We start from the raw sequence: 128,823 nt of genomic DNA, 5'->3' as shown, positions 1-128,823 counted from the left end.
TGCACAATATTAAAGGCACAAATTAGTTAAACAGTTCATTGTCTTTTGAGAATTTTTTATGTTATTGTTGTAATCTGGGATAATATCTGTAGAATCTTCCTAATTAGAGAAAATAGATACATAATATTTTATTTTATTTTATTTTTCCCTAGGTTTCCTAGTTTCCTATTTCCCTTTTTTAGGAAAACTAGATTATTACAAATAGAAGGTTTAAGAATGTATTTTTCATGGAGTTTGAAGCATATTTCCTTGGTATGTCCAGATCTTTTAAAATATGTACAATAGTCCCCATGAGTACCTATTTCAAACGTTTTTTCCCCAGCATTTGTTCCCTTGTGGACTCCCTTTCCAATTGTCATGGTAGAGCCTGTGTTGGAGATCCCTCCATGAAGCATGACAGATCTTCGAGTTTCTTCTCCTCTTACCATAAAAAAAACTTCTGACAGGGGTGGTAATTTTTCTCTTCCAAATATGTGAACCCGGATTGGTTCGTACTCATGATTAAGGCCCTGGAAAAATTTAAAGATTTTTTTCCCTTCCATGAATTCAGCAAGAGCGGCAGCATCTGTTTTACACATCTTTATTGTTTGGATNTGATCGAGTTCCATCCAAAGACCATTCAGGATCCTGTGATATTCTGATACAGAAAGAGAACCCTGTTTTGTATTAAATATCCTGTTCTTGATATCATAGGTAGCAGCAAGATCCTTTTTTAAAGAAAAAGTACTATGTAAATCATCCCATATTTCTTTTACGAAAGAATGAAACATATAATTTTTCCTTACTTCTGGAGTCATGGATTGCCACATCCAAGTCATAATTAAATAATCTTCTCTATCCCACATTGAAAAATGTTTGTCATTTGGTGTTGGTCCTCCTCCATGTATATGATCAAGTTTGGAACAACTCTTGAGAATTCTTAAAATAAATTACCTCCATTGTAAGTAATTCTGACCATCCAACCACGACGTACTTCCTATATTTGGTAAGTCATTGGGTGCCCCCAAAGGAATACTCTTTTCTTCAGACATCCCGTACCCAAGAAAAAAGGGCAAAAACTTCAAACTCAGATATACTCAAATAAAGGCCAAACGAGTCGTCACCAACCCAAGGAACAGAATCAAGAGGCTTCGGCGACCCTTCTGTAGCAGCGACGCCGAGTGGGTTTCACCGGAAAAAGAGGAGTAAAACGTAAAAGTCAGATCTGCTCAAATACAGCCCAAACTATTTGTCACCGACCCTAGGAATGAACTCAGGGGGCTCCGGCGACCCTGTCTGTGGTGGCGACGGCGAGTGGGTCTCGCCGGAGGTGGGTGCGTGGGCTACACGCGCCAGTGACGGTGGCGGCGTGTGGGCTACATGCGCCGGCGACGGTGGCGGCGCATGGCAGCTCCGTTCGAGGAACGACTTCCGGCTCTGCGCACCTTTCTACCCTATCGACGACCCCGACTGGCGACGGTTGTCGGACAGTGGCGGCGGTGCGCTTCTTGCAACGGAATCTAGCCCCTAAGATCAGGAGCTCTGACACCAAGTTGAAAATGAGACTTATTATTATTCTCAAATCATGAAAAATACATTCTCAAACCTTCTATTTGTAATAATCTAGTTCTCCTAAAAAAGGAAATAGGGAAACTAGGAAACCTAGGGAAAAATAAAATAAAATAAAATATTATGAGGAGACATTTGCCCCAGTGGCAAATATGAATACAGTTCGAGTTATTCTCGCTTTGGCTGCCCATTTTGGATGGGACTTACACCAGCTGGATGTGAAGAATGTCTTTCTTCATGGAGATCTAAATGAGGAAGTGTACATGGAGATTCCTCCAGGTTTTGAAGTGAAAAATGAAAGAAACAANGTATGTCTCCTAAAGAAAGCATTGTATGGTCTTAAACAATCCCCTAGAGCATGGTTGGGAAGATTTACAAAACCAATGGTTTCCGTAGGATACAGACAAAGCCAAGGAGATCATACTCTATTCATAAAACACTCTTCTGCAGGTAAACTCACTTTATTGCTTGTCTATGTGGATGATATGATTATTGCAGGAGATGATGAAACAGAAAAATTGGCATTAAAGGAAAAATTGACATCTCAATTTGAAATGGAAGACCTAGGAAAACTCAAATATTTTCTTGGAATAGAGGTTGCCTACTCCAAGAACGGAATTCTCATCTCTCAAAGGAAATATGTACTTGATCTCCTCAAAGAAACAGGAAAGTTGGGATGTAGAACCTCAATTGTTCCTATAGAACAAAATCACATAATTGGGAATGAAGAAAGTGCTCCTGTAGAGAAGGCCCAATATTAGAGATTGGTGGGAAAATTGATTTATCTATCACACACAAGACTAGACATTGCTTATGTAATTAGTGTAGTGAGCCAATTTATGCACGATCCAAGAGAGAGACATATGCAAGCAGTTGACAAAATTCTCCAATACTTGAAGTCAAGTCCAGGAAAGGGGCTATTATTCAAAAAGGAAGACACATTGAATATGAAGATATATATTGATGCTGACTATACAGGTTCTATTACTGACAGAAAATCTACTTCTGGGTATTGTGTATTTCGTGGAGATAATTTGGTAACATGGAGAAGCAAAAAGCAAGATAGAGTATCCCGTTCTAGNGNAGAAGCTGAATTTCGAGCCCTTGCTCAAGGAATGTGTGAAGGACTCTGGATGAAAATCATCTTGGATGATCTTAAAGTCAAAGTGGAGCACCCGGTGCAACTACACTGTGACAATAAGTCTGCTATGAGCATAGCCCATAATCCAGTACAGCATGACAGAACCAAACACATTGAAATTGACAGACATTTCATCAAAGATAATCTTGACAGAGGCTTTGTGATTACAAGTCATGTTCCTACAGAACTTCAAATAGTAGATATTTTCACAAAAGGGCTTCCTCTGGGTAGATTTCAAGATCTTGTAGGCAAGTTGGGAATGATTGATATTCATTTACCAACTTAAGGGGGAGTGTTGTAATCTGGGATAATATCTGTAGAATCTTCCTAATTAGAGAAAATAGATACATAATATTTTATTTTGTTTTGTTTTTTCCTAGGTTTCCTAGTTTCCCTATTTCCCTTTTTAGGAGAACTAGATTATTACAAATAGAAGGTTTGAGAATGTATTTTTCATGATTTGAGAATAATAATAAGTCTCATTTTCAACTGTTATCTTGTGCTTTATCATGATAAAGGGTCTTGTATTTTCAATTTTGTTAAACCAAGGTTGGTGCATCAAAAGAAGGTGAAAATTAATGACAAGAAAACGAAGTTCCAATATCTCATCCATATGACAGGATTAGACCATGAGTGTTGAAAAACAAATCAACTTTGTCTTCTTCTTTCTCTGTGGCATTTCTTTATACTATGTAGACACACTTTATTGTGGGCCCTACTATAGTAAATGACCCTCATGATTCATGCCACAGGGTGAGAAATTATTAACACAAAATTTTCCAATAGCATACAGATTGTTGGTGAAGTTGTGTACCTGACAATGATTAACAGTTTTAAATTAATACTTTTATGCTAAAGTATGATTATAAATAACTTAGTGCAATAGGTGCAACTTTAGGCTTTATTGTCCATGTCAATTGGTCACTAAAAACACAGACAATGGGATCCATTGGTGTCATACCAAGGTAGTAAAGTAATCAAAGATGAAATTTTCTATGTAATGATGAGTAATGTAGCATACAATGAAGGGTAAACATTCATGTCTAACATCTTCAAAGGTCACTTTCTTTTTTTTCTTCTGATAGGGTTCTTAACTTGTTGTTGACAATGTAGGAAAAGGTACGTTGCCAGCATGAAAAAAGAAGCAAAAAAGCATAATTGAGTGAGTAATGTGAAGGAGCTATCTAGCCCAACTAATCCAATTCCAAGACCAAAACCAAAGCCTGTTGATGAAGACTTGTACAAGATCTCACCAGAGCTACTTTATGTCAAAACTAGGAAGGTCTTAATTCTTTAACCCTTTTAACCTTTCTTCTCCACTAACATTAAACTAGGTAGGTCGATCTCCTATTCTTACATATCGACTGGTCAACAAAAAGGTTTCGCTGAATGCAAGCATTGTTGCTATCAATGATAAGAAGAACAGAGCAAATCCATATTTCAGTGCTCTTGGGAGATACTTGTGAAAATCCCATAACTTACATGAAGAAATGAGAATGAAAAGGAAGATCACCACTGAAGCAAGTGAGGTTGCAAGAGCCACAACATCCATGATGGTGAAAAAGAGAAACTCATTTACAGGAAACGCATCAGTGCCATATTCACGTCCACCTTCCGTGGGGTAAGCAGCAGAAAATACCACTGTAGCAATCAGAATAGCAACAACAGTGGAGCATGATTGAGCTATTTCCTTTACCCATGTTTGTGCCTCTTTTAACATTTCATCATGCTCAATTTCAAATATATATTCCGGTGTATGTCCGTTTATGTTAGAGTGTACATTATAATCTTTAGGTGTGAATCTTCTCACAGTCTGAAAATACAATAAGTATTTTAAGGTTAGATAAGACCCTAACCTGATATGTGATTAAGTGACTCAATTTTAGAGTTTAAATTTTTGGTTGTTTTCTATGTTGTCTTGCTGAGGTTTTATAAAATATGTTGATGTAAAAAGGTTTTAAATATATTTTAAAATATTAAAATCAGTATTTATCAATATATTATGAAGACATATAATAGAAGAAGACTTAAAATTCAATAGAAAATCTAAATTTTTAAATTATTAGTGTCCAAATACATGCGAAGTTGTAAATCCTTACATCATACCAACGCAACTCATCTTGTAGATGAAATGCCACTCCAGCGAAGTGATATGCTTTGTAATAATTCATTCTTGCAACTTCATGCAAGACAATTCTTCCTTTGTCTGAGATTTAACCCACCAATAATTCCATTGTACCTGTTTTTTGTATTATTTCAAAGATTTTCTTCTGTCGATATTTAATCACCCAGTGCATAAATTACATTAAACAAAATAAGTATGACAATATTGTTGAAAGAAAATTGTTTAACACTACTACTTTTGATCCATACTTACATTGTCAATATGTTCTTCTTATTCTCAGCGACATGATATATCGATCCAGGATACACTTCAAGAAATTTTTGAACAATTTCTACAATTCCAGATTTAGTTGCTATTAACCATGTTGTGTGTTCTGGTCTTTGTGGGTTCTTGCAGCTCTCTTCCCTTTTTTTTTTTACATTTACGCTTCTCCTTTTCGCCATATTCAAAGGATTATGTGGCATTGTAATCAATAATGTCCTACATACTCATTGTTTGATCCTTGCCATGATAAGTCATATTCTATTAAAATGCTGGCTAGTTGTTCAGTCAATATATGTTTTTTCTTTTCCTTCCACATATGGTCAATTCCTTTAAACACTGAAATGAAACATCAAAACAAAAAAATTATCATAATGAATAACCTTTTTTAACTAGAATATATTGCTTGTTTAAGGTAAAGTTTGTGGGAAGAATGAATGTAATAACGATTCATTCAAGATGATGGACTACGACAAAGCTTTACAGAAATACATGTGGCCAAGCGTTTCTAAAAGGTGTAGTTTATCTTTGAAATGGCTGAAATTTGTACATATATATTCTAATGTTATAAATAAACACAAATATCACTTAACATATTTTAGAAAAATAGAATAGAATTTACACGAGTACCATATTTGTAGACTTCAGGCTCATCCTCTTTACCATTCTCTTCATCCTTCTTTTGTTTAAACAATTGACCGTGTTCATCGTTATCATATTCATCAGGCTCATCCTCTTTACCATTTTCTTCATCCTTCTTTTGTATAAACAATTGAGAGCATTCATCATTATCATATTCAACAGGAAGCACTGAAACAAATCATAATCAACTAACATTAAATAATTGATATATTCTTTCTTTATTATTGTACGTTAATTATTGTACGCTGGTTATGTACATTCTATATATTATACGCTGGTAAGAAACATTAACGTACAATATATAGAATGTACATAACCAGCGTACAATAATAAGGAAAGAATATATCAATTATTTAAAACAGAATCAATTATGCAGAAACTAAATAAGGTAAACTATAATCAAATATATTATTTCCTATCAGTTCTTCTTGAAATCTTCCCACCTTTTTTCCATCGCTGCCTTCTGCGCTTCCTTCATCTTCTCAGAAAACATTTGCGTTTCTTGCATTCTCTTCAATCCTTCATGAGCTAGTTCCATTTCACTCATTCTGTATACTCACTGGAAGTTCACTCTCTTTCCACTCCACACACAGACAATTCGTAACGAGGAGTGATACGTTCACTCTCTTTCTAGACACTAGATGAAGAAAGAGCTCTAATGTTGAATTGATGGGAATATTGGTTATGACGAACCGAATTGTTTTTTTTTTCTAACACAAGCAATCGCCACCTATCAATTTTCTGAAAAATGTGTTTTCTCCCTTCGCCAACAGTACTGATATCACAACATTGATATAGCAAAAAAAATGATACTTAAAATAGGCACCAAGTAAAGAAATATAGAATGAAGGAATAATCTAAAGATATTATTATTAAAACTGGAATATTCTAGAAGTAATTCCTATGGCGGTCAAAGTAATGTTCCCAGAGAGCATGAGACAAACATCAGAGAAAAAGAACATTGCAACGTTGCACAGAGAATGTTGCAACGTTGCAGAGAGAATGCAAATCAGAATGTCCAATAGACTCTCTGGACTATCGAATATAATATTATGCGTTAGACCAATAGAATTCCTCAAGCTAGAGTTAGTTATTTTGTTTCTTGTAGTGTTTCTCACTCCTTGGTGAGCTGTATTAGCATTGGACCCTTCTGCCCTTTCAACATGTGTTACATAACTCTTCTCTTAATAAATTCATATCAACATAAAATTGCTACAAAATATTTATAACAGTAACAGAAGGAAAAATTATGCTACATATTTTTTTCTTTTTTAATGGTTTCTGACTGACTTGCCCCTTTGTTTTCCTTCTTTAGGCACGTCTTTTTTAGTTGGTGTGTTTGCTATGATGGGGTGTACCCATGGTTTGAAACTACTAATAAAGTTAAAAACTGACTTACTCGTTAAAGAATTATAAAGTGACATCAAGTTCGAAATCTAGGATTTTTCTGTACTCTTATTCTAATAAAAAAATGTTATAACCCTCAAATGGTTCTCAAGTTTTAAATAGTATCAATTGAGTTCACATTTTTTAAAATGTGATGCAATTTAATATTTTTTGTTAGTACAATACTGACGACATTAATTCAGTGTCACATGTTAGTCAATGATTTTTTTTAATTTTTTAAAAAAAAATTAAAAAAAAAACTTTGCCATGTGTCAAATGAGGATCATGTCATGTGGTGAAGATAATGTGACGTGGCAGTAACAATGTCATGGATTACTGTACGGAAAATGTTATGTGAAAAATCTCAATTTAATCATTTTATTTGTATTTTATCTCAATTCAGTTCTATTTTTTTTTAAAGTTGATGGAATTTCACTCCTCTCCAAATTAAGACCAAATTTAACTTTTATATAGATGTATAATGATATTTTCTATAAAATTGATATTTTCATTAAAATTTAGCTTTAATAAAAATGTATGTAATGATATTTTCATTAAAATTTAACTTTTCATCCTTACCCAGATCTTTTTGACACGTCAATATCAAGTTAGGGTTAAACAGACCGTGTTGGCCTGGTTTGTATTTTCTCCAAATATTATAATTGTTATAATGGTATTTTTATTAACATTTTTTATAAGATTAAGTTTATTTAAATTAATATTTTACTTTGAATTTTATTTACATTTTGGTTTTAAATTTTAAATATATCTATTTTAAATTGTTATAAAACTATATTAAAATTTTATATTTGAATTTATGATATTTTTTATTTGTAAATCAACTCTATGTATAGAAATTATTAATATATAAATATTTGAAACAAAATTTAATAAATTTCAATGTAAAATATAAATTTAATAAATTTAATATTTTTAAACATATTTAATAAAATATTAATTTTAATAAAAATATCATTATACATGTATATAAAAATTAAATTTAATCGTATTTTAAAGAGAGGTAAAATTGCTCCAATTTAAAACAAAAATAGAATTAAAATTGAGATAAAATACCAATAAAATATTAAATTGGAATTTGTTTTTAGCAGTACACGTGACATTATCACTGTCACGTCATATGAAAAAAATATAAAATTTAAAAGAAAAATTTTGAAAACAATATAAAATTTAAAAGAAAAATTTTGAAAAAAAAAAAAACACTACACATGCTACTAAGTTAACATCATCAGTATTATATTAATGGAAAGTGTCATATTCATAACACTTTTAAAAATAAGATCCAATTAAAACTATTTAAAATTTGAGGACAAAATTGATATTTCAGTATAAACGAGAACTTTAACAGAGAAAAACTAAAGTATTATTTCTCATTAAATCACATCATTGCTCTTATTGTTACTGTATGATTTCGATTATATTTTGTTTCTTACCACGAGAGAAGAAGAAAAACAATAGTTCATTCTAGAAACAAAAGCTCATTCCAAAAATGCATTCGTAGATGAAAGTTATCATCTATGTTGTAGAAATCTAGTTTCAGAAATTAGGTTCTAAAAACCTTATTTTAGAATGTACTTTATGTGTTTCAACAATTTTGTATCAGAAAGTTTATTATGAATAACTCGTTTTAAAAAATACCATAAATATAGTAGAAATTTTCTTCCGAAAATTATGTTCTGAAAAACGCATTCTGAAATATATTTAATGAGTTATGAAAATTTTATTTGAAAAATGTTGTTATGAGTTCTCGCTATTTTATAAAACACATCCTAATCCTAATTTTAGTAACTTATATTATAACTGATAAAATAAAATGTTATAAAATTAATAAAATAAAATAAATTTGTCTTAAATTTATAGATATAGTATAAAAATAGTCATAATAATAAATATATATAAAACAATTATAGAAAACTATTAGACAGACCAAAAAGAAAACTCTTTTACATCTTTACTATAACTGCTTTAACACATATCCATCATTTGTTCATACCAATAAGGTGATCATTGTAAAAACAAAAACACATAGACACAATAAAACACCAAAAGAAACAATAAAGTCAACTCATGTGCAAAAATGGTTTTCATAAAACAGACATAAATATAACATCATACACCACTCATTCATAAAACAAACATAAACAAAAACTTATTCCAAATTCAATCATTTGGATAAAGCATTGATGTGAAATCTTGAGGGTCTTGCACTTGCGGTGGTCTTTACTACATGCATTGTAGAGCCATTACTAATGGATTTTATCCTACCACACACAAGGTTAATCTGTTGGGACCTCATGCACTTCTCACCACACACACACACACACACACACACACACACACACACACACACACACACACACACACACATATATATATATATATATATATATATATATATATATATATCATTCTACTCTACCTGAGGTTGAATGGTCATTGGAGCAACATGATAAAACTATAGAATATTCCCAAAAGATCCATGGAATTACACCAACACATATATCATACTCATCATCATCACATTTTCATACATGAATAAACACCATACACACTTTGACACGCATGAAGTATATTGTAATTTTATTTCAAATAGCCATGGAATAACAAAAGCTCAAACATACATAATGGCGCTCAAAAGTGACGTCAAACACTAGTTCTTTTCAAAAGGTGATGTTCAGGGGCACTCTTGGCGCTCAACGCCATTCTTCTCGCAAAAAGACTCGCTCAACGAAACCCTCCAGTCGCTAAGTGTCCTATAACAAAATTGCTCCAAACCTGTAGTAAAACATGACCCTCATTGGTATCATACTACCACTCAGTAAATCATTCACATTTATGCACGTTTAGCGATACAAGGCTAACGTTCAGCGGCCTGAAACTAAAATGCTCTCATATTCTATTAAAGACACTGATTGGATAAAAGTGGAAAGCTTGCCTCAAGAATCATCCTAACGGTCTTCGATCTTCAAATAGAAGAATGAATGTTAAAAAATCTAGAAAGAAAGAAAAGAACATTAAAAGAAAAGAATTAGTTTTTTTTTTTTTAAATTATTGAAATGAAATATATTTAAAAAAAATACGAAAGTGAATAACTGTATTAAAATGACACAATTTTCTATGAAAAAGTAACGTTAATAAGACACAATTTTAGTTTATAACATTTTTAAAGTTAAAATTATGACAAATTAATATAATTTCAGTTTAGAATATCTTAAATTAAAATTGTATTAATTTAATATGATTTTAACTTAAAAAATGTTTTGAATTAAAATATTATCATTTTAATACAATTTCTTCGTATTGAAGTTATGTTATATTGACAAAACTTACTTAATTTTATTATATTTTTTAAAATATTTATATTTTAATAATTTTGAAAACGTACCATTTTTATGCTTTTTGACGTTATTTTATCATTAAAATGGAATTAAGTCCTATCCAATATAAAAAGGTATAAACTACTTAGGATATTTTTTTTATATGAAGAAGGAAATCAAGTCATGAGATTCTATGGTAGATTCCTGGAATAAATTTCAAATGCGACGTAAGAGGTATTACTTCATTTTCAATTAATGAATATTTCAATTTAATTTATAGATTGAATCATAACATCTTTATTTTTCTAAAACTTATTTATTAGTTACATCATCTCATTAATTTTTTTTTATAAATTACGTATAATTTTAAAATTAATATAATAAATGTAACATCCTAACTATGTCATAGTAGAATATGAGAGAAAAATAGACGTAAATGTGACTTAAGAACTAGACTGCATAATCATTACGAGTGAGAATATGCAATTTTCAAATCATACACATCACTGTATATTTCTCAACATAAGAAATGTATCCCCATCAATTGATAACTTGACATTTTCATATCAAAATCAATTACCAGACTATGTCTTTTCATATTGAATTAAAACATTTTTTTTTTACTTTCTAAACATTTTTTTTTATCTATTTATAATAATATAAGCTTTTATTTATATTTTTTTTAATTAAACTGCATATAAAAATTCATTATGAGGACGTTTAACTTGGGAAGTTATTACTTCTTAAATTATAGACATCAAATAGATTAATTTTAAATGCATGGATTTCTTAAATTACCGTGTTTCCATATGAGTTCTTCAAAATTTGTACTAACCATATTAGCTTTTCATTAAATTTAAATAGTGTCGTCATATTATTAGTTCTTATAAACTTAATCATAAAAAAAAAAAAAATATTAGTTTATCTATCAATACAGTCGCTCAGCATTCTAAAATTAAGGTCTAAATCAGTAGTTAAAAACGTATCCAGGAATATAATTTACTAAACTAAATCATTAGAAATTAATTTAATTGTGAAAATTTTCAAAGATGGAAGGCCTAATTTGATAATCAAAGTTTACTTAGTGACACATGCATCAAATCTAAATTGACGATTTACTCTTAAAATAATACATTTGGCCAAATAAAATTGAAACGCAGGGTGGCTCCACCACCCCTTTTTATGATCTGTTCAAGCGTGGATCCGTCAAAATCCAGCAAAGTACTTCTTTAATCTCTGAATATTAAAAAGCATAAACAAGATTATACTACTGTAAACTTAATTTGTCAGAGACTAAGTGTGATTAGGGAATAAACAAATAAAAATGAATGAAGTGGTTGGTGAAAACATGAACTTAGTCAATTTATATCCACTGGTTGGTTATAGTATTTTATTATAAAGAAGAGTCTATACGTTGAATCCTTCTACTATTTTATCACCCTCTGCAATTTTGAGTGTCTAATCAGAAATGGAAGGAAAATCACTAAAAGCAATGCTATCACATGTTAATAAGGTGGAAAGAAAATAGTGAAAGATGTTAAAGAAATTAATAATAAACATAAACAGTGATTTGATAGAAAAAGACTTTCACCTGTTAAAATATTATTATTAATGTGTCGGCAATTCTACTATTCATTCATGTTTGTTCTAGTTTTAGTGGGATACAAGTTGAGCATGTGTGAGTCTCTATACATTTCTTGGATCACAGAAAATATAAATTCGCTGTGACTGAGAAATCCATAAACAAATTCTGAATTACTGATTCATGGTAGAAATATAGTTGTTCTTTTAGTTAGAACACTAAGAAAATTATATAGGTTAATGGTTCATTTTCAACTTTAAGCATCGCTCTGAAGGCTATCATAATTAATAATGGACCTCTCTCTCTCTCTCTATCGGTATTTAGTCATTGGTCAACCAGTGTGATGCCAAAGGAGCTAATGACATTACATGAATCTAGTCAGCTAAGCCTACCTAACCATTTACAAGTGCCAAAAAGTCCACGTTGCATCACCATGAGTTAAGGTATAGCCGAAAGAGTGAGACCACATCTTCCTTTCGTGAAAAATCTTCAAAAAGATATTCTATTTTGACTCCTTTGATCTCATGAATTCTGTATGCAGTGGCAAGAGCTGAATTGAACACCACCATGGTTTAAGGTAAAGAGAATAAAAAAATCAGAACTTCGAAGCCACTTTTTGAAGTGCTTGTTTGATTCTTTTGGTTGTTGCAATGGTTGCTCCTGTGAGCTGAAAATAGAAGGATGACCAATTTTAGAAAAAGGAAATTTAGGGGCCTACGAAACTATCATTTCATAGCTAGTTATGCTCTGCTGAATCATAATAGTATAAAACCATAAGTGCTCACCACAGATTTAATGGTCAGATAAAGATTTCCATCAGCCTCTGTTGACTGAACCGAATTAAAATCTATACTGAGACTATTAACTGCTTCCATAATTTCTAGTAGCCTCCCTGATCTTGAGGGGCACTTCATTTCGATCACAATTTCATTGTCACTAGTTCTCACAGTAATATCATTAGCATAACTTCCTTTCAAAGCATCTGAATTAATCTCTTTTCCTGTCTCATCAACGCCACAGACCTTTCTCTTTTTTACAACTGATTTCTTTCCATTGTTGTTTTTGCTAAAATAATGATCAGAAGTCCTTTCTACCATATCTTGAGGTGATCTTCTAGTTCCCGGCTCCATATTTGCTATCCCTCTTTGAACTTCCAACTCTTTTATCCTTTTCTCAAGCTTTTTAAGGTATTCAATTGCATCATCAAGTATTGAAACTTTGTCATCCTGAAAGAATTGTACACTTCATTAATTTCAGCAATAAGTGACAATAATCAAGCAAATAAATGCACCAGTGAAATATATATTACCTTACTGATCGAAGGGACCATTGACCTAAGGGTTAAAAACCTTTCATTTAGTTTTGCTCTTCTCCTTCTTTCTGACATTACGTGGTTCATGCCAATTTCATCAGTCTCTAGTCTCATTCCCTCCTTATAGTCATTTTCTTCTTGAGACTCATGCAGACCATCCATGTGCATTTGAGGAACTTCAAACAATACCTTCTTCAATAACTTCTGTGAAGTTCCTGATCTTGGCCATTGGCAATCCGTTGCCCTTTCTGGCCTCCAACAAACAAAGCTTGATTCCTGATGAAACTTTTGTGAATGCATTTTCATGAGTAACTGATCAGAGGTTTTTAAAAGGTCAGACAGAACTCTCTGATAATGCCAATCATCACCTCGAGGTTCCACTAGCGTCATCTTTGGGTTGTTGCACTTTTGAATATCTCGGGCAAAAGGGTCAGAAGGGTTGTTACACTTGGGTGCAGAAGGAATATTCTCAGGACTGGCAAAAGTTTGTGATATACAGTCGCTGGAATTCATGGAGTTATGGACACAGTTACTTATCTCATCATCCATAACTTGCCAGCTTTGGACTTGAGAAGTGCCACTGGTTATCCTTTCAACCATGAAAGTTTCATCCAGTGGTTGATTGGCTTGGAATGCATTCGAACTACCATCAGGAGAGGTTTTGCTGGCTATTTCATACCCAATTTCTGGAAATGATTCAACATTATTATCAAATGCTACATAAGCAAGATCTTCCTGGTTCCTTGATTTCAATGTAGTTCCTGACTTTATAGGATCGTTGACATGCAAATTATTCAAGAAAGAAGTTTTAATCCGCTCAATTAGACTGAAATCTTCTGAGACCTTCACACGAAGAACAAGTTTCAGTAACATGATTATTTTGGTGAATAACAAAACAGTAATATTAGTTAATGACAGATGAAGGTGAAAACTTACATGTTCAGTGGTACCTAGCTCAATAACTCCTTCCATAACCGGAAAACACACGACCGTCTGAAAGTTGAGATCGAGGAAACAAATTACACAGTGCATTGATTAGTCTTTGCCTACTAAATTTGGCACAAATTAGTTTCAGAGTCTTATATTTAAAATCTTAGTTACTTGTGTTGAAGAAAACTACGTGCATGGAACAAGTCACAAAATTTTAGAGAGTAAACTACAGGTTTACTTCTATGCTTTGAAACTATAATAGATACCATTGCAGCAGTGGCCGGATCAAACACTCTGGAGTGGTTTCAAAAGGAAAATCTATTCTAAGTTCTAACAAATCTAAATTTCTCTACATCATATTTGGTGGCACTGAACTAACTGTTAATTACACATAAAATATTATAAAAACAAGGACGATTAAGTAAATAAAAAACAAGATAGTACCTCGATGGATGCACTCTGAGCATGAGAGAATTGCCACAGGTTTATTCATGGAACAAAAACCAAACAAAGAAGAAAATTCAGATTTTGTCATTTCAAGCATGGTAGACAGCCAGAGTGCAATAATTTGAGATTTAACCAAAAGCAGAAGAATGACAGAACAAGTCAAATCAAGAAAATGATTCCACCTTTGCGAGCAGAGAACGACTAAAAACTTTACAGTCAGCGGAATGCGCATTGTTGAGCCAAATGGATTGACCCTTTGCCAGAGCTCTTCCTGGTAACCTGCCGGCACACAAAGATTTAAATAACTAAGATTCACTAACCCTTGAGATTACAAATCAGTAAAAAACCCGATTTTGGGAACATATCTTGATGATCCAAATCATGAAAGAAAGAAAAATAGGGGAGATTTACTATTTACCCTTGGCCAATGTTGAATACGAAGGACATGCAAACCAAGTAATACCACTCAGCATCTGTGAGATCTTCTGGGGAGAGTGCTGCCGAAGGCCGTTTGCTCTGTGGGGTGATTTCTGTAGTTTTGAGGGATTTGAATAGCTCTCGCAGCTGCTCGCTCCTCTGCAACCCTATTTGGTCAGAATTAAGTTCCACCCCTTGACTTGTTTTCCTTGTCTTAATGTCTCCATTGTAATACCCTTCCCCCCATCTCAACACCCTGTCAGAAACCAAAAATTGAATACTACCCCCAAACCAACTGCCTCACAAGCAATAATACAAGAAATGCAACAGTAGATTCAGAACTTCAAATTGCCATTTAGTCAACCATACACCATAGACGAGAAAACATGGATAGGTTACAATTGTTTGTTTATTTACTTATTATCTCGTATTAACATAACCCAAAGTACACAGGAAAAAGATGCATCCTATCCTGAGGCTCAACCATGGCAGGCTCAACCATGGCAAATTTTGTATGTATTGGAGAAAGCAAAATATTGAAGAAGGAGAAAAATCAAAGTCAAACAATTCAAAATAGAACAGAGTAAGCAAACATGAATAGAATAATTGGTTTGGTACCCGGGTTGGGTGGTTGAATCAGTCCAGAGAATTGCATAGCTCCATTGGATGCTTCTCACAGACAAAGCAAGTTGTTTCTTCATGTTCTCTGGCACCATTTTTCTGGCTTTGCAGAGTAGACACAACTTGTCTCATACAGATTAAAATTACTGAATGAACACCACACAAGAAACCTGCAGTGTTATGCGATAAGATGGCAAAAGAAAGTTTGTTTCTTAGACTTGTCTACCTCTCTCTCTCTCTCCATCTCTTGATTTATTTACTTCCTTGCCATGACCCTTGTTTCCCTGACTAGAAAACCTTGTCATAATATTCAACTATTAAAAACAAAACAACCAGGGTGTATGATAGGAGTTGAACATGAGAGAAGAGCACATCCACTGTACATTGGGTAGGAGATTCTGAGGGTTTAAACAACACCACAAGTAATTGATTTTAACATGGGAATCCTAATGTTGTCCCTACATTCCCATCAATGGTAATCATTTTTCTGATAAAGATTTCACTGTCCTATCTGGTTTAATCGATAAATAGATTTGCACTATATTAAATCTCTAAATACCCTTTTTTTAGTCTGATTTTGTAGAAAGAACAGTAATTATTAGGATCTAAGCACTTATAAAAAGCCAAATTACAAATACATACCAACAACCAAGAGAAATAGATAATTGAAGTCAAAGACACCAAACATGTAGTCCACAAACAGGGTTTGTTGGAGCGCCACAAGATAGGTAGATAGTAGTACTGTGCCTCAAAAAGTGCGGTGTCGCAGATGTTGACTCGAGAAAGAGAGTGACCATGGCAGTGTTGCTATTATTATGTACACAAAAATGTGCACAAGGAACTCAGACTTTATGTTATGATATGACTGAATTTTTAATTAAGCCAATCCCACTTTCATTGTTTTATATAAGTTTAATTATGTTTTAAATGTCTTATAAATTTGGATTTTTTTCGCTTGAGTTTTTATCAAAAAAAATTTGTTTATTATTAAAAATGTTTATATTTTTAAATTGAATTTGTATTGATTAATTTTTATGTTAATTGGATAAAATAATTATCATTTTTTATCCTAATTTAAGTGTTAAAAAGATATAAGATTTTATGATCAATATAAAAAATAATGTTATAATTAATATAAAATGATAAATAATTTTTATTGTTTGATAAAGTTGTTATTTGATTTTCATGTTATCACTTAGATTCTTGTTTTTTTTTGGATCCACTGTTTGTGTATGTGTTTGATGATAGATGTGTGACTAAATAGTTCATTTGTTTCCAGTTATTTGTGATAATTTAGAAGAATCAATTATGGTGGAAAGCGAATCGATTCTTCCCTATTTACAAGAAGAAGGAAATATTGTGGATGATGATAGAATTGGTTATGGGGTTGTTTAGAACAGATTTGAAACCCTTGGAATCGATTATGTGTTTCTATGGAACCAATTATGTGCTTGTCAAAGTCATATTTTGTTTCATTCATGACGATGAAATTAGTTCTATGGCAGTGTTGGTAGGTATGACTATAATCCATTATGATAAAATAACATGATACTCGAATCGATTCTATTGTCATATAAATCTTCTTGAAATCGATTATGGTGGCATTTTTTGTGTATATAATATGTGATGTGTTATTTTGTAGGTATGAAGTCTTAGACATCCTCAACAATGGTAATTGGTGGTGGTTTATGGTGAAGAAGTTCTGGTCCGTATTATTATGTTTGAAGAAAGCTCTTAGTTTGTGTTAGTTAAATAAGGTGGTGATATGGAGTATTCTACTTCTTGGTTGTTAGTCTTCAGTGGGTTAGAGTTGTTAATTTTAAATTTAAAGTAATATGTTAATTGTTAATTTAATTTGATATAACAATAATTATTTATTAATCATATATAATTTAATCATAATGATTTAATTGGTTAAATTAGTACATGTAATTAATTCCATTACTTGGTAAATTAATTTCGTGGAAGTTATAAAACCATTTGGTAAATTCATTCATATTAATTTTGTTGTATATTTTGCAATTTAATAGAATTAAATTCAATTATTGTAGTATTTTTAGTATGTACAATTTCAATTAGATCGTTTATATATTTTAATTTAAATTAATTTAGGTAAAAAAATATATATTAATCATACTTTAGTTAAATTAAATTTAAATAATGGATAAATCATAATTTCATGTTAATTTTCTAAATATATAATTTTATTAGGAATTTAAACTTCATGATTAAACCTTACTTGCATGACAAAATGATTAGGAACAAAGGAAGTTTAAATGTCAATGACAAATTCTTACATTAAGTTCTTGTTCATGTATTGTCACATCAAGTGCAAATTTTGTTAAATTAACTCGTGAAAACATATTTTTGTTGTGGTGTTTGAAAAATAATACTATCATCAACTAATCATGTCATATTATGCAAGACATAGTAAAATGCAAGAACAACAACATGTCTCTTCTGTACACAATGTTGATTACGAGAATACATGTGTTCTTTGAAGTGGACATACGTTATGCATTGGAATGAAATCATTAAAAAAGATTGTCCAAATTGGATATTGTTAATGTAGATGACATTTGACAACATAGAAGGATATAGGAGGATGCAAATGCAAATGATGATAATGAAAACACTCCAAATATTGTGGAAGATGTTGCTAATGTTAGACCACAATCACAAATTCAACAACAAATGGTAGAGCCAAATGAAAATGACACATTTAACCAACTATGGACATAATTGATAACATTTAGAATAACTTTTTCAAGTTGACATTGATTGTGAAGCAAAAATTTGATAACACTTACATAAGATTTGAATTTAAAATTGATTTTGATTTTAATTATCATAGATAACTTTTGTTTCAAAATTAACCCAATTTCTTGAAGAAACACATATCATAATTTATTACAAACTTAATTTTAATCCAAAACAATTTGTTACGAACTTAAGACTATATCAATCAAAAAATTATATATATATATATATATATATATATATATATATATAATATTTAAAATTCAATTCTTAAAAAATCAATATGTTGATAAAAAACAAATAATATATGAGAAAAAAATAATATTAATAAAAAATTACATAAAACATGGTCATAAAAAGGACAGAACAAGTATATATCTCTCTCAACGTTGATGTTTATTATAAAAAGGATTTTAATCCTAATGTTAAAAAAGTTGAAAATAAAAACAATAAAAAGTATGACAAAAGAACAAATGAAAAACGTGAAAGATATGGAAAAAAATAGTTTGCAAGATAATAATTATTTAAATCATAAAAACTTATTTACAAATGTAATTTGTTAGTAATTTGAATTCTATAATAAAGAAAATTCATAATTAAAATTCAAATATAAACATATTAAAATCTATAGACGATTTTTTTATTTACAAAAAAATTATAAATTCTGAGTAAATATCTTATTCTTAAAAATATATTATGTAAGAATATTATAGTTGATATTTAGTAATTTAAAATTTAAATAAAGAGATGAAAACAAATAAAATACGATAAGAGATATATTAAAAATAAAGTAACCTGGATGTATTAATAAAAGATACTCTTCTTTTCCTATGGAATATACTTTCCTACATCTCTTCTAATAAGCAAACCTAACTTAAGAAGTAAAATATCATTTTCACGTGCTAATTTAATATTGTTGAATTTTCAACCAAACCCACACAATGAAACTGTTTGAAAAATCACCCAAAGACTTGTGCCACTGTGATACGCGTCTCGGTCTAGTGGGATTTTGAAAAATAAAATAATAATACTTATATTATAAACTTGTAATTAAATTTGTTTATTTTTCACCATTTTTAATAACATTTTTAATACAATCCATATTTTTTAATTTGATTTTATTAATCAATACTTTATACTATTTATTGACGTTTTCATTTATTTTAATTTATCTCATTGCGCAAAATCTTAAATCAAAGGAAAAAGTATCCATTTTCTTTGTAAACCATACCCTACATTGACAATAATAGTTCTCTCCCTTTTTCATTATGAATGCTTTGTACTTTTCAATCTTTATTTTTTGTTCTTGTCATTACTTCTAAACGAATATTTTTGTATAAATTAATTTCAACATTTAATATTTTAGTTAGTTACAAAACTACCACCACATTATTTTTAACAATGGTTCCATAATAATCGTATTTGATTAATTATTTGAATACAGCGTGGGGACGAGATCGATTATTTTCAATATAAAATTCCAAAATAATAGTCTATTGGTGTTATCTGAGTCCTTCTTTTTAATATTTTTATATCATATTTTGATGTTTAAGTTAATAACTTGTTATCTGAGTCTATTGGAATCAATTCCTAATAATGCAATAAATACAATTATCTACTTTATTATTTTACATTTATATTTATAAATTTTGAAATCAACTTTTAAATAAAATTAACTTAATCACGACTCAAAAAGTGATAAATACAATTTACTTGTTCAATTTGCAACACAATTAACTAGACATTCGACCGATCGATCTCTCGCTTTCTAGTAAGAATAATTATGTAACAAAGGCGTTGGTTGTTCAGTTGACTGTAGATAAAGAAGTTGAAAATATTAACCGCCCAATAGAGTTGTCAAAACGGGTCACCCGGTCCGACCCGGCCCGACCCACCACGGGTTGGTCACTTAGTGAGTCAACTCAACCCGACTTATTTATTAGCAGGCCAAAAAAATTTGAACCCAATCCGACCCACCACGGATTGGCTCACTGGCTCACTTAATTACAAGTTTTTTAAATAAAAAAAAATTACAAACTTTTTATAATTCAAATATAAACAAATTTCACTCTCAACATGAGTGTTTAAATAATTTTGAAAATAAGAAACTTAAATAATTTTTTCAAGCAAAATAAATATAATAAATATTTTTTTTATAAAATTAAAATTAAATTTTAATAAAATAAAATTAGGTAGGTGGTTTAGTGGGCCAACCCGGCCCACCACGAGTTTAACCCGCATGAGTCGGGTTTAAATGAGCTAGGTTGAAATCTGTCTCGCATAAAAAGATACAATTTTTTCAAACCCAACCCTACCCAAACCCGTGACGGGCCAGGTTGGCCCGCGAGTTGTAATCCATTTTGGCAGTTCTACTTAAAGTTGTCAAAACGGGTAACCCGACTCGACCGGCTCGGCTCACCACGGGTTGGTCACTTAGTGAGCCAACCCAACCCAACTCATTTATTAGCGAGCCAGGAAAATCTGAACCCGGCTCGACCCACCACGGGTTGGTAAGTAAACGAGTTGACTCACTAGCTCATTTAATTACAATTTTTTTAAAATAAAAAAATTACAAACTTTTTATATTCAAATTTAAACAAATTTCACTCCCAAAAAATGATGTTAAATTGAAGACAATTCAAAATAATAATAAAAAGTACAATATAATCCAAATGTCATCCAAAAACAAACACAAAAAAATATGGTCCTTGAAGAATTTCAATGAAGAAGTGAGAGTGACAGCACCGTAATTGAGAGTAAGTTTCGTGAAAGTGATTTGTGAGAGCAGATGTTACTTCTTTTGTATACACAGTGAGTGAAGAAAATATTTTATTTATTAGGGTTTCATAAATAAAATAATAAATTAAAAATATAAAATTAGGTAGGTGGATTGGCGGGCCAACCCGGCCCACCACGGGTTCAACCCGCATGAGCCGGTTTTAAATGAGTCGGATTGAAATTTGGCCCGTATAAAAAAAATTAATTTTTTCAAACCCAACCTAACCCGAACTCATAATGAGCCAGGTTGACTCGCAGATTGTGATGCATTTTGACAACTCTAATTCTATTGACAAGTTAAGTGTTGATCGAATGTTCATACTCAATATAATCAATTTCATTCCTACCACTTACTATGCATCTCCCTACTAATATAATAAAATAAAATTATAAATTATTGTTCATTAACTAAATTAAATAACGTACTAAAATCCAAATTCAGTGAAATGAAAACTGGTTGTTGTTCACTGACTCTAACTTATGATGAGAGAAGCTTGAATACACCCTCTCATCTAAGACCATTAAAACTTTTAATAAGAAAAAATATAATACTTAAATTTTGAGATTCTTTTCCATGACATCTCTTCTTCACATGTTATCATCGTGTGTCACGTGTACTCAAACTTTGCAAAAATCTTTCAATGTTTACAATAATAAACATTTTGGTTATTGGCTCAATTTTGATGGACATTTCTTCCACTATTTCTCACTCTCTCTTTTACATCGTTCCATAAAATAAAATAAAATATATTGAAGTAATGAGCATACGTTTAAATGATATAATTTAAAATATTCAAATTATTAGATTAACAATATAATTTTGAATTTTATAATCTGAAACAAGATTAACTATGATTTCAAATTAAGTAATGTACGTAATATTTTAGATAATGTACTTCGCATAATTCAATTTTAGTTATAAAAGTGAAATATATTTAAATAGTGTCGAGTTTAATTCATAATTTTTTTATTAAAAATTATGTATAAGAAAATAATTTCAAGCACATCCATAATAAAAATAGAAATAAAATCATTAATATATATTTAGCGTGAACCTTAAAACCAACATATACGAATATTTAACAAAATTATTACTATGCAAAAATTATAAAGACTAGTCTCTTTTAAAAAATGTAACACATAACTTTTATGAGACATTAATTTATTCCACATAGAGTTGTGAAAATGGGTCACAATCCGCGAGCCAATCCGGCTCACCACAGGTTCGGGTCGGGTTGGGTTTTAAAAAATTATATTTTTTATGTGGGTCAGGTTTTTACCTAGCTCATTTAAACTCTGTTCATGCCGGTTGAATCCGTGGTGGACCGGGTTGACCCACCAATCCACCTATTTAATTTTATTTTATTAAAATTTAATTTTAATTTTAATTTTATAAAAAAATATTTATTATTATTTTTTTGCTTGAAATAATTATTTAAGTTTCCTATTTTCAAAATTAATTGAACACCCATATTTGGAGTGAAATTTAGAAGTGAAATTTGTTTAGATTTAAATTATAGAAAGTTTATAATTTTTTTATTTAAAAAAAAATTGTATTTAAGTGAGTCAATTAATCAACCTGTTTACCTACCAACTCGTGGTGGATTGGGTCGGGGTGGAATTTTTCTGGCTCACTAATAAATGAATCGGGTTAGGTTGGCTCACTAAGTGACTAACCCGTGGTAGACCAGATCGGGTTGAGCCGAATTACCGATTCTGACAGCTCTAATTCCACGTAAGAATCCACACTACCTCTACCTCAAAACAACATAAAGAAATGTGATAAAATAATATTTAAGATTTTTTTTGAAAAATAAATAAATATTTTTAAGTTTTGTAAAATATTTGTGGAATATTTTATTTATCGTCTTTTTATATAAAGAAATATAATTTAAATTTTATTTATTTATTTATTTTGTCTTTTTATATAAAATAATATAATTTATAATTCAAAAGTAGAAAAAATATAAAGAAATAAAAAACAGTAATAATGATTAATATTATTTAAATTTTAAAAATTATAATTAAAAAAGACATTCAAAAGAGATGTAAAAAACGAATGGTCAGAAGATTTGATTTGAATAACAATTTGGCATTTATTGATTGTTGTCTTTACAGAGTCTGTTGCAGAACATTTATTTATAGGATAACTACACGTGTCTTTATGTTAAATTTATATCTAACTATAATGTTGACAAGTGTATTCGTTCAGCCTTATGGAGAACTACTCTTCTATGATTCTCAATAACACAGTCAAAGATGTTTCATCAAACGTTTTTCTAAATTATGTTTTTCTTTATATCTTCATGTTGGACGGCCTCTTCAAATATTTCCCGTAAATTGGAATTTTTGTTTATTTAAATAGTACTATTTTTACATTATTATCTTTTCATTTTGCATTTTTTCATGTGTCTAAAAGATAAAACGACTATATTTAATGTCACTTATTGTTGTAGTTTCTTCATCGTCAATCTTTGTTAATGTTACATAACTTAGAAATTATCTTTATAAAAAGGAATAATTTTTGGATTTTGTAGTGTCAATTGTGAATCTTTGATGAATAGTTTTGAAGAAATAAATTAATACAATCAAAATTTATATATTTCAATCATTATTATTAAAACAAAATAATTAAATATGATTCGTTTTCGAGACCAGCTTCTATTTGATTAGTGACATCTTGCACGATAAAAGAATTTTGAGTAGTTAGATTATTTAGTGGAATTTTCTCATGAGAAGAACACCAAGCGTTCCTCCAATCATCGAATGTTTTAGTGTTGTAAAAGTTAACCACGAGTGTGCAAGTTGGATATTCATATTTATTTTACATCATGGCCTCCAACTTTTACATTTAAAGTTTTTATAGTAATTCCAAACCTCCTAAATTGGAAGGTCTCTTCAACTGTTATTTATCTAAAAAAAAAAACGTTACATGAAATACCATTTCAAAAACATAAACTACAACCACTAAAAGATCTTTTATTCATTAATTCTACTTTAATCGAACAAGCTTGACACTGAATTATTTGTCTACACTTTGTTGCAAGATGACTCTAAATTTCATTACATCACCTCCCTCTGTCGATCCAACATCTTTTATATCGTGCAATGTGAACCAATCATTTCCCCAGACATAATGATTAACATAGGGTTTTTTAGGAAACAAAACACTTTATTACATCACATTGGGTTCCTATTAATGTTTTCACCCATCTTTTAGCATCATTTACCCTATTTTACCATATATAAGTTATATACCACTCATAGTTGTCTATCCTGATTCAGAAGATTTAGATGCAGTTGGGCATTCCTGGAATTAGCACGTGATATGCAAAATTGCTCAAGTTGTCTTGAAGGTTTGGAATTCAACACTTGCTCAAGTGATAAAGGATTCAAAATATTCATTTTCATGTTCGCCAGCACAACGTATAGAATCCCGAACCAGTCGGTCAAAAGGTCGTATTCTTACACACGCCAGACATTCCATTTTTCTTTTTTCTTTACTTTTATACCTTTTTTTCTTTCAGCTAGTGTGCCATCATGTAAAACAAGAGTAAAGGCAGTTTATCTTATCCCATCTCTCCCAAAGAGGCATAGAATGTTTTTATACCATTTCAGAACAAGATGAAGAACCAAAATATGCTACTCTAGACTGTACGTACTTTCATTTTTTTTCCTCAATACAAACTATTAACAGCACCAGTGATAATGACAAAGGCACATACATAAAATCATCACATCTAAAACTTCAAACATACTGTGCACTGGAAAAATCTTGTGACACACTAGAGGACAATCTTGTGTTTGTTTTTGGTCAGCACTAGAGGAAAATTTTGTGACACGAGGAACAATATCGTAGACTCTATCTCTTGTTTACTGGGGAAAAAGGAGGAAATTTCACCGCTTCTCAACCCTCAGTCTTAACAACTGCCAGAAGAGAAAAATATTCTTTTGCTTTATTTGCACTGAAACACTAACTCAGCATAACCATGAACTGAAAAATATATAGATTAGGCATTACACATTCTTTCAAGAGTTAGTTATGGGAAATAGAAACGAACCTTGTACAGGACTGAATCCCAAGGTATCAGGGGAATTGAAGAAGCTTGTTAACAGCTGAGTCCAGAGAATCTACATGCCTTCTTAGGGTTTTTCTTCAAATCATTAAGGATTCAATTGAAAACTAAGATCAAAGAAGGATGAAAAAGAATAATAGTCAACAATTTAAAGTGTTCCTACTTACTAATCACACAAGTCTTCATCTCAAGCAGCAAATAAGGCTCGTCCAGAGAGAACGCCTCTAAAATGCACAAGGGTTCACCATTAAATCAAAGTGGAGTATGTTAACACGGTACTAAGCACGCCATGGCTTACACAGTAGATTCTTTCGGCATGTTCGGAAACATATCAACCTGAATGTGGAAATTCAAGCGGATCCGCAATCAAACATGCAATTTCTCACTTCAGTGGAGTACTTTCCCCGCTGTAATTTAGCAGATATAAAATTCCAGATAAAAAAGAGATTTCGAAAATGGATCTTAAGAATTAAATTAGAATGCTCTAACTAGCACTATTCAGTGTCATCCAAAAACGAATTATGTTATAAGATAATTCACTTCTATGTCAATTATTTTAAAGTTCATATTTTTATGTATCCACCATCTCCTACAGGAGAAGAAAATAAGAAGGTAAAATGAACTAAACTTCTTTCATAAGATAAATAGATTTTTTGGATAAGTAACATGAGAGAGCTTTTGATTTAGATTATAAGAGAAGTTAAAATCATTTTGTTTTCTAATTTTCTTCTCGTGTAAGTATCCAAACAAAGTCTATGTAAACGTCACATTATGCGACTTTTATTGGTTGATTTATATCAAAAGTACGAAGGAGAGCATAAAACAAATTAGCAGCAAATAGCAAAGCAATAGGATACAAATGAGCAGCGAGTCCATCAACAGTCTTCATCTCTTCATTCAATCTGCACCCCCACAAAATATGATAACGATGATTATAATGAATAAGTAACTAACCAACTTAATCACCGGGCTTCATTGTTTATTTTAGTTTCTGTCAATTTCAATATAGACAATTAATAAGCAAATTTAATAAAAATACCTGAGACAGGAATTTATATAGCGATTCCCCTTGTTTGCTGCATCAAGCACTGCAAATCCACAAATATAAACGTTTATTACGATTTTATTATGTTTCCAGTTTGAATTAATGTTTATGGATGAGAAATTGTGGCACCGGATTCCTGAAGGCGACCGGTGGCATCGGTGAAGCACTGCATGTGGTGGAGTGAGGTGGCGGTGGATTCGGAGAGCGCCAGACGGAGGGAGGCGAAGAGAGAAGTGAAACTCTGAGCGATGGCCAATGAGTCGCGCTCCACAACTTCGATCGCTCTGAAAATTTCGCTTTGATTGTTGAATGCGACGTCGTCGGAGATTGGGGTTTCTCCCTCTGGATTGGGAGGATCCAAGGAGGAACCACCACCACCCTCGCGTACTTCTTCTCTATCGCACGTTTCGCTATGCTGCTCCATCTCAATTGATACAACAAACTAGTTGGTTACGACCCAGGTGAATTTCTTCTGTTCCTCTAAGTTCTCAATCACTCTCACAAACCACACTAACTAGAAAACCTAGCTCCTATTCTTAATATTTTCTATTAATCCTAATTTTTATATCATATTTTATAAAAATGAGTTAAATATGTATTTAATTCTTAAATAATTAAATTTTATTTATATTTTAAATTTTGATAATAATTAAAATTCAAATAAAATAATAAATAATATACATATTAATATACAAAATAATAAAAATTATTATATATATAATTAAAAATTTAAGGACTAAAATTACGGATAAAACATTGGACACCAATTTGTAAAATATAAAACTAAAATTGCAGTAAGTCTAAAATTATTTTTATTCTTTTTCAATAAATTTCAATTGACGACAAAAGAAATTTAAGTTTTGTACCAACATGTTACTATTTGCTTTAAGCTGAAGTAAAATTTTCTTAACAAAAACCCTCAAATTAGAATAGGTCTTTTATGGGAATTTCTACATGGACCCCATGTTTTTTTTCCCATACTCCAATATTTTTTTAAATTTTAATTATATTTATGTTCTAATTCATAAATATTTTGAATTTCACGATCCGAAATTTCAAAAATATTATTTTTACACATTTGAATTATACAATTCAAAATATAACTCTTATTGTTGTTAGTTGTTTCCATGAGACATTAACTCCTTCAGTACCGATAATAACTTTCAAGAACATGTTACAAACGATTAACTTTGATGTAAAAAAAGAAATGCATGAAAAAGAAAAGATGAGATTAACCTATTTTGGTAACATATTGAAAATTTTCCATAGAATAAAATTTTTCCATAGAATAAAAGACATGCTAGAAATAAAACTTATATACGACAAATAATGCATAAAAAAACAATATTACTGAATAACACCATTTATTTTATGCATATTGTAACGCTTCGGTAACTTATAGGGACGACTAACTGTCCCTATACATCAACAGTGTGCTTTGTCATACTTAACCATGAAGTTCTTAGGCTACCAAGAAGCAAATGCATTTGTTGATATGAGTAGCCAAATCAATTCCTTTTAAGCTATCATTCAATTGTATAGTCCCATACATATACTGTCCATGCCTCTTGCACCGACGATCACTCTCTGTCCTCATCAGTACTCATGTGTGACACATGTAAAGGATAAAAAATACATTATACATAAACAAGAGAAAAAAAAAACCTTTAAAACATCACATAGTAATAATAAAACTATAAAATCAACATGATTTGACTAAGCCGTATGAACTCTATACACGACTTTATTTCAAATAAAAAAAAAATTAAAATTATGTTTGAGTCATATGACTCATTCTTATACTTTAAAAATTGAGTAGTGTCCCTATAATTTGTACCATTAGATAAGATAAATGCTTGTTTTTGAAGTAATTAAACATTATTGAAACATATATCTAATTAAATTTTAAGTTTATATTATTATTGAATGATTTTTCTCCATCTGAAGTGAATATAGAAACTAGCATGTATACATATTATCAATTACAATTATCAAAATGAATTATAGTAAGATTTTTCTTCATGGCCTGCAAATCTTTCATTTTTACATCTATCCATTGCTTTGATTTGATTACTTACACATAATCAATAGATTCACTCTCACAAGGAAGTAAAAGTTTACTTCATCTATCTTCAATGAACATTTATAGTATATTATTGTAACATCTCATATAATCACAATAAAAAGATAAACATTGATCCTCTGTTATTGTTATAAAATTCATATTAGAACACCTTAGATAAATATATTTCTGTGTTGCTGAGTTTTTTTATTATTATAATCACAATGACGTTTCTTTTAGCTTCCACTAATTAACAAAACAATCTATAGTTTTTAACTTCAAACATTAATTAAATTGCATTTATAATAGTTAGTATAACAGCAAGTGCAATCATTAAAAAAAATATATAAAATGTTAATAATATCAACTTTAAAATCAATTATATACTTTATTATTTTTTGCATAAAAAGGAATGATGTGTTGCTATGTAACTCTTAAACTAATAAAATATTTAACCTTTATTGTATATGCTAAATTAAAACAAGTGTATAAATATTTAAGTAATTTGTCAGTTTCTCTTATAAAAAATAAAAATTTTATTTATGTAATGCTAAAATCAATTATTTATTTGAGTATTCAACCCAACAATAGAAAGGTAAGAGACTTCATTTATTTTTGTTTAGACTTTCACTTATCTTATCTTATACTACCACCTACAATTAAATTAAAGTCAAACGTTTATATTCAAAACCATTAATGTAAAAATCAATTGACAATAATACATAAACATGTTAGGTAGAGAGATTCATAAACAACTTGATGAAAATTTAGAAAAATGGTAACAAAACTGAGAAAAGTAATAGAATAAATTTACAAAAAGATAATGACATGACAATTTTTAATTATTTAAATATGGCTCTTCTCTTCTCATCAATGAAAATATTTAGAGGTGTATATTAAGATTCTAAAAACAAATTAAAACAACATTTTAAAACTATAGGTAGGATTATAACATAACATAACATCAATGAGATTAATTGCTATTAATTAATTTAATGTTGATTTATTTTCTTTTGATAAAACTGGAACAAAGGTTGATGAAGTTTGTTTGTGGAATTCTTACAACTTTTCAATTTGCAGCTTTATTGGCTGTAGAACTCATTGCTAAGAAACTGGTCAAAGACACAATTATGTAGATGTCTTAAATATAATTAAGTTCAAATTTTATTAATGTCCTCCTAATTAATAAAAAAAATTATATAAAATATACGCATGCCAAGTTACAATATTAAAAAAATTTTGAATTATCAACTTATTATTCAAAATCAAATTATAATATGTGATATACTAATAATTGTTTTTCTTGATATAATCTGTCCTTATTACTTTCTTTACCGAGAAATAACTTCACATTGCTTATAAAAAAATATTCTTCTTAATCTTTTTTTCTAAAACAATTTTATCCAGACATATTAAAAGTTATAATCAATAATTATCTTATTTAAAAATAGTTTGTTTTCAAAAATATTTGAAAAAAATATACATTTTCTAGAAGTTTATTTTTTGTTCCCGGTAATATACAGAAAAAAAAATTCAAAATAAAACATGTCATATATATTATCATCTATCACATTCAAAATGCCACAGAATTTTGCTTTTAATGAAAAAAATATATCCATCATAAATAAATTTAAGTAACATATATTAATTGATTTTTAACACTCAATCATGCAATTTGTGCACTTAATTATAAAGCTCGAAATGTGACTATAAGGTTTGTACAAGTTCTAAGGTTCAGAATATACGTTTAACTTTTCATAAGGGAAAACTAATTTATTTATAAATTATATTTTAAAATATTGCCTGAAAGATTTTTAAAATTATATTTTTAATTTATACATAAGTTAGAGAAATATTTTTTACGTTATACTTTTGTTTGACAAATCCAAAATTTTATTTACTAAACGCACGCCTGGTTTACTATGTCATAAAAAGATTATTCATATTGGAGTTTAGACATGTATAATATATTTTGAAATAAAATTATTTGATAAATATTTTTTATAAAAATTTAATGGTTAGGTCTATTACATCCTATATTATCTGAAGAGTCGCTAATGCATCATAATTACATGTGATTAAGGAGTTGTTTTGGAATTACAGTAATTAAATTATAATTTGTATTTAATTTAAAAAAATAGCATAAAAAAAATAAGAATTATAAAATGGATAATGATATTTAGACAACATTTGTTTTTTGAATATTTCAACATTGACTACGTGTCAATTGATTGGTCAAAAATTACTCCACAATGTTTATGATTATTATTATTGATTATAGAGTAATATTTGACCAATCACAGATTGACACATAATCAATGTTTAAATGTTGTCAAAAATATTTAAATATCATTATCCTTATAAAATACACATCCAACTTTTGTTATTGTATGTAACAAATCCAACCCTATCATTTTCTTTACATTGTTGTCTTTGTAACAGTTATCTAAATTTTTGTAAAAGAAATTCTAATCTCATTACTCAGACACCTTTGGCCAAAAGCAAGTGGTGGGTTAATTAAGAATTAAGATATTAGTTTTATAACAATTTATTGTTTAAATAATTGAGATTAGTTTAAATTAAGAAAGGGAGAGAGGCCGGCGGGAATTGCATTCGAGAATGAGGTTGGATAGCGTCAAAATCAGAAAATTGCAAAAAGAAGGCCTTGTTTTGTTATTATTTAACATTGAAAGGGTAGTTAAAATCTTAAAGATTCAAATTTCTCTATTTGGCTTGTAATCCAATTCAATTCACACTTTCCCAAATTTTCCAAAATTCCAGGTCCTCACACTGTCATTTGAAAACTACACAACAAAGAAAGAAAAAAAAAAAAAAGAAAAGAAAAGGCTTTGCCCATTGCTTCAACTCAACCTCCCTTCAACACTCTTTCACTGTCTCCACCACCTAAATCCTTTTCTTCTTTTTCCTAACCCCAATTTCTTCATTTCCGTACCACAATTTCCCCGTGATTCTCCTCGATCTGTAACCGCTTCATTGCTGTTTCATCCACATTGCAATATTTGTGTCTGTTTTGTTGGATTCAATCTCTGTTTTCAGAAGAACGAGCTTCCTCTTCCTCGCCTTTTTCCCTCATTGCTTTCTCGAGATAGGTTCGTGGATCTGTTCCTCTTAATCTTTGTTTTTTCTTATTTTGTTCCGTAATTAATTCAGAAAATATCAATATTAGTTATAATAATAATAAGTGTTTTAGCTAATTTTGTAGCTTCGATCGTGAGTTTAGTGAGTCAAATTTGGTTCTCCTTTTCTTTTCCGTGATTGCAGTTTCTAAGGAAATCTTTTGGAGCTTGATAACACACCTTTTATTCACGGAATGCAGTACCCTTATTGTACTGGAGTGACAATAGATTGTTTATTGCAGCTTATATCAACCCTAATTCTTAATCTTTAACTGCATAGAGTGTGTTGTTGTGGTTATTGTCCTTCTGTGATGTTATTGGTTAAAAATTGGATGAATTGATGTTCAGTGTTTTTTGGTTAATTTTTTCTCCTGAGATGAGGTATCAGCTTGTTTGGGCTATTAACATTATGTGTTGTGGCATTGTAGGTGCTATTGATAAAGGGGGCGAGGAGGGTCCAAATCGAGTATGCAGTGGGAGCAGGAGGGGTGGGGGAAAGGGGGAATTAACAACGATAATGGGTTTCATCGTGCAGGTGTTAAACAAATAGGAGTTCCGTTGAGTTCTCTATAATGATACATTTGTTTGAATCTTTTGTTCACCTCGCCTTTACAACACTGATTTTGATATGGATTCAGGTAGTCAGCAGCTTCCGTCACTGGTGAAGTGGATAAATGCTGTGCTTCCTAACTTTAATCTGCCTTTAGATACTTCAGAGGACGAGTTGAGGGCACGGTTGAGGGATGGATCTCTGTTATGCAGCATTTTGGATAATCTGGTTCCTGGTTCGGTGAAGGTAGGAGTGTCCTTAGTTCTGTTATATACTTGTGTTATGTTTTTTCTTTTTGTGTGTGTTTTTTTAATGTTTAATAGTCTCTGTTTTCTAATGTGCAGACAATAAGTTAGAGAGCTTGTTTACTTTTGTCCTCTTTCTTCTAAGCTAAGGCATTCACTTTTGACTTCAGGGAAATGGTTCTTTGAATGAGCTAATCGGTGTGAAAAGGTTTCTGGTAGCTTTGGATGAATTGGGATTGTCTGGATTTGAGTTGTCAGACCTAGAGCAGGTATAAGAAGTTCTGTTATGCGATGTACTTTGAGATATTGTCATTTATGTATTTGAATTTAATTGGCTGTCCTTGACTCTAGATGGGTTGGCTAGATAAATACCTCATTTGTCTTTACATAGGAAATAGAAGGTTTGTTTCATCTTTGTTTGTCGCATAATGAAGGAGAATCACTGAACAATTTGATTGTGATATCTACTGTTTTATGGTTGAGGTTATGTATACTTCAGTTTCTTTCTTTAATGCTGAAACTGGACTTTGTGTATTAAAATAAGCTGGTTGGCCCGGTCCAAATATGATTCTCAATTTCCATTTTTCTTTACTAAACTTGGCAAGTTTTGTCGTAGTAATTTAACTTTGAGGCCTGAGAATGTATGCAGGGATCCATGGGGCCAGTGTTGCAGTGTCTTGAAACTCTAAAAACTCATTTTTCTTATAATGCTGCACGAGAAAATATCCAAAGTTGTTCTAGAAAGAGGTGGGACCAATCAAATCTAATGTCCTCAGAGGAAAGTGACAGTTGCCTCAAGGATGCTTCAAAATTTCAACATGCTTTTGATGGTTCTGTTGGATCAGGTATTGTGATAAATTAAAAAGTGCCCTGCTCTTGGTAGATTGTTACATGTTTGAATATTCTTAGGAGTACGAAGAGGCCATGTGATCCATATATATGGCGTCACCTTATGTAACAAGGATTGGTTGGTAGATATTTTTGTTTCTGTATCTTTTTAAACATTTTATTTATGTTTTACCATTTATTTTCTTTATCCAGATGGAATTGCATCCGTAGATCACACTGGAATAAAGTCTAATGAACTGTTCCACTTGAAGAAAGGATTGCATGTAGATTATACTGATGCCAACTTTAATGAAGTATTGAAATTAAACAATTTGGATGTGAGTGATGAGATAATTTATGTCTCTATCAACTTTCCCTTTCTTTTTTCTCATACATTAAATGATTTCACATTTATAATTATTTGAATAATATTCTCCCTTTCTCCCTCTGTGTAATGATGCCCTTTGGTTGTTGCTGTTAACTCATGTGACCCTAATACATTAACGAAAATTTTCTTGCAGAGTGTCTCGACTCAATTGCTTTTTAATATAGGAAAAAGAATCCTAAGTGATATATTTGAAAGGAAAAATGGAGATGTACCTCAGGTAACTGGACATAATACTTCTACAATAAGTAATAGAAAGTGCTATTACATTGTTCAAGCAAAATTAAATTTGATTATCTCTCAGAAATAGATGAATTTTCATTTTTATATATTTCTAGGCTCATCGTGCTGCATGCTTGTTGAGGAAAATTCTGCAAGTAATTGAGTTGCGCTTTTCGAATCAAGCTGAAAGCATGAAAAACGTAAAGTTACATTTATTTTCACATTTCCACTGTAGAATATCAGGTTTTTCAGTTGTTCTTGAACAATGACCATTTAACTATGTTGCATACCTGAAGCAAAACTATCGTATCAAAGCTCGTGAGGGAAAATATCAAACAAGAATACATGCCCTTGAGACCTTGGCACTAGGGACAACCGAAGAGAATGAGGTATTTTTTGTTGTTGATTGATTTGGGACAATGCCTTACTGTTCTTCTATATTTTTGCTATCTGCTAATTTTCTTTTAAAGCTGCCTCCACTTTCTGCAGATTCTTTCAAGTTGGGTTCAGCAATTGAAGGTGCAAACCTATCTCAAGCCTTATCTTTGAATTCAAAATAACCGAACAAACTAGCTATATAAATCGTTGTTTTTGTTAAATATACTCACTACTTGTGTTGTAATTATTGTCATTGCTTTTACTCACACACACATATAGGGGAATCAAATTACACCAATTATTACGGCCTCAATTCCTTTATATGGAATGAGTTTTAATGATCCAATCATTGAAATAGAATTATATATTACCTTGTTTGTTTGTGTCAATTTTGTGAAAATTGAACACCAGTAAGATCACAATCAAATTATTCATATTTTTTAATGTTTTAAAAGTATATATTATATCAATTTTGATGTATATTGTAGTTATCTGATATAAGATAAAATGTACTTATAGTTTAAAAAAATATTATACAATAGATTGATTTTATTTAATTAAACATTAAATAATTTTAAAGATTTTATAGAAGGTATGAGCTTGATCTACAAAATAAAGTATTTTTAATTAACAGTTGAGTTAATAAAATTTAAAATGTAGACAGGATTATTGAAGAGAGGAACCTGATCGCTCTCCCGATTTATCTATCTACAGACATACACATGTATGCACATACGCATTTCTTGAAATAAAGATCAAGTGATTGGTTGGCTTATTTATGTTGCATTCTAGAGTAAAGTTCTTGATTTGGGTGAATAACTAATAGTTGTCATTCCTTAAATAGTTTAAAAAGATAAGTATGTCACTTATATTGCTCAGACACAGATATACACTTGTCTACTATGTTTTATGCAGGTAAAAAGGGTTAAATGTGTGATTATTACCTATAGTGAAGTGTGTATCTTTTGAAGTAGTGTTCCTTTTCATCACGGTGACAAAAAATAAAAGAAGTGACTGGGTTTATGTATAAATGTATTTATAGGCTTTAGAGATTTCAAAATATGTAGCTTTTCCAGTTAGAAATGTGATTTCTGTTGACTACTACTAACTGGCTGCAATCATTTATATCTTCAGTACGATTTGCAGGCTGAACAAACTAAATTTGAGGAGAAGAAGAGACTTGAAGAGCAAGATTTTTCTCATTTAAAGAAAGAAAAAGTTCGTAGTGAAATTGAAATTTCTGCATTGAAGCAAGATTTGGAAATAGCCAAAAGAACACATGAAAAACATGTTTCAGAGTTAGAATTGCTTGTTGCTGAATCTAAAGCTGAATATGAGAAAAGGATAGAGGAACTTAAGCTTCATCTTGCAGATGCAAGAAAGCAAGTGAAGGAACTAGAGGCATTTTCAGAATCCAGATTTTTGAATTGGAAGAATAAAGAACATAGCTATCAAACTATCGTAAATTTCCAATTTGGAGTTTTCCAGGTTTGCTTCTTTGTATTGCTTTTCTCTAATAAGGCTGTCAATTTTTTTTTCTTGTGCTATACCGTATAATTTGATGCTTTATAGGAGCTGAGAGCATCCATGAAGTCTGTCAAAGATGATGTAATAAAAACAAAAAGAAGCTACTTAGAGGAATTCAAGTACTTTGGTAGGGTACAATGCTTAACTTTTCATGATTTATCGTCGCTTATAATGGATTAGATGTATTTACCATTTACAAGATGTGTATGTGTAGGAACCAAGCTGAAAGGTCTAGCTGAGGCTGCTGAAAATTATCATGTAGTTCTAGCAGAAAATAGGAAATTGTATAATGAAGTTCAAGATTTGAAAGGTAATACACGGTGCTTATATTTTCAGGTTGTGAACTTTTGAGCTCCTGTTTGATTGATAATCTGATTTATTTTCCTTTTGTTTCTAAATCATTTTATGGATAGGTAATATAAGGGTGTATTGTCGTATTAGACCATTTCTTCCAGGGCAAAATCAAAGCCATACAACAATTGAGTTTGTTGGGGATGATGGAGAACTAGTTGTTAGCAATCCTCTTAAACAAGGAAAGGAAAATCGTAAACTATTTAAATTTAACAAGGTTTTTGGTCAAGCAACAAGTCAAGGTACTGTATTTTTTTCATTTGTATTTCACATTATTATTACTTGATTGTAACGTTCAACTTATTCATCAATTTTTTTTTTGTAGAGGAAGTATTCAAGGACACTCAACCACTTATTCGATCTGTTCTTGATGGATACAATGTTTGTATATTTGCCTATGGTCAAACTGGTTCAGGAAAGACATATACAATGGTAAGAATTAAATTTGTTTGATACTCTATTTATGTCATGTATCTAGCTACTTTACTCAGTAGTTGCTTTTCTGCTAGAGCGGACCTGGCCTATCATCAAAATCAGATTGGGGAGTCAACTATCGGGCACTTCATGATCTTTTCCATATCTCCCAGACTAGGAGAAGCTCTATTGTTTATGAAGTTGGAGTTCAAATGGTTGAAATTTATAACGAACAAGTTCGTGATTTACTATCAAGCAATGGTCCTCAAAAGAGATATCCTTTTCCTTTGTCTATTGTATATTGCCAGACCCACTACAATAATGGAAGTCTTGTGCACTGGGCTTTCCTTTCTATTATTATTTACGCTACTCTTTATATTGATAATTAAGCTTGCATTCTTATTCATGTATTGTCATATTAATATTATTCATTTATTTACTTCATGCATGTATGTTTTCTATCATCTACAACTGTGGTTATATTTAGGCATAACAATGTTTATCATCCATTTGCAAAATCAAGTATTGTTTCCTTGACTTGCACACACTCGGGATTTGGAATACTACCCAACCAAACGGGTTGGCTGTTCCTGATGCAAGTATGCATTCTGTAAATTCAATGGCAGATGTCCTTGAGTTGATGAATACTGGGTTGATGAATCGAGCGACTAGTGCAACAGCCTTGAATGAAAGAAGTAGTCGTTCACACAGGTTTTATCCACAATTTTAAGATTTTCTTTATTATCAATTTTCCAATTGTGAAGACACAAAACTCATTTTATTTTGAAAGCACGTGATAGTGTTCTCTCTGTTCATGTCCGAGGAACGGATTTGAAGACCAACACACTGTTGCGTGGATGTCTGCATCTTGTAGATCTTGCAGGAAGTGAAAGAGTGGATCGCTCTGAAGCAACTGGAGATAGGCTTAAGGAGGCTCAACATATAAATAAATCACTATCTGCACTTGGAGATGTGATATTTGCCCTATCACAAAAGAGTTCACATGTGCCATATAGAAATAGTAAATTGACCCAACTTCTTCAGAGTTCGTTAGGTAAATGTTGCCATTGTTGGAATTAACTTACAGTGCTTTTATGTTTAATTTCATTTGTTTGAGTTGATCTAAGTATATTATTTTCATGGCTTGCTGAATTGCAATAGCTTTGCCCCTTTTATTTTATAGGCGGTCAAGCAAAAACCCTTATGTTTGTACAGCTTAATCCTGATGTTGCTTCATATTCTGAAACTGTAAGCACTTTGAAGTTTGCTGAAAGGGTTTCTGGCGTTGAGTTAGGCGCCGCTCGTAGCAACAAAGAGGGAAGGGATGTGAGAGAACTTATGGAGCAGGTTTATTCTATTTTTTTATCGCATTTTACATAGCTTAGTTGATGGAAGTGAAGTCAATGTCACGTTATCAGAAAAATACCAGATGTTAGGAGTTTGGATTTTAGTTATTATTCTGCTTTTAGACTTATGACCTATCGTTATCCAGGTTATCACTCTTGTGTAGCTTGAGCAGATTGTAGTATCATTTATTAATTCACACTGACGTTGTATGTTATTCCTGCAGTTGGTATCTCTCAAGGATGTTATTGGAAGGAAGGATGAAGAGATTGAGCAGTTACAGTTGCTCAAAGCAAATCAAAATGGTGCGAAGAATGGCATGATCTCAGTTAGACACAGGTCATCATCTCCAAGGAGACTCTCCATAGGGACTCCCAGAAATAGCACGAGACGTTCGGGAGTGAGCAGCCTTAGAGTCAATGGAAAGGCAGCTTCTGACATGGATAACTGCTCAGAATACAGTGATAAGCATTCCGAAGCTGGTTCTCATCAATCAATGGATGATTTCAGGAACAAGTCCAGCTCCCTTCGGTTGAAATTAGCCAGAGATGATGTCAGTCAAAATTTCAATGAGGACACTGACCTATTAAGATTTGGAGATGCAGATTCGGAGGAGAGATTAAGTGACATATCTGATGGCGGTCTTTCAATGGGAACCGAAACCGAAGGCTCGATCAGTAGTATTGTGGAGTATACACTTTTCCCTGAACTCGAGAAGGCAGCTGAAGCGACACCAGTGAAGGACAGCAACACAATCATCAATCTTCCAGCTGAAAGCACAGAAAAGTCAGTTCTCTCCTCCCTCTTTTAAAAATTTATGAGGCACATATTCTATCGTAATATGCAATGGTGAGGATAATACAAAAATGATTGCTCTACAATGTATGCCCTTTCATTTGAAGGTGTGCATAAATAATTTTGATGAACAAATACCCTTTTGAAATTCTTGATCATTCCGGAAAATACTATCAAGAATGTATTAGAAAACTTTTATATTACACGTTCTAAATAAATAAGCGGTGAGGATTTTTAATAATACATCATCTGGAACAGTGTCAAACATATTTTAATTATGCATTTTAGAATAGGATCAAACATCTTTCGAAATGTACTTTCCAAAATTATCTAAAATAAACATAAACATTATTTATACATCCATGTGATGCATTTCGGAAAAGAATATATTCTAGAATTCTAGACATCTAAAATAAAGATAATGGCAAAATTAAAAATATTGGAAGTATGGAGGTGCAGAAAAGAAAACATGGGTGGGAAGAAAGCCTCATTTCAAATTCAAGTTACTTGCGTAGGAGCTGTTACCAATCCTATTTAATTTGGACCGGATCTCAATTTGTTTGATTGAATGCAGGCCACTTATGCCATCCAGAATTCCTAAAGCTGCTCAAGCCTCACAAAAAATGCGGACAATACCTTCTAGGCTATCATTAAGCAAAACCTCCTCGAAGGCTCCGTCAAGTATGTATATTCAGTTAACCTACCCTTTTTATCTGCTGTGTCTAATATTTTACTCTCACATCCCTATTTACTGTATTGCATGTAGGTATTAGAAAACCCACTGCCAGTAGCTCTTCTTCGGTGAAACCCCTTAAACGTTGGCAATAATTAGGATGCGTCTTCGATGCTGTAGAGTGCTTATTTTTAACATAGCTATAGGAACTTTTTATTTATGTTAGGTGCTCATTCTAATTACACTGTACTAAGGCTCAAGGTTCAGCTCATTTCAGCAGCTTCAATCTGTTATTGAATGAGGCGATTTGCAAACTCTAGCTTGTAATCAGTTTGTATGTAAAAAAGCATCATGGCCTTTTTATGCCATGTTACTGAATCTGCTGTATTTACAACTTCTCATTCAGTAATGTTATCTGCAATGTTGTATATGTAGCAGAAGATGGGAAATGTGACAAGTTCATCAAGCATTAAAACATTTCATTTGAACCACTAACTCGAATAGTTAAAATTGAGTCACAGTTTAGGTGTTAGGTCCTTTTGCCTCAAAAAATAAACTGATTATCAAATAGTGGGAAATAGTCGAACTAGTTCAAAACTGGAGATGTAAATTGAACAATTTTTTCTCATCTTTGTAATTCGTTGATAAAGGTGTTTTATATGTTTAACCTTAAATGGATTTGATTGGAATCTACAAATCTCTAGCAAACAGTTGACTGGTCAAAATCATATTTATTTTAAATTTCTAAAATTCTGAAATCGAGGCATTTAAATGGTCTATAGGTATTTTACGGTTACCATACATATAATTTATTATTTTTTATTGAGTTTAATGACCATGTACTAGGAATGCAATCTTTCTTACAACTCTAGTGCTAAACCAATCAAAACACTCTTGGTAACCTTTTTGACTAAATAAAAAGTCAATAAATAACTAAGTGTAACTATTTGAACAAATTTCTCCCGCTAAGGAACTTCTAACAAAATAAAAAAGCAAAACAGTTTTTTCCTATAATTCAGAATTAGTTTGAAGATTATTTTATATAACTTTAAATTTTTAATTTTTACTTGTGCATAAACTAATTTTAATTAAGGAGAAAAAAAAAGAATTTGTATAAGATGACTTTTATAAATTGACTTATACATTTAGTTAATTTTAAATTATGAAAACTCTTTTCATTTTTTTTCCTATTACAAGTTGTTGTAAATAAATTTATCCATGCAGACATTATTATACTGCAAATTGTTTACACTACCGATACATAACCTATTCTTTTTCTTTTTATGTTGTTTATTCAATATATTAATCCGCAATCCTCCAGGGTTTCTGCCAGGTGGAATAAAGTAGATTGTTAATAGCAGTGAAAAATTTTAGTAAGTCTCATTGCTTCACCAGAAAAAGACCCTAAAAGTAAACTGAATAGTAAAATAAAATATAAATTCAAGCTCTATATTCAGCAAAGCTGTCTGGGTGGTGTAGTTGGTTATCACGCTAGTCTCACACACTAGAGGTCCCCGGTTCGAACCCGGGCTCAGACATTTTATTTTTCTTATAATTAGTGTTATAACTGTAATGACTTTTTTTAAGTGAATCAATGTAAAAAAATAAAGATAAGGTGGTGAAATGAAAAGGATGAGAATAAAAAGAGAAACAAAATTGCTGCGCAGAAAACAAATGGGCCACACCTTGAATTGTTCAACTTCGGCTTCTTAAACCCTTTCTTCGTAAAAATGAATTTCCGAGACTCTTCTACTTCTCACCCATCAAGGTTTCATTTTTTAGTATCCAACTTTCACACTCAGCTTGACTGATGGATGAGGTTCTTGTTAAATTGTGTTTAGTGTTTCTCAAATTGTCTCTCGTTTTCCACGTGTGTATTGTTGTAACCATAACTCATAAGCTTGACTGATGGATGAGGTTCTTGTTATAAAATTCCCAAGAAAATGGGGAAGGTTCAAGATTGGAACTTCGTCAGTCAATCCTTAGTCATAGGTTCTGAAATTACGATACTTCTTGGCTCTTTCGATTGTGACTGAGAGCTTAAGTGTTTGTGTAATTGACACTTGACAGTTAATGTAGTTTGCAGTTAATGGTGTTATCGACATTTGTCTGTTAACATAGTTTGTTGATAGTTACTGTAGTTTCATTCTCAGGCCCTTCTTATCCGGTTATTTTTGGGCTATCTGATTCTTGAAGGGGACAAAGGATTTTAGGAATATGTCTGAAAGCAATAAATCACCCAAAAATGATCATCAGTCCATAAAATATTGGTGGATTCAACAGGGAGGAGCGTCCTCTCAGACGGATCTTTCGGGGGTAGATTATTCGCCTTCTCTTTCCAACAAGGAGAATAAGCAACAGTATGGAAGTTGTCAACCTACGTCCCCTCAGATACGGAGCACAGCTCAGCTCATCTCTGCAATAGGTCAGGTATGCGATTCTGCAAGTCAATCGCTTTCGGTTTTACTCCCAAAGGAAAATTTGAATCAGGATGATGACAGATTCTCAAAAGAGAAATTTCTGGATAACATTGGAGAGAGAAAGAATAACCTGGTGTATACTTCGAATGGCACTAAATTCTATCCTCTTACTGCGGGTGCTGCAAAGATTGTGCGGGAAAGATTGGATTTTCCTAAGGTAATGCAGAAGATATTAGTGTCTGAATCTCCTAATGAAAGTCAAGATTATATCCATTCTTTATTCCAGAGGTTTTCAAAGGCTAGTGATAAAATAACAAATAAAGACTGTAAGAGAATGGAACTTGCGAGGGAGGAAATGTCATTTAAATCTGGAAATGTATATCGGTGGGCATGTAGAAATGCTGTCCGGATGCTAAATTGTCAAATGAATATTACCCAGCCTGAGAACCTGGAAACTAATTCATCAGTTTCTGGCGGTGGCATTTCCTTACATACAAGCACCCCTGCATTGGCAAACGAGGAGAGGGATGTTTGCAATTCAATCACACACCAAAGTAAATCATTGACCAATGCTGCAATTCCGAACACAAGAATAGTTAGCCCACTGAGTTCAGACTATTTTCTGCAAGCTGTACCCCATGCTAAGGCAGAAGTTGGTGATTATCAGAAACTTTCTTCTAGTATCTATGCGGACTGTCACAGTAACAGTTTAGCTTCATGTACTTGTGCTTCTGAGCAGTGCCAACATGGCATTGATGAAAATGAATCACTGGAAGTCCAAGGAAGGCATTTGTTGGATATAACTAATGATGAACCTAAGCTTCAGACTTTCTCTGCAACCCATCCGAAGCCTTGTAATTCCCAAGCCAAGCCAGAACATGCTTTTTCTGGGGCGTTAGCTGGTGTATGTGTCAGCCTTTGTCTGCATCCTGTTGACACAATTAAGACAGTTATTCAATCATGCCGTGCTGAACACCGGTCCATCTTGTACATTGGCAAATCAATTGTTTCTGATAGAGGTTGGTTCTTAAGAGAAATAACTTCTTTCTAGGTATCTGTGTAGCTTATATGTATCATTTCATCTAGATTAACTTTCCCTCTTGAATTAAATCTCCCACTAGATGGCTTCTTCACACAGATGATGGACTGATTTCAGGTTTGCTTGGACTATATCGTGGAATTACCACAAATATTGCATCTTCAGCTCCAATTTCTGCAGTTTATACCTTTTCCTATGAATCAGTCAAAGCAGCTTTGCTTCCTTATCTTCCAAAGGTAGCTCATCTTTCTCTATATTCTACTCATTTAAGTGGAGTTGTTTGAAGTAAATGTTGTAAAAGATCTTATTCGTTATTTGTAAATAGGGAAACTTGTAATTAGGACTTTTTTTCAGATTTCCTTTTTGTTTACTTATTTTCCTTCGATTATAAATAAAGATTGAATGTGTGGAGTAATCAAATGATTCCTGTAATCCCTTTTTAAATTTATCAGTGTCAAACATCAATGAGTCGATATTATTTTTAAATGTTTATTGGCACGAATGAGGTTTCAACCATCTTTTTCTGCAGGAGTATCATTCTTTTGCCCATTGTGTAGGAGGTGGTTGTGCAAGCATTGCCACATCTTTCATTTTTACTCCTAGTGATCGAATAAAGCAGCAGATGCAAGTTCATTCTCATTATCGCAACTGTTGGTATGCCTTGGTTTTTTGTAATATCATCACCTTTCTTGACATAGAACTGCTTGCTTTGAGTACCCCTTATCTTTATACATTTGTTGTGAATTGCATCTATTCATTGTAAATTTCAGTATCTGCTTTATATTTGTAATTTGCGCATTTCAAATATTTGTGCCCTGTTGCTCAGAGATGCTTGCTATGTCTGTGCATAGGTTCATGGGTTTAAACTTTAACTGGAACTTTCCCCTGTAAGACCTGTATAAATTGTATTAAGTTTACTTGCTAGGTCTTATGAGTATATCTGTGCAGGGATGCATTGGTTGGAGTTATCAGAAATGGGGGTTTTACCTCCCTATATGCAGGTTGGATAGCTGTACTATGCCGGAATGTTCCACATTCAATTATCAAGGTCAGTTGGTGTTTTCATATCTGATGCACATTTATTAAAGAAGCTGATACAGACAACCTTTTATCACCACCACGGAGGGAGGAGGTTATTTGCATGAGGTTTTGGTAGCGCATGTCCTAAAGCCCTTACTGAAAATTCATCATTCTCCTTCCTGGCTCTCAACTTTTACCCTGCTACTAAAGATTTATTATTCCCATGAGGATTTTCATCTCTTTCTTCGAGGCTGTTGTGATTATTGACGTTTTCTTCTCAAATCCCCTTTGCTAATATTACTTAGTCTTTTATGATTGGTTCAGAAACCTTTTATTTATTGCTATTTCCTGTGACCAATTGTAGTTTTACACATATGAAAGTTTGAAGGAAGTGATGCCACCAAGTGTTCAACCCAACACATTTCAAACTGTGAGCTAATATTTGTTCCTTGCTCTTAACCATCATTAATTTGCTCACTGATGAATGTGATTAGGGTGCTTTTATGAATTTCTGTAGTTAGTATGTGGAGGATTAGCTGGATCTACTGCTGCTTTATTCACAACTCCTTTTGATGTGATCAAGACTAGATTACAGACACAGGTTTGTTATAAGCAAAACCTTCAATTGTGTAAATTCTTTTTGGTACTACTGAAGTAGAATCTGGTACAACGATCTAATTAGTTGCTTATGATAACCTTTCTTAACCTTCAATTGTGTAATATGATTTCTATTTGTTATTTTTAAAATTTTATTTTAAAAAGTATAATATCTGTTATTCTCTTTTCTTGGTCGACGAATATCATTATACTGTTAATTCATGATTCTGATCAAAGTGAGTGTGCACTGCAGATTCCTGGATCTGCAAAGCAATACGATAGTGTGCTCCACGCCCTCCAAAAAATTATTGAGGGTGAAGGTGTGAAAGGCTTGTACAGGTAATATCTTGTGTCTTGCCACTGCCATTTAGTTCAGAAGAAAACATCTTTATAGGAGCCACTGATTATTTACCTTCCTGGGATCTCTGTTCAAATGCAAATTGCACCATGACATTTTTTGCTTGTGTGCTTTCTATGGCTGTCATCAGGGGGTTGATTCCACGGTTGATTATGTACATGACGCAAGGATCACTGTTTTTTGCTTCATATGAATTTTTCAAAAGGGCATTTTCTCTTGAAGCATCACATCTCACTGATTTATGCGTCCAGGCCAATGACAGAGATGCTGAGAGAGAGACAACTAGGAAGTAACAAGTTAGTGTGTTCCAGCGGCAGCTTCCCCAAATGTTAATAGTTTGTATTCTTGGTAGCTAGATAGTGTAAAAGAAGTCTGTATGAGTGTGCCACAAGCAGTAATGTTGTTCATAAACTGTATATTTGAAGAATAATTTGAAGATCTTGTGTTGTATCATCATTCATATGAACAATTTACAAAATGTGTTTCCATTTTTCAATCTCAAACACAAACCAGTCATGTAGAACATCTTAGTATCTTTCAATTCCCTGTTTCCTTGAATGTGAACAATTTTAGTATTCTTCCAGGGAAACTGCTTTAACTTTAAAGGAGCTTATCTGTCACGACGCACCTATAAATCATTTACAATCAGCATAAATTATTCTGTTAATTTTATAAATAATTATAATTTTAGAACTTGAAATTTTTTTATTCAAATACAGGATACAAGCTCAATTTTATTATCATGATGGCGTTCCTTGATGCCTCAGGGACCCAGACCCATGGTTTTTTCATTCATTTTCATGGAAGGTTAATAGGATAACGATACTTTGACACCCAAATTCTAACAAATTTTTGACACTGGACACGTGTCACAAGTCAATTGGTCAGTGTGTTTAATGTTTAAAAAAATTGAAGCACACGGACCAATTGACTTATGACACGTGTCCGGTGTCAAAAAATTTGTTATAATTTGGATGTCAAAGTATCTTTATCCATGTTAATATAGTCTATTTTTTTTATTTATTTTTGGATTATATAGTTTGAAAAAATGTTTTGAAGTGTATAATTTAAAATATATTTTTAGATTCTGAAATATATTTCTAAATTATGGATTACATAATTTAGAATATATTTTCAAATATGAAAATACATTTTAGATTTTGTAACATATAAATGTATTTTAAATTGTATGATTTCAGAACATAAGTTAAAGTATACAATTTAATATATATTTTTAAATTACGTAATTCAGGGTGAATTTTTTTCAATTATGCATTGCGAAATGTTTTCAACTGGGTGGACAATTTGGACTTTCTCTGCATATATGGAAGGCAAAAAGAAACTACGGGAATATTTAATGCATTATGAATTGTTTAGTGTGAAAAAAGTATTATGTATTGCAAAAGTTGCTATATTACGAATTACACAATATAGAATGCATTTCTTAATCTAAAATTTAAAAATATATTTCAAAATATCCAAAATACATTTCTAATTATCCAATCTAAAATATTTTCTACCCAAACAAATTATATTTTGCCTACACCTATCAGAAAGAAACTGAGGGTGCTGGAATAAATAACCTAATCTTTTCCCCTTTTAATAATTAATATTTTAAAGAGAATGTTGAAATTCAATTTATAAGCAGTTAAACTGAGAACAGTAAAAAGAATAAATATTAATGGAGAAATTTGACATTTTTAGATGTTTTTTTTACTAACCAGAAAAAAGAATGTTAAACATTCATAATACAAAGAAAATAATATTAAAAATGTTTAATTGAGAGAGTAAGAAGAATGAAAATCACAAATTTAAAATTATGTATTATAATTTATATATTGAAGTAAGCATTAAAAGGATACTGATTAAAAAATAACTATTTATTTAAAAAGATTTGCTAGGCTTATTGCCTACCAAAGTAGCAAGTATGATTACTAGTTATTCCAATCTACTTTCCACCATTTATATAAATTTCTAAGTCTTATCAAAATAGATACAAAGAAAAAAAGAGAAAGGATTGCTATGCTATCTCCTACTGAGTGTAAAGTATTCCCCTCCACCATTCTAACTATCCCACACAATATGAACAATTCTTGGTTTCTATCCTACTTCACTGGAACAAAACATCTTATTACAAAGAATGATTTTGACAACTCTAACGTGCCATCATAAACAGATTCTGCATGCAGGCATTGTGCCTAGTCAAACATCCTCACTAAGATTCTCTACAAACTTCCAAGATCATCACATACTGTGCTTTCCCAACCAGAAAATGGCTTAAACCTGGTACAAACATGGTATCAGAATCCATGTCAGTAACATGTAATCAAACACACTACAAATGTGTTTTCCACGTAATCACTACAGCAGGGTTGGTCAGGTGTGCTCTTTATACACGTGCAATAGGAGAAAAGGGTGGATTCAGCACATAGGATCGAGGAGCTACTTTTGGATTCTTGCAACGAGTCTTCTTCTCAGTTGTGACTGATTTGAAAATAAAATCTGCATCCTCCTCAAGAAGCATTTTCAGGGAACTGCATTGAGATGACTGCTGGTTTTTCTCATGCCCTCCACCGCTGGAGGTCGAAGTTCCATGCAAGATGGCAACACAGATTGAGAATGCTTGTAAAGCAGATAACTGTGCATGAAAATCAACAGCATAATGCCCCTCTTCAATTCTTGTCATGCTGAAGGTAGGACTGCTTCCTTTTGCTCCCTGTGCACCAAAAGGTCACATATGTATTAGAAAAACAATGACAATGTCGTAACAAAGAAAGTTAAGACTGTCAAACTAAAAAGAAAGCAGAGAAAGCTGTAATAAAGTGTTAATCAACATCCTTTATATAGATGCATGTCTCATGCAATTAATTCATTGTTCAATCCAACGATTAATTCTTTTCCTGTATACCCCCTTGCTTTCATGCATTCTATCTTTATATCAAATGGTTGCTAAACACAAATAACTGAAAGAGTTCTAATTTTTTAAGCTAATTCGAGGAATCTTTTAACTGCTGGGACACCACACTGTGCACTGGATTGTGTTAACTTATCTGAAGTATATTCTTTTTGGGTGGAAAAATTGCACAGAAGGTATAAGAAAGACAAAGTACAACCATAGACAAGGCTTATCCCACCAGGTTGAAAAAATAAAAGATAAAGTAAATCTCTAAAAATAATGAATAAAGAGACTATTTGCAGAAGAGCATGTTCATGTGACAATGGAATGTTATGAAGACAATATTTCCTTGACCATATTTCTAAGAAGAGGTTGATTAAATGTCTCAATGGAATGTTATGAAGACAATATTTCCTTGACCATTTCTGAACTCTTTCAAATTCAGCCAGAAAAGTTATTGCATTAGGAATTAGTAGAAATCTGGAACAAAACCAATCACCATCTTCTAACTGATTGGTGCAATGAATAGCCACACAAGAAAGTGGAATCCATTCTGGGAACTGTAATGTAAATATGCACTAGTCTTCCTATTAGGTAGGGCTTGAGAGCCTCAAGCACCAAGTCTCCCTTTACTATTTCATGTTTTCAATTTTCAAGTCTCTTCAAAGAAACAAGAATGTGAAACTCAACTAGTACCTGAACAAAAAGTTCCAACGGTTGATGTTCCTCAAAAAGTGGGCAGTCCTCAGAAAATTGAATACTAGGATTGCCTAAAAGAATAAGGGGACATGCCATGTCCCAGCCACCACAGTCACAGCCTCCACCATGTCGCAGTCGATCAAGTAACGATGAGGGTCCCTGGCTTTCAGCATTTGGCAAACCATGATTACCAGTTGGTATTACCACCTTCACCTGTTCCTGGATTTTGCTGTGATGAAGACTCTTTTTATCTATTTCGGCAGATAGGTCTCTTATGTTGGAATGTTCTTTACCACTCATTATGTCCCCTCTTTTGTACTTCAAGCTTTCTCTCTTGGAAAACGGAATTTGCAAGACAATGGCAGCAATTTCAAGGTTTGAATGGCATTCTGCGGATGAGCAAGGAAAAGAACTTAAATCATTAAATTCAACATTGCTCAGTGGAGATTTATCTTGAGGTTTGTTTTTGACTGCACGGTTCTCATCCAACCTCATAGTTTCTTCCTTCCATCCAATATGGGAAGCTTTCAGAGTTTTAGAAGCATCTGGTTCACTGAAAGACTTCTTCTCATGCGAAACGCTTTGTCTTGAGTGTGTAAAATCGTATAACACAAATTCTGTCACCATGGAGTTGTCAAATAATCTGCCTTCTAGTTCAGAACATAAATTACCTGAAACTAGCATCTGTGCAACTGTTGAGGAATCTTTGTCAAAATCATGGTATCCCAACCCAGTAGCATTGCTCTTCTTTCTATTATCAATGGAATGAAAGGTATATACCCAGTTGAAAGCATTACCTGTTCTCCATGTCTTGGCCACAAACACATCTTCAGGGCACTTCACCTTGAACTCAAAAAACGGCACTCCATGTTTATTTTCCAACTTGAGATTGCCATGCAGGTGAACTGGTGAAGAAGCTATACCTGAATACTGGATTTCTCTGTTGATAAACTCAGAAATGATATCAGAATGCTTTCCTGTTTTGGACAAGTCATTTAACAGTGATTTCTGATAAGTCCTATTTCTTGCAATGTTTGCTTTCTCGTTTGATTTGATATCATTACTCTCCGGTACCTGACTCACTGGACTTCTCAGTGATTTTGACTTAGTGAAGTGATTCAGCCTTTTCCTGCTATGGATGAATTGGACTTTTGGACTTGCGCTTGATGAGCAATCACTTCCCAATGGAGATGGCAAGTGAGAGACTTCTGCCTTAGCCGAGAATGACTTTTGAAGCGAGTGGACTGTGTCCTTTTCAACACAAAAATTGCCATTGATTACAGAATCAGCAACTTTATCACTTCTGGGCTTCAAATTTGTAGAATCTCTCCCTCGTGCTGTGGTAGAGTTTTTATTTTTAACATCTGAATTTATACAAATTTCAATAAAGCTATCTGGAGATCTAACCCCAGAACCTTCATCATCTGAACCACACAACGAATCAACAATGCTACCTGTGAAGGAGGCGTCACTTCTCCTTGAAATTTCTATCTTTTTCCTTCCCTCTATCATGGTGCCCATTTTCTTTCTGCTTTTCACTTCTTCTGAACTCCGATACATGGAAGTAGGCCTGGTTTCTATATTACCTTCCAATCCATGAGGTTTAGAGAGATGATTCTTACACGAAGAACTGCGGAAGCGAGCAAATTTGATCTCAGCAAAGCCCTCCTTGAGAGTAAAAAATTCATCTTTTCCAGAGGGTTTTCCTTTCTTTGATATCTTCTTCACATTCACACAGTATTGATGAGATGGAAGAACAGTATTTGGACTCAGACCCACTGAAGACTTGTCATCAAGATCCAGCTCCAACTCTTGTCCCATTGATGAATCCAAAGACCTGCAATACCATCAAGAAAAAAAAAACATATATTAGTTTGTGCAATGCAACACACACTCAAACAGAACAAAGTCCACTTTACAAAGTTGACAAAATGCAGCATGGAACCTATCATCTAACAAAATTTAAATCTGACGTCTACAATTACCCGGAATACAAGGGAGATCTTCCATTGAGGGAATTAAAAAAAGAGCCATAGCATCCATTGAGGAGTGCATATAAATTACAACAAAACTTCGGCTATAATAATCAAAAAAGTGTTCAGTTCCAAAAATTTCAATTCAGGAGATGAAAAATAACAATTGATGCAGGAAGATATTGCATAAAGCAAATTGTTGATTGCAATTAAGAAGCGGTATCAGACAGTCTAAACACTGTAGAACACTTTTCTACATTCTCATAAAACATGCTATTTTGCAATGACAATAGTGACCTTGCAAACAACCATTATTGTAAAGGCCACGTCTCAACAGTGCCCTAGAAAATAATTGGTTCTGGTTAGATTATAAAAAAGAAGTATAATAAAAAAGAACAATATTGATTCCAAGCACCGAAAAAGAAACGCCTTGTGATCTGTTGGGTGCCAAATAATTGCAAAAGGAAAAGGAAAAAGCGGGAAAGAACACTGTATGATCTCCATAACACCCAAATGTGAGTAAAGTGACACGGATGAGTGTTGCACAAAACTTGATTAAAAACAATAATAAAGTACACAATGATTATGATACCAAACCAAAACAAGGAGAAACGCAAAGAAAGAGGGAATTTTTTTAAAATAAATAGGAAAAGGGAGAAAAGGGCATACTAGAGTAGATCTTGGAGAAGTAAACAGAAGAAAAAGGAGAGAACCCACGAAGCAGCTTCAATGCAGAATCATAAATCTCTAAACTTGAGCATAAAGGGTGCAGGAGAACAACTCATGAAACCAACCCATTTGATCAAAGAGTCAAAAGTCCCGGGCCATTGTGTTTTTTTGTGACTCAAAATTGGTATCCACAAAAGGCACAAGTGGGTTGTAGAAACCAGAGGCAAGCTCAGTCCAATCACCACAAGCTAGCACACAACACAACAGAAGGAGCAGTGAAACATGGCAAATGGTGCCAAAAAGCTTGGTTAGCTACACTTGCAAGAGAGAGAAGCAATGAACTCTCTCTCTACACACACATCCAAGATAAATATGTAAAAAGAGAGAGAGAGAGAGAAACCACAGCAAGCTACTGCATAGTATAGTTACTACCACAAGGTTAATGCACATGATGACCCTCCTAAAACAAAGCCATGCTCTTGAAGCACCATCATAACAAGCTGGTTTTATTTTTTGGATTTCTTTAGTATTTAATATTGTTTGTGTCCCACTGGACAAGTGATCTAAGCAAAGCGAGCGAGCAACCCGAGAAAGAATCGAGAGTGGCCTGGTGAGATGACAAATGAGACCATCGAGGAACAACCTTTGGCTTTAGTATTCAGTGCACAAAGAGAGGGTCAAATTGGAATTTCGAGCAGTAAGTAGTCTTACAACAGTATCAGTGACACTTTGAGGTGATTTTCTGAAACATAACATTATCTTATGTTTTCGGGAATGGCAGATAGACATAACATTAACTTATCAAGAACGGAATCCCACAATTATGGAATAATTAAATGAGTGTATCATGCATTTACAATGATAATAAATAGTAAGACATTTAACAATAAACAGCAATAATGTTGAGAATCAGATCTGCAATTTTGCTATGGTAATAATATATAGTCTTCTTGTTATTTCCCTATCGGGCAAGGCAAGTAATTGTATGAGTAGAGAAGTTGAAAGATGTTTGGCCAAAACTCAGATTGTAAATATACTGTGTGAAGATTTTCTATACAAAGTACAAAAATTTGCATGGCATGAAGAGGAAGGGTAGAAGTGTAAATTGGAGTGAGATGAATAAGGACAAAGGGAAAAGCTTTATTTAATTATTATTTATGGCATAGGGGTGAGAGGTGGTCAAAGACAAGGAAGGGTCTTTGCATGTGATTGGATTTGGCTGGGAAGAACCCTAATTCAATGACTCACATCAGACTCACGGAATCTTGGACTCTTTGTTTCATGCTTTTACCATTTGGTTTTTCATGTTATCCTCACAAAATTTCTGTTTTTCTTAAAATTTAAGGAAAGAAAACATATTTCTCAAAGAAGTGTAATTATATACTTTTATCTTCATTTAACTCATGATACACAGATAAAATAATTATAAAAGTGTATATTTTTATTATTTTTTCAAAAAAAATAAAAAAGTAAAAAATAATATATAATGTCAAATAAATATAAAAATCTTAAGTGTGTAAGATATATTTTTCTTCTCAAAAACTATATTTCAACTATTTGTTGAAACAAATAAGACAACACTTCCTAAATCTTAAGTGTAGCATGCTTTTCCTTTTAAGGATTGGTATTTAACATTATAAATCAAAAAAGGGTAAATTAAAAATTACTTTATACACTTTAAGGAAGGAAAGAGTTTCTTTTACTTAGAAAAAAGAAGTGTTTACTAAAATGATCTTTACCTAAAATGATCTTATGTAGAAAAGGTAGAGTTTGATCAAAAAATTTATATTGATATAGTGCATTTTTTTATGTTTTCAGCTGTCCATTATGAATTTTAATGGTGTTTTTTAATAATGTAATTGATGGTTATTATATACTAAGACAGTAAAGAATATAAAAGTACGATTTCAAGGTGAGATAAAGATAAATATTAATTTGATAGAATGTTAGTGTGAATTATAAAGATCAAAAAATAATAAGATGTCATAGTAATAATAAAAATAATAATAATAATAATAAAAGGTAATAGTAGTGATTATAACGATAATTAATAACAAATAAAATTAATAATAGTAAAAAGATGTTACATATGATTAGAGGTGACTAATATTACATTGGTGTTTTTCAAATTCATTTTTATTTAAATAAAAAATTTCCACATTGATTAGAATAAATGTATAAATAATATTTGTTTTTTTTAATAGATATAAAGATAAAACATATACATATTTATCCTGTTTCTCGATCTCAATATTTGTTTAGTTATTTAAATAAGTAAATATTAAATAACATAAAAACATTTTACTAAATTATTTGAATCATAATTAAAACTTAACTATTAATGAAAATATAAAATCTCTATTTAATCTCATTACATATCTCAAAGGGAATGTACCTAAAATATAACCATGACACATATATAACATGCATTTTTAATAACTAAAACACAATTTAACCATATCGTTTTACTCATAACTACTTTTTCTATCCTCAAAAACACTCTAAGCAATATCCTTGTCATAGATAAATCTTCCAGGTTTTTGTACATATTATTTATACATCTCAGCTTTATACCACTTTAGATTAATATAACCTTTACACTTAAGAAATTATGCTCACTTCCAGGTAACTAAGGATTAACTTTAAAATATAAAATGCATCATACCAATTCTCCCAATTCATATCATAATATTATCTTTCGGAATTTAAACATGTTATAGTATTAGAATAACACAAAGTTTTACTAATCCTACGTATCTTTAATATTTCTAAGAGATTAAATATTACTAGGAAACATTTTATATTTGATTAAATGAGAGCGTCCACCTAATAATTTATCAGTTTATCTTTATTCAAATACATGAAACTAATCACAAACAAATAAATAAAGATAGACATAAATTAGTTCTTCTTAAATTGTGTTGATAGGAATTGAAGTTGATACTTTCTCCGTGTTATCCAAATACTCTAACTAAATGATTATATAACTAGTTTGATCATTTTACTCATACCAAAAGTTATAATTTAAATTTAATTCATAATTTCCGTTATCATATTTAATTACATATTATAGGATCTTACAAATACACACACAATCTTACTTTCAATTATTTATACTTTTTTTAATATTTTTATTTATTATCTTTTTTTTTTTACATGAAAATGTTTAACTTTCAATTTCTGTTTAAAAGTACAAATCTTTCATTTATTCGATAATATAAAAAAAAAAATACTTATCTTTGTTATTCTATTTTCTCCATAACTTTTTGTTTTATTTGAAAATATTTTTGTTTTGCTCAAATAAATTTCAAAATCTTTCAATCTTTTTTTATTAATTTGATTTTTAAAAAGTTTTCTTAAATCCTTTGTGTGTTTTCTATAATAATATATCCTTTATTTATATTGTTTTTCTTTTATATAAATTCGATATATCAAATTGTTAATTGATACTTTAATTTAAAATTTATACCATTATCATTTCTTTCTAAATATTTGATATTATATACGTTTTTTAATATTAAATATTTAATAATATTATAAATTTATTTTGTAATTTTTATAAAAGTTAGTTAATTGACATCAAAACTATAAGAAATCGTTATGGATGTAGATATATCATTAAGACGAGAGAAAATTTCAAATTTTTTGATATGGAGATAAAGATGGGTATAAATTTTTAGTTGGTGATGGAAAGGAGATAATGAAATTTGCTCTTACCTTATTCCCCTGTCACCTCTAATAGTTACTAATATAATAATAATAATAATAATAATAATAATAATAATAATAATAATAATAATAATAATAATAATAATAATAATAAATATGAGAAGTTAAAAGGAATAAAGAACTTCACGATGAACCATAACCCATAATATTAAGGATGATAACAATAAAATTATAACGACAATAATAGAAATTAGTGATAACAATCATAAAAGTGAATGCGAGCCTTGTAATGGTGTTAGAAGACTAGTGTGGAATGAAAGGTTGAGTTTATGTCTTATTTAATTTAACTATTAATTAATTGTGAAAAGGGCAGGTCTATTTTCTTTAGATGACCTCACTCCATTGACTTCCATTCTCTTTATTCACCTTCCTTCTTCCTTCTCAACTTCAAATGTCTGGTAATATCATTACTCTTCTTCATCTATTATTCCAGATAATCACTTCTTTTTCATTCCATCTGGCTATACTTTCATAGTTTTACATCAAAACTTTCTTCTTTTCTTATCTACAATGAAGCTTTATACAGTCATTGTTCAACAATGTTCAACGCTGCTATACAAACGTCAAACATCATCACACCCAATAAGATGTTCGAGGACAATAACTTTGATAAATGGCTATATTAGCACTCTACATAAGCATTTACATGTACTTAAGCTGTACAGATAAACAATGGCTCTATTTATTAGATAACCCATGGCTCTATTTAATGCCAAGTATATACAATCTTTTGCTACCATCAGTACCGTAAAAATTCTAAAACTAGCTATAGCATAGAATAATCATTCCTAGTCACTACTCAACCTGTTTTGAAGCTTGGACGTTTTCATCTTTCCTAGACTTACCAAACGATTTCTGGGAATCCAAAACTGGCATATATGCTTCGCTTGTTTTCTTAAATATGTCGTTCTTTTCAGATTCACGGGGACTGACCAGCTTCTTCTCAACATCTTCAAATTTTGCAGTGGCCCATGGCGCTGTACCTACACTTCTTTTTGAATTTGATGCATCTATAGTCAGGTCAGACACTTCATCACGGGAGGCAAACCAGGAATGACCACAGGCAATACATTCCAGCTGCACAAGCAGAGCAACAATCAAGCAAACATATGTAACGCATAGGAGATGGTTTTGAAATTTCAGATTTCAGTTGAGCATGATGCGCAAACCTGATATCGATCACCATGGCCTGCGTGGATTATATCTCTCAAGCCCACCTTACACTCACTGCATCTACGGCATCGAGCACCCGTCATCTGTTTCCCATATAGAGGACAGCTAACAGTCAACATATATCTCTATACAACATAACAAATTATAATATTTTGGCATGAAATGAAAGTGACCTGCATTTGTTGTGACTCATCAGGCTCTTTCTTGTTTGTTTCCTCAGCAGTCAAACCCTCCTAGAATTCAAATAATCAGTAAATAACCAAATAAGCCATAGAATCATCAGTCAGAATAATCTAAACAAAATAAGCTTTACGAAATTGAGTCAGTTGAAACAAGCGGTGATTTATCGGCTGTCCGTTAAAAAGAGAACTCGAGCCTAAAAAACACTTCCAAGCATTGTTATAAAACGAATAATATTTTTAAGGACATTCAATTAAATTAATCAATACACTGTAATTGTTGTAGAATGTAGCAACTACTTTCCTACTAAACCCTGTACTTCCTATAAAGTAGAATCCGCATACAAATCATAACCACATGCAAAAACACAACTGGGACCAAAATTTATAAGTTCATGGTTTCATGAACATCAAAAAAAAATTCCAGTTAATTTAGGACTTTAATGTAGACCAAAGCATATTTTGCCCATCACTGCACAATTAAATAAATAACAGATATATTAGTTATTTAAAAGAACTGCTGACATTGAATAAGATAATATTTTTTTCAAATCAATTCAGTCCCTGAGAAATGTTTATTTCTAACAGAAGCCCCTCTTCAAATCTTCTCCAATACACTAATGGAAGAAAACATGAAGACAATAACTCTCCCATCCAAATGGGATCTCATTTCTGCGACAAAGTTCAAACCATATCAACATTTCTCTAACACCAAAACTGCTGCTTTCAGTAGCATGCTACTGAGCCAAATAATACCTTGACGACTTCAGGAGCAAACCAAAGAACAAAATCTGTGAATAGATATTTATTTGTTGACATTCCAAGAAGGGTGCCCCACGTATATATACAAAGAAAACAAATCAACAGGTCAAATGTAGGTTGATTAACATTGCTCAAGAACATAAGGATAGGTTTTCACCAAGGATATGTGTTAAATAGGTATAATATGCTGAAGACCAAAAGAATCACAAGAAGCCGCTCGTTTAAATCAGAAAATAATAAGATAAAATCTACAAAATAAATTCATCATAAGAGCACACAACAGAAAAGTTTCAACGAAGGAAAATAGAAAAAAAAAAAAAAAACCTTCAATTCATTGGGAGTCATATTCAATATTTTAGAAGGTTCCAACTCTCCATTTAATAGGCGGCGTGCTAGGATTGCATTGTTCTGCAAAAAGGAAGAAAGAAAATATAAGTAAATCATTATCACTACAGAAATAAATAATATAAGAAAATATTCATATTAATGTCAAGCCAAAAATAAAGCTCTAGCTAGAGCAGTGGTAGTTATAATGAATTTATTTAGGCATTATGTTAGGCACCCGCATCGTTATAGATAAGATTAATATTATTTAATGTTTATACTGAATTCGGTTCACTCAAAAGAAAATCATCTGTTACAGTATAGAAGTAGGAAATGAAGATAAAAAGTGGCTAAGAATGGAGAAGAGCTCCTTGCAAGATGGAAGATGAAGTAAAAACGGAAAAATCCCTTTCCTGAGGAAGAACTAACTTCTTCACTCAGCCTAACCATAAACCTCTCAAATTTTTTTGCCCCTCCTCTACATATACCCATTTCACTTCTGCCTAATGTATGATTCTCATGTCACCCTCTCCACTTTCTCAGGCCAGAAGTCCTTTCTGTCGTGCTCCTCTTCTCTTTCCCCTCCCCTTTTTCCTCTTACCACTTTTATATTTCTTTCATACACAACACGCCTGATTTATTCAGACCCTTCTATTCTTTGACCCCTCTTTTCCCTCTCCCTCTGTATACTAGTATTAATTAACAAAATATAACTATTGTTTGGCAAGCCATATTTTTCTTTTCTTTCTCCATTATAAGAATACATACTGCAAATAAGCATATTATAAGTAATTTAGTATACTTTGTTTCAATTAAACAATCCTGCTCAAATACAAAAATCAACAAAATTTGAATGGAATTCTTGTAAGCTCACAATAGTAGAAAGTGTGCCCAAAACAGATTCACTATGCCTTTACTCAGACCAAATAACTAATTTAGTATATTTTTGTTTTCTTGATAAATTATTTATAAAAATTCGGAAAGAAAGGTAGTTTCAGGATTAAAGACAATATATTTAATTTATACAATTCAGTTGTTCACATTACTATCACATTAAAAAATTTGACTTTTAACTTCCATCATTTTTCCAAACATCTAGTATATGCAATGAGCGTTTAAAAGCTATTTTAAGGTGAAGAGATAGAGGAGGGAGGTAAGCATCCCTCCACTTACTTAGCCCACTTCCTTGATCTGTTCTAGGTCTTTCATCACAGTAAGTTACTTATAGAAGTTTTCCAAAATTCATTTTAGTAAAAGGGAATTGCAAACGACTTACGCATCCACCTTCAATATGTTTTTTTATTTTTTCCAAAATACCCTGTTTCAGGAATATAATTTCTGAAATTTATTCTGGTAATGAGTAGGTGTTCCAGAAATTAATATCCAAACTGTGATAATATATTCCAGAAACTAACTTCCAGAACTGTTAAAATTATAACTTATTCCAGAAATTAACCCCCAGAAGTGTAAAACTAATAGCAAATGGTATCTACCCAAAAAAGGTTTTGGCATGAAATTTAGCGGGCTTATACAGAAAAGGGAATAAGTTTTTTAATAAAAAATAGATAATAGAACAATTTATGGGATTATACTATAAAGAGCCTTCCCAAAGCTTGCTCAGCAAGCCTAATTTCATGCTACAACTCCACACTATTATGAAGAAAAAAAAAAAAAAAACTTTTAAATATGACCCGTGAGATTTAAGTAAAAGTAAGGGAGTATTATAACATCCAGGGTGCTGATGAGCTCTAATAATGGAGAGAAGAAGTTTGCAGCCGCTGAGCAGTGTGGAGAAAAGGAAGAGATGCATTGGTAGGGCAACAATGGAATTTTATAATCAAACCAAAAAAGATATAACATGTTCCCACTTCCCTCCCATACCACCCAAAATTTGGTGGGTAAGGGGGTGATGAAGGTATGTAGTGGAATTTCATGGAAAGAGTTTTATTGGGTTCCATGCCATGCTACCCTTTTTTCCACAATCCAAACCATGGAATATGATTGCATCTCCTTCTTTCAATCCAAACATCTTCCTAAACTAAACTTTGTGTAATTGAAAACTGGGAAAAATAACATCGCAACAGAAATAATTTTACTGGACAGAATTACAAATATGAAAATATGTTAATTACAACAAAAAGAAAAAAAGAGAAACTAAAAGCAGTTTAAACATATTTCCAATTTCAAAATTACAATCATAACTCATCAGTGATAGCATGAGGAATATATGACAAAGAAAAGATTGCCAACATTCTATCACACATTCTATATCTTAGAAATTATTTTTTAATAAATACTATAATCAAAATATTCATAAAAGGAAAAAAAAATCCAATAATGTAGCAGCAATATAATTTTTTTAATCATTTAAGTGCATCATTTAAAAACATTTCAAGTTAACAATCCATATCGCAAGAGAAGCTTCTAACCTTGAGATTAAATACTAATTGCCGTAGCTTTTGATTATACTTCTGATAATCTGATGAAAAGGTTTCATGCGATGCTTTTTCTAGAGCAACTACAGCTGGTACCGCAACATCTGGCCAGATAAAAGACTTGGAACTCTGTAGAGTGAAAAAAAAAAAAAAAGTAAATGCTGGAATCCTTATAACCCTCGACTAGCCTCAAAGAAAAGGGGAATAAAAAGAAGGACATGAGAAAACAAGCAATCCCACACAAGAAATCACCACCAAAACAATTTAGCAATTCACCATGTACCTGTTGAGCCTTGTCTTTACATTCATTTGCTACTTCTGAACTTTTGTCATTGTTTCCATTGTTGATTGCATCAGAATTGTCATTTACTTTGTCTTCCTTCTTTGTGCTGTCATCAGAGTTAAATATGAATTGAACACTTTGAAGCAACTTCTCCAAACACTTGTCACGATGGGTATCTCCAGTTAGAGCATTAAAATCCACTAGTATACGATAATGTTCTGAACCATTATTTGCACAACTCCCCGGTGTTTCAGGTTTCAGAGATTGGTCACTCTTACGAGATGTTTCCTCCTCTTTTGAAACATCGAGAGGTGAAATGCTCTTTTTCCTCAAGATTCTTTTATTTTTCATCAGATCTTCCTGTTCAGCAACAGGTTCTTCAGGCTCAATATCATGTAGTTCACCCAAACGTTGAAGAGTTTTCTGAACAAGTTCATCAATTTCTTGCTGTTTATTGTCCTCATAGTCCTTATCAGTTAGCTTCCAGAGTTTCCTTTCTACTGTGTCATACACCTTTTGCACAATAAACCCAGGGTGCAGCTTACGAATTGGAAGCTGTTTGTGTATGGGAACAAAATGCACCACACACTTATGCATAACAGATTCTGCAGGTACATCATCACGGTGGAAACTATAAAACAGCTCCCTTGTATCACGTGATTGCCAGCTTCCCCCACCTTTCCTTTCAGCTTCTTCAGGTCGATAGAACCACTGGCCTGTGACCATCATGCTGCCATTTATGGATTGCGTAATGTCCTGAAAAAGCAACCCCTAAATTAGAAGGTTAAGAGAGAAAAAAAAAATCTATAACTACATTTTTTAGAAAGGAAAAGATAACACCATCCTCTCCTCTCCCACAAGACAGAGGACAAAAATCAATGGGATTACCAGACCAAAAAACATCAATGCAGCTCAACTTCTAAGCAAGATTCAATGCATACAACATGGAAAAAAATTGGTAAACTAGTTACCAAAACTCAAAATAAAAAGGTGACACAATGTGCTAACTCCAGCACAAGCCTGGAATTTCCAATAAGGGAACAAAATGGGAAGGCAAAAATATGATATTATACACATAATAAAAAAACATGAATGTATTATTAATGAGCAGGAAATTGTTATTTGTATTCCATGTACTACTGATAGAATTTATTACATTTTCGCCAATGTATGGTGACATACCCTGATGATGATGATCACCAAAATCCAGTACATTATGTCAAGGCAGATTGCCAAATGTCATAACATCTTAATGTTCCCAGACATTCGAAAAATATTGTAATCTGAAAGCAAAAGTATATATTTGACAAGAAAGTTACCTTAATAATTGCCACATAAGGCTTTTGGTCTTTGTCTTCAGGTGTGAGAAGTATAGGATCTTCCTGCAGAAAAAGCGATATTAAAACACAAGAATACAACACATTTCTTATCTTACAATGTCTTCAGCACCCACTTTCACAGATCAACCATCAACCTCAAAAACAATGCGCAAACCATCTTCATAGCTGAAACGTCAAACTGCACTTCTCACTCTGTTGCCAGAAAATAGGAAGAGTGGGCTTTTGGAAAGATTATGTAAATTACACTGCCACTGGATTTAGAATCAAGCATTAACTAATTTTTTTCACTGCTAGTGACAACTACTGTTGTAGTTACTTGATTCAAGTTGCAGAAATTACTTAGAAATAACACAAGGATGATGATATATAGACACCACTTATTTCTCTTTCCTCTCTTCTCACTCTAAGTGTCGTCTAGCCTTAAAGTGTCCATTGATTATTTTCCATACCACAATCATACACGTGAGCCCTAGCAGCAGAAAAAATAATTTGAAACCACGCATTCAAATCAAATTCCTAGTGAGAAAAAGTTAATACCAGCGTGTATTGGTTTCCGTCGTACTCAAAAGAATCAAAATGCTTTTTCCGGCCTCTCCCCTTTCCAGAAACCCTAATTGGTTCGCCGATAGGTTTGGCATCTTCCTGCGGCGGTTCCTCTTCTTCCTTAGATCTTCCGTCCTGCTTGTCTCTGATCTTTCTCTTCTTATTCTTATCTTCCTCTTTCTCTTTTTCGCTCTCCTTCTCCACTTCCTCCTCTTCCTCCTCTTCTTCCTGGAGCTTCATCCTCTTCCTCTTGCGCTGCTGCTTCAACCGGTTCTCGGAGACACTGTCGGTGGATTGCTGCTTCGGAGGCGGCGATTCGTCCTCCTCGTCGCTGGTTGCGACCTGAGTGAAGCGTCTGTTCCCCATTCTTACACCCACCGCCACTGTAACACCAGAATTTGGATTTTGTTGAAATCTCTTAAACTAAACGAAGAACTTTGCTATTTGTCTCCAACCTGCTAAAAATGAAAAGAGTTTTATACTTTCTTATTTATCTAAAGTTCCAAGTTCTTCACAAATTTAGGGTATATTGAGGAATACAACCTTCTAGTAGGGTAACTACACAAAATATCAAAATCAATTCAAATACAGTTATTAATTTCAGATTTTGAATATCTCATTCTAATGAAAAATTTTCACTAAATAAAGTTGACATGCAAAATGAAGCTATGATTATGAATACATTCTGGTTTGAAACTTTTGATTGCATAACTTTTAAGATGTGTTGATATGATGCAGATGGAGGCTAACTATTTTATGAAAAACATTAAATACTTAATAAAATTTTTAACTGATATAATTATTTAAATTATAGAAACAAACAATATTATAATGATTACATAAAACAAAGTGTTATTTGATAAATTCACTTTAAAATATGATTAACATTCTATCAAAGAATAATTAACTAACAAATAATTATTAAGTTAAAGTTTTTTAAATATTTATAACTGCTACAGTCACAAATCATTAAAAACATTAATATTCATGGAAAATTCTTTACCTTTTAGTTTTTACAATCAATTGAGGAACCCAACTAATTCATCGTCTATAATTTCAAGTCTTTAACTTTTTCATGTGGTATATAACTCTTATTATTTTTTAAACTTTTAAAATTTAGTTTCATAATCTAAAGTAAAATTAGGTTTCAATTTCACAAATACACAAACAATTTGGAAATTCAAATTCAAGAAACCCCAAGAAAATTAAAACTTAAGTTGTATCCATAAGAATACAAACACTTGCAAAGAATTGAAAAAAATGAAAAAGAAGACTCACCATCAGATTCGATCAGCTTGCAACATAAACCCTAAGTGGTTAAGGATTGGGAATTACCAATGTTTGAAATCAGGAGTAGCAAAGTTTGTTGGGGTGTTTCTTAGTGCACCCACCTGCTTTTCTTTCTGCACCACCATAAAGTGGTACTTCTCAAAGTAAAATATAATAAAAATTTATACATTTCCTTATTTTTAATATTTTTCTGGATTGTAGTTTTCAAACGATATTTCCTAATCCATGAAATACATCCAATCCAAAAACTAAAAATATCTTTCAAAAGCTTTGTTCTAATTTTTTATTTATTTTTGGAATAACTTTTTCGAATGTGTATTCCAATATATGCCTTTCCTCTTTTGCAATTATATTTCGTAACTTTCCTCATTTTTTACTTCACTCGAGAGACTTTATTTTAGAAAGCCATCAACCACACCAGAAAAATGTTTTTCAGTATATAACTTCTTACGGAAAGTACCCTGGTATCAAAGTTCAATAACGACTTTAATAGATAGTTCAATAACGACTTGATAAGAGGTGACACAATAAACCAAACAAATAATAAATCTCTAGAGGATAAACTTTAATTCATATCTTTGATACCATGTTAAGAAATTGACTGTAAGTCTAACTCGACTTGACAAAACTAGCTTATAAGGCGAGGTTTAAACACACTTATATATTATGAAATTGTTTTATCTTTAGTCGATGTGAGACTTCCAATAATATCTTCAACATGCAATGATTTTTATGCAAAGCATACCACAATGATTGTGTCATCATCCTAAGTGAAGCAAAATGACATCATCCACTTATTATTTTATCATACGACAGTGAAAGATTCCTCGACTCTAACTAAAGATATGATCAATAATTCTTTGTGAAATATCTCTCTTTTGAAAGGTTAGGATGCAGTAAACCTTGCATGTGAAGGACCAGCACAATTGAGGATTCATGAACATTTTTCTTTCTATTTTTCCTTGTTTCTCTGCAACAAAGGCATGATAAAGGAAATGTTGCTCTGTCACGGAGAAAACGCGTGTCGAGAATTGTTCTTGTTGCTTTGGAAGTTATACAAAAAGGTCGTATAACCACAGGCTTAAGTTGTGGCGTAGGATAGCTATTGCACAAGTTGCATCACCTTCCTTATAACCAGTGGTCTAATCGCGTTATTCTTGTGGTTGAGTGTGTGTTGTTCCCGAAAACGCCATTGTTCATCTTCACCATTAGGTCCGTTAACGAGAATAATGACTCTAAAACCAAATACTACAATGTTCACCTTTCTTCTAAGGTCTTCGTCAACATCAACACCATGTGCCCTCTTGGGAACCATTATGAAGCGTTTTTACCAGGATCGTGGTAAGAAGGCCTCAAGGTCTGACTCCCTTAACAACAATGATAACCTTAAGTTCTAGATTACACGTCCTGAATTGTGCATAAAGATATAAAAGATGTGGTGGGTGATAGGAAACAACATGGTGGAGATCCAATAGTTGCAACATTAGAGGAACAAGAACTGGGACTATATGAGGAAAAGTAAAGTTTGAAAGCTAAAGAAAATTTGGAAGAGCTTATGAAGCTCTTTCTTTAGAAAATTTGTAGTGTCGAAGAAGTTTGTGGTAGGGAAGATTGTGAGGTTGGTGTCATGGAAGACCAGGGACAGGGTGCGGGTGACATTGTTGATGAACATGGTGGTGGTGGGTATGAAAGTGCAAACCCTTGAAAGTTGTAATATATAGTTTTTGCGATGTGAGTGAAGGATTTAGGCGATGAGATGAAAAACTTTTCATGGTGGTTTACAATGGAAAAACCTTGGGCATTGTCCGTAATGTTGTCTCGAGATTTTTTTACACGAGTATGGCATATTTGCCCACAAATTACATAAATGTGCAAGTCAAAAAGAAAAAAAGTGAAGTCGTCAAAAATCACGACTGTTACATTATGTTCCGAATACACATCAATAACAAATAAGCAATTAAACCCTTTAATTAATTGTGCAATCTCCATAGCCCCGCAGAACATACTAGATTGGTCATTGGGAACAACGTAGGTCAAATCCAACTATATATCACCTTAGGTTCTATCTTGGTTTTCACTTATGATAGTTCCTTTATGTAACATTCGGTTACTTTTTTTTTTTAAATTTCAATATTTTTTAATTTAATCCCTCGTCAAATTAAAATATTATTTATGATCTTTACACAATTATGATAAGTGGTTTTTACTTATCATAATACATGTAACTTTTATTACAAAAATGTCACCGCTACATTTATGATAAGTTTATTAAAATATGTCATAATATATATTTGTTTTATTACAAAATTACCACGACTCAATGCCACCAATCATATTATAATATTTTTTTTTACTTTGTTTTTATCTTCAGTGTCACAAATAATACTAGTAAATATACTCCACATGACATAAAAAAAAGATAATGATATTTAGACAACATTTTTTTGACAACATTTGAACATTGATTACATGTCAATCTGTGATTGGTCCTAAATTACTCTATAATAATGTTTATGATTATTATTATTGATTGTGGAGTAATTTAAGACCAATCACAGATTGACATGTAATCAATGTTCAAATGTTGTCAAAAAAAGTTGTCTAAATATCATTATCCTAAAAAAATACCAAACCACAAGACAAAAGAAATTCACATTTATATTATAGAAAAGAAAAAGAAAATGGGTTTTATATTAGTTACACCATTTGAACCTTTATTTTTAGAAACATTTCAATCATTAAAAGAAATAATTTTTATATTTATAATGAAAAAAAGAAATTAAAAAATAAAACAATCAATGTAAATGCGTGTAAAAATTTACTAAGTACCCAAATATTACTATAAAAAAATGGAAACGAAGTAGGAAGTGTGAGGAATTATAAGTTTTTACACTGTTGAAATGCCAAAAAAGGGTTTGAGAATTAATAAGGTGTAAGCAAAGTAAAATTATTTAATCAGACCACCATTGGCACATGAATTGAATCAGAAGGACATTTATCAGGAAAAGAAACGTGGGTGCAGAAAGAAATACTCAGTTTGTTGTTGTGTTTTGGCCCAAGCCCACTTTAATACAATTTGACAAATCTATTCAGAAGTTAGCAAAATATGTATCATAATCTCTGTCAACTATAATATTTAAAGTCATCTGTGCCTAAATTTGTTAACATATCCTTTTGATTGACTCTGTTATTATATGATTAGGCATAATATCATTACCTCATCTGGATTTTGGTGGAAGGACTGATCAATCGTATAATTAAACTATATCAGTTAAATATTTTGTTTCAATATATAGTATATTTTTATATACATTTTTTTTATCATTTATATATTATATTTTAATATCATAAAATATGTATTATTATGTACATTTTAATATTACACATTCATATATAAATAACTTTGCATATTCAAATTATACACATAGATAAACACAACCAGCACGTGTTGAACGTGCAAACCGGAAAATGCGTTGATTTGACCATTAGATTGGTGAGAGTCTTCAAAGTTTATAAATTATAATAAAAGAATTAAAAAACCACTAGTGAATTAGAATAAATATATGGTAAAGCTGAATTGAGATGTAAAAAAAAATATTATTATAAATTAAATGTTTATATTCAATTTAATCATCAGTTTACAAAATAATTTTTTTCAAGTGATCCTTATTTATGTCCAGGAGGTTTGAACCCATTTTCAGTTCTTCCAAAATTGAAAATTATTCAGACCGGGTAGTTGAGTGTCGTAACAGGAAACACTGTTTCAGCAAGTGTAAACGAGGGTTTTAATTAAAGAAAAAAAAAGGTAATGATATGAACACCATCGGTTACCCAATAGTTTAACGTGACTTCATCTTGTGACGAAACGTGTGCCAATGATAACCTAAGGTTTTGCCAGCGTGGATAGTTTCTTCTTCAATGTTCGGGTACCGTGCGTGCTTTCTCTCTCTATCTCTTCTTCATCCAACTTGTCTGATTTATAAACCACACTTTTGGTTAAAAATCAGAATCAAATTCAGAAAACAAAAAATAAAAATAGAAAAAGGAAACGTATAGAAAAAGCTTCTCCGAAAATTTGGCAAAAGAGAAGAAAAGAGATTCACGTTGGTTCATTCTCATTCTCCCGTTCGCTTCCTTTCTCTTTCAGGTTTCTTCTTCTTCATTCTCTTTTCTCTTTCCAACGCTCCAACTGATTTCTTTACATTCTTTCTTTTCTTTTTTCTTTTTCGCTTTTATGCGTTCACTTTCCACTGTTATGCGAATTTTATTTTGTTTATTTATTTATTTATTTACATTCTGTTTAGCTATTTTTGAGATTAGAGTAATTGGTGTGCTTGTTTTTTCGTGAAGGCCATTTTTTCTTGACGATAAAGTTGCGATTTCACTGGTGTCGTTTTGCCCAAGATGATGTCGTTTTCGGGAATATGGTAATCTGGGTCTGGGAATCTGGATTGAAGTTCTTTCTTCAGCATTGGTTACTTTTGAACTCTGTCAATTTGATAATTGGTTGGTCCCCTCGTTTTTGCCGAACTCAATTCAGTTAGGTAAGTGAAAAATGGTTGAATCAATTGCCGCAACTTCATTCCTTGGCCACCGTCCAATTTTCGGTGGAATTTTGGCCAGGGATGTATCTGTTAAACGAAAATCTTTGAATTCTTGTCGGCTGCCAACAACCGAGTTTCTTGGTGGTGGAAGGATTCTGGTTTCTTTGACTTTGCCTAAATCTTATAAGCAAGATAGGGTTATGTTCTCATCAATTAAGGCTTTGGCTGTGGAGTTAACAAGAGAAGCACATGCTTACAGGGAAGAGAAATTGCCCAATAGAGATAATAGCAGGATTGATAGTGGATTTGATCAAAGGCCTGATTCGTGGCCTCCGGCTAATAGAGCCGATAACCCCTCCCTCCGGAATCCGTTGCTCCGGCATGAGAGGATGGGGTGTGGTTGGTTGGGTGCTATATTTGAGTGGGAGGGAGTTCTTGTTGAGGACAATCCTGATTTAGAGAAGCAGGCTTGGCTGGCACTCTCCCAGGAAGAAGGCAAACCTTCTCCTCCTGCTTTTATCCTCAAGAGAGTAGAAGGCATGAAGAATGAACAGGCAATTTCAGAAGTTCTGTGTTGGTCGAGGGATCCGGGGCAATTAAGAAGAATGGCTAATAGAAAGGAAGAAATCTACCAAGCTTTACAGGGTGGGATATATAGTTTCATGTCTGGGTCCAAGGAGTTTGTTAGTGTTTTAATGCATTATAAGATACCAATGGCATTGGTTTCCACGCGTCCTAGGAAGGCTATTGAGTCTGCTATAGGGGAGATCGGGATTGAGGACAATTTCAGTGTCGTTGTGGCAGCAGAGGATGTTCACAGGGGAAAGCCTGATCCTGAAATGTTTGTTTATGCTGCACAGCTTTTGAACTTAATACCCGAGAGGTGCATTGTGTTTGGAAACTCCAATCTAACAGTGGAGGCTGCACACGAAGCACGGATGAAATGTGTGGCTGTTGCTAGTAAGCATCCTGTCTATGAGCTTGGGGCTGCAGACTTGGTTGTCAGGCGCCTGGACGAGCTTTCTGTGGTTGATTTGAAGAATCTCGCAGACATTGAAATGACTGAATTTGGGTCTCCAGAGCCTGAGGTGGAGCTGGAGATGGAAGAAGATTATGACCCATCATCCGTTGATGACAATTTCTGGTAAATCCTATAAATGTACAGTTGATTGAACTTCATCTGATTGTTGATGATACTAGTTACAGGTTAGTTACTTGTGTATATGGTAAACAGAATAAATGGGGGAAAATTATAAGTGATCTGCATTGAACATTGATGTTTACTTATGAATTTTCTGTTCATATACACTCACGAAATTTTCGTATTTGGTTAACTGTTTTTTCCACTTTCCATCCGTGAGATAGAATATAGATGGCCTCAGGAAGTTTAGGCCACTTATTGGTTTGGTCCATGAAGTTTATCTTCCGACCTATTATATCCGAACCTAGCTTCTGGAGAAAATTTGTCACCTTCAAATAAGAATATTTGTAAGGAATGCAAATGAGGTTGTGTTATATCTAAAATGGCTAATAAGTTCCTCATCAGTGATTTAAAACTATTTTTCATCTGCGTCTTCTACTAAAATTTATAATGGCGACGGCTCTGCTTGTGGGGGATGGAAGTATACTAAGCCCAATATGTAAATCTTGATAAAGGGATAAATGTTAGTCATAATGCAATATGTTGGAGGTGGGGGATTGAGATTTTTGCCTATATATATGTGTCTGTTTCTATGAAAGGAATAGAATACTTGAAGGGACCACTTTCATTTTGGTCTATGGCTTGGAATTGTTGATACTAAAGTAGTAAAATTTCTATTGTATAATTTGAGTGCTTTAGCAAAACATGAACTCACTTTCTTTTAAGACACCAATTATTTATAAAGCAGGTCACTATTACAATGAATGTGTTTCTTTCAAATGTAATTTGGTTTTCCACGTTCATGATTCGAAGCTAACTTAGACACTGTTTGTTTTAGCACCTTAAGATAACTTTGAAAAAGATCGGAATGACTTTCAAGTTTGTGCGTGTGAAGACACTTGTTCAAAAATGTTAATTTTTAAAATTGAATTCAGTTTCTTTTGAAACTAATTTTAATTTCTTTGTCAGGAAATACTTAATTTTCACTTCAAATCTAACAAAATTGTAGCAGTAGAATTGTATAATTTATTTGTAATCCATTGATTGGGATATTTCTAGAATTGGCATGTTGGTACAGTGATAGTGAGAATTTAAAGCAAAATGCAATGGTCAATTAATTATATTGAAATATAAATTATTTATGATTTTATTTTTAATGGACAATTATGGATTAAAAAAGGTTAAGAAGCAAGCTCTGTAATTTTAGCCAATCTAATACAAATTGATTCACAAACAAATGTTCTTTCAGATAATTTGTGTTTTAATAAGGGATGACAACGTTGTTGGACGAAGATAGATTTCGTTATCATATATTCATTTTTAGGAAAAAAAACATTTTTATTTTCATATCCAAATTTAATAAGTATTAATTTTTTTTTTCATCCTTATCCTTATTCGATAATAATCCTTATTCGATAATAAGTATATACTTCTACTTTACTCGCTTTCTTACAATTTTAATATTAGTTAAATATTTTTTGTAAAATAATAAATATTATGACAAAGAAACATAATGTTATCAAATATTTAATATAAAAAGTAAGTATTTTTTTTACTCAATATCAAATATTTTTTTTTTAAATTTTAATTATATACCTTTCAAATTAAAATGCTAAATAAAATTTAATGAGAACTAAAACATTTATTAAATTTACAAGCATTAATGAGACTTGGTTGATAAAATTAAAAACATTTTTTTAAAAATATAAAAGTAAAACAACTATTCAAATTAAAAATTTAAATGTTTTTTTACTTCAATTTTTAAAATTTGAATGAACTTTTTTTATACACTAATAAAAGTTATAATACATCACTCAAAATCACACAAAAAGAGCAAAAATTAAACTAATAGTAATTGAAATTTAACATATATCTTTTATCTTTTGAACATTAATATATGTTATATGATGATAAAATATATTAATGACAATTATATTAAATTATTATATTATAGTAAATAAAATTTAGGTTTAATAGGTTTGGAGGTCCCTATATTTGGGGTTTGTTTCAATTGGGTCCTCCAATTTTTGAAGTGATCAATTAGGTCCCTAATTTTGTCAATTTGAATCAATAAAAGTCTTTCTGTTAAATGCAGTTAACGCCGTGAAGTTTTTGAACATGTGGCCCTTCCAGGTGGCATCGTTTCAAGTGCATAGGTGAATTATAAAAGGGTGAAATCCCTAAATTAAAAGGATTTCACCCTTTTATAATTCACCTATGCACTTGAAACGATGCCACCTGGAAGCGTCAGCGTGCCACATGTTCAAAAACTTCACGACGTTAACTGCATTTAACAGAAAGGCTTTTATTGATTCAAATTGACAAAATTAGGGACCTAATTGATCACTTAAAAAATTGGAGGACCCAATTGAAACAAACCTCCAAATATAGGGACCTCCGAACCAATTAAACCTAAAATTTATTTGTACAATTATATTGATAAAATTACACTTGTAACAATTATAACACTCCATTTAATAGTAAAAAACCACTAAATAAAACATTATAAAATTTGATAACCATAAAACATATAGTTACAAAACATATACAATATTAATATAGTTATCTACCTGTACACATTCAATGAAAACTATAAGAATTCATCAAAAAGAAAATACTCTCATACATAAGAATTAAGTAAGATTATAAGATATTATGGTGCTTCCTCTACATCCATCATAAACATATCATAACTCATCTCATCATTTGTTAATGTGAAGTGATTATATAAAAATTACAATGAAACACAAAAGAGTAAAGGGAAAACTAATGTCCATAAGATTTGATCTAAAACAATCACAATTTATCAATTAAACATATATAACGTACCATAAATAATTTATTCACACAAACAGTTAACACTGGACTCAATTATCTAGATAATATCTTTGACATAGGGTTTCAGTGTCAGTTTACTTTTAATAGTATTTATGTTATGCATAAACCCACGAGTTATCATCCTACTACTGATAAGTGTGAAAAATACTTGTTTTCATACTTATAAATGAGTTTAAAGTTGTAATTATTCATGTGTTTCCTCATTGAAAAATTGTAATAGGTAGTAAAAAAGTTGTGTAAACAGTTGTACATGAAATTTTATATTATTTGAGTGTTGACAGTCCTATTTCACTAAGCACGTGCCATCAGTCACTCAACCAAAATGAGACTTTTCGCCTAGAGCACCAACATTGTGGGCTGAGCGAATAGAGCTAGTTAGAGGTTTGCAGTTGAGATTTTCACTCAGCACATGCATAGTTGTGCACTAAGCAAATTAATTAAATGAAATTGGTTTTTAAAGTCGAGATAGAAAGAAAGAAAGCATATTCTGACAGAACACAACACGAAAAATACTAGAGAAACATCAGGAGACAACTCCAAGGCTTCTATACATCATTTTCTACAAGAGATTGCTTAAAAGAATATGCTCTAGATTACTAGGAGTGGTTAGTTTACTGTTCATTGGAATTGGTTGTAATGATTCTTCATTAATGTAATTTTCCTGTGCAATATATGTATGTATTCATGTGCTTTTCTTGACTTGCTTATGATTATACGGAAGTATGATGTGATTTAATTGTTCTTTTGTACTGGAAAGTATTTTTGAACATAAACGTAAGAAAAACAACCAAAAGTAACGATGCTAGGAATAGTTTCCGATCTTATGGTCATTTTTAACATCAGATTTTAAGGCAAAGTATATGTTAAATGAATTAAAGAATTAATGATTTAATAGACAACTTTATAACTTGATTTAAGGAATTAAATCAAGATACGTTGATGTTATATATATATATATTGTTTAGGATGTTACTCTAATGTTAATCATGAACCTAATTAATTAAACTTTCATTTAAATTTACAATCTTGAATTTTTACTTTTGTTATTTTTGTGCAATTCTCCAAATACGAAATCAATTGTTATCATCACTAAATTGATTTTGATAAACAAACGGATTAAATAACGTGACTCAAATTCTCTCGAGAGATGATACTTTTACTTATTCACTTTTGTTACTTGAGACGAATTTGGTACACTTTTCAAAGAGCTATCAATTACTCACAAGGTTAGTCACCTTTTGTGTCTAAAACAAAAGTATAGGGTTATGGTCTCGTGTCATTCTCTCATCCACCCAATTCATCTCTACATGAGTTGAATGGTTAGTAGTATCATTATATGTCCTTTTTGAACCTTCACACTACTTAAACACTAACAAAAATTTATTTTTCTATTTTAGAAAAAGCATGATGGGTTAGGGCCAACATATGTCGTCAATGATTGTGGGAGTCAAAGTCAATTAGGCCTTTAACGTCCAATCTATAATGGGTCAAAGTCTAAAGAGAGCAAAAAAATAACCTTCATACTAGATTTTTTTAATGTTTTAAATATCATTAGATGTTGGTCTCCTAATAATCCGACTCTAATAATCTGATATTTAATGACACATAACGTTAATCTCTACTAAATCTAACATCTAAAAAATACAAAAAATATCATTTTTAGATAAATTTTTTATTGATTTAAATACCATTAAATGACAAACTCTCATTAATTGGATACTAAATAAGATACAATATCCATTCCTCAAATTTGATGTCTAAAAGATATACAAAAATTCTTTCCAATTAAATTTTTGCTGTTTGTTTTAAATATCACTACATATCGTTCTCTAATAATTTGATGTCTAATTTAAATACATGACATCGATTCTCCTATAATCCCACAACCAACTCTTCATTTATTTATAAAAAAACCATCAATCACTTTTAATATTGATTTTATAAGTGCAATACAGTGCAAAAATCAAGAATTCGTGTTACCTATATAACTTCTTAAATACTAAAAGCACAGAAATCATATCACTTTAATTTAAAAAAAAAACTAAAATCTGTGCTTAACAAATGCTTAAACTAATAACAGTCACACTTCTTTCATACTTTGTCATCATCACCAAAGTTGATTGAGAAATACAATTTCTGTACAAATTTAACTCTAATCTTAAAAGTCATTTTTATTAAACATGACTTATTCTGAACAAATTCATGCTTCATGAACACAACTTATTCATTTAAATGTCCATTCTCGAAATTTGGTAATAAATTTTGACCACTTTGATAATTTCTCCTTCACTGTGTCCAATATGAATGGTTGAAAGCCATTAACTTCGAACCTAGCCAAATGCTTTTACAGTCAACTCAAGTTATTGGATTTTGTGCATCAAACATGCACCAAGCTTTGGAATTAGTGCTCAAACATAATAATTACTTTTAGGTCAAATAGTATTTATAGTTTTTAGTGTTATTTATAAAAAAATAACACTTAGTCTTAATTTTATTATATTCTTTCATAGCACCCCGTAATGATGATTATATGAAAATGAGATTCACCCAAGAAAAGCAATTAGACTATTTAAAATGACAATGATTCTGGTTACTCAAATGTCACAATTTTTGCTTGCGTGCGTGCACACGTAAAAATCCATTCTATTTTTCTATATTGTTGACCTCAAAGAACTAACCAAAATTGTTCTGTCCACCATGCTCTATTAATAGAAAAAAATAAAAGAAAAGAAACACATATCTCACACAATTTTTGCTTTTCCTTACTTAACAAAAATTTATTTTTTAACTTGAAAATTTAATACATATTATTATATTATTAAAGGAGTTATCAAATGAGTATATATATTTGAGAATTTAATATATATTTAAGAATATGACTCTTGAGATAGATAACTTATCAGTATTCATTCTTTATATACATTTAACAGATTAATTTCCCTAATTTAGTATTCACTACTATCAATATTATCGATAATTTACTTAAAAGAAAACCCTAATATTGTAATTGCATTGAATACCTTGTAAGTAAAAAAGGGAGAGAATAAGAATGATGTAGCATCCATGGAAGAGATTGTGCTTCACTACTTTATTGTCTAAATCATTATACCATGCTGAAGCCTCGTGACCCTTTTGCTCACTCACAACAAATTCGAATCATAGAATAAACTTTATAACTATATATATTATTTATAAAATTATAATAATAATACTGCTTTCTTGTCTGACATTTATCTTATGCTCCTTAAAACAAAAGTCTTTCCTCTAAATTTCCGCCCGGTAATATAATTATTTGATTATCTTAAATTACTGTAGTTTGATTTTATTTAAAAATGTTTTAAATATTTAACAAAGTGTATTGAAAAAAGAAAATAATATTTAAATTATGTTTTACCTAAGTAATATAAAAAAAAAATATTGAAAGAATAATGCATATTATTAAGTAGTGGAGAGTGGTGGTGTGGTGGTAATATAATGCTTCAATTTTGATTCGAAGAGAGAAATAGAAGAGATAGCTACGAAGCTAAGCTTCTCTAAGCTGTGCTGTGACCCACCGAGTGTACCAGAGAAACACCTTCCTCCACTCTCTCTTTTCTTCTTCTTTCTTTCTTCCACCGCTTACAGTCACAGTCAATTCCTCAACCCTAATAACCGTTTTCCTCGCTCTTCTCTCACCCGATTTCTAACATTCCTCCGCCTTTCGCTCCTTCCGGCCACCGTTATGGCAGTCCTTTCGCGAACTACCCCCACCTACTCCTACACCCACTTATCCCGACGACACTTCGATAGGGAAACCAAAGCTTCTGCTGCCGACACTTTCTCATGCTCTACCTGGGTTTCTGCTAAGAAGCCTTCTCCTACGCAGAGGATTGTCACACGTGGGGGAAGAGTGATTGTTGCTGCTAGCCCTCCCACTGAAGATGCCGTGGTTGTCACGGACCCACTCACCAAGCAGGATCTTGTGGACTATCTTGCCTCGGGTTGCAAGCCCAGGGAAAAATGGAGGTGTCCTTTTCTTGTTTTGCCATTCGGCCTTTCTTTAACACGTGTTTTGCTACATGATTGTTTTGTTTTGATGTGCTTCTTTCTCTTTTCTTGTTTAGTTTAGGAGTATTAATCATGCTCCTTTTTATATCTTTTTATTTTCTTAATTTTTTAAATTTTTTAACTTTCCACACGGTCCACGCATTAAAGCTAACAACCAACCAAGAACTAATTTGTGTCTGGCCGCCCCAGCATTATTCTAACATGCAAAAAATTCAGTACTTCGGTAATGGATTCTGGCTGTACCAGGTCTACCTTTTGTCCAACCGCCGGTTCAAGAGACTGTTTTTTTTTTTGTCACCTTGAAGCTGTTGTAGTAGAATTGAGATGATTATTAATTAGCCTCCTTTGTAAGCTGATACAACTGAGCTGACTTGGTTTATGGTTCTAATGTAGTAAGTCTTGTTTTTTGGTCCTGGTTTCATTTTCTATTTCCGCAACAATGTGACTATTGCTGGTCCCCCGAGTTTTGCTGTGGATAGAATACGGGTTACAAAGTAGAGAATGTAAGTATCTGTGACCGTAATTGCAACTGTAACACGGAGGTTTTTGCGGTCCAGCTACTGCCATTGCCTCTGACAACATCCACATTTGTCTGTAATTTTCTGCAATATCAAGGATTACCATAAAACTGCAATAATAACCACAATCACAATCACAACTATCATTTTAAACCCTTGGTTTTGACAATTATAAATGAAAGAAAAAAAAAATAAAAATGCTTCAATTGCTGGAGCAGTCATCCACACTATAGCAGTGCTCAAATAGTCAGAGGAAAAACATTTCCCTCTGGTCTCGTGTTTGTTTATTACGAGGAGACCTTTATCTTTATATTTTCTTTTTTTGTTTGTGATTTTAGTTAAGTTTATATAGCACCTCACTAATTTTCTTGAAGATTTAAAATTTGAGGTGTCTGTGATGTCGATGACTACTTTGTATGTCTATAAGTGGTTAATTCCTTCATGTTGTCTAGCAGAATAGGTACTGAACACGAGAAGTTTGGTTTTGAGTTTGGAAGTTTGCGTCCTATGAAGTATGAGCAAATAGCAGAATTATTGAATGGAATTGCTGAGAGATTTGACTGGGATAAAATAATGGAAGGTGATAAAATTATTGGACTCAAACAGGTTAGTTAAATTTTGAATGAACAAACAGTTTAATTCATTTGTTTAAATTGCATGCATTGTTACAGTTGAAGATTTGAAGATTTTTTGTGCTTTATGTGAACCAGGGGAAGCAGAGCATATCGTTGGAGCCCGGTGGTCAGTTTGAACTTAGTGGAGCTCCTCTTGAAACCTTGCACCAGACTTGTGCTGAAGTCAATTCACACCTTTATCAGGTAGGCCACATGTCCTTGTTAGGGAGATCTGTTGTTTTACTGTTAGCAAAATAAATGCGTGATTTTCTGTGGAATCATTATTTTTTTGGATAAATATGTATATCATTGTGGGTGTGGCCATTTATCTTTTTAAGTGTGACGTGATAGATAGCTAAATTCAATGCTAGTTTTGTGTGTTTGATGTTTCTGTTATCTGATGAGTGGTCCTATTTCTTTCAGATCTGTAATTATTTCCATATACTTGTGTTTATAGGTTAAAGCTGTAGCTGAGGAAATGGGAATTGGATTTTTGGGAATTGGTTTCCAGCCAAAGTGGGGAATCAAAGACATACCTGTAATGCCAAAGGTAGCACTTTTCTTTCAACCCCTCTTTAAATTTCTTGAAATGTTGAACAGTTACTAATATCTCATGATAAAAATCTTCCTCAGATGTCACTTCCCGACTGCTTCAGTTATTACTTAGCCAGGCTAATAAAAGAATGATGTCATCCTATGTTACACCAATACTTCAATTTGTGTCACGTATGAGTATTCAATCCTTTAGGATACTTGACCAAGACTTTTATGATGACAATAATTTATAACTTTTTGTGTCAATGTCTAATTATGTGATTTTAATTTGGATTTGTACAATTTGCAGTTGTATATTTATCAAGTTTCAGGAAATTTTATACATTTTTCAATGTGTGTGTGTGTGTGTGTGTGTGTGTGTATATATATATATATTGTATCATGTTATTTTCAGAATAAGTGTATTGCCGTATCGGACATATATTGTCTGATACACATATCGTATCAGTGCATCATAGACACCATCTCATTTTAGTTGTCTTTTCTTGAATTTGGTTGGGTTTCCTGATTTCAGGTTACATAGCTGTCAAATTTCAGTCATACCTATTCACTATCTATCATAGTTGTTAAATAGCAGTTATGATAGGGCCTTAAGTGTTGCCCCCTGCCACTTGCCTCCTGCTTTTAGCTGCTTTCTGCCATTTCACATTTTGTGGCTTTCATAGTGGATTTGGACCTTTTTCGGGCAAATTGTTTTAAAAAACCTTTCTTCATTCTTCTGCCTGCGTGGGCCAATTGTAGCCTTCTCCCTGTACCATCGGCTGCCAGTTCCAACTCTGATGATCCAAACTGTGGCAACCACCATAGTTAAAGCTCTTCTTTCCATTTTATTTTAATTTCTTATCTCTCACTCTTATATTTTGTCTCTGTGCTAAACCTTGTTTTTCAATGTTCTATCAATTGTCTCTGTTGGTGTTTTTTTTTTTTTTTATTTGTTATATGCGAAGTTCTGTCAGCAGGTCCTATTCTTTGTTTTAACTGAAAATGGGACAGTTTATTCTTGACCTTTGGTTGTTCAATTACCTGCTTTCTGACTATGTGTTGCCACAGGGAAGGTATGATATTATGAGGAATTACATGCCTAAAGTTGGTTCTCTGGGGCTTGACATGATGTTCAGGACATGCACTGTACAGGTATATATGTGATGATTTTCAAGCTTGCTTTTAACAAAGTCATCCTAATTTAAATTTGTTAAAACAAGTATCTTTTGACACAATGTAAGCTGCTCTTAGGCTGGATAATAATTATTTTTTTTCTTTTAATTTTATAGGTCAATCTGGACTTTAGTTCAGAAGCAGACATGATCAGGAAATTTCGTGCTGGCCTTGCTCTACAGCCTGTAAGTAATGTTAACATTTTTTTGTTAGGGAATTTGGTCAGTGCATTGTGGTGTAATCAGTGTTATCTTTATGACAGATAGCAACGGCTCTTTTTGCGAATTCACCTTTTAAAGAGGGAAAGCCAAATGGTTTTGTCAGCATGAGAAGGTACATAGAAGTTTTCATGCAGTCATTTCCTTTCACACTGCCTTGTAAAGGTGCCTTAACCATTTGTCATATGATCGGAACAGCCATATTTGGACCGATACTGACAAGGACCGCACAGGCATGCTGCCTTTTGTCTTTGATGATTCTTTTGGGTAAGATATTTTCCAAACCTTTTTGAGTCCAGGCTTCATTTAATACTTTGATTTTATAAGAAGCATTGAAAATAGAACTTTTTATCTTTTTGCTGATTTTCTTATCGTTCTTATTGACTTCCAAAATACATGTATTGGGAAATATACCCGTAGGGCATTTAAACTTTTGAGATATAAGATTTCGATCCCTAAAACTATTTTTGACCAGATATTAAAGGAGAGTTCGGGTGTGATGAAATTGTGGGTCATTGTTCTACTTAAGTAGGATACTGTGACTTTTTAACACTTTTGCCTCTGAAGTTCTTCTGGTACCGTGATAGGTTCGGTACCGTTTACAAAAGAAGGAAAAGACGTAGTTAGTACAGCTGTAATTAAATAGCTGTAACAGACTCTAATATAGTTCTATCATACCATTATATACACACCGTCCAACTCATTCCTTGACGATTTTCTTCTATGGCCTTTATTAAACTTCGGGTTTGGGCCATACTCAAGGGGTTAAAAAACTGAATGATGTACTTAAATACAAAATTCAAGGACTACTGTTTTTTTTCTTATAAGAAAAAGGACTACCATGATGACTACATCAAGACTGAAGAATATGGAGAAAGAACTCAGTATGCATAGAGCATAATTTGTTGTTTTAGTGATGTTTGCTGAATTTACATGGGTATTTTGAGGGAACAGAATATTTCATAGAGAATTTGGAGATCAGAATTGCTTTATTATTCAAAACAATGCAGTATACAGTTTCTCGGTATATTCAGTATCTATATACTCTTGATAGACTAAATGGAGATGTATTCTAGGCTATAATTAATTTAAAGCCACTCCCTAGGCACCGATACCCATGAATAATAAATGCATATATCATTTGATTCTTGACCATACTACTTTAAGTGCATTATCTATTAACATTTCCAACAATGCTGGATTTATCATGATAGTTATTTTCTGTAATATTTATTTGAACTACGATAATTATTGTATTACGTAATTTCATCTAACGTTCTGAATTACTTTTTCTTACAATTTTATCAATTGTATTTCCTGCAATGATTTGGTTGATTGTTTTTCTTCTATTTTTTGATTGCAGGTTTGAGCAGTATGTTGATTATGCTCTTGATGTTCCTATGTATTTTGTCTACCGGAAACATAGATATATTGATTGTACTGGAAAGACCTTCAGGGTTCCCATCTATCCTTAGTGTTATTGTAATTTTAGGCTATTTATTGTAGATCTGCCGTTCTCTGTCGCAGAACATGCTTTCCTTAACCACAGTGCATGTAATCTTGAATTTTCAATGTAAAGAATTGATTTTTTAATTGCAGGACTTCTTGGATGGAAGACTTCCTTGTATTCCTGGGGAATTACCAACTCTCAATGATTGGGAAAATCACTTGACAACTATATTTCCTGAGGTTAGTTTTTGTAGGTTTGACAATATAATATTTCTTTGCAATGGATTTGCAGTATTTTCCTAGTTGCGTTATTATAAATCATTTTTCTTTCCAGGTCAGGCTGAAGAGGTATTTGGAGATGAGAGGTGCTGATGGAGGCCCTTGGAGAAGGTTATGTGCATTACCAGCACTCTGGGTGAGTGGCCTTTTTATTAGCTGTCCATTATGTTTGTAGTCACTTGGCCTTTGACATTTGGAAGTTCATTGCATTATTTGTCCAGCACTCACCATAAAAAATGATGTCATTGAGTGTAGATGCTAGCATGTTGAAGTTCGAGTTGTAACTTAGCATTTAGCTTATTCATGGAGGTAACAATTTAATGTTTATTGTCTTAAAAAGGCAAAATGGAATAATGCTTTTAATAATACATTTTGGAATTTCTGTGGAGGAAGTCACAGATAGCCAATTACTTATTGTTATTGCTATCTTATTTGAGGTATTATCTGCTTTTGAAGCTCAGACATGACTTTGTCATGATTTTCTTCGTAAAGTTAAGGGAGTAGGTAGTGTATATAAACTATAATTGGCTTTCATAGGTAACTTGTTCCAGTATGTCCAGAAGCCCCACATTGGTAATAGAGTCTATATATACACGTTAAAAGGGCCACTTACCATGTTATATGTGTATCAAGGCCAATAATGCTGGATTTGAGGAAGTATATTGGGAAAAACCCAAATCGCACATAAGCTATGTATAGTGTTAAAATTCAGTATATAAAAAAGGGAACCGTTCTCATCTTACACACGTACAAATCAATTTTGTAGGGATAAATTATACCTAACCACACTTTCTAAGATATTTTTAGTTGCTCAAATCTTTGCTTGCATGCTCTTCACTTAACATAATGAGCTGCTTCAATAAAATAATTAGTGACAAGCTGACTGTAATTTTTCTGAATGTCAGGTAGGGTTATTGTACGATGATGCTTCTCTACAAAGTGTTTTGGATTTGACAGCTGATTGGACCCCAGAAGAAAGACTGATGTTAAGGAATAAGGTAGCATCCTTTATACCACTATTTTCTATTTTCATTTGGATTGCTATTACCCAACCTGGATGCCCAAGTTGTTAAGATTAGTCTCAGAAATATTTTATTAATCTCCAACATGTTCTCTCAAGCAAAATATCTCTGGGATGGAAGCGTGGACTAACCCTTGTGCTGAACTATATTTAGAAGTGGGGGATAAGTGAGAACCTAAATCTTGTCTTGATCATTTGATCAAAGTGGCCTTGGATCCTTGCCTAGTTATTTTATGATAGGTGCAACGTGAAAGTTGGATAAAAGGGAGCTGTTTTACTTGTTGCAAATTCTATTGAATTTCAGAGAACTAAATGTCTCTCAGAACCTAGTTTCTTCTCTGATTTAAGTCTTCTCCCCTCTCACACACATGCACACAAACACACGGGTATACCGCAATGCCTAGAGATTTTCTTCTAATTTCTTCACGAGGATTGATATATATGTCAACCCAGGGGGTCAGCGAATGATTCTTACTATTGTACAGTTTATATTTCAGCAATGACTATTTTCGTACTATGTCTATACTAACCACTTGAGTCTATGGCAGGTTCCCGTAACTGGTCTAAAAACACCATTCCGAGATGGTTTGCTGAAGCATGTTGCTGAAGATGTTCTACAGTTGGCAAAGGTAAAAGCCTAAAAGGTGTCATTATATTTGTGTTATTGCTGTTGTTTTCAATGTTGCTAAGGACATTTGGCCTCCGCAGGATGGCTTGGAGAGAAGAGGCTTCAAGGAATCGGGATTTTTGAATGAGGTCGCCGAGGTGGTTAGAACAGGTAATGTTTAATTTATTGGGTATATAATACTGTAATTATGCAAGTTTAAGCCAATTTTAAGAGCGCTTTTTTCATATACAGAGACCCGAGTTTTATTTCTACATCTTGAAATAGAATTTCTTTGTATAGACCTCTGCATCGTGAAATAGATCATCTTTACTATGCCATCATTGTTTTTTGTTTTCATGAAAGGTTTTCTCTGTTTTACTTGGTTTTTGACTAATGATATTTATATTGGCAGGCGTCACTCCAGCTGAGAAGCTTTTGGAATTGTATCATGGAAAGTGGGAGCAATCCGTAGATCATGTGTTTGAGGAATTGCTTTATTAAAGGTGTATTATCTTTCAAATGTCAGTGGAAGATTAATTGTGTAATCTTTTGGTTATAGTCCTGGCTAGCTCATTTGAGCTCTCCATTTAGATATAGGAAATAATGTATTTGTAATTTTTTCCATGAGGCTTCTCATATACCTTTCTTGGAAACACGATCTGATCTTGCTGACATTTAATTCATGTCATGCATTTGAAAATCCATCAGCATAGTCATCATTTTAACAAGAACATCAATAGATCAAATGTTTGTGGTAGATATTCGATAACCTTTATTTCTAGACTATGACTCATTCAGTTACTATCTTTTTAAGTTATTTTGTCACTATTTTCCATCATTGTTTAAACGTTCACTAATCTGTGCTCCATTTGAAAGATATATCTCAACCAACTAAAATATTAACTCCATGTTTTTTTGTGACAAGTGATTAAAAGTCATCGGCCATATTCCATGCTCTTGCGTAAGTAGTTCTTACTTCTAAATCATGATACCCATCATGAACAGTTGTTTAGCAATTTGCATGGAACACTACACAATAGCCTTCTGAATGTGAACGTGAATATCTTAAAACTCAACTAGTTTGAGAACGAGAGGACTGGGTGGAGGTGGGTGATTGCTGTGGATAGAACATTCTATCTGTCATCTGAAGCCTGATTTCATTTAATCAGAATTGATGGGCTACCTTATTAGCTCAATCCACTCACTTGAAAACCATACATTCAACAGCATAACTCTATCTCTTTAAACCTCTCCTCTCATGCCACTGTTCTTAAATTTCATTTATTTTTACTCCTGACGAAAATTATACTATATTCTTTTTCTTTCGTTTAGTAACATCAATGAAAAATAGATGATTCCGATTACAAACATTTTTTTAAAAGCAAGATTTTGAAGATTAATTAGAAGTGAACATTATTTTTTGTTTTATCCTTTTTTTTTTTTATTTATCATCAATTTAAATGTGAAGAAAATGATTACAAAAAGATTGTTTTACGTATTTGATTATAACAGAAGTTGATTAAGTCAACAATTGTCTATTAAATTACTCTTCAGATATAATTCAGTCTACAAACTCATAGTATGTCGCAATCAACAGATAATGCAACCACCAGATATTGGCTGAATTAGCAACCACCTTAAATCTGTGTATGGTAGCTGTATGAGATGATATCATACATTCATAATCATTCCTATCACATATCCTTCTCTCCTGTTTCATTAAATTACGGATCAAAATTTTCTCCGCAGTAGTAAATTTAAGATAAACTGGAATACAAGTAGCACGTATGAAGACACAGATTTTTATCTTATCTTATTATTATTAAATGCTAAAATTAATATTATTGATTACAATTCTCATTTACAGTTTCTAATTCGGAAAAGAAGGGTAAAGAATCTCTCCACCAGCTGGTTATTCCATGAATAGAGATGACAGTGAATGGAAAATGCTGATTATTATTTATAATAGGGATTGGGTTTCCCAGACCAATACCTAACTATTCTCTGTCAACATGCTTAGGTATTTATATGAACATACACCTTAAACACTATAATAAAAAGGCTTGAAAAAAAGAATTATTACATGGTCCGAAGTCATGATTTCAACGACATTTTACTCAACAATTTATCTTAATTATGTTCTAACAGATATGAGAAAGAGATGGCATTTCTTCCCCCAATAACATTTATTAACATGTCTAAAATTAATATTAAAAATCAATTACATGTTACATAAGAATGGAGAAACAATTAAACTCAGCGACAAGACTAGAAGAAACCTACAAGTTCAAATGAAATGTTATATATATATATAATATCTGCTTTTAATGAAGGTCTGAGTGAGAAAGGAGGTGAAATGAGAGAGTAAAAGCATGGTAAGCAAAGAAGGAATGGAGAATTATTGGAAGTAGTAATTGACAGATGGGAGTGATGATTCAGATATTTTGCTTAGCTAGCATGAGGCCATAATAGCACAACAATCATGCAATGGAAGTTCTTGTCCCTTTCCACGTCCAGCTCATTACACTAGTTGGAGTAAGACACAGCCCCTTCCCAACAAACCCACATGAACCTATTAATTCAACTTCCATTCATTTTTATTTTCATTTTGAAACTAAGAAAATCAAGTACCATTTTTATAAATCTTATCATCCCCTTTTGCCTTGTCCCTACAAAAGGACCAGCCCCTCTTCCTCTTCCCTTCTCAACTTCTGCTGCATCAATATGAGAGAAATCCTCCATGTTCAAGCTGGCCAATGTGGCAACCAAATCGGAGGCAAGTTTTGGGAGGTGATGTGTGATGAACATGGCATAGATGCCACTGGAAATTACATTGGGGACTCTCATCTTCAACTTGAGAGGGTTAACGTCTACTACAATGAAGCTAGTGGAGGACGCTATGTTCCTCGAGCTGTGCTTATGGACCTTGAACCGGGGACCATGGACAGCTTGCGATCTGGTCCTTATGGGAAAATTTTCAGGCCTGATAACTTTGTCTTTGGTCAAAACGGAGCTGGAAACAACTGGGCCAAGGGGCATTACACTGAGGGAGCAGAGCTTATTGATTCTGTTCTTGATGTTGTTCGTAAAGAAGCTGAGAACTGTGACTGCTTGCAGGGTACTACTTCCTTAGTTGATTCAACTTCTTAGTAAATTGATAAATTGTATGTTCATTCCTTCATGCATCTCCTTTATCACTGACAAACTCTAGATTCAGATCCTTGCACAATTTTCATGTTTATCATACTAGAATCAAAAGAAATTTTTAATTCTGGTTTATAGATAGCACTAGAATCTCTTAAAATGTAAATTGTGTACTTTTATTCTGAGTGTGTTTTGATCTGTCCTACAATCAAAATCAGACTTTTAGTTGACAAGGTATTCTTAAATGCAATGTTCAGATTTATGAAACTCTAAAAATTGTTTGGCAGGGTTTCAAATTTGCCACTCACTGGGAGGTGGAACTGGGTCTGGAATGGGTACCTTGCTGATCTCAAAGATCAGAGAAGAGTATCCAGATAGGATGATGTTGACATTCTCAGTGTTCCCTTCTCCTAAGGTCTCTGACACAGTAGTTGAACCCTATAATGCTACTCTCTCTGTTCACCAACTGGTTGAGAATGCAGATGAATGCATGGTCCTTGACAATGAAGCACTCTATGATATCTGTTTCCGAACATTAAAGCTCACAAATCCAAGTTGTAAGTTCACGTTTCTACTCATCATTTATTAACTCCAATAAAGTAAAATTCAGCCAATAAAAACGCCAGAGCATGTCTTGTGTTGAAGCAGAGCACTTCAAAATTAGCAATCTCATCATCAGATTAATTTGGAGTCATGTTTTCTTAGCTTCTCTTCAATGCGTCTGTTTATGTTGCTGAAATGACATGAATGAATGCATGCAGTTGGTGATCTCAACCATTTGATCTCAACAACAATGAGCGGAGTAACGTGCTGCCTCCGCTTCCCCGGCCAACTCAACTCCGACCTCCGGAAGCTGGCCGTGAACCTCATCCCCTTCCCGCGGCTCCACTTCTTCATGGTGGGTTTCGCGCCGCTAACCTCCCGCGGCTCCCAGCAGTACCGCTCCCTCACGATCCCGGAGCTGACCCAGCAGATGTGGGACGCGCGCAACATGATGTGCGCCGCCGACCCCCGGCACGGCCGCTACCTGACGGCGTCGGCGATGTTCCGCGGGAAGATGAGCACGAAGGAGGTGGACCAGCAGATGATAAACGTGCAGAACAAGAACTCGTCGTACTTCGTGGAGTGGATTCCCAACAACGTGAAGTCGAGCGTGTGTGACATTCCCCCCACCGGCCTCTCCATGTCGTCCACCTTCATGGGCAACTCCACCTCCATCCAGGAGATGTTCCGGCGCGTCTCCGATCAGTTCACCGTGATGTTCAAGAGAAAGGCTTTCTTGCATTGGTACACCGCGGAGGGCATGGACGAGATGGAGTTCACTGAGGCTGAGAGCAACATGAATGACTTGGTGGCTGAGTACCAGCAGTATCAAGACGCCGCCGCCATGGAAGAGGGAGAGGTTGACGAGGATGAAGAGGATGACCTGGCTGCATGAGAATGACATACATCATCGGAGAAACGCATGTAACACTGTTTCACATGGGACTAGTCGAAAACTACGTGTGATGCCAACTATCTAATAATTTCTCTTCCTTATTCATGGAAGGGTGTATAGTTATTATGGTTTGATTATTTGCAATTTGAGGATTTTGGTTTGCTGTTTTTGTTTCTCATTGCCTTTAATTGTTATGGGTTTTCTTTTTCTTGTTTATTGTCTCAATGTCAATGCTCTCACATAGTTTTTGTTTTCTATTTTATTCTCCTCCTCACCTTTTCTATCATCTCCATGCCAATAATTGATGTGCCAGTTGTATTACACGTGGAAAAAGTCTTCTTAAGGGTTTTTCAAGTTCATGCTAAATTAACAATTAAATTATTTAACACCCAAATTAATTATCATTTAAAGGGAATTTCGCATAAATTGGAACAAGAGTTGTTCATTCAATGTCATTATTTATAAACTAAAGAAACTTACATTTAATTTCCTTAAAAATGTGACTCAAAACAACAAATGGGTCCATAGCTCAGTGGTAGAGCATTTGACTGCAGATCAAGAGGTCACCGGTTCGAACCCGGTTGGGCCCTTTTAACTATTTTTTTTTGTTTGGTGAATCATATTAAAGTGATGATGATTCCATAACAGTTAATTTTGCTGAACAAAAAATAGTTCCTTGTGCATGGCTTTTAACATTCTCAAGTTTATTTAAATCTTATCACATTTTCATCCCTTTGTTAACATCCAAACCCGTATGGAAAAAGGATTAAAACCTAAACCTTATTCATTGTCAAATATTATCAAAAGAAGAAAAATTTGATGAGGTTTAGTAGGTAAAAAAAACAAGATAAAGAGGCAAAGAGATGATTGTAGAAAAGAAAATAATATTAAAAGAATTTATTAGATGCAAAATAATATCAATATAACATACAAAAACAACATATTTCATGTTGACACGGTAGCCATAACCAATTGTTCTGTACATTAAATTACAAGCACACCAACAACATCTGCTGTTTACTCAACAAATGCTGACATACACAGTGACGGGTGATCCTTACCTTTACAAACACAACTCTCTCCCAAAAGTTCCTCAAATTCTTCCCATCATCATCATCTTTATACTGACATAGCTGACTAAACAACAAAAAGAGAACCCTAATGCAAATAGATAGTGTATATATCTCTGGTGACTCTAGTCTGTGCAAAAGAATGCTTCTAGGCAACCAATGAACCAGTGATGCACAAGTATAATAAACCACTCTATTCCATGCAATACAATTTGTCCGATTAGGAACTGGGGAGCCCTGTAACATTGAGAAACCAGCACTTGTTCTATGCAAGTTATCTTCACGAACAAGAAAGCAAGGTTTGGCCAAAGAACTCCATTAATTTGTGCTCCTTTTACTTTCAAGCAAGGAACCTTCTTTAAGTGCCATTTGAGCATCATTCTCCTTGCCCATTGCTAAAAGTGCAACAGCTTGTAAATAAAACGCAATATACCAAACGGGTGATATTACTTGGGCTTGCATTGCATCATTAAGTGCTTCATCAGCCATGTTGCTCATAAGATAACATAAACTACGACGTGCATAAACCGTTGGAGAAACCATTGTTCCAACATCAATGAACTGCGTTACACAACAAATCTATCAGTGCCACATCATAACTGCTCCAATATATATCATCAATATAGGCTAGTAATAAACAGAACTAATCATTCACATTATGTCTTTATTTTGTGTATGTATCGATCTAGTCTTGCAATATTTGAATTGTATCACTTTCTTTCCTAGTTCAGAAAGGAAAATTATAGTTTCATATAACGAATTTAACATCTCAAACTGATTTCAACCTCTTATAACGCCCGCCAAGTCAGGAAGGGACACCGAGTGATTTCATACAAAGCTTAATTTCTCTTTTGATTACTCTACTTTCTCAATCTTGCAAAGTTCAACACCAATTCTTTTGGCTTAATTTATCCCTCCAGTACCAATTGTACAATTTTGGTTCATATGTTAGCTTAACACTCAATGTTTAACAAAAATGGTGATGTGACACTCTAATGCCATGGCACATTAGCACAATAATCATGTTGGCGTGACTCTGCACTGTACTGCTACATTACTATTTTTGTTAAATATCGGGTGTTAAGCTGGATAATCCAAAACACTCTTTATTAAAATCAGCATAATTACAGTCAATTCATTGATATGATCCGTTAAACTCACGGATTCCCGTGGACTTCAAACTGCAACGTTTTAGACAGAAAAGTTACATTTGGCCAATTGAAGAAAAAGGAATTTGATTTAATTTAATGGATTTTATTCTATCAATTCTAATTTGGCCAATTTTATTTGGACAGATTTTGTCTAAACAAAAAAAAAAAGTAAAAATAAATAAATTTCTTTTAAATTAATAGATTTTTCAGTTTTTTTAATAATTATTTGGACCCAAGACAGGTCTGTTTATCCACAGACTTTTACGGACTAGACTAAACCTAAAAAAAAAGACATTTGTTTAGAGGGTCAAAATTCATGAAATTGAGGGTCAAAATTCATGAAATTGAGAAACCAGGAGGACACCAAAAGCGAAACTAAGTTTACTCTTCAATATAACCAAGAGCCAAGAAATTATTAACCTGCGTATAGCCATCAATTGCCGTTTTAAAATCCTTAAGCCGAAAAGCAGCATCCCCTTTCTTCTTTGAGTCCAACGTTTCCTGCATCTGGTTCGTCCACATTTGGAATGAAAGCTGCTTGATAGGAAAATATAATAAAGAAATCAGTGGACAACAAAATCAATCAATCAACAAGGAAAAACAAATCAGTACAATAGAAAACAAGTCAAGATTAGACCAACATGTTTTAACTAAGTGCGCAAACAAAAAAATGAAGTTCATAAGTGAAAAACTCCATGTAGCACTAAGTCTTCTTATGTTGTCTGATATGGCGGACCACGTACAGCATACAATATTCCCTTCCCTTTCCCACTAAAGATTAAACTACAAAAGTGTCAAACAAAGGACCCAACAAATTACGAAGACCAACAATGAATTATTTCAGAGTCGATCGTGTTACTTACACCACTATCAAAACAAACAACAATAAAAGCCTTGTCTCACTGAGCTTGGCTACATGGATTGCAAGACACCATTGGATTCAATTAAAGAAAAAATACTCAAAGAGATTGGGCTGATTTGTTTGTTTATTTTTTTTTAAAAAAAAAAATTTATAATAAAACAAGAAGTTATGTTTCTTTTTATGTTTTGTCTAATATGCTTAGTTTAAAAATAATATGCTTAGTTCAATAAGCAAATCTTATCTGTTTCTTAAATAAGTGATTTTTTTTAACATATTTGAAAAAAATAATAATTTAAATTTAAACAAACTAATCCATTATTCACCACAAGGTTAACAATTTCTGCTAACGACCTTCTTAGGTTCCTTACCCTTTTTACACGGTTCAAAACCACGCATTATATTTTCCATATAGCTGCTAACAGTAGTCTTCCTCACACAAACATCTTAACCAAGTTTGTCATATATTCTCCAATCTATGTCACATTAATATCTCCTCATATATTATACTCTGGAATAATATCCTTTCTAGTGCAGCCACACATTCATTTTAACCTTCTCATTTTTGCTACATTCACATTTTTCTCGTTTCTTTAAAGCCAGAGATTCAACACCATTAAGTATAACTAGATATATAGTAATTTGATAAAACATTCTTTTGAGCTTGGCAGTTACTTTATGAACACGACTAATCCTTGGTACCCCATAATAAAAACACAGTTGAATGAAAATGAATAATAAACCAATGGCTTCAGGTTCTACAATTTAGATATCAAACAAACCTCAGTTGCTGCACCCTCATCGTCTTTATACCCCATTTTCTCCATCACCTCATGCAGGGCAGTAAGATCCATTCGTAGACAAGCTTCTCCTAGAGGTGTAAGGGGAAAAGTAGCTGCACCATCTGGTATACCCATCAGTACATGAGAAGGAGCCTACAAAAGAAAAATCATAGATTATCAATTCCAACAATAAAAAAATATGGTCCAAGTGTCTTATGATTCTATTAAAATCTCATGACTAACCAATTCATTGTTATTTTCTTTTTTCACATTCCTTTGACCAATTCTCAACAATGAAATTAGAAAGTTAAATATCCTAAAATTTATTTATCTATTTACAACATATAAAATTTGAAGCCCTAAATGTCGCAATTACATCTGTGATTCTGCTCTGTTCGATTGTCACATCAATGATGTTTTACCATTCTCCATTCCTTTGTTGAGACATCCATCTCTATTTAATTCTCACATCAGCAGTTTGCTTGGTTCCACATCCATCTTTATGTTACTTAAAACATGCTAGTATCTACACCGGCAATGTATGATCATTTTTCCTTCATGGCTGATTGGGCTTTCGAGTTCCACACCCATCAACAATTAGATTTAGAAGCTCATGGCACTTATACAACATGTAACGTTCGACCCTAGTTGTTAAATTAAAAAGGGATTAAAGGAGTACTATTAGTTGCATATTATTTGGTTATTGCACTACCAAATTTACACCGACACTCATTTTTATACACTCTATTCAGAATCGCATCCAGGATGACCTGGAGGTTATGGGTTCATTTAGGACATTCAGAGAGGACTTGTAGTCATTCTCTCTCGTATGGTCTGTACAGAAGAATAGGTCCAAATGGTCACAGAATATTTGATTGCTATCGTTAAAGTTGTTAATTGTCCTACAGCCACAATAATTCTTACAGAAGCTCTTCCTATACTTTCCATTTTTTAGATTTAAACTGGTAGGACAAGCTGAATTTTTGGGTGGGTTGTAAGTTCAGAAGGGAAAATAAATTAGGGACAGTTAGCCATGCGGGATTACTTAGATACAGGGGATGAAGTACAAAGTATGGGAGAATAAGGATGGAAGGGCATTTGAATTGTATAGATTCAGATTCAGGTATTAGCTGCATTATACGAAGGGGAAACCCTTTGTGAAAGGAAGATTCTTGGAAAAGAAACCTCAGTTGCTGTTCTGTTATTTTCAATCAAGAAATAAGATAAACTTCGTTACCTATTTTCTATACTGGGTTTTTCGCATAGTTCCATAGCCTTTTTTTCATAGTTATGTTGTGGAATATCAACTCAAAGAATTACAGAAAGGTAGGAGATTGAACCGAGAAGAATCCCGAACTCAATTTTATTACAGAAAGAAGATGCAAGAAGAGTTTGAATGAAATCAATAGTCAAAAAGGAGTTATTTACAACAGTAGCAGTTATCTACTTGTATAACCTGCCGAAAAACTAACTCTCTCCCACGTGGCACCCCAACTAACCCAACTAACTACAAATAACCAGCACCCCAACAAACTACTAACAAACAATTTCATAGCAACTTCTAAATTAAGGACTTGGAATTTATCTCTTCTGAGATTTATAGTTAAGAAGTTTTCCATTTTCTCATTTAAAATTATTATATTGATCACTATACATCTTTTATGAGGAATACTTCAATGTATTTTTCATTGAATTTCTGAATCTTACGAATCAGTAAGATTTACAATTCAAAGTTCAACAATTAGGTTTGTGTCCTGAATTTGGTCGGAATATTATTGCTAAGACAAATATGCCTTGCAAAATATGAATCAGTCTCCAATGTTATTTTAACTGGTATATATCAACCACATGTTACCCTTTTATATGAACATTTATATAACAATATTTAGCAGAGAAAGTAAGAAACATCAGTCAAAAAGCAAATTAAAATCCTAGAAAAACCATTCTTCAAGCATTATGATATAGTTTATCTTCATTTAAAATTATTAAGTCCAGCTATTCTTGTGCTCATACAGTAAATTATTCTGAATCACTTTCAAAACAGCTAACCTCAGAATCCTTCTGTAGAGGTATTAGAGCAGCAACCAGTGACTTTGGATTAGGACGCTCTCGTGGTTCAGATTGCAAACACAGTGAGGCCAGACGCACTAATTCAATCCCATCATCATTTGTAAGCTCCCCTTCTAAGCAAGAGTCTGATAGCGTCTGCAGGTTCTTGTCTCTAATTAGGTCAAGGGCCTGCAAAAATTATGAACGTAAGTGTGTGTATGCTTTGAAGGCGATTATTTTGGGGAATTTTTTTTCCAAAAAGTTGACTGGTGAATTTTTCTTCAAAATAAGTCAAACTTAAAACACGTTAAATGCTAGATGCACAACAAAATTTAAATAAAAAACAAAAACAGAAGCTTAGTGCTTAAGAAAATAAAAACTACCATTCACAGGCACAGGAACCCTTTGTTTGTCCAAACAAATAGGTAATTTAAAATTCTCAAACAGGGCACTTCTTACTTGATTTTATAGCTAAGGTAGAATAAATCAATTAAATGAAAAGGCTCAAAAAGCGAAAGAAGATAGACAACATTAGGGAACAGAGCATACTTGGAAGCACAAATTCAGTTTCCTGATGATTTGAAAATTGTTTAGTGCCCTACATTTGAAAATTGTTCAATCCCCTGATCATTGAAAAATTGTAGAGTCTCCGGATCATTTGAAAATTGATCAGTCACCAGATCATTTGAAAATTGCCCTTATAAACAAAAGTCAGATGGCATCTCGGGATTCCTGATTCTAACCAAGTCAATGAGCAAGCAAATACTATGAAAGGAAGTGTATGTTTTGGAAGTGATTATTATCTTGAGATTTCTTTTTTCAGAAATTTTCAAAAAGTTTACAATAATAGGTTATTAAACACTTTAAATGTTAAATGCACAAAAAAAATCTAAATCTAAATCAATACAAAATCATTAGTCCTTGTCCAAAGAAAAACCACCATATTCTATCACAAGAGCCTCAAGTTAGTCTAAAAACTGTGCAATTAAAAAATCTCAACGGAGTACTTAATTTTAGCTCAAACAAGCAGAAGAAAAAAATGATCAAAAGAAAGCTCAATTAAGAAGATAGACAACACTATCGGACAGGCGACAGTAAATATGGTTTGCATAACTTTGAATCAAGTAAAGAAACTTACATGGCTTGGAGGAATATGTTTTCCACTGAGAAGGTCAAGCAAAAGTGTGCCAAAGCTGTAAGTTACACTCTCTGGAGTTACTCTGCCTACAAGACCAGGGAATAGGAGGGCAAACACAACGTCATTATATACTTATATTTATTACTTAAGATGATATGAAATGAATATAATAATTAAACCATCATCACATCATATAAACAAATTTTGTTTTTATATTTGGGAGAGATGAGAATTATATAATCTACTCAAGGCAAATTCACCGATCAAAATAAAGAAAAAACCCAGCGCACACTCAAGTTTGAAATATATACAATAAAAACAAAACTATATCAACATGTTAATTAGCCATGACACTAATAATCCCCCAAATTTGCTCAAATATCACCCACGACAATGTGAACATGAATGTCCACAGAAATAAGTCAGTAATTGGATTAAAAGTTTATGAAGAAAAGCATAAAATTGATCTAAAAACAAAATTTGCAAAAGACCAGGTATGACTAGATAGTTTCACATTCTTGACCAATGAATTCTTCTTGACAGAGAATAAGAAAATACTAATGATAATGACAGTGGTCCAGGTCCAGGTCCAGGAGTAAAATTGCCAAAGGTATCATCTGATAACATTTCAGCTCCATGGGATATCATCACATTAGGTACTAATTACTTGAGCTCCAAGAGAGAAACTGCTTTTACACAACATATAAACACTTTCCATAAAAATTGAACAGACAAGTAGGTTTTGGTTCAAGTAGAACAGCCAAAGAAAGGTGAAAGTAATGACAACTCAAACTCAATTATCATATCTGAAACAGCTGTGATGAAAGAAGAAATGCCAATTATCATAACTAAAAAGTCTTAATAAAAATGGTACTAAAGTTATATCTCCAAGTACAGACAGAGAAAATCAAGTAACAATCTTTTTGTGATGAAAAATATTATCTTGTTTGATATGGTACCTGTCCTGAGATATTCAGGTGGAGTAAACGCCAAATTCGTACTATAACTTTTTCCATCTCGACTATTTTTCATCAAACCAAAGCATGAAAGTCTAGGATTGTAGTCCTGAATAACAAGTGGGGAAAGAAAAAGACAGTCAACATTTACTATTCAGGCTAAAACACAAATCATTCCATTTCATTGCCCTTTAATAATGTAAATAGGAACTTACTATCCACCCAGTCTTTACCCACTCTGAGACAATGAATATTTGAACAAAGACCAGTTCTATAAGGTTCTAACAAACATATGATATTATTTTAAATTCTTCAAAAATAGCATATTTATATTTTTACCGCTTTTCAATTCTTTTTCAATTATTTTGAAATAATATTTAGGAGTGTGAAATATAAAATTTTGAAGACAAGAACAAAATAAGTATTAATTTTATGCTTGTTAAGGGGAATGAATTGTCAGTATTAAATGACGTTGATTAACTTTTAATGTATAGAATATCGTTTTCTCAACTGTGATAAAGCTTTCCAGGATAACACCATATTCTGTGCTGGATAGCACTTCCTGAGGATGAAGACAGTTAAAATACTGCATGTTCTGAGCACCAAAAAGGTCATATCACAGATGAAGGAAATAAACTCACATCATCGTAAAGCACTCTGTAGGCATTTAGATCATGATATAGTGCACGTCCTTTGCTGGTACAGTACTCTAGAGCTTGGGCAAGGAACAATGCAACTCTCATTCGCATTGCCCATCGCATGGGCTGATTTTCCCCTAAAAAGTTACGTAAAAAGTTGCTAAGAAAGCATCATCAAACCATAAAGAGGATGCGAGCATGAAGCGATGGGAACAGAAAAACACAGCTACCGTTCACCAGGAAGAATGGAACAAATAAAAGAGTTAAGGCAATGAATTGCCTTCCTGGCAAACAGATTTTAAAGAATCATGACAAGGGGGCATTCTTAATTCCACCAGGTTGCTTTCAGCCAATGGCTTGATAAGAGTTTTATTTAGAGCACAAACAAGTGAATGGCAAAAATATTAGTCGTCAACTATGCACTTACAATGGAATAAATGTTTTGCCAAAGTATCATTGGGCATATATTCTGCAACGAGTAACCTCTCGTCACCTTCACAGCAACATCCAAGCAGATTTACCAGTCGTTGGTTCCTCAGCTGACCAACAGCCCTGGCCTCCTCCTGAAGTGGGAAAAGAAGGTTCTTTAATGAACTGATAATGAATACTAAATAACATGCTTAAGTGAACAAAGAAAACCACATCTAATCAGACGCAAATGAATTTGAGAAAACAGTGGATAATTTTCAACTGGTACTACAAGTAGAAAGGATGAAATATGAAAATACTGAACTGCAAGAGAAAGTATTCCGTTCCACAGCAAAAAAACCAGTAAAGCACACTTAAGATGGACTACCTTACATTTGTTTATCCTACACAAAGAAATGCAAATGAGCGAGAGAAAAAAAAAAGTAGCTCTTATAAAACTAACCAATGATTCCACTGAACAGTTACCCTGATAGGACCTATGTGTCCTCAATGGGACAAGAATGAGGTAAAACCAAAAAAAATAAAAAATGAATAGAAGACAAATGTGCACGACCCGGAGTAATAACCAATTCGGCAGTTAAAAGTGGAAAAAGAAAGAAGAATAAACCAAACAGATTGCAGCATTATTAAAATGTAAAAGCACACAAAAGAAAACTTTAACGTACACTTAAAATAACAAATCTAGAAGGAGTTGGCACATGCCTTCTCATCATGGACATCTAACAAGTTTGACCAATTGAAACCATTTGAAGCACCACATTTAAACAACTTAAAACACACTTAAATTGGACCTATTATATTTATTCATCCAATGTAACGAAATGATAATGCACAAAACAACATACACACGCTTATAAAATCTTTGTCTGCGGTAGGGAAAACAGTGACGTAAAAACAGACAAAGAAATTAAAAGGCATTCAATAAACAACATAATAATTGATTTAGCCATTATAAATGACAAAAGTTCTGTAAAGCCAACCGGAGAATCACAACTCAGTAAACATCTACAGTGTTGGAACCATGTTAACTGAAGTTAATGCAAAAAAACAACATCAAACACACTGATAAGACAAATTATTAAGAAAGTGAAATTTAGGTCTAACTCAATATCACAAAACTGATTTGGTAAGATAAGGTTTACACCCATCAATATATTATAATTTGACCATATTTCTATTCAATGTAAGATTTCAAACAAACTCCCCCATGCCAAAGACATCGAACATTCCAACCGAAAACATCAAGCATGGGAATACAGGGGAGCCCACTAATAGGTGGCGAGATAAGTCCAACAAATCTCAGTATAATAGGCTTTGCTTAGCTTTAATAGCACCCGATGAAAGTGAACTTTAAGTCTATCTTAATCTCACAAAATCAACTTGATAAGGTGAGATTTGAACTCTTTTGTATGCTATAATTTCATCATATCTCTAAATCTAACATCAACTATAGATATGATCAAATTGTATAATATAGATGGGTAAAATCCTCATCTTATAAAACCAATTTTGTATTAAGTTAGGCTTAAATTTCACTTTCTTAAGATGGTATAAGAGTCTATCCTAATATATCATTGACGTGGGAGTGTATTAGAGATCCTACATCAACTAAATTTATGGCCAAACTATATTATATAGGTAAGTCCAAACTTCACCTTAACAAACCTATTTTGTGAAATTGATTAGACTTAGCTCACTAATCAGTCATCCCCCTAATTCCCATAGCATATAGGAACTCTGTCTGGCAGAGGAAAAGAGTGAGACAAAAACCAACAAAAAGAAATTAATAGACACATGCGCATGAAACAACAATTGATTCAGTTGTTAAAAATAACAAAAGTTTGATAAAACCAACAAGAGAATTGGTCACTATAAAAAGCATAAACATACAAAAAAGTTGGTACTTATAATGAACATGAAAGTTACACGTAAAATGATGCGTGCTTACCAAAAATGGCTGCGCTTCAGGCCAAGCATTTCTGTTGAACCGTTTGACTGCAATTCGCATTTGATTATCAAGTCTCCCTTTATAGACCACATTTGGAGCTTTTTCTCCATGCTCAGAAACAATATTTTCAACAGCAAATCCTGATGTAGCCCTCCTAAGCTGATCAATGGTGAATTCATGAAACCGTGGCAACTCAATGCCCTCAACAGCATTGTCTTCGTTTTCTGAACAACAAATATAAACACAGAAACAGCAATTACTCTCAGAGCATTAAGAACAGAAACTAGGCACATTCAAACACTTACCACCGTCAACCTGATCCTCAGGAGCTGGATGACCATCCTCCTCTGTATCCATGCAGCATGCTGTGTACTTAGAAAAGTCACAACCCATCCCAACCCTGTAACTCAGTGGAAAATTCGAGTTAGACAAGAAACATTCCAATTACCCAAAAGCCCCTTTTAGCTTAAAACCGTATTAACCTCACAACCTAACACCATCTTCAACTCATACCATATCACTCACAGGATTACGTTGGAACAAGTTCGGTAGGCCTTCACTTACCGAAATTGAATCTTTTTATTTTCAACACTCAAAAAACCCTTTTAAATTAAGAGAACAAAACCCCCACAACAAGCAGTTTCTGTACGGAGCTAGTCACAGATTCACAATTGAATGTCGCCTGGGACCATGCTTAGCTCGGTTGGGAGAACCCAATAACAGTTAACAGTGAAAAAAGGACAGAAACTACCCAATAAGGAAATTATCAAAAAACAAGCATTACAATAACGCATATCCAGCATATACGGCTAAAAAAACAAACCTTTCTGTCAGCAGCAAATCAGAGCAGTTCTGGTCAATCAACTTTAACGGTGCCTCCCTGAATTTCTAACGAAAAGCAATCAAATCAGCCAAAAGATGAGCTCCAAAACATTTATTTGCGTAGAAAAAAAAAAGTAAAAATGCATTAGAAGAAGACGAAATTGAAGCAGCAAGCAATGAAGCAAAGAATTTCTTTAAGCAAAATGAGAGATCAGAAAGAAACACGAAGAGGAATTGAGTAAGAAAAAGCGATAAGAAGCATTGACGAAGCACCTCAGCAAGCGCAGGGATTCCAAACAGTCAAAACTATGAAAGACAGGGAAAGTGAAAGGACTTTGGTTGCTAGTTCTCATCTTTCACACCTTATATATGTATATACTGTGTTTTAATATTATTTGTATTCTCTATAATAAATACCTTCCTTAATAAAGGAATAAAAAAGGTTAAGTCAAAACTCAACTTCGTCAATCAAACTTAGGAGTCACCAACTACATTAATCAACTACTAATCTCATGCAAATGGCCTTTCATTAGCTTTTTATTTTTTAATTATCTCAGTTTTTTAGACTTTGCGAGTACCCTTCTATTATTCATAATTTATGTTAATTAAATTTGTAAAATTAAAAAATTACTCAAGAATTACAATAAATTAAAAAAATATATGTACCAAAACCAAAACAAATAATTTGTATTTGTAGACGTAAAAACTAAAAATAAGTGATTAAATTTGTATAGTTTGATCTGAAAACCTGTTTTATAATTATTTTTAAACAAATTAACAAAATATTCCAGAACATATTAAAAGTTGTGAATTTATATCTAGGCTAATGAATTTGACCCTTTGAAAAAGTATATAATCATGAAAACATCGACTGAGTCATAAATTTTCAATCGGTAACTTTAAATTATTTATGCATGTTGTCATCACTTTCAGTGCTTTTATGCCTAACAAGAAAAATGGATTAAGTATATATATTTTTTATTTTATTTCTACAAGTGAAAACACATGCCTCAAGAGCGCACGTGTGTATACACATACTTTTGTGATAATAAAAATATTACTTTATTATAATAAAATTGAAATAACTTTTTAACTTATCATAAATCATTTTTAATTTACTTTGTAGATAGTTTTATAATTAAAAAATATTAAATTTAAAAAACATTAAATTAAAAATGTAGTAATTGATTTTTAGAAAAATCATTTGATAATTAAACTTAGTAAAATAGTTACTTTAATTTTTTTTTAGTATTTATTTAAAAAACAAAACTGAAAAAATGTAAATAACATCATCTATGTATATTAGTCCAAAATTATTCTACAATTAATAATAATAATAATAATCATAAATCAATCACATAATAACACTTAAATGATATTCAAACATTATTCTCGTTAAATATTATTATCATTCTATATATTGATATAGATATGTCAATAGAATAATAATTCACCTTGTACCACACCATCATTTAACGAAATAAATATAACACCGAATAAGATTATGTATAAAATAAAAATTAATTATATTTTAATAATCTTTTATCATACTATTATGTTTTCTTTGTCTGCTTATTTTTAATATTTTTAGTGAAATTTTACTATTTTTAAAAAAAAAACCATATTTGTTTTTTCGAGTTGTAGATGTTTTTGTTGGAAGTTTATATAAGATAAGATGCAAGCCATACAACAAAATTTTATAACAAGACAAGTTCAAATCTATGAAACTATTTATTTAACTATTTTATTTATGACTCTGTAGACAATACTTACAATTTTATTTATCGATTAGAATAATAGTTTATAAAAAAAATCAAATTTAATTAATTAATGTTGGAGTAAATAGTAAAATGTTTATTATTGTATTTGTAAATTCTTTTTTCTTTTTTTACTTTTTCTATTATCAGACATCATCAATTTTATTATAGGTTTTGTAAAGTGTTTTTAAGTTATATTTATCTAAAATTAACTTATTTGTTTCATGATTTTGTATCAGAGAGATGTAAGTATTATTTTTTTCACTCTATAAATTCACTTGTTATTCGATTTTTTTTTTTTTGTTTTTAAACGATCTTACAAAATCAAACGTATAATTATTATGTAATAATTTATCTGATCGTTTATTGATCCAACAATTTTTGTTTTTTTATTTGTTATGACACTCTAATTTTTTACATATGTCACTCACATGAACTCCTTGATCACATTTTGGTTTTTCGAATTGAACCTTTTGGATTGATCTTAATATGGTATTTGTAATCATGCTGTTAGTCTCTTTTTTATATCGAAATTCATTTTTTGAATTAATTTGATGTAAAAAATACACAAAACTATTTCTTAGTTGTAGACATTTCCATCTCATAAATTAAAACCCTCTTTTAATTAACCAAAACCTTAGCACTACGCAATTTAATTGCCCAATTTTTTTAAGTGGAGATAAATTTAAAAATTAATATTACCAATCACCCAATTTGTGTAGTATTTTTCTTTTCTTTTTTTTAACATGGTTTGTACTGTATGACTAAAAAAACATCAACTTATTCATTAATTTAGTCATAATATATTGAGAATAGTCATATATTTAGTCATATATTTGTGAATAGTCCAATTGAGAATTTATGAGATGGTCAATAATGGCTACGTTTTATTGCTTTGAAATTTCAAAAGAGACCACAAATGTTTTACCTTTAAACAAAACTATTCTGGTATGACCAAGGGATTCACTAATCATGATAATTAGTGTCTAATCCAACAATGAACTCGGCTGACTCAACAAATTAAGAGAAAAAGAGATAAAATGATATTTTTTATAAATTAAAATTAACTTGTTATAAACTTAGTTATAAAAGAAACTATAATTGTTAAAAAGAGTTTAATTTCTCTATTGACTTTTTTAAATGGTGTTTTTTAGTTGTGTTTTCAAAATATTATTTTTCTACAGTAAGTTAATTTTTTAATATATTTTAAAATATTAAAATTAGTTAAAGACAGAACAAATACAATAAAAAATTAAAAATAAAAATAAAAAATCGTTAAAAGCACCAAAGAGGACCTTTAATTAAGAAATAATATATGGAAAATAATTATATTTCCTTCTTAATAAAAACTCTACCATTTTTCTTTGTTGTAATCCGTTTTTATTTATTTATTCCATCGACACTGTTATTAGTGCTTCCTATTGACAAATTGACACAATAAAATTATATATATATATATATATATATATATATATATATATATAACTGTATTTTCATACATAAAATTACATTATTATTTATGAAAATAGTAACAATTTCAAATCAAATAAAATTTAATGTAAATAAAGTTCTTATAGTAGAGTATATTTCTTGCCTGACAGAAGTTTGTTATCAGTAGACACTCCATATCAATAATATTTAAAAAATATTATTTTTTAATACTTAACAAACTAAAATTTTGATGAAACCTACTAATAAAGCAAGAACTGAATTTTGATGAAGTAAGATGTTTGTGAGTAAAAAATATAGTTTATAGCGGTTAAAAGACTTTATGGTCCGCCCTCTGAAGCAAGGGCTGAGTACCCTATGAAGCAAGGGCAGTCAGAGAAAGGACAAGAGGTTTCGGTACTTTGGTAGGCCACATTTTCTGCCGTCCCTGTTAGTCTTCTTTTCTTGTCATGTTTCCTTTTTTTTTTTTTCTTTATCTCTCTGCTTTCTTGGCCATGCTCACAACACAATTAACTGTCAAAGCCTCTTTTTTTTTTACCCCTTTCTACACCCATACGTTTCACTCACACTTCTCCACTTCACTAACCCCACTTTCTTTCAAAAGCTCACATTTTTATTCATCTTTTCCCTTCTCAACTCCCAACTCTCACCCATTTGTCCTTTTCCCCCTTTTCCCCCTGCATTCTTCTGTCAAAACCCTAGATATCAAATCTGGGCTTTTGTTTTCTTAGTCAGTTCAGACAGGTCCTTGAACTGCCAGCTTGCAAGTCTGAGTTTTCTGTCTGGAATCCAAACTTCTGGTGTTCCTACATTATTTATAGACACAACACAATTTTCCCTTATGTGTTTTCTCATGGATTTTCTGTGGTTACAGTGTCTTGAGTTCCTTTCAACTGGGTAGGGTATTTTTTATTTTTCTGTTATAGAGGGGATATTTTAGATTCATCTAAGTAAATCAAACCCTTGTTGCATCACACACTTTGCCTTGAACCTGTTACCAGTATCTGTAGAACTGTGTGTTTTAGATCATTTGATCTTTTTAGGGCTTAAAGTCCTATTTTTTCATTGTTGTCTGTGTCTTTTCACTTTAGCATTTTCGCGTATTTGTTAGTATAATAAGTCAGGTTTTGTAGAGTTTTGGCGTAGTTGCACAGGTAGCAAGTAAATGCATGGATGGGAGAGAGGTTATGTCATTTTCTGGTGGCTCAGCTTCATATTACATGCATAGAGGAGGGGTTGGAGGGTCTGGTTCTGGAACGCTTAGTGGGGGAGGGGAGTTCCAAGCTGCCCCTGGGTTCAGACCTTTGTCAAACCCTGGCATTCAAGCTGAGCCAAATTCAAGGGGTCAGGGAGGTGGTTCTGTAGGGTCTAGCTCCATATTTTCTGTGGAGCCTCCTCACGGTCGTGCCAATTTTAACCATGACATTGGCATTGGCAGTGGGGCACCTTCAAGTGAGCCTGTTAAGAAGAAAAGAGGGAGACCCCGTAAATATGGTCCTGATGGAACAGTTTCTTTAAGATTGTCTCCAATGTCTGCCCCCGCTAACTCCACCCAGGGTGAAAGTGCAACCACCCTTTCTCAGAAAAAGGGAAGAGGGCGCCCACCTGGATCTGGAAGGAAGCAACAACTAGCTGCATTAGGTGTGTTTGTGTGGAGATCTTCATTTCTTGTTTATAGTATTTGCAATACGGTTAATGATCTCTAGATGGAAATTTAATGTTTAGTATTTGACTATTTGTGCTCTGATTTTGTGTGCAGCAGTAGATGCTTTAAATTTCTGATAAATTTTGTGGTCAGTTTTATGTTGTTAAATTTCATTTATTGAATCGTTATTAGCAACTCAACAGTAAGAGGTGGATGATGGCTGTGCTCTGGTCTGGTATTGCTGAAATGTATTTTAAAAAGCATTATTTTTGTGTTGCTGTTATTTACTATTTCTAGATGCATTATACTGGTAATTTTCGTTTCTTTATTCTCCTAGTTATTTTATATTATTTTGCAATGTGTCGTGCCTGATTACTGACATTCTATTTTTGTTGTGATATGATTACCCGTTATTCTTAAATTCCTCTTTCAAAATTTCTGGAATGGAACTAAATGTAATGATGAAAGGATTTCCTGGAGACGTATACAACTGCTTAATGTTGTCGTCATCGTGATTTCTGACGTTTATCATGTGTAGTCACTGTCCGCAGTAGTTCACATTTATGGATTATAAATTAAAATAAAAAAAATTAGATGATAGGTTTTACACTTTTAACTTTTTTGTTTTGGTAGTAACAAGCTATATTTTTCTCTTTAGTTTACTTATTTTCTTGAAAGTGGCTGGATCTTTAACATCTTTTGTTTATTGTATTGCAGGTGAATGGATGAATAGTTCAGCAGGCTTGGCCTTTTCACCTCATGTTGTCACTATAGGAGTTGGGGAGGTATTAACACTGTTCATACACCATACCGATATTCATATTTATTTTGTTCTCTTTCTTCATCCTGAATGCGAAAAATGTTGTTGAGGGCATTGTTGTATGCCTTAGAGCGGATGGATTTTTCTTAAATGCTTCCTCTTATGGGCTACTTTTGTTGTGACTCTAAACTCTTTGTTGTAATTGATATCAACACAGGAAAAAAAACTTGCTCAATTTAGAAAATTTAATTTATGTGATTTGAAGACTTGTTGTCAATAGTCCATAGTTCACACAGATCTAAAAAGCACGCAATCCAAATGGATGGCTTATATGATTGGAAATCATTGAATGTACACGTGGAGGGACTTTTCAGTGACTGGGTTTATCATAATAAATATAAAACTCTATTTAAATATGCTTGTTGAATACATCTAATTTGGTTTTCAAATAATTAGTGTAATTACTGTATTCTTCATGAAACTCTTTCAAGATTTTAATTTTATCAATGCATATTAATTTAGAATTTCCTTGAACAATCAATTTTCATTGCTGCAGGACATTGTGGCAAAGTTATTATTGTTATCTCAACAGAGGCCAAGGGCTCTTTGTGTTTTGTCAGGCACTGGGACAGTTTCTTCAGTCACTCTACGACAGCCTGCTTCTACCAATGCCAGTATAACTTTTGAGGTTAAAGCACTAAATAGTATTGCTTTAAGTGCCAATTGCCTAAGGTTGTTCTTATGATGTACTGGGAAACTTATTCTATTTTCTAAATTTTACAGGGACGATTCCAAATACTATGCTTGTCTGGTTCTTACTTGGTTGCTGAAGATGGTGGACCCTCCAATAGAACTGGTGGCATTAGTGTTTCACTTTCTAGTCCTGATGGTCATGTTATTGGTGGTGGTGTTGCTGTGCTTATTGCTGGAAGCCCAGTGCAGGTATCTTGATTCTTCTAAAGCCTGCAGTATGTTTGTAGCATGATTATCAGTATCGAATGATTAGTGTGATACAATGCCTGGCAATACAGATTGTAGGTTGTATTGTATAAAATGTGTTTTAATCGCACATGAATCACGTAAATTGCAAATGAATTATGTCTTGCATGCAAATTGTGTGATTCCTCTGCAGCATGTTGCAATACCTCACTTTCAAAAGACCATTGCATTGCACCTGGCTGAAACAATGTTTTTTTGCAATCAGAATTACAAAAAATGGTTTTTGCAATCAGAATTACAAAAAAAGGGCACGGGGGTGGGCAAATCTCACTGTAATGCATATCTGTGACCTCTGTTTCATTTAGGCTGCACTGCTGGTGGACCAAGAAGGGAGATGACCCACAACTCTGAAGTTAAATGACAGTGTTCTGCATTTATTTTTCAGTAGGAAAAAATTATATTTTAGTTCCAAGACAAACTTCACCAAGTTTCAATTTTTTACTTCAGGCTGTAAGTTAATCTATTGGATCCTTTTATTCATATAGAGCTTTCTAATATCTTTTAATAAAAAATATAGAGAAAACAAAAGGGTAAGATCTAGATTTGATTATAGTCAAGATTTATTTTCTAATTTAAATTCTAATAATGTTATTTTGGAAATTATAATATAAGTTATTTTGAAATATGTCTCTTTATCAACTATTTTACTTCACAAAGCTATTTATGTGTGTATTGATTTCTTTTGTTAAATGGCTCAGAATTATGCTTATAATTGATCTGAATCTTACAATTCTCAATTCCATATCGATTTGCCATTCAGAAAATGGACATTCCAATTTATCTGTATCCTAATTCAACCACCATGCTTGGATTGGAAGTTCTGGTTGTTATCAACTTTGCTTAATTGCTTTTTCACACTGTTAAGGCTGAAACAATATGACAAAACAAGAATTTGCTTTGAACGGTCGGGACAATATATTAGAGGTAGTGAGATCGGGATGCTCACAAATACAGTTTTGATGTAGCTTAGGCCTGTTCATAATACTATAGTTTCCTTTCAGCATCGGGAGTGTGTAGGGACTATATGCTTCTGAATTTCTGTATCAAAAAACTGAAACAACATCATAACCCTGAAATCTAAAAGGTAGATAGATGAATGAAAGGGTTGGCTTGGTACAGGTCGTATTGTGCAGTTTTGTGTATGGTGGCTCAAAGACCAAGCCTAAACAAGGGCTCACTATCACAAATGAAAGTGGTGAGCACCCTCAGCATAATGACAAGATGGCTACTCCAGCCAGTGCTCCACCTGGTCATAATAATCAAAACTACCTCCCTTCTGGGGCACACATTTGGCCTGGATCTCAACCGGCAGAGCTGAAAAACACGCAAACCCACACTGGCATTGACTTGACTCGTGGCTGAGGATTTATTTAGGAAGGAATGATAGAGTTTTGTATATAACTGCTGTACATGAACTTGAGTTTGCGAGCATTGTGACTGTGTTTGTTATCCCCTTCTGTTGGGGGAGAGGTTTGCACTAACACATGCTGCAACAAATGATTTATTAGTGATTAAGTGATGATTCTTGGCATTATCCAGAAAAAAATGTCTGTTGAAAAGCTCATGATATTTGCACATGTTTGGTCGACAATTACATCAGTACCTTTGTGAATTTGAATGCAATTGTGGGTTTAGATGGATGACTTGATGAGTTATCAAATAAAAGACTTTTTTTAACCCTTTCTACTTTTAACCAAAGCAAAATTCATTGGGATGCATGTCTACCCGAGTTGAATTTGATGAGTTCTGGGATCCCTTGATGATAATGGTTCACTTTACTCCAATTGCTGAGTGGACTGAGCTCAATTATTTGCCTGTCCTTGGCCCTGGCATTTAATGTCTCTGCAATCTGCAGCGTAATAAACTGAACTGAACATAATTGTGACTGAGCTGGACCAAATCCTAACTGGTATGTTATATTAGCAAGAATACTGCTTGGAAATGTTTCATATTTTTTTAAGGAAAAAGAGACGGGATGAAGTTTTTTTTTTATAATTTGTTAAAATAAATAAATAAAATAATAAATTAGTGTATACAAAATGTTGGGTTGTGTATTCTTTTTATTATTAAAACATCATTTAACAATACAGTTTTGTTTGGTTTTATTAGTTAAAATAATTTGAAGGGAACAGTTTGTACATGTTGAGAACACAGCCTTATTTGCCTGGTTAAAAGCTCTACTATGCAAACCAGGTCTTTGATTACTCTTTTTGGTTCTGATCAGAAATCCTTTTGCATACTACATTCCATGCTTTTGCTCAAACAAAAATACCTTCAATATCCTCATTGAAATGAATAATTACGTGCTTATGTAATAAAAATAAGTTGAATCATAGGAAATATCATAGGAAATAAGACATAATTAGTCCTAATTTTTTTTTTTTGTCGACAAATGTTAATATTTTGTTAATGAGAGAGTTGGATCCACAATGCCACCTTATTGCAATTAGCCCTATTTGCCTTGGAGGTTTTATTAAGTACTGTTATTTACGGTCAATGAGCTTCTCAATGAATTACTCAAGTATGAGAATAAAGTTATATGAATTTTTCTTCAAACAACCTTATACAACTTTTTCATATTTTGGCATATGATTATATGTCTTAGATTTATGCTCCCATAATCCCAACTAAGCATAACCAAACCAGACATCATGTTTTCAATGGGAATAAGCAAATTTTGTTCAGATGATAAAACACCTTTATGCACAAAATCAGATTTTTCAAGGGTAACATAACAAAGTCAATACTAGATCCTTTGACGTTCATCACACGCTCTCCTCCCAGCTGAATCCTTTCATTCAGACAAACCAAGTAGCTTACGGATGTCTCGCTGCCAAAAGAATTAGAGGCAGCATAAACCATCTGATTTATAGAATATTAACATAAGGAGAGAATGCAACTTTTACCTCAAGGCTAAGAGGAGATGTGGTGGGATAATAGCGATCTACCACTTGCCCATCCTTGTCAACTAGAAACTTGGCAAAGTTCCACTGAATGTCATCCCCAAATATTCCCCACTTACCAGACTTCAAGAATTTATATAAAGGAGCAGAATTGTCCCCATTCACTTCAATCTAGCACAGTGACAGAGAGGTGAACATATATACAGGATGCCGGATTTCTTCAAAAAATTTGGAAGTTCACAGATGCAGAGTCTAAAGAAGATGAAAATGTTTATTTGACCTTCTTTTCCACATACGAGGAAGTTTAATATTGACAATAGATGACAAAGCAAAATGGACCTCATGCCACAATAAACAGAAATCTCACTCAGGGCAGTGACAAACATTAACCAAATTGCAGACGCACAAAATCCATACTATTTAATCTTCAGCACAAGTATCACAAAAGAGTTGGCATTTGAAATAGAATATCTGAATATAATTAATTGGCATTTGAGAGGGCTCAAACTTAGTGATTAAATACAAGCTTTCCAAGCTAGTATGTTCATCTACCTTATCAAAGATGGGAAATTCAGATTTAAAGCGAGTGCAGACAAACTCCTTAATTTGATCATTGCTTCCAGGTTCTTCCTCCCCAAATTGATTACATGGAAATGCCAGAATCTCCAACCCTAATGAAGCCATCAAACTCCGTCATATCTATTAATAAAAACCATACTCGGAAAATAATAAAAAGAAACACTCAGCTTCATACAGTAAAGCATCACAATATCAATCTCCACAGGCACAAATCATAGAGCCAACCTGAATTTTGCAGAAATGAAGTACATAAAATCACGGAAGCGTTATATAACTACAAACCTTTGTCTTTGTACTTCTCATATAGTTGATTCAACTCCACATAATTTGAGTTGGTCATGCCACTGCCTCAACAATACCAACCGAACAAGAACTATAAATATTCTCATGTGATTACAACTTCAGAAAGAATAATCATCGATATGAGGGGGAAAAATTCCCGACAATGAAATATATAATAGCAAAGAGGGATAGCATACCATTTGGAAGCAACATTAACAATGACCAATACCTTTCCTTTGTAAGTGACAAGATCAACATCATCACCTTTAGTATCCTGCTAGTGAACGCAAAAACTCGCACATCTTAATCATACTTGCTTACATATAGATACACATACACATTCAAGGATTAAAATGATGTTTTTATGATTTTGAGAATAAGATTAAGTGATACTCAAGATTTTAAACCTAATTTAGTAACAGAATAGTAATCTTAAATAAATAAAAACAAGATTGTGATAGAAGAAACAGTTGCGATTTAAGATTACAGTGAAAGCAAAGAGAGATAAAGTACAAACCTTGACAGTAAAATCGTATACTGAGTTTGGATGGTTGGTGGGTTGAGTGGCCATGGTGTGGTGAAGGTCGCAAAGAGAAGGCAACAGCTCCGATCAGAGAATGAAGAAGCCGATGAGTTTGGAACCCAACACCACAGTCAACGAGGTTGAAAACTTGAGTGGAATAATTTTCTACTTCTCCGTCTCAAATTCGTTCGTAGATTCTTTATTATTTGACAATTTTAGAAAAAATAACCGAGAATCTAATTTATTTTATTTTTAGATGGGTTAATGAATGATTGACTTCTCTAATTTATCAGTTTAATTTATTTTAATCCTTCTATCATTTTTGTCTTTAATTTAGTCTCTAATTTTTTTTTTTAAAAAAAAAAAACAATTTGATCATTTATATTAAGTTGATGTATTTTTTATGTTATCTTTGGCTTCTTTTTTGTTTTTTTAAATTTCGTTCTTGACTAGGTTACCTCCAGAAGAATATTTTCGTGTGTGGCCTTCTTTATCAACGCTCAAGGAACTTTTTTTTCCGTTCTCCTTCTCCACGCGCAAGTCACTACCATCGGAATCCAGTGCCTCACCGCTGCCCGACATCTGGCCGGTCTGAGCTTTCGACGACGACACCAATCGGAGTCGGAGTACTTGTCGGTGTCAACAACGTCAGTCACCTCCTATTTTCTTGGGCGAAAACATCAAATCCAGCCACCGTGTCTTGATCTTTGTCGAGCCCCCTCATCGTGACCGGGGACAACGTCAGTGCCACCATCGTCGTTCCCTTAGACCACTACGCGACTTCACCTTCTATCCTTACCCGTTATTTATTTTAATCTTTTTTCGATTGATTAGTCTGTGTTGTTGGAATATTTCGATTGATTAGTCTGTGCTGTTGGAATGTTGGAAGCGGAGGTGGAAAAGTAGAGAGCGTGTGACGGAGAGAGGTCCCTTCCCTATTTCAGTGGTGTGTGAATGGGGAAGAAGACACAGTTTTGTGATGTCTGTTTTACGTGTAAAGTTGGTGCAGAGGAAAGTGAAAGTGATGATGGTGAGTTTCATCAAACATGGGATTGCCCTAGGGATTGCCCTAAGCAATCCCTTGACAGAGAAAATAATTTAATTTTAATTCAATAAAATGTCGACAAAATTTACGGACAGCATTTTAACACAGTTGACATATGACAAAAACATATTTAATCATAAAATTAATAATTTAATGATATTGATACGAGAGCAATGTAATAGAAAGCTTAAGAGCAATGTAATGAGAGCAATTAATAGAAAGCTTAAGTTTAAGTAGACAATGTCATGGTTATGAACATAATATGAGGTACAAGAGCAACTGTTTCAGCATATGTAAGAAAGACAGGAAAGTGCAACAACATCTGCAACACTTTTCTTATTTATAATTATGTTCTAATCTCTACTCATTTATTGACAGATGCAGTCATCCATAGCTTCAAGCATCCAACAACTTCAACAAGTCCTTCTGCAGATATCAGAAAAAGAAGCATTGTTAGTGTAAAAATATCAGATAAGTATAGGCCAAACTATTAGTGCATAATACTATCTGTCTTACCTCAATGCTCAGAGGAGAAGTTGTGGGTGCATAGCGATCAACAACCTTCCCCTCCTTATCAACAAGGAACTTGGAGAAGTTCCATTTGATATTATCCCCGAAGAGTCCACCTTTGCTTGATTTTAGATACTTGTAGAGTGGATCAGCACTGTCACCATTCACATCAACCTATATTAAATGCAAAAGAACAATGGTCTCAGTATAAGGTTAACAGTACAGTGAATACTTAGACACAGGAAAGTGAAGTATATTCAAACAAGAATTAGTTTCCCCTAGTCTGAAATTTATCTTATTTTCTTAGTATTGCGTGGTGGGATATTAACACCACATCAAGGAAGAGTCCATTCATCTCTACTTTAATGGTTAATATATTAAAGCATTACACAACCAGGACTAAAACTGGGGAAATCTTGAAAGGATTCACTGCTCTCCTAATCGTCTCTGATTTTCAGGGGAGTTAATTTCAGAACTCATTCAGAATATTTTCAAGGGAAATCCAGTTGAGATTAGAGGTGAACTGAAAGAATACGCTAAATTGCGAGTCAAACAATATTTGAGCTAGAGCCCAAAAGATTGGTAATAAAAGAGCTAATACCAAGAATATAGACAGAGCATGAAGTTGATTTTTATACACAGGAGTGAAATCAGTCAGTGGGAAATGAGAATAAGCGAAGTTTTTGTTTTACCTTGTTAAACACGGGAAACTCAGCCTTGAAGCGAGTACAGACAAACTCTTGTATCTGTTCATTAGATCCAGGCTCCTGTGCCCCAAACTGATTGCATGGGAATGCTAGAATCTCCAGACCTAAACAAAGAAGAAATGAATTTGTTATTGCAATTAGTTCAATAGGAATAGAACAAAATATGTAGATTAAAACAAAATGAATTTGCCATGCCACAGAGATAACATTGACACTACCACAGCATAAGATAAAAGTTAACACAAGAATGAAAGGGACAACAAGAAACAAACAAACAGCAGGACAACAATCGCAACAGCAAGATAACAGAAGACAAAAACAAACCTTTTTGTTTGTACTTCTCGTACAACTGACTCAGCTCTGTGTAATTCGAATTAGTCAAGCCACTGCATCAAACATTGAAACAAAATTAAGGGCGAAATCCTCCAATTCTAGACCCACATGACTAGCTGTGCCAATTTAGGGTAAAATCAGAGAACATAACTAAAAAATTCTTGATCAAAATGAAAATCGGTAAACTTCAATTTCAATCAAATAAAGAAAACGAGAAAAATGAAAATTGGAGAGGTACCATTGTGAGGCAACGTTGACAATTATAAGGACCTTCCCTTTGTAGTCACCAAGATTAATATCATTTCCCTTAGCATCCTGAAAACAGGATAAAGAAAAGGGTTAACCTAAAATCTAAAAAGTTTACGCATTTCACAAAGCAAACGATGAAAAAGAAGCAAGATGTGTACTTTAACAGTGAAATCGTGGACTGATTTGGCGCTTGAGGTGGCCATAGTGTGATCGGTTCTCAAGGAGGAGAACAAAGAGGTGGACGAGGTTGAAGGAAGCGGTTTGAAATAAGCGTGCAAAACAGGGCGGAAGAGGGTAGGGTTGGAGAGGAATCGAAGAGAGGAGGAAGAAGAAGAAGAAGAAGAGGTGGAAGAAGCTAATCTTATAGCAGTTGTTGTGTGGATGAAGATGCGAGTGGTTGAAGAAGAAAGCATTGGTAAATAAGTTGTAATTTATAGCGTCTTTATTCCGCGTAGAGCGACACCTTCCTTCTTGGTTCTTCTTATTCTCGTAGCTGGGTCCAGTTTCAGGATTTCATGGTTCTATTATTATGTGAACGTCAACCACTTATGTGGTTCTGTCTGATGACAGCAGCGGTGACGGTGAGGAGCTAAACGTTTAACACGTGGACGCACATGCACACTTTCTTTAAAAATTAATATTGATTATTATACAATCGTATTTGCCAACCATTTATTTATGTCATCTTTTTTTCATGCAGGCAAGCTTCCTCTTTATTAAAATAAACATATTATAAATTTTAATTATCTATTTTATTGTTTTTTAATAATATTAACGTCAAACTTCCTTTTTCCCAAACATGGCAAAAGAGTCAAGATATAAAATAAAAAATTATCATTCTTAGTTTTTAATAAGAATTAAAAAGTGATTCTCTTTATTTCGGAATACACCAAATTTGAAAAAAATAATAATAATTAGAAGACACTTATTCCACCTCTGTTTCGGATCAAAATTTTCGGAAGGCTGTGATGGGATGAAGGAAGAAATTTGACCAGGGGTGCTGAAAGAAACACCCAAAGGCTTGACACCCAAAAGCCCAATAAGGCCCAAATAATTTGCAAAAAAGCGTAGTAGAAAAATAAAGTGAAATAAGATAACATGAACGGTGTTGAGTGCTGAAGCAACTGTGAGAGAAAGAAAGAAAAGATGAAGCTGAAGGTTTATGCAGATCGAATGTCGCAGCCATCCCGTGCGATTCTCATATTCTGCAAGTATTTCTATTTCCCTTATTATATTTTCTTTTTCTTTTTTTTACTTTTTGTTGTCTCCTTCTGGACTTTGAATACGGTCTCCGTGCAGAGTGAATGGAATAGATTTTGAGGAGATCAAAGTCGATTTATCCAAACGTCAGCACTTATCTCCCGAATTCCAAGGTAATCAGTCAATTTTCGATTTTTGTTTTCGTGGAAAACAGTATCTATACACTCTCTCGTCTTTAATTTTGTTGGATTTTCCTTCAGCAATTAACCCTTTAAGGAAAGTCCCTGCAATTGTTGATGGAAGGTTCAAGCTATTTGAGAGGTACTTCAGCTTCAAAATTTCATGTTTGATGCGATTCTTCAAATTTCATTGTGTTATTGGTTTGGTGCTGGTTACTGTCATCAAAACATTCCGTGCTTATGGAGTGTGTAATTATCTTCTTTTTTGTTAAAGGGTGTGTTGTTTTCTTCTTTGCAGTCATGCAATTCTCATATATCTTGCATCTGCGTTTCCGGGAGTTGCAGACCATTGGTTAGTTATTATTATTGTCTTCTCCCTCTTTATGCATTTAATTGCAATGTTGTCTGTGAAATCAAGATATGTGGATGTACAGAAGCAGGTTGGTTGTTTATGTGTTTCGTTGGCTAAGTGCTGCATGTGTTTCGCAGTTTGTATGTGATAAGGGATCGTATGGTTTTACGGAGGGGAAGGGAAGGAAATGAAAGAGAGGGATTTTGATTTTATATTTTGTTTGGTTAAGAGGAGGGGAGGAGAGGGGAAGTGATCCTTTCTTGTTTGGTTTACAAAGAGAGAGGGTAAGGATTTTAAATATTAAGTTACTTTTATGTCCTATTAGTTTTGAATTTCAAAACATAAATAGTTATTTTTGTCAATAGAATTGAAATCATACTGCAATAATTACATTTCTGTATGCTTGTCATTGATACAGCAGGTTCCTGTCTGTTGTGTTTATATTGATCCCCTTGCTGTGGACACACACTTCTGTTGCCTGTTTTTTTTTTTTTTTTTTTTTTTNTTTTTTTAAGCAAGTTTTGTTTTGTTCATTCCGGTAGGTACCCAGCCGATCTTTCCAGGAGAGCAAGAATTCACTCCGTGTTAGATTGGCATCATCAGAATTTGCGGCGTGGGGCAGGTGCATCATAGCTCAAAAAGAAACCTTTAGCTTTTTGTTGTTGTCTTGCTTGCATGTGAAACTAGTATGAAAATTAATGTTATTTCATGACTTCTTATCATGCTGGCCTACTTTAACTAATCTCAATGTAAATAAATCAGAACTCGGTTTCATGTTTTGCTTGCTTTCTGGATCAGATAGCTTTATATTATAGCACTTTTGAGGATTTTTTCTTTTTCCATTTGCAAAGAGGGAAGTTGAATAGAGTTAAAAACATAGCTGGAAGATAATAGTGAAGCTTCAGAAAAATATGCTCAAATGCCTTACTCTGGACAATTTAATTAGTTGTAGAAGACCATATATCTTACTCCGATGCTTTGTATCAATGGCAAAGTAATTTGCATTACAGTTTGTTTAGTTCTGGTAATGCATGTATTTAAGTTGATTTATAGTTTATTCTTGTACATGCACATGTTGAAGCCATACTTTGCAAAATTTCCTTTGAGCACAGGTGAAGGTGTTGTTTTTTGTTTGTATGCAAAACTTTTCCTGCTTCGTTTCTTTTAATGACATATCTTCTTGATTGTATTCCAGCTGCATTTGTTCTAAATACTGTACTAGGGCCAGCGTTGGGTCTACCACTGAACCAACAAGCAGCTGCTGAAGCTGAGAAAATTTTGATTTCCTCTTTGACTAAAATAGAAAACATTTGGCTTAAGGGGGACGGAAAGTACTTGCTTGGTGGCTTACGCCCATCCATAGCAGATCTCAGTCTGGTTTGCGAAATTATGCAATTAGAGGTAAATGGTAAAGTTCATCTAAATTAGGAATCATCACTAATTATGTCATGACTTCGGTAAATGGGGATAGATTTATTTTTCCATTAAGCTTTTTTCTTGAGTTTGAAGAAAATTAATTGTCGACCTCTTTCTGATTTAGTTTATTTTTTATGATTGAGAAGTTCAGAAACATACAGGTATGGTCAGGCATGTTTGGTTTCGTTAAGATAAGGAAACAGTTTACTTTTAATGTCGATCTAATGAAGAACTGTATACTTACAAATGTGACACGCATGACAGAATGTTGATCCCCTCATCTTTAGGAATTGCGATATTGACTTTTTTTTTTTTTTTGCAGCTTTTAAATGGGAAGGACCGTGATCGTATCCTTGGCCCGCACAAGAAAGTTCAGCAGTGGATAGAGAGCACAAGAAATGCAACGAGACCTCACTTTGATGAAGTTCATAAAATCCTCTATAGGCTCAAAACGAAGCTTTCTGAGCAGCAATCTAATCAGGCAGATAGCGTAATGGAATCTAGGATTAGAACCCCACTGACTTCAAAAATATGACCAAACAACCTTGACAGACATCAAAGATGATGATGTTTTTGTCTGTATTAAAACCACCTTAATATATGTTGGATAGGTAATAAATGTCACTGCCATTTGAAGATACAATCGTGCCTCCGAAATGCAGATTTGACGTTTCACTTGTTAGGGTATGTTTGGAAACATGTTATAACTCAGTTGAATGGAAAATTTTCAGTTTTTGATGCTCAAACTGGGAAGGAAGTGGAGGGTTACGTCCATGTTCAGTTCAACTCAACAGAAATGTAAACAGATACCCGATCTATCTGTTATTTACTTTTGCTGTGTACAATATTTTCAAGGAGTTGGTAAATTGCTGTAGAGCTATATGAATTGTACAATTTTTTTTTTTAAAAAAAAAAGAAGTAAGAATGCTTATCGCATCACTATCCTGACTTCAATCCTTGAATTGTAACATATAATTTTGTATGCATTATCCAATGGCACCGCCGTGGGAAGTACGTCATTGCGTGACAAAGTCTATTATATTTCTCAATTTATGTTTATATAAATTTCTAACTAATAAAATGTCTTATGAAAAAATAATAACTAATAAAGTTGGAGACTCTGGATGCAGAGAAGGTATGTAGTTCTTTATTAATAAAGAGCAGGAGTCCAATTTTCGACTATTTGGTTAAGGGTTGTTATTAATGTTGTTGTAGATTTAGTAAAACTACTGTTAATTAGTTTTACAATGTTAAAAAAAAAGACAGGGTAAGAGAATTATATTATAGTGTATATTTTAAGAATTTTTAATACAAAGCTAAAAGAGTATTTGGGAGTGAATATTTTTTATATTTCTAATAAAAATTTCTCGGAGACCCTTTTAAATTTTTCTACGAAACAATATCTTCCTTAAAAAAAAAAAACTGAAAACCTTATCTAATTTACGGTTTGTTTTTTGTTTCGTTGAACAGGTTTATCCAAACGGATAAAAACTGTTCCTTACAAGCATTCCATAAATATATTAGTTTATGGATTTTAAAGTTTGACTGTAAGAAGGTATTTTTGGTAAGTGTGTAATGAAGCAATGCAAAGAACAAGATAGAATAGAGTCAAAGCCGTGCTTTCCTGACTGCAGTGCTTCCCAAACTTGTAATCGATGATGGTGGAAAAGCTGAAGGTGTTTGCGGATCGAATGTCCCAGCCTTCTCGAGCAGTTCTCATATTCTGCAGGTTAATAGTTTTTCATACTTTGCACACACCGCTAAACAAAACCTTGATCTGTTATTTATTTATATTATGATATGATTATAATGAACTAAACACTATTATCATAATCTTTGTGTTAAAAAGGTTGAACGGAATTGACTTCGAGGAGATCAAAGTAGACATTTCCAAAGGCCACCACCTCTCTTCTCAATTCAGAGGTATCTATAGTTTTGCATTGAATACTGGTTGGTGCAAAATTGGTGGTCTATTCTTCTGTTGACCTGTTATGTATTTTATTTTTTGCAGAAGTAAACCCTCTGCAGAAAGTTCCGGCTATTGTTCATGGAAGTTTCAACCTTTCCGAGAGGTAATCTCTGATAAGGCCCTTGTCTTCTAACCCACCTCTATGATATTAATGATTATTTTACGCATTATTCACTGGTCACATTATGCCTATGTAGTTGACTTTAATGAGGATGGAGTATCTAAGATTTGAATATTTTATTTTTTGATTTTATCATGTGTTCTTAATAAACCTCGTTTTGTTTTGGCAGCCATGCAATCATTGTCTATCTTAATTCTGCTTTTCCTGGAATTGCTGACCATTGGTTAGTAGATTCTTTTCTTTTGCTTCTGAAGTCCCTTCCTGATCTACATGGTTGTTTTAAAGAAATACTTCAAAGTTCTTTAAATCAGAGTTAGAATGTTTCACTGCGCTGTAGTTCAACATGATTTTATTTTTTTAAGTGTAGTTGAACATACATGATTACAAACGGGCTAATCATGACCTGGGTTGCTTATTATTAATACTCACTTTTGGATATGTTAGAGATCTCATATCAATTAGAAATATAACCAAGTGATAGTATGCAAGTAAGTGTAAATTTACCTTGTTAATTGGTAACTTGAATTAAGCTTAAATATGTAAAAAGAAAATTGAATTTTTTCTACAATCTAAACTAATCATACTTGTCATGTTTTAAAAGTATAGAAAATTTGCATATAAAATTTATCCTCATGATGATGTATCAGGTACCCAAGCGATATTTTCAGGAGAGCAAAAATCAACTCGGTAATGGATTGGCATCACTCTAATTTACGACATGGAACAGGTACATATAACAATGCATATTCCATCGTTTTTGCTTTAAAAGCAACATCTGATTGAAGAATAGATTTTACCATTTCTGCAAGCGATACGTTAAATCATATGTTGCTAGCCTGAGAACATCTTTGTTTTGTCCTATTTTTAGAGAACTGGCATGTTTCTTGTAAACTATGACCAACTAGTAGAAGCACGACCTTTTTGCAGTGAACTACGTAGTAAATACTGTACTAGGACCAGCAACTGGCCGTCCACTTAATCCAAAAGCNGCCGCTGAAGCAGAGAAAGTGCTATTTTCTTCTTTATCAAAGCTAGAGGATATTTGGCTCAAAGGAGATGGACGCTTCCTTCTTGGTGGCTCTCAGCCATCTATAGCAGATCTCAGCATGGTTTGTGAACTTATGCAACTTGAGNTAACTGTATGTGACTTGTAATTATTGGTGCTGCATTCAACCAAATTGGCTCAATGTCTTGAAATCTTCAGTTGAATTAGAATTTTGATTGGTATCATAATTTCATTTTACATGAATTTTGGAANATTAAACTGTGATGAACTTAGGTTTTGGATGAGAAGAATCGCAGTCGTATATTATCCCCATACAAGAAAGTTCTTCAGTGGATTGATGATACAAGAGCTGCAACAAATCCTCACTTTGAAGAAGTGCATAATATCCTTTATAGAGCTAAAAAGAAATTTGAACAGCAGCGTTCAAGGGTAGTTGAAACTTGGACTGAGCCGAACGACAAGATAGGTGGACATTCAAAGATGTGACAGACATGCCTTCATCTTTGCTTCAAGACTGACAACACAGTCATACATAGCCTTTTTTCTTTCAACAGACTTGAGCCTTGAGTGTCAAGCTTTTCTTTGTTGGCTTGAAGAAATTTACATCTTCCTACAAAGACACCATATTAGTCGAGTAATGTTGTACACCTTGACTGCATATCCTNGTTCTATTTTAACTCTTAACCAAATTAGTCAATAATTCTGTATGTTCATTTTTTAAGGTTGTTGTGCTTTTATTTAGTGGTCTGCTATTCACATATAAAATAAAAGAACAAACTGCTATTTTGTTCGTGTTGAGCATTGAATAAGTCTTGGATGTTTGGAATGATATATCTTCACATGTGATAAATTGAGATGGATACGTGGTATGGTGGAACACCTGAAACTGATACATATGTACACATCAATATTCTTGCATTGTTTTAGGATCTATATGACCTTACGTGGTTCTATTCCTCTAAATTGATACAAATTTACATTATGATATAAATGTACTGAAATAAACCCACCATTTTAATTCCTGTAACTTTTGCNGGTGCAAATATCATTACTTAAAGGATTTTCATTGCGCACATTATTCCAACACCAGAAATTATTTTACATGCAAGCAATGTTTACAACTTCTGACAAGTGACAACTGTCCAAGGTTCTTGATACATATAACTGAACAAGTCACCACATACTATAGTAGAGCCAACACAAGACCAGCCATTAGTTCCTCTGTGCCATATTTTACATCACTCAATGCTTATGCCCCGTATCTCAAGATTGTTCAACTTCTTNGGTCTCCTATAATACTTCAACAGTAAAGAACAGCAAACTACACTGACAGAAGATGCAGCCATGGCAGCCCCGGCAACCCACGGTGGCAACCGAAATCGTGTAGAGGGAAAAAGAGCTCCAGCAGCAATTGGAATTCCAAGCAGATTATAGCCCAAAGCCCATATGTAGTTGAGACGGATACGAGAAAACGTTTTTCTGGAAAGATCAATGGCAGTTATGACATCCTCCAAATTGCTCTTCATCAGGACAATATCAGCAGCTTCAATAGCAATGTCTGTACCAGCACCAATTGCCATCCCTACATCTGCTGCCACAAGTGCTGGTGAATCATTGATACCATCCCCCACCATAGCCACCTTGTGCCCAGAAGCCTAAACAAGAAAAGGTTGCTCAATATGTTAACCACAGGTAATACATGTCATAGATGTTGTATAAACTACGTGTAATTTATATACACTTTCACCATAAGGTATTAGACATCTAATTGGAATTTAGCTTAACATCACATCATGTCAGTGAATAAAATAGCATGGTAAAGTTGGGAAACCTTATTAGATAGTTATGTAAATAGAATAATATGGTAAATCNGTAAAATCTTTTCAGNTATTAGTGTAAAAAAGTAGTGTGATGGCAATGTATAATTAATATTCATGTCTAAATTTTGGAACCATTNCTTTATGATTGGATCAGCTCCCACCGTTAGGACACAGGAGAGGAAAAGATGCAAAATTTTAAACAAAGTACCTGCAAGTCCTTCACTTGCTCAGCCTTCTGCTCAGGTTTAGCTTCAGCAATAACAGTTTCAATTCCAACTTCCTTTGCTATAGAATTGGCAGTTCCCCAATTGTCCCCAGTCACCATGATGCTCCTGACTTTCATGGACTTGAGAATGGAAATAACTTCTTGTGCAGCTGGTTTCAATGGATCAGATACTGCTAAAACCCCAACAACTTCCCTGTTTATGGACACTATAATTCCAGTTTGAGCCATTGCTTCCGCTTCTGCTAGTATCTCTTCAGCATCAACAGGAAGTGCAACATTGTGGTCCACCATCAAGGTCTTGTTACCCACAAGTATTTCCTTATTTCTAACCATGGCCTTAACTCCATGTCCAGCAATCGACACAAAATCCCGTGCCTCTGGCCAAATGGGGTTCTCTTCATCTCTCAGTCTTTTAGCATACTCTACAACAGCCTTAGCCAGTGGATGCTCACTATTCACCTGACATAGGAAATCATACAATGAATGTTTTATTGCAATAATTCATGGATAAGCATGTGAAACTCGATAATTGAGGGCCTACCTCAGCTGCTGCCACAAGTTCATAGAATTCTCGGAGTACCATATTTGTAAACAACTTTGTATTTACTACCACAGGCTTCCCGATAGTGAGAGTACCTGTCTTGTCAAATACAACGCAGTTCACCTACAAGGCAAACCATATACACATTCAAATGTTGTATAAATCCCACCCTTATTATGTTTACGTAAGTTGTGCATATGCTCGAATAAGAAGAAAGACAACCTACGAAGTTCATGTTAACTTCACCAACATTTACAAAGCAAATACTGAACTTGAGGACCTGTAATTTAATGTCAAGTGCTGACCTTATGTGCATTTTCTAATGCTTGACCTCCTTTGATAAGTATTCCCTGAGATGCACCTACTCCAGTGCCAACCATGACTGCAGTCGGTGTTGCTAAACCTAAAGCACATGGACAGGCTATGACCATGACAGAAATCCCGAACTGCAAAGCAAGCTGAAAGCTATCCATGGAAGATGGTATCCAGGACTTGGGGTAAGCACGAACTTTTCCAGCTATAAACCAGGCAAGCCAAGTTGAAAATGACATTAAAATAACCTGCTCAAACAAACCCCTTTGAAGTAAGTACTACACAGACATAAGGATTCAATTTTAAGAGATAAAACCTAGAAAACATAAATGAAATACAGAAACCGTCTATCAAACAAGAAGAACCTGCCAGAATAAAAACAATTACCAAGATTTGTTATAAGCTTTGATACCATGTTAGGATTTATCTTAAAATCAATTGACATTATTTGAAATTATCCAAAATATACATAAATTGCATACCAATAATTGAGGAATACGATACTAGACTTTCTTCTAACAGTTTCAAGCTGAATGCATGTTTCTCATCATCAATTGAATCCCATTTAATAAGAATCTTAAACACTCTACATGAAACTTTTCCTATAGCTATACAAGAAAAGTTTGCCTAATAGATGACTAATTTATTGCTATTACATCAGTTATTTAAATCCGTTAAGTAAATATTGTAGAGAGGTTATTGGAGAATCAATATGGAAGAAACAAATTTAGCAAATCCCTACCATGGGCACAAAGTATTTGGAAATGCGGTCAGCAAACTTCTGCACAGGAGCCTTGGCCATCTGTGCTGACTCAACAAGTCTNACAATCTGAGCAAGGGCACTCTCTGATCCCACCCATGTAGCCTTAATGTGCAANACTCCATTTTCATTCACAGTTCCTCCAATAACAGTATCCCCTTTCCTCTTTGCCACAGGACGTGCCTCACCTGTTATCATGCTCTCATTCACGTGGCTCTGACCCCAAATGACCAATCCATCGGAAGCCACTTTTGCACCGGGAATGATCTTAATAACATCATTCTTCTGAATCAACCTGCTATCAATTTCCTCCTCACCAACAACATTTCCTTCACTATCCAACGTCAACAATATAGCAGTGTCAGGTGTCAAGTTCATGAGCTTNGCAATTGCATCGGATGTCTTCCCCTTGGCCAAAACCTCAAGGTACTTCCCTAGCAAAATAAACGAAATAAGCATAGCACTGGTCTCAAAGAAATCAGTNCCCTTGAAACCATCAGATGTAGCAGCTCTCAGCACAGAATACANTGAGTAAAAGTACGCTGTATTTGTCCCCAGGGCAATCAAAACATCCATGTTGGGAGAGCCAAGGCGTAATGCTTTGTAAGCACCAGAGTAAAATCTCCTCCCTATAACAAACTGCACTGGTGTAGAAAGCACCCATCTTATGATCTCCCCCACTGTGAGCATTTTAACAACTTTGGCATCTAGTCCATGCTTGATTCCAGGGATATACATAAACACCATGGAAGTTAGAAACACAGGAATNGTAAACACCAAACTCCACAAGAAGGNTCTATGGTATTGCTTGATTTCCTCCCTCCTATGACTATTCCTTTTCCCTCCTTCTCCCGGGAAAATCTTTGCCTTGAAACGCCTAGACCCGGTTTCCTGAATCACGTTAATGAAATTTCTTGGTCCTGTCAAGTCTGGTTTATAAGAAAGAGACACTTTGTTCAACAAAGGGTGTGTNTCTACATCTTCGACCCCAGGAAGTGCTTGAAGAGAACTTTCAATTATTCTCATGGAACGACCCGTCCTTACTCCCTCAACCTGAAGGTCTATTCTGCTCATGTCTTCACCCGTGCTGATAAGNGTGGCTTGAAAACCAGTGTTTTCTACTCCTTCCAAGATTTGGTTGTAGGTGACAACGTTTGGAGTGTAGTGAACTTCAGCTTCCTCAGTTGCAAGGGCCACTCGAGCTTTCACCACTCCTTGGATTGCTTGAAGTGCAGATTCCACAGTGGAGGAACACGACGTGCATGTCATGCCTTGGATACGTATGCGGCATATCTGAATAGATGTCTCGTTATCTTCTCTGATTAATGCGGCTTGGAATCCAGCATCTTCAATGGCCTCGCGAATGCTCTCTTCCTGAGAAGAAAGCGCCATGGAGACATCAAGAAAAAACACTGTCAATCATTGAATTATACTGAAACCTCTGTTAGAAGCAGTTTAATGTTTTATACCATGTATATATTTTGATTGATGATATGNTACATTGTATAGTTTGTCTACGAAAAGAATACATGGAAAATACACGGACAGAATTTAGTTTAAAAAANTCTAGTTTATTAGTAACGAAATTAATGACTTTTTTTTTTAAAGTTAGGGGGGACTGGTTTAATGAATAAATTTCCAATAGAAAGAAACATTTATTGAATAAAAACAATATAATAATATATTATTATAATCCAACTCAATGCCAAAATAATTTTAGAATAATTAACCTCCATTTGAATTAATTACTTTATCTCAATCCATGGATCAAATAACTAAATTAAGGTTTAAAATATGTTTTTTAGTTTTTAAAAGCAAAATTGGAATTCATTCTTTTTCTAGTCAAATGCAAATTGGTTCTTAAATTTTTAAATTTTAAAAAGAAATTAATATAGTTTTTTCTAATCCAATTAAGTTAAATATTTTTTGTGTCGAGTTGGATTGATGTTTGAATCATATACGCCATCTCACATATATAAAAAAGTAAAATCTTATTGTTTAACATTAAAATATTCAAATTTATATTTCATTAATTGTTAAGTATTAATTTGAGTAATTAAATTCTTATTAAGTATGATTAGATAATTTGCACAAAAAAAGAAGTTTAAATATGTCAATTTGTGGATTTAATTCTTAAACGAGTGTATTTTATTAAGTATACTGGATTTATTCAATAAAATTAATATTTTTCTTTTAAATATACCAAATTTGGTCTATTTAATAAAATTTGGCGTACTAAGTATATTATAACTCATTAAATATCTGTTATATTTCATAAGTTTGTTTCGAAAGTGTTTTATTAATTTAANTGTAATATTTGATATATAGCATGACATGTTTGATTTACAAACNAATTGTATAAGTAAATTTCGTCCATAAACAAATAAATAAATTTGTAAGAGAATAAATTAAAAAAAGAATATGATAGGAAGTAACACACAAAGACGCGTGAAGAGTTTGAGAAGGGATGTGACAAGATGTGAAATGGAAGAAAGACGTTATAGAGTGAGTTAAAATCATAAAAATTATAATATAAACTTTTTAAAATTAATATTTTTATTTTAAATAATTTATTGTTGTCATAAATAATTCAGAATTGAAAAAAAAAACAATATTTAAGCTATTTTGATTAACTTATGGAAATGTTAATGACTTAAATTAATGTTGGGGATAAATTATATTTCTTTTTCCGCCAAAATTCTCATTAGATTACGTGTTACTTTAAGAAAGTTGAAAAATATTACAGTTATATTATTGAAAGAATCATTGAAAACCGATATAGTGATATATATCTTAGTAACTGATTTTAAATTTCAAAATTAATCGCTAAATCAATCATCTGTACATTTTCAACTTTATACAAAGAGAGAGTACATCTATTTGGTATCTCTTGTTTTTTTTAATTACTATTTCTATATTTAAATAATTATCCTGAATTTATCATTTTATCATTTTATCATTTTACTTACTATTTTCCTGAATTTAAATAATTATTTATTATAAAATAATTATTTACTTTTTTTATTATTTTAATAACTACTCTTCAAATTTAAATAATTATTTATAATATTTGTTATTCCAATAATCAAAATCTATTTTATCTATAGTTATATCTATAACTATATATTTATAATTATATAAACTTTTTATTTTTCTAATTTTACTCTTTTAATTACTACTTTTTAAATTTAAATAATTTATAAATATTTAATTACCCTAGTATACATAAAGAGGATATCTCTTTTCATATAAATAATTTTTATCTCATTTTACCTTTATGATATAATTATTAACGGATTTTTTTAAAAGTAATTACTATCTTAAAATTTTTGTATGAAATTGTTACATGTTTCTCTTTTTTTATCGTGTCTTTATTATATTTGTATTTTCTACTATTANCATGTTAACAAGTACTTTCTATTATTTTTCTCTTATATATTAATTTAACTAATTTATATAAATTACTAATTTATGATACAATACAAATATTTAAAAAATACAGAGATACACACCAGAATGTCTATCTTAACTCTAATTTCTATTAAATTGATTAGTATTTCAGCCATTGGATCCATCCCTACCAACATTAATCGATTACTAATTGCTTCCATCAGCAGATTAGTCATTATCAAATGAGTCATTTCCTTTTTTACTAGATTGATCACAACCATTAGTTACAAAATTAATCTTTATTGCCATTCACTAAACTAATAATTATTTTTATTACTAAATTACTTATTGATTTCCATTATTAAACTAGTTAATATTTTCTATTACAATACTAATCACTAAGCCTCAGTTACTAATGTTACTTAATATCAATGTATATTGATTTTAGAATTAAATTTGTTTTTATTTTCAAACTACTATAATTTTTTTCATTCTTAAATTAAATAATAAAAATATTTAGCTTCTGCACCATATCAAAATGAAATAAATTATTGGATTAAATATGTTTTTAGTCTCTATACTTTGGAGTTGGTTTTAGTCAATTTTACTAAGGTATAATTTAGTCCTTCAATTTTAGAAAACTCTGGTTTTAATCTTTTTTACTAGTTTTTTTAACTTTATTTGTTGTTTTAAACGCGTTTCTCAGTTAACATGGAAGAAAAAATGTGTCAAACAGTGTAAACAATCTACATACTATAATGAAACGTGCTTAAAACAACAAATAAAGTTAAAAAATTTTGATAAAAAGGACTAAAATCAGAGTTTTCTAAAATTGAAGAACTAAATTGTACCTTAATTTAAAAATGGATTAAAATCAAAATCGCCCCAAAATATAGGAACTAAAAACATATTTAACCCTAAATTATTTTTCTCAACCAACGACAAGGTTGTATTATAATCGTCTATAAAGTCGTGACATGAAAAACAATATTATATTTCATTTTAAAATTTCGTTAATGACATGTGAAACACTTTACATGTTGGTAAAAAATAATGTTTTACACGACTTTCAGGTAAATATTTTATAATTTAATTTAAGAATTAAAAAAATATAATAATTTATAAGAGGATGAGGGAAAAATCAAATTTAACGCTTAATTTCATTACTCACCTAACTTATCTATTTAGTAACAAAGATTTGAGTTTATTTGTTGAATTTCTTATAATAAATATTTACAAACAATTGCCTTAGCAACATGCGAAAACATACAAATATAACAAAAAAATCATCACAGACCCGTAACCTTATTATTTTTCTTTCAACCAAACACCTTTGTTTTCTAAACTTATTATTGTATTAAACATTATATATATATATATATATATATATATATTAGATAGAGTTAAATTCCCTAAAAATCCCTAAAAATGGGTCTGGGTTTTTAGACATCATGTGGATACTTATAAATCATAAAAAACACACTAATCCTTTTCAAACTAGCAATCAACAAATAACATAAATAATAAATTAGATTTTTTTTTTCAAGTTGATAAGGGCAAATTCCCTAAAAATCCCAACAAAAATAGAGTAACAAATCGAAAAATTCAACCCAGACCAATTTGCAAATAAAAACCCACTTTACTATTACTGAAACACCATACAATATTTATAACCTATAAAATTACTTCTTTGAGCATATTTTAATTAGATTTAGAAATTAACTAATTACCATATTTACATCTAAGAGCATTTTCATTGAAGAAATCATTCTATGATGTCTGAATCTTTTGAATTTCACAATAACATACCACTTTTAATTTTTCATAATTTTTATTTTAAGAATTTTAAAAGATTCATAAATCTTATTAATGTTTTATTTGGTTGACTGTTTTATTCGTATAATGAGACTTTTAAACTTATTTGTTATGTCATGTTAACCTATTATAACACTCAAACATTTGTCTTTTAACAGANTATACGATTAAATGAATATATTTTGCTTATCAACACTTTTAGCTTTTAAGATCAATCAGCCAATTCAGTTATACCAAAACCAAATTTGGTGAGCAAGAAATAAAAACATGAATTAAAAGTAATTCAATGGAATCTACATTTGAAAGCAACAGAAAAGGAAAAACATACGACAGTGAAAGGTGTAGTATGCAAGGGTTTCAGAAACAGCCAAAAGAAAGATGCATACACAGTGATCAATCGAAGAAGACGAGTGCAATGTTCTTGAATAATTAATTCAAAAATGAAAGTAGTAGTAGTTACGTACATTGACAAAGGATGGATAGAAGAGGACTTGTGCACGATTGTTGAGAACATCGACGACAGCTTGGCGAATTCCGGGAAGACGTTTGACGGCTTTCTCGACGGAAGCAGCGCAGGCGGAACAAGTCATTCCGGTGACTGAGAAAACCGCTTTCAGCAAAACGCCGTTGCTTCCTTCTTCTTCCGTCACACCTTTCGGATATCTCGGCATCGATGGATAGTGAGAACGAGGCGAAAGGTTACCCGAACCCTCATTCTTCCGCAAGCAAGCTAACGCTAAAAATTTACTTCCCATTTCCAACGCCACACCAAACACACCCTAACTTTCCTCCTTTTATGCTTCCATTTTTCTCTTTCTTCATCCATTTTTTATCTTATTTTCCAATAATCATTACACTCACTTGATGTCGATTGAAATTCAAAATATGTCACGGAATCTCTTTCTCGTTAATCCTATAAAACCTTGACGTAAAAAAATAATAATATTTCTTATATCTTATACAACACATTTTTTAATTTTATTATATCATCTATCTAATAATCTCACATCATTTTGGACACGATATTAACACAATTTAAATATATTTTTTTCTTTCATTTTTTAAATTTTAGTTTCCAAATCAAATAATATTGACCTTAAAAATATTATTGGAAATTAAAATAATAACATATTATAGTTTAATTAAACATATATGGAACGAATTTGATTAGTAAATGTCATGACAATAAAATATTTAATTTTTATTTCATTTCCAGGTGCATATGTCACGAGAAAATGAAATAAATAGGTAATTAAAAGGGATGAGCATTGATCTATGTACGACTTTTACTCACGAAATGCACACATCCAAGGTTCCATGTGGGACTGTGCTTACGAACTCGAAAGTTTATTTTTTATTTAATTAATTATAAAATATTGCCGTATTGTTGTTAGGCTTAATAGCTATTTTGGTCCCTATTTTTGTTTGGTTTGTTCATTTTGTTCCTCATTTTTTATTTTTGTTCAATGTGGTCCTAAAGATTGTAAAATCTGTTCAATTTAGTCCTTTTCTGAAACGG

General features: G+C 32.6%; 16 protein-coding genes and 2 non-coding genes across 29 annotated transcripts; 10 read left to right on the top strand and 8 right to left on the bottom strand.

Moving 5' to 3' along the window:
- Window positions 1-12,167: 12,167 nt before the first annotated feature.
- On the bottom strand, window positions 12,168-16,230 carry LOC106769304 (transcription factor EGL1). Its single transcript, XM_014654873.2, has 8 exons — window positions 15,745-16,230; window positions 15,128-15,382; window positions 14,892-14,988; window positions 14,707-14,721; window positions 14,269-14,325; window positions 13,330-14,175; window positions 12,806-13,246; window positions 12,168-12,687 (listed from the first exon to the last, which is right to left on the bottom strand). Exons 1-8 carry the CDS (start codon window positions 15,840-15,842, stop codon window positions 12,616-12,618), a joined length of 1,881 nt encoding a protein of 626 aa, XP_014510359.1. The 5' UTR covers window positions 15,843-16,230; the 3' UTR covers window positions 12,168-12,615.
- An 8,598-nt stretch (window positions 16,231-24,828) lies between these two features.
- LOC106767062 lies at window positions 24,829-26,922 on the bottom strand. 3 transcript variants are annotated; one of them, XR_002668956.1, is made up of 6 exons: window positions 26,536-26,922; window positions 26,401-26,449; window positions 26,219-26,263; window positions 25,529-25,759; window positions 25,347-25,439; window positions 24,829-25,212 (listed from the first exon to the last, which is right to left on the bottom strand). XR_002668956.1 is itself a non-coding variant. In XM_022784347.1 (5 exons), exons 1-4 carry the CDS (start codon window positions 26,828-26,830, stop codon window positions 25,373-25,375), a joined length of 456 nt encoding a protein of 151 aa, XP_022640068.1. In that variant the 5' UTR covers window positions 26,831-26,922; the 3' UTR covers window positions 24,829-25,279; window positions 25,347-25,372. The 3 variants fall into 3 exon arrangements, 2 of the variants coding, with proteins under 2 accessions (XP_022640068.1, XP_014507369.1); XM_022784347.1 differs by lacking the exon at window positions 25,529-25,759 and having other exon boundaries at window positions 24,829-25,279; XM_014651883.2 differs by lacking the exon at window positions 25,529-25,759.
- A 4,271-nt stretch (window positions 26,923-31,193) lies between these two features.
- LOC106768213 (kinesin-like protein KIN-14J) lies at window positions 31,194-39,747 on the top strand. 2 transcript variants are annotated; one of them, XM_014653213.2, is made up of 22 exons: window positions 31,194-31,578; window positions 32,034-32,140; window positions 32,244-32,401; window positions 32,571-32,669; window positions 33,050-33,245; window positions 33,442-33,566; window positions 33,750-33,833; window positions 33,952-34,035; window positions 34,132-34,224; window positions 34,325-34,354; window positions 35,360-35,701; window positions 35,786-35,867; window positions 35,955-36,050; window positions 36,154-36,333; window positions 36,417-36,523; window positions 36,601-36,779; window positions 37,052-37,216; window positions 37,306-37,559; window positions 37,689-37,852; window positions 38,076-38,635; window positions 39,219-39,325; window positions 39,411-39,747. In XM_014653213.2, exons 2-22 carry the CDS (start codon window positions 32,074-32,076, stop codon window positions 39,470-39,472), a joined length of 3,234 nt encoding a protein of 1,077 aa, XP_014508699.1. In that variant the 5' UTR covers window positions 31,194-31,578; window positions 32,034-32,073; the 3' UTR covers window positions 39,473-39,747. The 2 variants fall into 2 exon arrangements, with proteins under 2 accessions (XP_014508699.1, XP_014508698.1); XM_014653212.2 differs by having other exon boundaries at window positions 31,195-31,578; window positions 35,348-35,701.
- Window positions 39,748-40,781: 1,034 nt separating this feature from the next.
- Window positions 40,782-40,855, top strand: TRNAV-CAC. The gene has a single exon. It is a non-coding gene; the product is annotated as a tRNA-Val (tRNA).
- A 77-nt stretch (window positions 40,856-40,932) lies between these two features.
- On the top strand, window positions 40,933-45,247 carry LOC106768214. 2 transcript variants are annotated; one of them, XM_014653214.2, is made up of 8 exons: window positions 40,952-42,756; window positions 42,894-43,012; window positions 43,306-43,430; window positions 43,725-43,824; window positions 44,161-44,226; window positions 44,314-44,397; window positions 44,647-44,732; window positions 44,882-45,247. In XM_014653214.2, exons 1-8 carry the CDS (start codon window positions 41,535-41,537, stop codon window positions 45,042-45,044), a joined length of 1,965 nt encoding a protein of 654 aa, XP_014508700.1. In that variant the 5' UTR covers window positions 40,952-41,534; the 3' UTR covers window positions 45,045-45,247. The 2 variants fall into 2 exon arrangements, 1 of the variants encoding a protein (XP_014508700.1); XR_002668955.1 differs by lacking the exon at window positions 44,882-45,247 and having other exon boundaries at window positions 40,933-42,756; window positions 44,291-44,397; window positions 44,647-44,687.
- Window positions 45,248-46,689: 1,442 nt separating this feature from the next.
- LOC106765741 lies at window positions 46,690-51,471 on the bottom strand. Of its 2 annotated transcripts, none has more exons than XM_014650461.2 (3): window positions 50,989-51,471; window positions 48,344-50,183; window positions 46,690-47,467 (listed from the first exon to the last, which is right to left on the bottom strand). In XM_014650461.2, exons 2-3 carry the CDS (start codon window positions 50,165-50,167, stop codon window positions 47,141-47,143), a joined length of 2,151 nt encoding a protein of 716 aa, XP_014505947.1. In that variant the 5' UTR covers window positions 50,168-50,183; window positions 50,989-51,471; the 3' UTR covers window positions 46,690-47,140. The 2 variants fall into 2 exon arrangements, with proteins under 2 accessions (XP_014505947.1, XP_014505948.1); XM_014650462.2 differs by lacking the exon at window positions 50,989-51,471 and adding an exon at window positions 50,332-50,947.
- Window positions 51,472-55,322: 3,851 nt separating this feature from the next.
- Window positions 55,323-62,429, bottom strand: LOC106769238 (ABC transporter F family member 4). 2 transcript variants are annotated; one of them, XM_022784346.1, is made up of 9 exons: window positions 62,300-62,429; window positions 61,751-62,211; window positions 61,193-61,255; window positions 59,874-60,629; window positions 59,585-59,719; window positions 57,156-57,239; window positions 56,064-56,123; window positions 55,887-55,973; window positions 55,323-55,794 (listed from the first exon to the last, which is right to left on the bottom strand). In XM_022784346.1, the coding sequence occupies exons 2-9, from the start codon at window positions 62,120-62,122 to the stop codon at window positions 55,513-55,515; spliced, it is 1,839 nt and encodes a 612-aa protein (XP_022640067.1). In that variant the 5' UTR covers window positions 62,123-62,211; window positions 62,300-62,429; the 3' UTR covers window positions 55,323-55,512. The 2 variants fall into 2 exon arrangements, with proteins under 2 accessions (XP_022640067.1, XP_014510252.1); XM_014654766.2 differs by lacking the exon at window positions 62,300-62,429 and having other exon boundaries at window positions 61,751-62,283.
- Window positions 62,430-67,049: 4,620 nt separating this feature from the next.
- LOC106765600 (5-amino-6-(5-phospho-D-ribitylamino)uracil phosphatase, chloroplastic) lies at window positions 67,050-68,924 on the top strand. The gene is made up of 2 exons (XM_014650277.2): window positions 67,050-67,193; window positions 67,397-68,924. Exon 2 carries the CDS (start codon window positions 67,602-67,604, stop codon window positions 68,736-68,738), a length of 1,137 nt encoding a protein of 378 aa, XP_014505763.1. The 5' UTR covers window positions 67,050-67,193; window positions 67,397-67,601; the 3' UTR covers window positions 68,739-68,924.
- A 6,178-nt stretch (window positions 68,925-75,102) lies between these two features.
- On the top strand, window positions 75,103-82,732 carry LOC106767912 (glutamate--cysteine ligase, chloroplastic-like). The gene is given in 15 exon segments (NM_001317274.1): window positions 75,103-75,574; window positions 76,590-76,740; window positions 76,845-76,952; window positions 77,206-77,298; window positions 78,354-78,437; window positions 78,575-78,643; window positions 78,721-78,791; window positions 78,875-78,943; window positions 80,040-80,133; window positions 80,276-80,365; window positions 80,460-80,540; window positions 81,310-81,402; window positions 81,974-82,054; window positions 82,134-82,203; window positions 82,445-82,732. Coding segments are annotated over 15 exon segments (1,527 nt in total). The 5' UTR covers window positions 75,103-75,290; the 3' UTR covers window positions 82,534-82,732.
- A 1,892-nt stretch (window positions 82,733-84,624) lies between these two features.
- On the top strand, window positions 84,625-86,874 carry LOC106767911 (tubulin beta-1 chain). Its single transcript, XM_014652876.2, has 3 exons — window positions 84,625-85,150; window positions 85,464-85,733; window positions 85,938-86,874. Exons 1-3 carry the CDS (start codon window positions 84,757-84,759, stop codon window positions 86,612-86,614), a joined length of 1,341 nt encoding a protein of 446 aa, XP_014508362.1. The 5' UTR covers window positions 84,625-84,756; the 3' UTR covers window positions 86,615-86,874.
- Window positions 86,875-87,132: 258 nt separating this feature from the next.
- TRNAC-GCA lies at window positions 87,133-87,204 on the top strand. Its single transcript has one exon. It is a non-coding gene; the product is annotated as a tRNA-Cys (tRNA).
- Window positions 87,205-87,496: 292 nt separating this feature from the next.
- On the bottom strand, window positions 87,497-98,822 carry LOC106767913 (probable serine/threonine-protein kinase At5g41260). Of its 2 annotated transcripts, none has more exons than XM_014652879.2 (12): window positions 98,730-98,822; window positions 98,458-98,514; window positions 97,940-98,034; window positions 97,635-97,858; window positions 95,685-95,820; window positions 95,261-95,394; window positions 94,623-94,728; window positions 93,664-93,749; window positions 92,526-92,714; window positions 90,477-90,629; window positions 89,256-89,369; window positions 87,497-88,245 (listed from the first exon to the last, which is right to left on the bottom strand). In XM_014652879.2, exons 1-12 carry the CDS (start codon window positions 98,807-98,809, stop codon window positions 88,003-88,005), a joined length of 1,617 nt encoding a protein of 538 aa, XP_014508365.2. In that variant the 5' UTR covers window positions 98,810-98,822; the 3' UTR covers window positions 87,497-88,002. The 2 variants fall into 2 exon arrangements, with proteins under 2 accessions (XP_014508365.2, XP_014508364.1); XM_014652878.2 differs by having other exon boundaries at window positions 98,458-98,522; window positions 98,730-98,816.
- Window positions 98,823-102,008: 3,186 nt separating this feature from the next.
- Window positions 102,009-106,741, top strand: LOC106769472 (AT-hook motif nuclear-localized protein 5). 4 transcript variants are annotated; one of them, XM_022784345.1, is made up of 5 exons: window positions 102,009-103,303; window positions 104,025-104,092; window positions 104,624-104,755; window positions 104,851-105,009; window positions 105,272-105,388. In XM_022784345.1, the coding sequence occupies exons 1-5, from the start codon at window positions 102,832-102,834 to the stop codon at window positions 105,353-105,355; spliced, it is 915 nt and encodes a 304-aa protein (XP_022640066.1). In that variant the 5' UTR covers window positions 102,009-102,831; the 3' UTR covers window positions 105,356-105,388. The 4 variants fall into 4 exon arrangements, with proteins under 4 accessions (XP_022640066.1, XP_014510587.1, XP_014510588.1 ...); XM_014655101.2 differs by lacking the exon at window positions 105,272-105,388 and adding an exon at window positions 105,827-106,144 and having other exon boundaries at window positions 102,010-103,303; XM_014655102.2 differs by having other exon boundaries at window positions 102,013-103,303; window positions 105,372-105,628.
- On the bottom strand, window positions 104,893-109,576 carry LOC106766812 (probable glutathione peroxidase 8). 2 transcript variants are annotated; one of them, XR_002668954.1, is made up of 7 exons: window positions 109,348-109,576; window positions 109,028-109,107; window positions 108,831-108,892; window positions 108,522-108,640; window positions 107,973-108,140; window positions 106,792-107,896; window positions 104,893-105,030 (listed from the first exon to the last, which is right to left on the bottom strand). XR_002668954.1 is itself a non-coding variant. In XM_014651574.2 (6 exons), the coding sequence occupies exons 1-6, from the start codon at window positions 109,399-109,401 to the stop codon at window positions 107,861-107,863; spliced, it is 516 nt and encodes a 171-aa protein (XP_014507060.1). In that variant the 5' UTR covers window positions 109,402-109,440; the 3' UTR covers window positions 106,796-107,860. The 2 variants fall into 2 exon arrangements, 1 of the variants encoding a protein (XP_014507060.1); XM_014651574.2 differs by lacking the exon at window positions 104,893-105,030 and having other exon boundaries at window positions 106,796-107,896; window positions 109,028-109,104; window positions 109,348-109,440.
- A 1,009-nt stretch (window positions 109,577-110,585) lies between these two features.
- LOC106769193 (probable phospholipid hydroperoxide glutathione peroxidase) lies at window positions 110,586-112,693 on the bottom strand. Its single transcript, XM_014654703.2, has 6 exons — window positions 112,356-112,693; window positions 112,187-112,263; window positions 111,940-112,001; window positions 111,601-111,719; window positions 110,915-111,082; window positions 110,586-110,824 (listed from the first exon to the last, which is right to left on the bottom strand). Exons 1-6 carry the CDS (start codon window positions 112,608-112,610, stop codon window positions 110,795-110,797), a joined length of 711 nt encoding a protein of 236 aa, XP_014510189.1. The 5' UTR covers window positions 112,611-112,693; the 3' UTR covers window positions 110,586-110,794.
- Window positions 112,694-113,270: 577 nt separating this feature from the next.
- Window positions 113,271-116,283, top strand: LOC106766796 (glutathione S-transferase T1). The gene is made up of 7 exons (XM_014651557.2): window positions 113,271-113,408; window positions 113,497-113,570; window positions 113,658-113,718; window positions 113,875-113,928; window positions 114,471-114,550; window positions 115,124-115,329; window positions 115,667-116,283. The coding sequence occupies exons 1-7, from the start codon at window positions 113,344-113,346 to the stop codon at window positions 115,877-115,879; spliced, it is 753 nt and encodes a 250-aa protein (XP_014507043.1). The 5' UTR covers window positions 113,271-113,343; the 3' UTR covers window positions 115,880-116,283.
- Window positions 116,284-116,905: 622 nt separating this feature from the next.
- On the top strand, window positions 116,906-119,230 carry LOC106767153 (glutathione S-transferase T1). The gene is made up of 7 exons (XM_014651987.2): window positions 116,906-117,073; window positions 117,194-117,267; window positions 117,356-117,416; window positions 117,604-117,657; window positions 118,082-118,161; window positions 118,362-118,567; window positions 118,714-119,230. The coding sequence occupies exons 1-7, from the start codon at window positions 117,000-117,002 to the stop codon at window positions 118,924-118,926; spliced, it is 762 nt and encodes a 253-aa protein (XP_014507473.1). The 5' UTR covers window positions 116,906-116,999; the 3' UTR covers window positions 118,927-119,230.
- Window positions 119,231-119,395: 165 nt separating this feature from the next.
- Window positions 119,396-128,161, bottom strand: LOC106765867 (probable copper-transporting ATPase HMA5). Its single transcript, XM_014650634.2, has 6 exons — window positions 127,769-128,161; window positions 122,082-123,473; window positions 121,333-121,587; window positions 121,028-121,150; window positions 120,469-120,945; window positions 119,396-120,095 (listed from the first exon to the last, which is right to left on the bottom strand). Exons 1-6 carry the CDS (start codon window positions 128,057-128,059, stop codon window positions 119,679-119,681), a joined length of 2,955 nt encoding a protein of 984 aa, XP_014506120.1. The 5' UTR covers window positions 128,060-128,161; the 3' UTR covers window positions 119,396-119,678.
- Window positions 128,162-128,823: the final 662 nt, after the last annotated feature.

Source organism: Vigna radiata, chromosome 7 (genome assembly GCF_000741045.1).
Source record: "Vigna radiata var. radiata cultivar VC1973A chromosome 7, Vradiata_ver6, whole genome shotgun sequence".
NCBI lineage: Eukaryota > Viridiplantae > Streptophyta > Magnoliopsida > Fabales > Fabaceae > Vigna > Vigna radiata.
Note: the sequence above shows the minus strand (reverse complement) of the source record. Positions and strands in the feature narration are given on the sequence as shown.

Coding starts and splice junctions, on each gene's coding strand:
- LOC106769304 (XM_014654873.2), bottom strand. CDS start 15,842: ATGGTGCCAGAGAACATGAAGAAACAACTTGCTTTGTCTGTGAGAAGC. Junction 13,247..13,329: donor TGGTCCCTTCGATCAGTAAG/GTAATATATATT, acceptor CAATTCTTTCAG/GATGACAAAGTTTCAATACT. Junction 12,688..12,805: donor ATCTGACCATTAAATCTGTG/GTGAGCACTTAT, acceptor TTCTATTTTCAG/CTCACAGGAGCAACCATTGC.
- LOC106767062 (XM_022784347.1), bottom strand. CDS start 26,830: ATGGAGCAGCATAGCGAAACGTGCGATAGAGAAGAAGTACGCGAGGGT. Junction 26,450..26,535: donor CGGTCGCCTTCAGGAATCCG/GTGCCACAATTT, acceptor GTGGATTTGCAG/TGCTTGATGCAGCAAACAAG. Junction 25,440..26,218: donor GATGGACTCGCTGCTCATTT/GTATCCTATTGC, acceptor AATGATTTGAAG/AAAAACCCTAAGAAGGCATG.
- LOC106768213 (XM_014653212.2), top strand. CDS start 32,074: ATGCAGTGGGAGCAGGAGGGGTGGGGGAAAGGGGGAATTAACAACGAT. Junction 35,702..35,785: donor TCCAATTTGGAGTTTTCCAG/GTTTGCTTCTTT, acceptor GATGCTTTATAG/GAGCTGAGAGCATCCATGAA. Junction 36,334..36,416: donor TGGTCAAGCAACAAGTCAAG/GTACTGTATTTT, acceptor TTTTTTTTGTAG/AGGAAGTATTCAAGGACACT.
- LOC106768214 (XM_014653214.2), top strand. CDS start 41,535: ATGTCTGAAAGCAATAAATCACCCAAAAATGATCATCAGTCCATAAAA. Junction 43,013..43,305: donor TGCTTCCTTATCTTCCAAAG/GTAGCTCATCTT, acceptor CTTTTTCTGCAG/GAGTATCATTCTTTTGCCCA. Junction 43,825..44,160: donor TTCCACATTCAATTATCAAG/GTCAGTTGGTGT, acceptor GACCAATTGTAG/TTTTACACATATGAAAGTTT.
- LOC106765741 (XM_014650461.2), bottom strand. CDS start 50,167: ATGGGACAAGAGTTGGAGCTGGATCTTGATGACAAGTCTTCAGTGGGT. Junction 47,468..48,343: donor CGTTGGAACTTTTTGTTCAG/GTACTAGTTGAG, acceptor TTTGGTGCACAG/GGAGCAAAAGGAAGCAGTCC.
- LOC106769238 (XM_022784346.1), bottom strand. CDS start 62,122: ATGGGGAACAGACGCTTCACTCAGGTCGCAACCAGCGACGAGGAGGAC. Junction 61,256..61,750: donor ACGGAAACCAATACACGCTG/GTATTAACTTTT, acceptor CTTTTTCTGCAG/GAAGATCCTATACTTCTCAC. Junction 55,974..56,063: donor ATGAGTCACAACAAATGCAG/GTCACTTTCATT, acceptor TATGGGAAACAG/ATGACGGGTGCTCGATGCCG.
- LOC106765600 (XM_014650277.2), top strand. CDS start 67,602: ATGGTTGAATCAATTGCCGCAACTTCATTCCTTGGCCACCGTCCAATT.
- LOC106767911 (XM_014652876.2), top strand. CDS start 84,757: ATGAGAGAAATCCTCCATGTTCAAGCTGGCCAATGTGGCAACCAAATC. Junction 85,151..85,463: donor GAACTGTGACTGCTTGCAGG/GTACTACTTCCT, acceptor ATTGTTTGGCAG/GGTTTCAAATTTGCCACTCA. Junction 85,734..85,937: donor AAAGCTCACAAATCCAAGTT/GTAAGTTCACGT, acceptor GAATGCATGCAG/TTGGTGATCTCAACCATTTG.
- LOC106767913 (XM_014652879.2), bottom strand. CDS start 98,809: ATGAGAACTAGCAACCAAAGTCCTTTCACTTTCCCTGTCTTTCATAGT. Junction 97,859..97,939: donor TGAGGATCAGGTTGACGGTG/GTAAGTGTTTGA, acceptor TTTGTTGTTCAG/AAAACGAAGACAATGCTGTT. Junction 88,246..89,255: donor CAATTGATGGCTATACGCAG/GTTAATAATTTC, acceptor TGTGTAACGCAG/TTCATTGATGTTGGAACAAT.
- LOC106769472 (XM_014655100.2), top strand. CDS start 102,832: ATGGATGGGAGAGAGGTTATGTCATTTTCTGGTGGCTCAGCTTCATAT. Junction 103,304..104,024: donor GCAACAACTAGCTGCATTAG/GTGTGTTTGTGT, acceptor ATTGTATTGCAG/GTGAATGGATGAATAGTTCA. Junction 104,756..104,850: donor ATGCCAGTATAACTTTTGAG/GTTAAAGCACTA, acceptor TAAATTTTACAG/GGACGATTCCAAATACTATG.
- LOC106766812 (XM_014651574.2), bottom strand. CDS start 109,401: ATGGCCACTCAACCCACCAACCATCCAAACTCAGTATACGATTTTACT. Junction 109,105..109,347: donor TATACGATTTTACTGTCAAG/GTTTGTACTTTA, acceptor GTTCACTAGCAG/GATACTAAAGGTGATGATGT. Junction 107,897..107,972: donor CATCTCCTCTTAGCCTTGAG/GTAAAAGTTGCA, acceptor TTCTTTTGGCAG/CGAGACATCCGTAAGCTACT.
- LOC106769193 (XM_014654703.2), bottom strand. CDS start 112,610: ATGCTTTCTTCTTCAACCACTCGCATCTTCATCCACACAACAACTGCT. Junction 111,083..111,600: donor AGTTTCCCGTGTTTAACAAG/GTAAAACAAAAA, acceptor CATTTAATATAG/GTTGATGTGAATGGTGACAG. Junction 110,825..110,914: donor CTTCTCCTCTGAGCATTGAG/GTAAGACAGATA, acceptor TGATATCTGCAG/AAGGACTTGTTGAAGTTGTT.
- LOC106766796 (XM_014651557.2), top strand. CDS start 113,344: ATGAAGCTGAAGGTTTATGCAGATCGAATGTCGCAGCCATCCCGTGCG. Junction 113,719..113,874: donor AGGTTCAAGCTATTTGAGAG/GTACTTCAGCTT, acceptor TCTTCTTTGCAG/TCATGCAATTCTCATATATC. Junction 115,330..115,666: donor GCGAAATTATGCAATTAGAG/GTAAATGGTAAA, acceptor TTTTTTTTGCAG/CTTTTAAATGGGAAGGACCG.